The 144,179-nt window shown below is 41.2% G+C and overlaps 3 protein-coding genes across 5 annotated transcripts in view; 1 reads left to right on the top strand and 2 right to left on the bottom strand.

Moving 5' to 3' along the window:
• LOC146555173 (insulin-like growth factor-binding protein 3) overlaps positions 1-15,222 on the top strand; it is a 21,307-nt gene extending 6,085 nt beyond the window's left edge. For both annotated transcript variants that reach the window (XM_085251107.1, XM_085251108.1), the window contains exons 3-4: positions 1,274-1,393; positions 15,049-15,222. In XM_085251107.1, coding sequence (XP_085107233.1) covers positions 1,274-1,393; positions 15,049-15,220 — 292 coding nt within the window. In that variant the 3' untranslated portion in view covers positions 15,221-15,222. The remainder of the gene's footprint in view (positions 1-1,273; positions 1,394-15,048) is intronic.
• Positions 15,223-20,272: 5,050 nt separating this feature from the next.
• On the bottom strand, positions 20,273-22,951 carry LOC146555172 (insulin-like growth factor-binding protein 1). Its single transcript, XM_085251393.1, has 4 exons — positions 22,422-22,951; positions 22,103-22,275; positions 21,664-21,792; positions 20,273-21,438 (listed from the first exon to the last, which is right to left on the bottom strand). Exons 1-4 carry the CDS (start codon positions 22,801-22,803, stop codon positions 21,328-21,330), a joined length of 795 nt encoding a protein of 264 aa, XP_085107519.1. The 5' UTR covers positions 22,804-22,951; the 3' UTR covers positions 20,273-21,327.
• Positions 22,952-43,183: 20,232 nt separating this feature from the next.
• On the bottom strand, positions 43,184-107,563 carry LOC146555171 (adenylate cyclase type 1-like). Of its 2 annotated transcripts, XM_085251809.1 has the most exons (21): positions 106,780-107,563; positions 104,981-105,130; positions 99,706-99,824; positions 94,314-94,425; positions 83,526-83,653; positions 81,631-81,789; positions 77,798-77,939; positions 75,548-75,703; positions 72,711-72,905; positions 70,950-71,047; positions 70,718-70,802; positions 69,890-69,979; positions 67,996-68,270; positions 67,465-67,591; positions 67,222-67,365; positions 66,990-67,106; positions 52,870-53,016; positions 51,522-51,620; positions 51,053-51,167; positions 48,558-48,682; positions 43,184-45,828 (listed from the first exon to the last, which is right to left on the bottom strand). In XM_085251809.1, exons 1-21 carry the CDS (start codon positions 107,392-107,394, stop codon positions 45,499-45,501), a joined length of 3,528 nt encoding a protein of 1,175 aa, XP_085107935.1. In that variant the 5' UTR covers positions 107,395-107,563; the 3' UTR covers positions 43,184-45,498. The 2 variants fall into 2 exon arrangements, with proteins under 2 accessions (XP_085107935.1, XP_085107934.1); XM_085251808.1 differs by lacking the exon at positions 67,222-67,365.
• Positions 107,564-144,179: the final 36,616 nt, after the last annotated feature.

The following is a 144,179-nucleotide window of genomic DNA, read 5'->3' as shown; positions in this document are numbered from 1 at the left end:
CTGTGGAATCAGGGATTTGCAATACATTATTTTCTTTACCATTAAAAGTAAATATGTACAGTCTTGTGGCGTTGCCCCTCCCTCCATTTCTTTTATTATTATTTTTTTCCAGAAGAAGTCTTTTTATGATTATGATTTAGCCTATAGCTAATCAGCTTGGTTCAAGGCTTAAAACTCTTTATATAATATTCCAGAAAATGAGAGGGAAATGCAGAGCAGAACTCTTCACCGTGTTTCAAACAACAGAACTTTTTTGCTAGCTAATTAACTCACCAACTTTATTATATTTTTTAACAACATTAAGTCTGGATAAGTTATTCTGAAGAAATGCCATTAGCAGTGAAAATAGAAGAGAGTTCAAATCAATAGCTGCAATCAAGACATGTATTATGCTTGCTGATATGCCACGATGCTGCGGCACCATTTGAAGCAGTGAAATGTAAATGATGATATGTGTTTGCACGTTGTTGAGGAATATTTGCAACCCAGGTTTCAACAAACTATACCAAGTTCTGACACTATTTAGTGTTGAATTAACAAAAGAAAGCTCTCTATAAAGATCTATAATCTATAAAGAAGCAAACTGTGCATTAGCCAGTTTGTCTCATAGATAAAGTAGGTCAACATTCCACTGTGGCCCAACTATGATCGCATAAATGCATACTGTCAAGCCATGGTAGGTGGTATGAATGTGTAGCTTCTTTCATGTGCAGGAAAGAAACAAAATACAAACAATATGGCAAATCTCTCATTATAGCGGAGCTATACGGTGCAATTTGTGGTCCAAAAATCCACAGGGTACTTTTATGTTATCTACTATTGTTTAAACACCAGTAGTTTTGATTACAAACATTTTGTAACAGAAGGTACCACTTTTTCACAAAGTGACTATCTCATTTTGGGATTTAACCTCTTCAACCTGGACCTTACAGTGTGTTTGTTTCTGCACTTCGACACGGGCTCAGCATAGGTTGCTCAAACTTACAGAACTTTATTTAAAACTGCAGGAAAAATCCAGAAGCTCAATGGCATGTTAAACATATTATAAGAATAAGTATAAGAATAATGGATTACATCAGAATTGATATGATACGTTTAGCTTTGGAGCCGATTAGTAGGATAAAACATTAAAGGTTCAACACGGTACCTTTTATAGGCTTTGATGTTCACCACAAACTTTTGAACTTGCATGGCTGTGCCCGGTGTTCTTCCTGTTTGTGAATGTGTAAGGATGGCGGCCTAATATTAATGCTTTTGTTTGCTATGTTGCTAGGGGCCATGTCGGCGGGAGATGGAGAGCATCCTTAACAGCCTTAAAATCAGCAACGTGCTTAACCCGAGAGGCTTCCGCATACCCAACTGTGACAGAAAGGGTTTCTACAAGAAAAAGCAGGTGACTGGTTCTCCCTGCTGTTTTATCTCTGTTGTTTCTTTATACCTCGTCTCTGTCCCTCAAACACACACACACACCCACACCTGCGGACATACAAATAGACCCACCGCATGCCTGAACACTTCCAAAGAATCCTCAAAGACTCATCCCAACCACCCACACTTACACAATCCCCCTTTTTTGCAGCCCAGGTTGCCTTGACAGCCACATCAACACTATATTATCAGAATGGCTAATAACCATGTATTACTCCAGTAAATGCACTCCAGCCGTCTGACTCATGCCTCACAGGAAATGAAGTCGGTCAGGTGTGTTTGTGGGTGTGTGGTGTGGGAGAGTATGGGGGGTAGGGATGTAAGAATGTGGTCCAGGAGTGTGTGTGGCATGGTAGATGTGGCAGCAGGGGAGTATATGTATGGCGCTTGTTTGATGGCAGTAGTTTGGTGTGGGAGAGTAGGTGTGGGGTGCTGTTGGCGAGGTAAAAAAACAAACAGGCTGTCACTGGTTTAGTTTTTCACGTTCGTAGTGCAGACTGGGGCCACCCATAGGCTACTCATTTGAAAGATGGCAGGGGGGAGCAAAGAAGCTGACATTTGGCAGAGCACTGTAGGTGGGTGACATGTGCTGTGACCTGAGGGAAAAAGGGATAAGACGGCGGAAGGTGGTGGATGAAGAGGAGGGCTTGTGGGCCATTAGTGAGACACACAATGTGACAAATACCACTATCCAATTTCCTGGGGTGGGGAGTCTTATCGGAGGGATTCCACAGGCCCATTCTGAGAAAAGCATGAGTCACCGAAAACCCCCTACAAGCACCATGAGTCAGAGTCCAACTCAAGCCATAACACACACACAGAAAAAAAAAAAGAAAGAATTGTCTTCTAAATTCTTACCTCACTCTTTCCCCACGGTCTCTCCACAGTAGTTTCATTGCTACTTTCATTAAAGTCAGCCTCTACCTTGCTCATTTCCTGGATTCCTTCAACAAAATATCTACCGGGAAAGTGTCAGTTCTGGTTGGAGTGTTTGCAAATGTGTGTGTGGCAGTGTGCCAACTCCTGTCGCCCTTTTCTCAGAGCACCAGTGGGGTGCGGAGTGTTGTGTTAAATCCGTCTCAGGGGATGTGCCTTCACGGTGTGTTGTAGAGATTTATGACCGGAAACATGGTGAAGAGGAGACCGTGTGAACCGTCTAGGGTGACAATACTTTGAAAAGAAGGGAGCAGGGAAAGGAGGTGGGAGGGATGAGGTTGGGGGGAAGGACTAAACAGAGAAAAAAGTAGCATAACTTTATACCTAATATGCAGGTTCTGTACCTCTGTATGAGTATATCCCCTCAAATATGAAATGCTGTAGAAATGTAGCTTTTTATTTAACTTTTAGCGATGATGGCTCAGGGGGAACTAAAATTAAGAACTTTAAGTCAGCGTTTTGCATCCTTAATTGCGTTACAGCACTTTTGAAGTGCTTGTCAGGAAGACGCTGATGATGGATTAAATAACATTTTCACACACAGATTCACAGAAGTGAAAAAGGAGAACAGAAGTTATACTATTCCAATTGTGTCTATGTTTCTGAAGTTCCAGTAAATAACTGTGTGTTTATCTAAATCTGAATAGTGCATGCTGCGTGTCCGTATCTGCAGCTTAAGATGAAAAGCCCTTAAAGGCCACATATAATTGTCATTTGATTTTTTTTTAAGTACAACAGCAGACAAAAGCGATTTAATAGATGTTGAATTTCAGTTGCAGTTTTTTTATGACAAGAGTTTTTTTTTCCACAACTTTTGCTTAAAGTACTATCACGTCCGACAGTTGATAATACAAGACCTCTTCCTGGTAGTTTCAGGGAAACCAGAAAGTCCTGTATTCAGCTTAGGGACTTTTTTTTTGAAAGGCAGGAGCTCAAACCGTTTTATGTGCTAAGTGTAACTGCTTTTCTCATTGAAATCAGGAAATGGGCCTTAAAGATTTTTTCAAAGTCACTGCATGTGGGCGGGCATGGATTTGACTCATTTCAGTAACAGTTAATTCTAACAGTGACATTTTTAATGGCCAAAGACAAAAAAAAATCAATTAAATAACCACTTGATAGCTTATATAGCTTATATTTCTGCTGAACTCTCCGTGTAATTTGCTCAGTTGTTGCAGAATGTATCTTTCTGGGATTATGCTGGCATGTTTGTTGTTGAGCCATTGACTGTGAAAGGTTTTAATTAGAGTTGGGGAGTAGAGAACGGCATGTAATAAAACTAGTAATTTAACAGCATTTTCCCGGAGCTTGCTGGTAGTTAATTAACTTCTAAAACTAAAACTAAAATTGTGGGCCATAAAAAGACTGGAAGTTTAAAAAATATGACTTGTCTACTGTAATGAAGGCTCTTTTCCTGTCCAGATCCTTCCCACTATGATGGCATACCCAGGTGAAGATCCTGTCATGGTACTGTGGTGGCCATCCATAGGCATCCATAAGCTGTATTGCATCAGCAGGGGTCATTGTTAAAATGTGATAACTTTTTTTGTAGTGGGCTGAAGCTGGACTTTGCCCTTTGCCACTATTTCTATTTGCATTTTTTTTTTTTTTTTTTTGGATAGAATTTGTTGGTTCAGTCAAAGTGCGGTCAAGAAATGGTGGTGGTCTCAGGCCATGTCCACACTAATACGTTTTCATTTGAAAACACATCTTTTTCTCTTTGTTTTGGCCTTCCGTCCACACTGAGGCGGCGTTTTGAAAACGCCCTCCAAAGCGGATACTTTGGCATCACAGTGTGGACACAGCGTGGACAGCGAACAGTGTGGACAGTGAACCTGGAGCCTTTTTGAAAACGATGACACATTTTAGTCATGTGATGCAGTCGTGTGACCAATTAAACTAAGATAGTGGAGGCATTAAACAGCAGTTGTTTTGTTTGCTCTCAATCTATTAAAGATTGATATCAGTCTGTACATGCTCCAGATAGGTTTTTTTCAAATTCTTTAATTCTCACTCGCTTTTGCAACTTTGCACTTTTGTGTTACTCACAGCAACAACTCCACCTCATTGTCAGTCCATTTAAAAAAAAGGTCGAATCGTCTTGCGTTTCACGCATGCGCAGTACTGGCGTGTAAGTGTTTTCGACCTTTTCAATGTGGACGCACAACTCTGTGAAAGCGACTGAAAATGATAGTGCAGACAAAAACACCGTTTTCAAATTCATCCAGGCTACTGTAGACGTGGCCTCAGGATCTACTCTCTGCTTTTTGCAGACGATGTGGTTCTGTCATCAAACAGTAACCTCCAGGTCACAGTGGCAGTGGGGTGGTTTGCAACAAAGCGTGAAGCGGCTTTGGTGAGAATTAGCCCCTCCAAGTCTGAGGCTATGGCTCTCAATGGGGAAATGGCGGCATTCATACTTGCCCCCAATGGAGGAGTTCATATCTCAGGGTCATGTTCATGGGTACCCTGCCATCCTTTATGATGGAAGGATGGTGTGGTGTCTATGATCAAGAGCTGTGTGCGAGGAGCTCATTTCCAGTCAGGGCAGGAAATAAGTTTCTTGTTCCGACTCTACAATAGAGGCAGGTTGAGGAGCTTTGTGATTCAGAAGGGATCCTTCCACATTGGAAGAGCTGGTCTAGGCATCTGAATAGGATGCCTGCTGGTTGCCTGCTTAGTTAGGTGTTTTGGGCATATCAATGTGTGGGCTGATCTCAGGACTAAACCAGGATACACTAGAGAGAGAGTGCCTCTGGGCTGGTTTGGGAATGCCTCAGAGCCTAAGTGCCTGCCATGGATAAGTGACAGAAAGTGGATGTTTGCCATCCCTTTTCTCTTCCAGAGACATTTATAATAAAATAGGATTTGTAATGTGTCCACCTTCATTGCGGTCTGCTGTTAGATTTTTAGAGGACTGAATGCAGTTTTCATTCCATTCCATCATCCTTCTCCCTGCATAGCTATAGGAGTATGTAAATGAAGACATTTATGAAAACAATGCGTGGCTATGAATATGGCTTAATGCATTTGTCAAAACAAAGTAGACGCTTCTGGCACACCATAACTTACTTCCAAGACAACAAATTGTGAAGCTGTCAAAGCTGACCCTAAAGACACATGCGTTTGGTCAAACATTGTTGCACGAGTCAAACAAAAAGGTTGTTATGTATCCTGCAAGTGTTGCTGGAGTTTTAAACAGGTAACCCAGTGACGACCCTAACTTTAACCCCAACCCTATATTTTTGAGAAATATATGGTTTTTGAAAAAAAAAAAAAAATGTAAACAGTTTTTAGGATCAGTTTGAATAGTTATTTTCTTTTTTCACTGTTAGCCAAGACTTGAGAAGAACATTTTCTTAAATAAAATAAGTTAGGTTATAGTTAGGGTTAGGGTTTGAATTGTCATGAATCCATAGGCAACTTGTGGAACATGTGCAAAAGGGTGAGTGTGGCTCAGAGCTCATACAGCAATGTCATTATAGATAAACAAATGTTCAGACAAGTTGTCGCATGCTATTTGAGCTGAATGAGTTATTCTGCTGCGTGCAATACCCCCACCTGGACTCAAGTCTCTAGAAGGCAGGGTTCTGACTCACAGACATGTATGTAAACCCAAAGCTGACTCAGTTACCAACTGAATAATGTACATTGAACTACTTTTGTCTCAACAGTTTAACATTATTTTACACCATTGGTTAGGTTTGCTATGGTTCAGCTTGTTCCACTGTCAAGTTAGTGGTAATTTGGAAAACAACACTTTCAAAGTGGTTCCCCGGCACTATTTTTATTTAATCATATTTTGGAAAAAGAAAAAGTATTAGACTATTTAGCTCCTATGGACTGTCCATATAAGTGCATATACTCCCTCTCAAGTCAGTTCCTCCCATCCTGGAATGACTCCAACTCCACTATAATGAACTGTAGGTAGCAAGGTTAGTCGTGGCTCTACTGCAGCCCTGGTGAGTTTGCTTGCGTGGCACATGGACTGTTTCACTATCCGAGACAGATTCTAGTAAGAGTCGCTGTATAGCTAATTCCATTTTTCTAGAGCAGAAGAAGAATCACTGTCCCAGTTGCATTCTGCAGCTATGGGGTTTAAGTGTCTGGATTTTAGCTAAATGACACTGAGGTCCATCACAGCACTAGTCAGACTAGTGTTAGGGGAAGGACTAGAGATAGGGGGTTAACAGCACCTGAACTTTCAAAAATAAGAGCAATAGAATGAAAATGAAATAAATGCTGAAATAAGTCATAATTAATTTATTCCTCCAATAAAAAATCTATGTGTCGGAAACACTTCAAGTTGTGTTAATCATTCAAGCTTCATTCAACCTCTGTTGCTGTACTTTTCTATTTAAATGCAAAATGGTGCAGCAATGTAGCCAGTGAGGAGAGTGGAAGCAGTAGCCTTGACCTCTTAACATTCACCCAGTCACAGGTGACTGGTTTAAGGGTGGGGTCAGGGTTAAGGTTAGGCTTCCATCTTACCTCTTTGGCATACCCATGCTCACGTATCAACCCTATAGTTGTGTTATTTTCATATAAGAAAGGTACGTGCCATTAGCAAAAAACTGCAAGGAGGAACCTATTTTTAGCTGGAGTTATATGAATTGGCTCAGTATCCCCATTCAGGCCAGGCATTCCCAACACTGACCACTCATTACATCCCTCAAAATCTCACTCTCTCTTTAATTCATCATTTCACCACCCATCATTACCCCCATTGTGCCGTGCCTACGGTCATCCACACATCTTTTGTTCTGCTTGCCCGCTCCATCATTCCGTCCATCCTGCCCTTCCACCCACCTGGCTTTTCCTTCCTTGTTTGGACAGGAATCACCCTGCAGAGGGTTGTGAATGGAACGACAGTGTGTGTCTCTGTGTGTACTCTTTTAGAGTTTTGAGTGTGTGTCAAGAGGAAGAGGAGCAGGAGGAGGAGGCTGTGGGTTAAGGATTTGAGCCAGGTGCCTGTGTACCCTTCTGCGTCCTCATTCACTAGGTCCTGACACTGCCAGGCCCATAAGGGTTGACTTATTGAGCGTGACTCAGAAGGATCTGTGGAAATGTACACACCAACCACAATGGCTTTATAATAACTGGCCAACCTTTGGGGATCCAGACAGCTATTTTCACCCTGTCTCTCTCTAGTTCTCTTCCCTCCCTAGATTTATAATCCATCTCTCTTTCTTCTTCACTTTGAAATATAAGCCCCTTTTTCCAGTGTCTCATGCATAATACGCAGAGCAGGGGAATATTTTTATTATTGATGCCAACACAGTACCTAAATTTAGATGCCGATAACCAAACTGTACTTCTCAGTAGTTTTACTTGAGCATATTAACATTTTCAATAAATAAAAAAATCCCTTTTTCATGCTGCAAATTAGGCAACTCTGTAAAGTCCTGAAAGGTGTTATTCATATTCTTGTCAGAGGAATTTCCATTTATTTTCATATTTCAGATAAATGTTTGAAATGTATTCAGTTTGGTGGCAAAGTAAAGGAAATGTGTGATGATGATATTTCTGATGCTAAAAGTAAATACCTAATCTTTTATTGGTGATTGCGGCTCGTGAGAACCAATATTTAATAGCGCAAACAAAACAAAGTGACAGACCTAAATCACCTAAATCAAAGTCTGAATCAGTTGCCACAAGGTGTCAGCAGCAGCATCCTGTAGTGTAACAGTAGTGATACAGCGTAAGTCAATATGTAAGCACAACAGCAGCATAGGTGGTGTTTTTCTCTGAAATTTTAAGTAAAAGTATAGGTTACACACAAGTAAAACTTTGAAACTCTTCCCCAACCTTGTCACACAAAAAAGCTGAAAGTGAACATTATTTTCTACCTACAGTATTGTGTTATGTCCCGGTCTAGGAGTACAGAAGCGCAACAAAGGGGTTCAAAAGGGTGTCCCCACCCCGTCCCATAAGCCAGACCCAATAGCCATTTTATCATTAAAGGTGAGGTTTATTGCTATACCAATAACACCAAAACTGAAAGGATAAACTCCAGGGTGAACAAAGGCCAAAATAACAAACCAAACAAGCTATTCCCGAAAAGTGCTACCTCAACCCTACATGAAACAAAACCAAACAAAAGACAAGTGCTACCTCGAACTCCCTAGCTTCATAAACAAGACAAAGCGTCCAAAATTATATAGACAGTTCACCTCTTCTGCTTTAGTGCTATTTACAGATGGACACGACTATTTACAATACTATATAAAAAACCTAGTTGTTGTCAAAATACACACAAGATCAAGCACTGCAAGTTTGGAGGCTGAAGACAGATCTGCTGCTGCCAGTTGCTGCCAGGGGAACAACTGCTGGAGACGGGCTTTTTGAAGCAGCCAGTTGATAATAGGGGCCAATCAGCAGCCGCCAGACCAAAGCCAGCCCAAAACAGCTCAACCAATCAGGAGGACCTGGAGAGACTCTTAAAGGCACAGAAGACACATACAAAACAGTCCAGACATGCTGACACACACTAATTCAAAATATGGCTGTATCTTGGGTCCACCTTTTTAAGTAGTTGCTTAAAGCCCTGCCTTAAGCAACTACTTAAAGCAGCACCATTAACTCCATCAGTAATCCATAAACGATTTATTCTTCCTCTCATATGGAATGCAGATAGCAAGCGCTCCGGCAGTGCTGGGTTTGAGCCATTTATTTATTTTTTTATTTATCTTTCCATGCTATGTGTTTTTGCCTCAAGTGGTGAAACAAGTTTGTTTCTTCCACTTTTAGCAGGAAGATCTTTCTTGCATATTTTGCATTGTTGGGGTTGCTGAAGTAGCTCTCTGTTTAGGCTCTCAGATATGCCTGTCTTGTCGTTCGTGATAGGGAACGTAAATGCACAGTGCTCTACCATTAACAGTAATGTAAATATAATTTTTTTAACATGAAAAAGTATATCTGTTTTTCAATAAATTATAATATTTCCAAAGTTACTGACCAAAAATAATGGCGATTATTATTTTTGCTTTAATTGAACTCAATTACATGTGCCAACAAACATGTATGAATGTTTTTTGGGAGGTATACATCCATTAGCTGCAACATTAAAATCACTTGCCTAATATTATGTCTCAGCTCTGTTCTGACAGGACATGCTGGCAGAACCTCTGGGGGTGTCCTGGTTGTCACTGGAATGTTGGCAGTGTTTCCTTTAGGATTCTGTGTGTTACTGGATGCAGACTGTGGAGCAGCGCATCCATAGACACTTGATCAGGTTAGCATCTTGTACTGCGAGAGCCTGCTCTTATTGGGGTGTGCCATTGGCATTTTAACCCTTTACAGCCGATCGGAGCGGGCACGCTCCATTTGTAACTATTTTTAAATCCCGGTAGCACTGCAACCACGTAAGCTAGCGCAATAATTTTTTTTGCATATGAAACCGGAGGAGTTGTACTTACATCTTATGCCATCAGCTTGTCCTAGGTCACAGTTTCCTTCCACATATAGCTTTGCAAAAACTGCATAAAAATCACTTGCAGCAACAAAAACATGATATTCCAGAAACACGCTTCGCCGATCCGATCAGCTGTTTGTAACACTTCCTACGTCCATCAGCGCGAACTATCACATGACCGCATGACCTGCCCGAAACCGGAAGTGACGTCATTTTGCGGAAATGTAGTTTTTTTACGATCGGGGCCTTATGAGCCTATACTTGTGTTTTAAAAAGTTATGTTTGAGTTTATGACTTTCTGTGTCGTTTCTGGGATGCTTAGGACTCATATTGCACTGCTGGAAATAGTTTATTTTGATGCATATGCTGTTATTTTGCAAATTTGCACTATAATATTTATTTTCGTTTTTCCTGCAGTGTATAAAAATTGGTGTATTTCAAAAATAAAACTATGAAGACACTCAAAATAAATTTCCTGTGGTGGGAAACTAGTTTGTGCAACTTTTTTGTATTTACAGTTTTGAGGGATGAGCCTCTTAAATTTCTCTAACTAGAAATATATGTTAAAAAAACAAAAACGATTTTCAATTTTTTTGTAGTTTATTGCACTTTTTTGCAATTTATGTAATTATTATGCACCTAATGCAGACATATTATTAAAGTTTGGGCTATAATGGTTGTATTGATGTATAGCAACTTGAAATGCTCCCAAAAATGGCTCCACAGCATGTAAAAATATAATATAAGCTCTGGCGGACTTGGTTCTATGGTAGGTCTTAAAGGGTTAAGATTCATAGTACGTATGTGTCAAATTAACATTCACATAAGTAGTTAGACTTAAGGGTTACCAGGAGAACACAGAATGATCCATGTTATTCACCTACACATTTTTTTCCCAAAATATCCCTTTTTGCTTTTCGCTAAAACAGAGTAGGGTCTTGATAAGGATTATCAGCTATGATGACTTGGATCTCAGAGGGTTAATGTAGCTGACTCTGTCACACTAACTATATTACACTATATGTAACACTGTTGTATCTAAAAGATAATCAATGTTTATCATAATAATATTAAATAGATCGATGTAGCTTTAACACAAGTAGAAATAAATGAAGCTTTAATGTGCAAATATTGGCTAGTAGGTGGTTATGTTTATGGTTAACAGAGTGCTTAACAAATTATTGATGTTATAAATTATACATGTCAAAAACGTGTGTGAAATTAGACATGACTTTAATCACTGAGCTGAGTTAAATTAGTTATTAAATTAAACCCAAACTTGACTACCATTAAAATGAATTTTCTGCTGCAAGTAAACAGCAATTTGGCATTTGAATTGAATTTGAACTGTAAAACAGTACATTTGGAAATTATTATTACATGAAACAGCAATAGTTATATTTTATTAGTAAATACTTTTTAATCATCTTTAAAGAGCTTGTGCAAACTGGGGGATGAGCCATTAGAGAAACATCAAAAATTAAATATGTAATTTTTAATAATGTTAATAAACCTTACATTGGGTGGTGGTCTAATAAATTTGTTAAGCAGTGTATATGTAGAAATCTTTCTCTTAGAGATAATCGTCCAAATACACTGTTTTAAATTTACCCTCTTCTCCCTCTATGGTTTGACCACATCGAGTCATTACTTATATTGATCTCCCTTCTTCCAGTCTACCACTTTGTAAACTTGTGAAGCAATATTTAAGACTCTATTTTAAAGTTTGTGTGTTGCCAATATTCTAAAACAAACAAATTATTCTGGAGTTCTCTTCACTTAGACACTTTTTTAAAGAAAAAGCAATATCCTGCAGCTACTCCCAAATGCACTTGCAAGCACATACAGATGCCCGCTTGATTACATAAATACATATACATGCGCCCATACACACACACACAAACACATTGCATTTTATGAGCTGGTGTTTATCCAGTGGTCAGACCAGGCTCTTTTTAATGTGCGTGAAGCCCAGCAGCCTTGCTGTTAGCTATTAAGATCAGCATTACAAGAGCTTGCATTCATGCACACAACGCACATGCATGCACACCTCATAAAGGTAGCATTATGGCTTTGCAAGGTAGATGAAATATGCTTTGTTTTTTGTTGCTTTTTTTAGTGACAACCATGTGGACCAGGCAGGGCTAGTTTTGGGGCTATGAGGCTCAATATAGGGCATGGGATTTAGGCTGGCGCAGGGTTTGGACTCTGCATGTGATCGGGTGACTGTGGAGGCTGTTTGAGTAAAGCAAACTCATCGTTATGTTAAGAAACCAGTTTGAAATGATCTGAGCTTTGTGCCATGGCTGTTATGCTGCACTAAGCCAGCATAAGATAGATACACTGTGTCATGAAGGGATGGACATATTCAGCAGAGAGAGTACATCCATGGAGAGTAAGAGAGAGTAAGAGAAATCAGGTGAAAAAAAACAAACAATGAAAACCATCCACTGCAGCTGCTGTCTGCTCTTTTTGTGCTACTTTTTGTTAACTTTTGTTCTCCCTTCTTGGTGAACTTAGCTGTTGTTCCCTTTCCAGCTTTTCAACCGGTCAGCATTGGCTCTGTGCGCAGCATCATCTGTAGTGACATTCACTGCTTAGTGGATCTTTTGTACTTATGCGTGTGTTTGGAGTGAAGCACTAAAGAAAGGACTGCAGAGGCTGGAATAGAAATTAAAAGGTAGCCAAGCAACAGGGATAAGCACACATGCACATTTTTCCTCTCCTTTCCATCTTTCCAAGGGGACAGGAGTAGGAAGACGATAACAACCAAAATACTGAGTTCACAGACAAGAATGCCTGGATGATGTTAGGGGCACATGTGGTCGTGTACCTATCTCCAGACTCCACTAGTTGTTAGTGAGGTATTTTAATAGATTGCTGTCTCTATAAAGCTGCCTTTGATCATGCACTCAGGCTGTACATGAATCTTGATTACACTGGAAAAAGGACACCTGATCACACTCCATCTGTCTCCCTGTGCCAAGGAACATTGCAGTTTTGTTTACAATGTTTACTGATAGATGTTAGAAATCTAAGTATAGCACTCAGTTTGAGATTGAAGTGCAGATTTTCAGCTTTTAATTTGTTGTTTTTTACATCCCTGACTGATACACTGGCAAGTTAAAACACTTTAACCTGTGTCTGACTTCCTTCACTGCTCGGGCCAACACCTTAAGCATGTTACTAAAATGCAATCTGACACTTTCCCTAAATGGGGTACTGCATTCATTTAGTTTAGTCTTTTTTTTTCTTTTTTTTTAAGAAAAGTTGGGCTTAGAGATTAGAGATTCAGGTTCTCAGGTCATCATCAATGATAATTTAGACCTAACAGAGCTGTGGGTGATTGGTGTGCATAATGTAATAAAAGTTAAAAATTAAAATTAAGTATGAAAGGCTGAGTGAAACAGTGTTTGAACTCATGCAGAAAAGACATAGAAAGTGTTGGTGTGCAAAGAAAAACATATGTGCTCTTTACAGTACTGTCATGGTCCTGGGCCATGTTGGCCCAGTGTTCTTAGTTTTCTTGTATGTTTGTATTTTGTTCCCTATTTAGGCCATGTTTCCTGAGTTGCCCTGTTGTGTTGTTCCCTAAGTGTTTTCCCTTCGTGGCTTTTACCCCCTGTGTATTTATGAGCCCTCGTCTCTCCTTATGTTTTATTCCATGTTTCCCCAGCCCGTTATGTCTTTTTTCCCCGTGCTCTCTCTCCTCCTGTCTGAACCTCTGTACTTCCTGTTTGACTCTGCCCGTCTCCCGTCAGTGTTATGTTCACCCCGCCCTGTCTCGTTATGGTTATCTGTGTCAGCTGTGTTCCCCGTGTGTTCCCACTTTCCTCGTTAACCCTCTGTGTATTTCTGTCTGCGTCTCCTCTGTTCGGCGTCGCGTTCTCCCTCCCTCCCTGTTGTGTGGATCTTCCTGTGTCTACCTGCGAGTGTTAGTTTACTTTTCCCCAGTTTAGTTTTGTATTTCCTGTGTTCTGCCGTGCCAGCATTAAAGCTGTGTTTCTCGAGTTCATCCCCGTGTCTGTGAGTTTTGCATTTGGGTCCTCCTCCTGCTTGCCACACAGCGATCCATGACAAGTACATACTTTCTGATCACACACCTAGACTGCCGGTACTTACCGACGGTTGCCATCGAGGCAGACAGGCGTATCTCGGTCGTGGCTGGACTTCTTACCTCTCTCTCACCACTCCCACGGTGGGAGATGATGGGAGCTAAGAGGAGTGGGACAATTTGAGATCTGAACCTGGTTTAACTGATTGTGCTGTTCCATGTGTACCCCCAAAATGCACCTCATAAAGTTGCCACTCTACAAAGCCGAACCTCCTGTGGGACATCTGATATTACTGCGTACATGTGTGGGAGCAGGTGGGGGGGTGGGGGTATGTGTGCAGCACATACAATTCTTGTTTGTGTGCTGCTGCGTATTTGCTAACGTGTGTTTATACTCACATGCGCCCCGTGCACTGGGGCAGGCCATAATTAACTCCAGATGATTTTGAGTGCCTGCCAGCTTCCCAGAATAGCAGCACTGGTTTGCAGCCCTCCAACTGGCCTTGGCAAATATTTTAGCAACCCCATGTTTACCTTCACACTCTACACTCTCACTCACTCAGAGCATTCCTCATTCCAAGCGCCTCTCTATCAGAAATAATCTGCTTTTTCATCATTTACCCCCAGTGGCCGGTAGCACAAAGTAAACTCCTCCACAGCACCTAAATTGGGCAAACTCAACAGCATGCTGCCCACACATAATGCTGCTGCAAAAGCTCTCCTGCTCTAATCATGATGCATTTATTACTGTCTTACACAAAGCAAACCCCTGCATTGTGTGTGTTGTGTATCGCTGATGTTTTACTCACATAAAAACTCAGGTAGCAGGGCATTCCACTCCGTGATCGACGGGTTTGTCTAATGAGAGTTCTGCTGAGGCATGACTTGGCCTGCTGACAAGCATCTGAGATCTGAAAACCAACAGAGGGATGGGGTGTTATTATAATACAAGCATGCACATTGAAGGTGGTGTTGTTAAAGCTGTGTCAAGGCATTAATTCCTCTCCGTGGAAACGCTAATCTGTTTTCCCAGTGTGTCTCAGAGGGATAAGTCCTCTGCTACCTTTTTAACCCCACCCAAACTAGAGGTGGATGTCAAAGCTCGATGAGCGATGATCTTGCTTATGACACCGGTTGGTGTACCTTTGGTTCTGTGAAATCGAACAAGTGGCAGACTAAACTTCTTTGTCTTCTCTTCCTCGTGTTTTTTTTACAGTGCCGTCCGTCCAAAGGCAGGAGGCGGGGCTACTGCTGGTGCGTGGACAAATATGGGCAGCCTCTCCCCGGCTACGATGGCAGGCAGTGGGGCGAGAAGCAGTGCTACAACCTGGAGAGCAAATGAGAGGATGGAGGAACAAAAAGTGGATGGAAAGGGGAAGACGGTGTAATATGGGGGAGGGATGGGCGAGGGGGTGAGGGGGGCGAGAAAGAACGAGATCCCACTGTGCTCTTGCATTTAGTTTTATGTAAACATCTGAAGGAACTCTGGACCTCTGATTTCAGGTCCTGCTTCTGTTGGAGGGAGGGAAGGGGGGACTAGGGGAAGGTGAGGGGGAGGGGTAAAGGATAGCGCACAGCCTTCTGTCCATCACAGCTATCTGTCCTGTGCTAGGGGGAACCACCTCTGTCCTTTTTTTAAAATAAAGGTTTAAGCTGAAAGCTGGGGAGGGGAGGGGGACCCGTCAACTGCACTATTCTTTTAGAGAGAGGAAGGAGGGATTTTTCCACTCACTTTAAAGAGGAGTTGTTTGTGACTGTGACCTGCACCCCCACCTCTTAAAAAACCAACGCCATTGTTTGTTTGTTTGTTTGTTTGTTTGTTTGTGTTTGTGTGCCCATCTGCCAGTTAGTAACTGCGTGTGTGTGTGGCTGTGTAACATGCATGCACAGCTCCATGTCTGCATGCAAGTGGCGTGTGAGTTTGTGTGTTTGTTTGTGTAAATACTGCATGTCACTAAACTCAGTTTAGAGATGTCTGACTGCCCATCCCCAGGCCCTGCTCCATTAAACAATGCAGAAAAAACATAGCACTCTGGCTCAGGGTCCATTATTAAGTGAAGGATTATAAAATATTAGATGGTAGGGCTTCAACTTTTTAGTGCAGCTCGGGGGGCAGCCTTGCTGTTTCTAGTTCCTTGTTACTAACCTGCAGGGCAAAGGGATTGGAGGCAGTCCATGCAGCCACAGTGCCTTAAAAACTAGCCTTTCATTACCTCCTCTTCAGATTCAGCTCTTCCTCTTCTTCAGTAGCATAAAGCAATACTTCACTGAAAAGCTACCTTATGAGTATCGTGCTTGACAATTTTGAGGCTTGCATCTTTGATGAGGAGAGCAGCTATAACTAAAGCAGTATACACAAAGATCCTGATACAGTGCCATGAAACAGTATTTTCTCCTTCTCTTCTTCCTTTTTTTGTATATTTGCCATACCCAATTGTTTCAGGTCATCAAATGAATTCTAATATTGGACACAGATAGCCAAAGGAAAGACAAAATGCAGTTTTCAAATAATGTTTTTGTTTAGCAAGGGGAAAAGCTGTTCAAACTTAGCTGCATCTGGGTGCATTTCAATGATATTGGAGACGCAAACCCGAGTGCAGAATTTATAAAATTAGGAGCTGGCTAAGGTGATCCTAATTTTTTTTTTTTCATTGTGGAAAACAAAAGTTTTCAAACTTTTCCAGGCCTTAAACCTGATGCGTATTCTCCCTCATAGTAAATCTATAAAAACAAGGCGTTTAGGAAAACAGTGAATAAAAAATTGCTTTTCTAAAAAAGACAAAAATTGCAGTTCAGTATTGAATATTACATAAAATAACCTATATATAAAGTTTCTTTTAATGGCAGAGATGCGGAAATGTGTGCATGTAGCACAGAGCCGTGGCTCAGTGTCTAAGTGTCTTAATGAAAATGTGCGTTGAAGCTATTTAGAATTCTTATCTTGTTTGATCTGCTGCTCACCATAAACAAGCACAAACAGAAGTTTTGGATTTTTAACTGTATTTTCATAAGTTTGACGGCTTTTCATATTGATAAAAACCTCCTGTTTTGGCCATTCATACTAAAAAAAAGTAATGGGATTTCTGCTCTTCTAGAAAATCCTGAATGAGAATTTCCGACCATCAGTTTGTGCCATGTGCCCGAAGGGCACGTAAGGTAATGCAGCAATACAATACATTCGGGGCACCCCAGCAAGTCCACCTCTGCATGGCTCAAGAAAACAGTGGACTAGGAGTGAACTAGTCGAGGTCTAGTCTGATTAAGATGCTTTGGCGTGACCTTAAACAGACCATTCATGTTCGAAAACCAGGGCTATCTCTGTCTAACATTAAAATTTGTTAAGTGTGATTAAAATGCAAAATAACAAAAAAAATCAGGGAAAAAAAAGTTTTCATGGCACTGTAAACGTCTTAAACTACTTTTGAAGGAAAGTCCAGTTCTTCGGGACACATTTTAAGAGTGTAAACTTATAGTTCTATTGGATGCTAAAGCTACGTTATTATTACGTTATATCTACAGATGCTGCTTGGCCAAGGAGACAATGCAATAAAGCTCCTGGAATACAGTTTTTGTTCTGTTAATGTCAAGTGATCACAGAATATGTAAGAGGGAAGATTTTCTGACTCAGTATATATTTTGTCTTGTCTCCCTCCCATCACCCCCAAGTGTTCATGGCAGATGGCTGCTCCTTCCCGAGCTTGGTTCTGCTCAAGGTTTCTTCCTGTTAAAAGGGAGTTTTCCTTTCCACTTTTGCCAAGTGCTTGCTCATATGGGGTCATCTGATTTTGGGGGTTTTCCCTTTATTATTGTTGGGTTTTTACCTTGGAGTATAAAGTGCCTGATGTGACTGTTGTTGTGTTTTGCAACTATTGAATTGAATTGAATTGAATTGAATTGAATTGAATTGAATTTCACCAGCTTCTGAAAACACATCCACTAAATTGGCATAAAAAGAAAGAAAATGATACTTTATGAAGGTTGGTCAACTCTTTTGTTGATGTGAAAAGCCAACCAAAGTGAAAATGACAATGGGAATGAGCAGTGGAAAGATGGCTTATGTAGCAACAGCAGGAATGGTTAGTGGAATTTTGCATATTTTTTTGGTAACTGCAGCTGCCAGTCCCTGCAGCAATAGCAAGTCACAAGCTCTTCAGAGTGTCCTGTCATGCTAACAGGTTCACGTTTGATATCTGAAAGACATGTTTTCAGAGGAGTATTAAGCACTTGCATGCTGCTCTGCAATTTTAGGGATCACTTTGGCTAGTTTAACTTCTCGTCTTTCTTTTTGGTGCCCCTGCTGTTCTTGTCTTTATCCATGTCCCCCTTTGGCCTTCAGCCCCTCTGTCATACATCTTCTCACTTAGCCCATCCAACCCTTCTTGTCTTCACCCCTACTGTTGGAAGGTGTGTCCAATCCGTGTGCCTAATTTCCTCTCTCCAGCACCCTGCCCACCTCCAGTACTCCTCTCTTGTCAGTGATGCAACCTGGTGTAGGTTTTTTTTTTTTTTAATCGGGGTGAGCCCGGTATGACTGGCTTGCATTGCCACAGGTGCCAGCTGCCCCTCATGCTTCAAGCACAAGCACTTAAAGCACTTTAGCTGCACTGCTACTTGTCAATGCATGCAGTTAAAGACAATTGGACCTATCAGCATCTGCATTCCTTTCCTAGGTAATGTCAGATGAAAGAGTGTGATACAGTTTGAAAAACAACAACAACAAAAAACAATACTAACCTATGGAGGAGGAGGAAAAAAATGTAAGAAAGAAAGAAACAAAACTACACCAGGACTTCTGACAGCAAACTTAGAGATCAGCCCCTTTAGAAGTTTTCCATTCAATGCAACTATTTCTTTTCTCTTTTCTTTTGGTTGTTGTTGTTGTTGTTGTTGTTTCTTTGAAAAAACTTGCTTGTATGATCGTACGCCAACAAATCTCCACAAGGTGAACACGGCACCAAATATGCATTCACACAAGTGGTAGGGGGTCCGAGGGAGGAGGTGTGGTCCTCCTCGAGGAGCTTCCTGCCCTGATGCTCTCCTGCGTCCTGTGTAAAGACTTGAAAAGTGGAGAGAGCGCCGACAAAGAATGCTTGCCCAGTAGCTTGGTAGCATAAAAAACATCGGCTGTAAACTTCCTCTAACAGACAGCAACATCTTAGAACCAGCCTGTTGGTGCTATATCCAATCTATTCAAAGACTTGATGTTAAGGGGGAGGACACACATAAAAATATGTTTAAGCTATTCCCTCCCTAATATTTGTGTGTCTTTTTATATATTATTATTATTATTATTAGTATTAGTATTAGTATTTCCTGGCCAGCTTTGTGTCTGACTAGACATCATGTACAGTACGTAAAAATAAAAAAACCTTATTTATATAAGAAAGAACTATAAGCTGATCCAAACTTCTTATGAACACCAGTGACTCACCAATTGCACAGCAAAAGTCTATGATTCAGTGTACTTTGGGGAATATAATCACTAATGAATGTTTTCTTCTTTTTTTAAATCAACCTTTTCCTTCTGTTGCTCTTTGGATAGCTCTGTGCACATCTACATCAGTCAGACATTCAGATACATCCTCATCGTAGTTCACTGCTTCTTAAGGCTAGTGAACCTCTCACCTCTCAGTAAGTCAGTTCTCTCCATGCACACCCAGCCATCCTGCCCCAGTCTGTTAGCAGAGCCAGGGTCACACTTGTGTAATGTCACCTTTTATCTTTTCCTTTCTTGCTTTTGTTTTCTTCTTGCTGGTAAGACTCTTCTCTGTTCACGGGTAAATGTATTCAAGTTTATCATGCAATGATTTTTTTTTTATCATAGCTAACTAGAAATCACACAGCTATTATTTTTCTCTGAGAAAGGAGATGATTTTGAATATTTAATGTCTTTTTTTTTTTTTTAAATAAAAATGCAACACATTTTAAGCTGCTGCCTCAGTTGTGTCTTTTTCCCCACTTCTCTGACTTGTCTTCATCTTAATTTCAGGAACACTATTTTTTTTTGTGCTCCTGTTTTTTGAATGCAGTTGGGCTCCCTTCAGTCTTGGAATGTGTCAATAAGGATAAAGCAAAGGTTCAATTTGTAAAGAACAAAAATAAATGTGGTGGTGCCAGGCAGGCTGGCAGTGGGCATGAGAGGTTGAAGCAAATTCCTGTGCCCGACCAAGGCAAACAGAGAACAGGTCAAAAGGCAGCGCAGAGCTGCTTGTCCCAGAGAACCGGCTAAAGTTAGAAAAAGGACCTCCACTTTAGATCACTGTGATAACACTGCTCACAAACACACACTGAATATAGCAAAAGTGGTCCGGGAGAGCATCGACACAGCCTCTGCCAATCATGTCCTGATGAAGCTGTTATTATTATTCTCATGTTTTCTCCACCTTACAGTGCACAAAACAAGCCTGCTTGTGGGGAAAGAAATGTCAGGAGCACATAGCTGAGGTTAATGTTTTTATTAAATATATCACCATTTTTTCTCTCTTTCTCTTATATCTCAATTACAAAAGTGTACATACACACGAGTGAGCAGTTAGTCACTTTGGAATAGACTCACATAAACAATAATTCTCTCTCCAACAGCAGCATGTGGCTAGAGTCGAGCCAGCGCACACAGCAGGGCTCTTTTTTTCTCTCTTTTTTTCTTGTTGGTCAGAGAGGAATGGCAACATGTATAAAGTAGCAAATCTTTTTTTATGACATCTACACAGGTGACAACAGACACGTAAATATCGGAGGTAGGTAAATGTTGAAATACCCGTCTGAGAGGCGGCGAATGTGAGCAGCCGCCGCCTGTGATGTTATCTGCATCCCCACGGGATCATGGGGAACGTTTTCTGAGTATTTAAGGAGTTCCCGACTGAGAATTTTGCATTCACTGACAAAAAATAATAAAAAGACAGCAACAACACAAAGACAAAAACGAGGACAAACTGGAACATTAAAAAGATACAGCATTCAGAAATACTTCTAAATGACATTTGGTCACTCAGTGCTTTTGTTCTTGCTTGGTTCATCAAGCAAACCTCCAAACAACTCCTTAAGGGTAGAGCGAGCTCAACTCAGCAATGGAGCTACTTAGGGCCAAGATACATATATACACTTTATACATGTAGATAAAAATAATAATTATAATATAACAATAACAATAAGGCAACGCAAGATGATATAAATACTTATGAAATAATTACAAATAAAATGCAATACAATTGAAATAAATAAGGCTGAAGAGTAAATACATTAATATTAAAATCTACTTTTCAGAAAAAACAAAAATATATTTTCTCTCTTTGGGATGGGTGTTTGAAGAAGGAGGTGGGGGGTAGGGGATCGGGGTGGTTGGGACCCACAGTCCCGCAATGACAGTGTACCTGAATTAAACACCACCATGGACAAGAGCAATAAATAAACAGATATTAAAATAAAGGAAACATCAGTGGCTTGCGTCTTCTTTTTCTTCTTCTTCTCATGCGATCCGCTTCAGTGGTTGATCTCTTTAAGGGCATTCGGCACCTGCAGGCAGTTCTGTCGAACCTAAAATCCTCTTGCCATTCCAGGAATTCACACACCAGCATCGACCCCTCTGTCCGTCCAGCGAGGATTCACACTGTGCAGAGAAAGGGAAGAAGAAACCCTCTTATTCAGTGCCTTTGTTGGGTACACACACACACACACACATACAACAAAATCTCTCATTCACCCACAATTATATTACAGCAGGGTATTGGGAGCTCGCTCTCTCTCTCTCTCTCTCTCTCTCTCACACACACACACACACACACACACACACACACACACACACACACACAGTCCTTTTACTGAAGGTACCAACCTGCTTGGGTTTGTAAAGCCCGTTTTTGTCACAGTTGGGGAGGTAGAATCTGGTTAACTTGTCCCCTAACTTCTGCTGGGATTTGGCAATCTTTTCCAAAGCCGTCTGCAGCTCTAGGTGACAGGGCCCCTGCACAGCACACACAGGATGGAGATGGGTTAATCTCAGTTGATACAAACAAAGTATAATCAGCCGCGTCTCATTATCAGCAAGCACGTGGGCTGACATAAAACTACATATCAAACTTGTAATAATAAGTCTTCAATAAATTCAATAAGTCTGCAGACACACACACACGCACACATTTTCCATTATTTCAAACAGCACACGAGCGCGCCCTTGTGGCGCACCAGCCGTCTCTCAAACCTCCCAAAGAAACTTTTAGCAACACATCGCAGTGAGGATTTTCAGCACAGTAATGCGGACCCAGTGTCAGTACCTGCTCTATCAGCTTCTTGCGGATGGCGATGAGTTTGGCTTTCATGCTCTCCTGAGCGTCGGCGGCAGCCCGCGGGTCGTACGGCCTGCCGTGACCGGGGAGATAGTGGCTGTAGCCGGGGTCCGAGATGATGGCTGCGTTGTCCATCTCCAACGGCTCTGGCTCTTCCTGATCTGGAGAGAAAACACGAATGAATGAATGAATGAATGAATGAATGAATGAATGAATGAATGAGTGCGACTGTAAAAGATCCCAATGTTGAGGGTTTGCTGAGATGATCTGAAACACTGATGGAGAATGTGGAGGTGATAGGCCTTACCTTGTGTCTGGGGCTCGGGGGTGGGCTCAGGCACAGGGCTCTCCGTGCACACGGCTTGTCCGCGGGTGAGGGAGTGCAGAGGCCGGGGGTCGCCGGGTCTCGGCACGCACCTCAGCCCGGAGCCGCACGGCGCCGTGTAGATCCCGCACAGCTCCCCTGCTTTCAGAGCGCAGGCGAGGCAGCATCCACAGCCGGGCTCCCGCAACACCTCGGCGCATCCGGGCGCCACCGCTGGACACTGGCTCAGCTTCTCCGGAGTACACGGGGCGCAGCGAATCGGCTCTGGCCCCACCACCGGGGACCCCAGCGTCCCTGTGAGCAGCACGGAGCACAGAGCCGCCGTCACGACGTGTCCTACGCATAATCCAGCCACGGCCAGCATTGTTATCTGGATACTAAATATGAAATGTAGCGCAAGGCAGAGATGATGATCAGAGGTACGAGCCGGGTCGCCTCCTGCTCCTCAGTTGTGTCTTTCGTTTGATTTTGGGAAAATGTCTAACTGTGCGTTGCGCGCAGCCGTATTTATAGCCGGCTCCTCTGCGAGTCTTTGACGCGTCGGCGTTATGAATGATTTCTGAAAAGAAGGTGTAATGATACGATGGGCTCTCATTGGTCCGTCCACGTCCGGTCAGGCAGCTCATTTGAATACAACATTCGCGTCAATATTTAGTTTGGAACAGGCAGTGCTTTTTGCGTGTACCGCCGATGAGTGACGACACCAGTGTTTGCTGTTGCAATCAAGGACCCCCTTTCCTCACCCGGGTGCCACACTGAACTCCAGAGTACCACATTAAAGTAACAAGGCGCGGGCAATGAGTTATCAGCGCCGTTTTTCTCTTGTTTCTTTTTGTTTTTCTATAAGTTGTGAAGAGGACACGCATGAACTGGCTGAGGGGAGAAATAGTTCCTTGTTTTTTGGAGTGGGGGGCTTTGCTGCAGATGACCTCCTCTGGAACAACACTGACTATTCATGAATTGGTCCATTCATAATAGGCTTTTATTAATTGTCCTCAACAAACTTCTTACACAACTTTGGAGAAGAAGCAAAAATAACAACAATGGGCGCAAATTACGCACGCCCACGCTGAGCGCCTGGAGCGTGGGCCTTCCGAGAGCGAACCGGTGGCTCTAATTTTGACATGAGAAAGCATCGGAGCGTTGCGAGGAGATAATAAAACTCCAGTTTCAGAAATTGCTCCGTGAAACGGGGTCGCCGTTTGGAGGGCTCGGGACTCTCTGTATGCGATCCCCGTCTACCCCTCGTGCGCGCACTGGAGACGCCTTTGAGTTTCATCCAGGAAATGTCCCGTCGTAATTATCTGTTTCCGGTGATAATAATAGACCAATGCTTTTGAATGGGGGCTAGCCTGACGTGGCCGCAGACACGTCCCAGGCCTCCCAGCCGCTCTCTGGGGACTTTGATGGTCCCACAGTGGACGACATGCACATTTTCACGGCTTGCTGCAAGGTATTTTCAGTCCTGTCACTGCATGTGAGAATGTTCCCTCCAAAAGACCCCCCCCCCTCCTCCCCCAGCACACACACACACACACACACACACACACACACACACACACACACACACACACACACTAAAGGAAAAACAGATTTTCCTTTCCCAGTGCACACTGCCCCCTATTTAAAAACCCTCTTTACACGCTATGATAAATTATCACCTAATATCTGACTTTCTGATGCAATGCCCTGCATGGTGTCATTATCTCTATGTAACTGCTTTGTGAGATTGCATCATCTGCCAATTGGTTTAACAGCCACTCAAACTCATTGCCCAGATTTCTGTTCCTCCAAGCCCTGGGGTGAAATAAAGATTTGGGGGACTCGTAGCTAACAAGCTGAAGTCCTGTTTGAATGTAATATGTGGATCCTGGGGTTTATTTGAGCTGGTTGTCCTCCTCTGGAAATTTTGAACATCCAATTCACTTTTTTCCGCACATTTTTGTAAAGAAAACATAAAAATCAGTAGCAAGGTGTCAGTTCAATACTGCATTCATATGCTACAGTAAACAATGTGCTTTTATATAATTTTCCAATAAATACTCATTCTCAACTTCTCTGATTTGATATCATCCCTGCTGAGTCCACATGAGTAGAGAGTTTCTTTACTTCTCGTTTGGGGAGGCCACTTGTTTAAATGTGTTTTTAACCTCTTTTTATAAGTGAACACATAAAGCCCCAGATTTATTATATGTTTTGGCATATTTTGAAAACACATCTCGACTACATTACTGATTCTGACCCAAAAAAAAACTGAAAGGGAAAATTTTTGATCTTGAATTCATGGTCTCAGAAGATACTTTCAGGTCTTCTTGAACAAAACATGATATGAAGCAATGTCCAAGCATGGCGCAGTTTAAAAAGCGGTTTAAGGATATGGTTTTTACAGGGTACAGGGAAGGGTAGAGATTTGATAGGGTGTTCTTGTCTAACATTTTCATGTGTGTGTGGGTGCACGGGTATGTTGGTATGGCTATATATATATATATTTGTAGGTTGTGTATCCTTGAGGTGAAAATGTGTATATGTGCGTATGTGTATATACGTATGTATGGATAGACAGAAACATATATGTATATATAAAAAATAAAAAAAATAAAAAAAATTACACATGCCATATAATGTAATTGCAAGGAGGTATTTTTGTAGTCTATTGATACTATATAGTGGAAAAGGGGTGGGATTAAATAAGCTTATGCTTCTTTCTCCTCCTTTTTGAACATGAACTTTATTTGGAGTTGTGGTTGCTCGTTTTCCTTTTGTTTTGCTTTGTTCATTTGTCTCTTTTAATTCTATTTTATTGTACTTTTTCAACATGTTCAAAATAAAGATTCAATCAATCAATCAATCAAACATATTCAATATGTGAATTATGGTTCCATTACGAAAACGAACTAATTCTGGGCCACGTACAGCCCACTTTGAGCTCAAGTGGGTAAAACACCTATTTCTGTTCTTGTAAAGAAGTTTAACCAAACTTTTTTACCTTGGAAAATAAAAAGGATATTTCTATAGGAGATACTAAAAAACAGCAATCTTTTTGTCGTGTAATTGTTTGTAATTGTTTGTCTGTTACTCAGTTACTTTGTTGTTATATGAATGGCCATGGGGCAAGTCTTTATCAGTAGTAAAAGCTGAAAGCCATGTTAAATACAGTTAGAAATCCAAAATTTATGTCCTCTAAAGCGTTTCCAAAAACCATCCAGTGGGCCTCATTAGAGTCTTTGCCGGGCCAGTCCTGGTCCTTGGACCTGGTTTAGGGTGAAGCAGAACTTTAGTGTGTGTTTCCATGTGTGATGTTCAAGTTGGTATGGATGTGAGTGTCCGATGTCCTCAGTTTCAACATGAGATGACAATGACCAAAATTATAAACTCGAGGGCTTGAAAACAGGACAAACCAAAAGGTGACGTCAATAGTCCATCTGGTAACAGACCAGTGAGGTTTAAACATAGTGGTATTTATGTACGATATTTAAAAACTTTATTAAGTACTCAAATGCCTTTACTCTACTCCCACGCAGCACTTTATTGTATGCACTTTAGTCACTTGTTGTTAGCACTATGACCATATTAGTTTTTCCTTGTTCGACATAAACATAAAGACTTGAGGAGCCGAGGGATCAAACCACTGGCCTTCTGATGGCTTCTGAAGTCTGGGTGACCCCCTGAGCCACAGCAGCTCCTTTTACGAGGGTTAAAAGGACAGAGGCAGCATTCAGGCCATTCACCAATAAAACACGTGCACATGTGCAGCTTATACACTATGTCCTACAGGATGTCCTAATGGTGTTTATTTTTTCTCACTCTCACAGGACAGGAAGTCCTTTGACAGCATCCTTTCTCGACTTAGAGTTGGCAAAACATATTTTTTTTCTTTTGCAAGGGCTGTACAGCATTTTATTTTATGTTTACTTGTATTTTATTTATCTCATATATCACTTTGAGAGTTGCACTTGATTGCATTTAATTCACAGTTTTGAGTAGGCAGGAGATAAATGCTGGTTTGATAAGCTGACTGGGAAACAGAAACATCACAATTCAGCCCAAATTATCTTACAGTCCATGTTTGTTTATTTTGGTCTCATAGTTGTGAAGCTATTACTAACTGAATATGAGGAACACCTTTTTAATCTTAAAAAAAATTGGCTAGTGCATAAAGGGTTGAAACTGTCAGACAATTAGTTCAATCCTAACGAGCTACTACACAGGAAAGCAGCTCACATCTAAGGTCCTTTAATGTTCCTGACAAAAGTTCAGCTGTCTCTGGGGCTTTGAACCATAATCCATAGTCACTGTGCACATAATACAGTATCCCATTAATCTAATGTAATGTCAGCATAACAAAACAGTCCTGGTGTAAAGTTTAAAAAACAAAAACTCCTATAAAGCTTTTTAAACTTTACAGGAGTATATAGTTTACAAGAGTGTATAATTTCATATCAAAGGATTTTAACCAAGTTTTCAAACAGTTCGATATCGTTTTATTCATAATGCTGCAGAGTAGTACTCATAATATTGGACATTATTTTACAGATGCATTGCCAGTGCTATTAGCAGTACATTTCCACTTATTAATGTTATTACTGCAACCAAGGAGGTTATGCTTTTGGTAGTTTTTGTGTGCATGCGTGCCATTCTGTCTGCAAACATAGTTTTGAACGAATTCTGATAAAACTTTGTATGGGTGTAGAGTTCGGTCATGTTATGATCCATGAACATGTGACTTACTTCCACCAAGGTCTCCGAAGTCAGCTTACTGTAATGATTTATAGGTGAAAACTGGACAAACTTCTAACTTTGAAAATATAAGGTGGTGTGTGTTGTAAAAATATATACAAAGCATCGTATAATGATTTAAAATGTCATGTCACATCTGACCTCTGACCTCTCCTTCAAGGTCAATAAATTAACCTGAAGGTCAAAGTTATAATAATGCAATATAGAGCTATTTAAAACCATGTTTCTTCCTGCCATTGTTTAAATTGACACCATATAGATGTATAAGGAATGATATCTAGGAATAATATAGGGATAAACATAATGTTAGTTTGGACCTCTGACTTCTGCTTCAAGGTCAAATTAGCCCAACCTTTCATAAAATGTCTTTTATCTGCAAAACAGAGCCTAAAATTCTGCAGCTCAAGTTATTCATGTCCACTTATTTACAAATCAGTTATCCATGACCTACTCCTGCATCACCAGTGCGTCACTGTGTAATAACAGTAAACATCTGTCATGCTTCCCTTATCTGAGTTTTACTCCACTACAAATTTCTTAAAGTATGTTTAAAGAGAACAAAGAAAACAGCATGAATAGATACAAAATACAATACTATTCACTTAAAAGTAAATACTTCCCAGGGAGTGAAGTGCTTCCTGTTCTGTTTGTTTTTTTAACAAAGTCACCAAATGAGCAGACATAAAGTTGTGCTGAACATTTTTTTAACTTCAGTGTTAACTGCCACTTATCTCCCCTGCTGCCAGTTTACCTGTTCAAACAATACGCTGTCATCAAAGTTATGAAAGTCATGTTTCCTGGGGTATGTGCAGCATCTGTCCTCAGCTGAACTGTGATTTCAGGATGATGCTTGCAGTCTATGTCCTTGTGAGGGAATCTGGTCTCCAGGGTCGCTGGGAGCTGGCTGCACTTTTTATTTTCATGTGACCCAAATGTTCTTTGCTTTTTTAAAAAAATAATAAAGAATGTTCCTTAATCCTAAACAGTTCAAAATATTTTTTTACAAGCCCCCAAATGCCCCTGTTTAAAGCTGGTCCTTGTGATACTGTGTGATATTGCCTTACATAGCTTTAAAGCACACATCTGTGTAATTAAAGGTTGATATAAAGTGGGAGAGACATGAGGCATTAAAACATGTGAAGTATTCTCATAGAAAAGCTACATGTGGTAGCTGCCAGGCTGTGTGGGGTTTTCTTCTGCTGTCAGATCAGAGAGGCGGACTGGTCAAACAGAGCAGAGTTATCTCAGGTCAGAGTCGGCCCTACTTTTTCAAAAACACACGAACGCAGCCAGATCCCTAACAAGCCGGAGACCCTGAACACAAAGCCCCCCTCCCCGTGTGCTTTCTGCAGGGTTTGTGTTTGGGAGATCCACGATAAGAAGGGCTTTCTATCTCTTTCAGGTGTCACATGATGAGGAGATCAAACGGCACATGGCATTGAACGTCCCAAGACTGGAATGTTTACCTTTGACAAAGAGCAACGGGAAAAACAGTCTGGTTCTGTCAGGAGCTACTCACGCCCACATATATACGCAAGCACACACTGACACATACACAAACACGCATGCTGGTCCCCCAGATTCACTTAAGGTGATTTAAACCTTGCCCTCTTGAGGGCGTCGGGAGAGGCGGGTGGAGGGGGGAGGATTCCACGACAGAAGGGATGAGAAAAACAGGGCTGTTTGCAATCACACCCACTCAAGGAACGCACACCTGCACGAGCGCTGACGCTGAAAGTTCTCTGAGGTTTACATACAGCACTGTGCAAAAGTTTTACATCCACTTAATGTGTTTAGATTCTCATCTGTCACACATTAACACCATCAGTACGTGTTTGTTATTAATCAGGCAACATCTGTGGCATGATGACACAGGAGTACTGCAACAGATGGTCTGGCCCCCACAGTACTCTCTCCATGAGTCAGTCCAGGATTACATGAGAATACGATAACAAATTCAACAAAGTCATCCCAAAGGACCCAACAAGAAACACCGTGCAAGAGGAAAATGCATGCTGCCTTATAGTCAAAGGCTGTTCACAGTAAATATTGATTGAATAACATGTTGTTTTTTTCTCTTTTTTACAAAATTATGAGATTTATACTTGTCTTTTATTTACTCTGTTCAGCTCTTTTCAACATTGTATTAATTGTCAGTCAGCTGTGCAGGACCTGGAATCACCCTAATCTCAAATCTAAGCTTTTGTTGAGACAAAAGCTTCTATACAAATAAAGTTATATAAACGAATTCTGAAAACACAGACTGCATATAACAGAGGAACGTAACTTTCAGCTATGAAAAATGAAAAGAACGTGGAAGTAGCTGTATTCTTTCCAATGGCCAGCAGGAGACAGATTGTCTGAATTCAAAATAAGTCAGATTGTATAGAAGTCTATATGAAAATGGCCCTTGACTGCTTTGATCTGTGACCTAAGCAAACTCTTATATCCTAGATGCTGTTCATTTTGTAATTTGTGGTCCCTATTAGAGTAAAGAAAGGGTGTAAAAGAGCCCACCCACCACTTTAATCACACTCTAGATCTTGTTTTAACATATGAACAGTGTTTCCTGAAAACCGTCTCTGTTCTGATCATTTCAGAACATTGACAACATGACAACATTTAAATCTGATGTCTTTCTGAAAGCGCTGTAACTAAGTTTAAGAATATAATCCAAACACTGTTATCGTCTTCAATGCCCTGTACCAACACAGAGCAGAGCAGCTACCTGAACACTACTCCAACAGAAGTCAATTATCTTGTTAATAATTTTACTGCCTCACTACGTATGACACTGGATACTGTAGCTTCTGTGAAAAATAGAGCCTCAAATCAGAAGTACTTCCTGGTATAATTCTCAAACACGTAGCCTAAAACAGACAAGTCGTAAGCCGGAGGGGAAATCGCGTGTCACAAATTTAGAAGATCATCATTTAGCCTGGAGAAATAGTTTGTTGCTTTATAAGAAAGCCCTCCGTAAAGCTAGAACATCTTATTATTTATCAATGATTGAGGAAAATAAGAACAATCGTTGCAGACCAATCTCCAACTTTCTTTTCATATGAAAAATTCTTTTTGAATGAGTAGTTGTCAAACAGCTAACAGTTTGTCTGCAGAGGAATAGGTTATTTAAAGAGTTTCAGTCAGACACAGTGACCCATGGCACAAATGACAAAGAGATCTTGTGACATAATTATCCACACTTGTTACCGTCATAACACTGACATCTTGATTGATGTCTTGGGGATGAGAATTTCATTTCAATTTAATTATTCACTTTTATTTACATAGCGCCAAATCACATCAACAGTCCCCTCAAAGCGCTTTATAACATAGGGTAAAGACTGTACAATAATACAGCAAAAACCCCAAAAATTAGCTGGTTGGCTATGAGCAAACAGTCGGTGACAGTGGAAAGAAAAACTCCCTTTTAACGGGAAGAAACCTTCAGCAGAACCAGGCTCAGGGAAGTTTACCCATCTGGCTCAGTGCGGTGTGAGAGGAGGGAGACGGGACAAAAACCACACTAGAGAATGAGATGGAAATTCCCTTCAGTGGGTCTCAACTAATAATTAGCCATTCAGTCTTGATGACATCATCTGTTAGCCTCCTAAAATCCACCAAGCACTTCTGCAAGTAGGAATTTTGTTTGGTTGAAGCTGGTCAATCTAACACCCATAAGTTACCGTATCTGTGACTGGAAGACTATTTACTTCAAGGTTATCACATATTATAAAAAATATGCATTCAGTGTCTTATCGTTTGATCAGCCTCAATTATGTCTTATCTTTTCATTTTACATAAGAACAAAAAGGAAGTGTTTTGATAGCAATAATAAAAAACGAACAACCTTTCATGACAGGCATAAAGATACAACAATGTGGGCAAATCTGTGTCTATACAGTCATACTATACATTATTACTTACAGCTTATGGTGCAAAACAATCACCAGATTCTTACATGGCTGTGGATGGTGGTTAATGATTGTTGGGTTTTCTCTGAATCTAATATTGTATGATCTACTGTGCAACATAAAGCACCTTAAGGCGACTGTTGTTGTGATTTGGCGCTATACAAATAAAATTGAATTGAATTGAATAATGCTACTCTCTATCTACTTCTCCTGAAAAACTGCTTGAATTGCCTCTATGTACTTATTATTGTCTTCATGCACAATAATAGTAATCACAGTGAACTTTATATTTTAAAGGCTCTATAGAATTACAAATGGAACCTCCAACTATCCAGTAATCCTCTTTGTGCCAGCACTAAAACTCCCTTTTATCAGGAAGAATCCTCTGGAAATACCAGGTACAGGATGAGGAGAAAGCAGTGAGAGAACAAAAGAGTGTAGAGGTAACAAATAACATTCAATGCAACAAACAATCGAAGCGTGGCTGGATAGTGAGGCCATTAACCACAGAGCAGGAACACGCAGCTCTGCAGCCTGAGATACCTGCAGAAAGGAACAAGGAGACTGGACAGAGAGAGAGAATCACAGACTGTGGGAGAGATGGCTAACAGTGCATCTATGATCTCTGGTAAGACATACGTGCAGGAGTGTACAGTAAGGTAATAAACAGACTCAAGTTTATGCTCAGAAATTTCAGCTCAGTCTTCAGTTGCTGCTCAGGAGGGCGGGTTGTCTCCCAATCAGAATGTTGGAGGTTCGATCCTCGTCTCCTCTAGTTCTTGGACAAGATGCTGAACTCTGAGTTGCTTCCAATGCATCCATGTGAGGGTGTTAATGTTATGTTAAATGTGTGCGCGAATGAAGTTTTCAGAAGAAAGTACCTTGAGTGTTCAAATAGAAAAGTGCCATATACAGTCCATCTTTCTTAGGTCTGAAACTGCAGAGATGTCAGCAGGATCAATCAAAGTAGTGAAAACCTGGAAATGTTTGATTGAGATGCAGACGATCCCTCAAGAAACGTCTCCACAATATGGGGAGCCCATCCAAAGCAATCCATGCCACAGAAAAATCTGTTTAGGAAATCATTCATACTTCTCACCATGTATGAGGCAAGGGGAACACACTTATAAACACATATTGTCTATAATGTTTACGCAATTTGCAAAGCTGTTCGTGTCTTTATCTTACTTTTTTTAATGTAGCCTATATCTAATATATCTATATCTAATGGCCACATTTGTTTCATTTACTTTTTTATAGTATTATTTTTATCTAAATAAAAAAGAAACAAAAAGAAAACAGCAGAGATTCTAAAAACACCAACACCAAACTGACATCCAACTTACAACAAGTTTTGGTGAGGTCCAAAACAAACAGCTGTCCTGATTTACCCTCTGCCAGATCCAAATTCTTTACAGTGTGTTTCTAGAGGAAGGTTTTGCATCATTTGATGTGTGTAAAGTTTGGATTTTCTTCCCTCTAATACAATACCATTGTGTTTTTGGCATTTCAAAGTCTGACGTCCGTTAGTGTCTGTTCATTTTTATTATAATTGTGTCCTTTTGGATACAAAACCTGTAAAAATAGCTTTGGGTCTACTGGGATTTGTTTTGAAATAATCTCCCCATGTGTCAATTTGACCTCTTGCTCAAAATGTTTTAATCTTTCTGACATTTAATTTCGCAGGACTTACATATGCTAACATTAACTAGAGGTGTATAATCAAAGTCTGAGCTCCAGCACAAAGTGATTAAGTGACTAAGTCTTTGTTTCATGCTCTCAGGTTGTAATGTTAACTTTCTGATGGACAGAATGGAACATTTCACGCACTTTCACAAAAATTCCTGCATGATCTGTGTTTCATCAGGTGCTTGTCGAGGGTCTACTGAGTTGAGTCCACCTGCTTTTACAAAACTTCTTAGGTGTAGCTATTTGAGTGAAAAAGAAGCTTCCCGTTAAAGCAGCATTATGCTTCAATTCTTCAAAATCATCAGTTTAGATGATAGAGATCTTGAATTTTATAAAGTCCTTTGGAAGCCCAGACTTTGAATGTAGGACCTGCAAAACTGTTTCTCCAGTGTTGATATATATTGTGACGAAGACTCCATCTGTTTTAAATATTTTCCCACATCCCACATTCTTCAGAACTTTTTCTACGCATCTTTGAAAGAAGTTGGGTGTATTTCCTTTTTGAAGAAAAGTTTCCAGAAAGCTTTATAAAGGGCCTGAGGATGTCAAGCGAGGCATTACATAGAGAAACAAAGTCCATGTGGGAGTGGGCTGGGCTGAGACGGTGTCAAATACAAGATTTTCAACCAGGACAGTTTTTGGATCCTGCTTGGGTTTTTAAAATTAGACTTCCAGTTTGTTTATCCACCAGCCAAAATCAATCACCATAAATGTGGACTATTCAACATTAGAGGACTGTCTTCCGACTTCACATTAGTAAATGATTTAATATTTGATTAATAGACTGGTTTATTTGCCTTACAGAAACCTGGTTACAGAAGGATTAATATGTCTGATGATACCCAGTTATATCTGTCTATGAAGCCAAATGATCAAAACAATTAATTAACAATTAAAATAGTTAATTAGTTGTTACTTGGTCTTAAATACATAAATACAAAAACAATACTTAAATACATCTGTACAATATTTCAAAAATTAGAAACCTAGATTATATTTCTCCTATTCCGCATTGGCTCCCAATCCCTGCAATCCTTCTTCTCACACACACGCTTTGAATAATCAGGTCCCGTCATAGCTTATAGTACCATATTATCCTAATAGAGCATTTTGCTGTCAGACAGCTGGCTTACTTGTAGTTCCTAGAGTTTCTAAAAGTAGGAGGCTTAAAACGTATAATTTATTTTTTGATGAAGCTTATAGTTAAAGCTGGATCAGGTGATCCTGAAGCGTCCCTTAGTTATGTTGCAATAGGCTGCAGGACTTTACGCAGGGCACTGAATACTTCTTCTCCACACACCTGTTTTCACTCCCCATGTATTTATATACCACGGCAGCATGTTATTACATTTTTGTCGTCTCTCGCCCTTATTTTTAGTTAGTTTTGTTCTGTAACTCTGTGCTCTGTGTTCCCTTTCTCTAGTTGTTCACAGAACAGTAGTACCAGGGGTCAGAATCAGCAGTCAGGAATATGATGTGAGTGGGCACAACGACGCTAATCCCCAGCAAAGTTGTTCTTTTTCTTCTCCTCCCCTTCTCACAAGATTTCCTTAATCGGATCATTTATGTCTTATTAAACAGCCAGTGCAGATCATAGATTGGGGTTTGGCATCGGGGGCTGCTCTCACCACTTTAAGGTTGTGAATAGGGGAACGGATTTATCCGTTAGACCCGAGCATCTTGGCATGCTACATGATAACTCACGTGTGTGTGTCGGACAGTGTGTTTCCAAATGAGTGTATATGTTTGTGAGCTTGTGATCGTACACTTTTGTGTGGGAAACCCAGGAAATCCAGTCTCCCATGCGCCAGCATCCATTGTGTTTAGTTTCCTCCTCTCTCTCTCTTTCTGAGTGACTCTGTGTGTTTAGCTGCAATGCTTCCCTCTTCGCTGCGGCTCTAATGAGAAGTAGGAGGAAGCCCAAGCCAGAGGATTGCACTTGGCAAAGTTAACTGGAAACAGTCTCATGAATGGGTCAGGGGAGTTGTGTTGGTAGGATTAGCTGTTATTATCTCCCTGTGCAACAGAATGGAGTTTTCCATCCAGACTCATGGTTACTTAAGATACACTCCTCCCCTACATTCCATCCAACCTATGTCCGCAGATCCTTTCTTTATTCACAATAGAACGATCTGTCCAAAACATCCACATCAAAGAATCCCCACTTGAGTAAATAGAGACTGAAGGCTCATGTACAGTTAGGAAGAGCAACAGCGAATAAACACATTCACCACCCTTTGTGATACTGACAAAGGTTCAGCTTAACTCCTTTTGTCTTTTAACTTTATTATCTCCAAATGGGGTGAATAATACACTCACATAACACACTCGTCCAATCATACAGAGGTTTAAGAAAGATACATTTGATTTACATTAAAAGGACAATGTTGTGTTTTATTTTCCAGGTTAATTGTTTTATTCCAACACCAAGACAGAGAGGAAATGAATTCAAACCAAAAGTAATTAATATGTTCTCTGATTTGAGGTGTTGTATTTCTGCATCAATATCAAGACAGTGTAATGGAAACCGAAACCAACTTCTGCTCATGAAGTCATCACAAAGTCAAAGCAACAGATTGTACAGTTTTATTAACTATACAGCTGCACTACCAACTACAGTTATATTGCTTCTGAATTAAGTAGCCTACTGTTGATTTTGATGTGTCTAGATACTGTATGCAATTGATCCTTTAAGGCAGTGGTGTCCTGGGCACAAGGAAAGAGTTTTGTATCTTTTTTATAAAAAGTATTTCAGTTACATTAATGTACATATTGGATATGAGTCAAAATGTTTCAAGGTTTTTTTCCCCTTATACTAAATACACTGAAGCTATTACATAATACATGAAGAATTAGATCAAAATAAAACTTTGTAAACAAACCAATATTTGTGGATTTTGTATTTTCCAGTGTTTCGAGCTTTGCTCGACTACTGGCAATATGTTAATAAGCCAAAAATTTGTTGCTACACAGGTTGCAATGGTGATTACATCATAAAAGAATAAAAATCCAACTGCAAACGTTAAATGTGTCACCACCCACTCATTAGTAAACAATATGAAACAGTATATGAAAGCTAGGACTTTACAGCAGGTACATGGTAAACAGACTACTTTTTCTACTCTGATGACTCAGATCACTTGACATGCAACAGCCTGCCCAATAGCTTTTCATGCTTTATCTTCCTATTTGACTATGCTGTTTATAAAATGGATATAATTTTTGTTCATTAAATGATGAAACTAATGACTGAGACCAGAAACCTGTCAGGAAAAGGGGAGAAAAAAAAAGAAAAACACAAAAGGCGTCGCCCCCTGCTGACCTTTATAAAGAATGCAGGTTTTGCTTAAGTTTTCAACATCGTTCATATACAGTCCAATATTAGCCATAATCTCTATTCTCAAGCAAGATCCTTTAATCTCAGTGTGTGACAGTCCACCTCTCACATTAACTGTACTTACATTGTGACAGGGAAATGTAAACATGTGACATGCCTCACAAGTTACAGCCACAGCCTGTGTCAAAAAATGTCAGCGTTTGGAAATAACTTCACATTTTATGCTCAAAGAGGTAACTACTGCTCTTTGAGAGGTAGATATCAAATTAAACAAAGCAAATTAACTTTGCTTACAACATATATTATATATTAAATATATATATTATAGTTTGGATGCTTTATGGCATTTTTCCAACATAGATCCAAACTCATGGAGGTTTAAAGTTATTTCAATAATAATAATGGATTGGATTTATATAGCGCTTTTCAAGGCACCCAAAGCGCTTGACAATGCCACTATTCATTCACACACTGGCAGAGGCAAGCTACGGTTGTAGCCACAGCTGCCCTGGGGCAGAGTGACAGAAGCGAGGCTGCCATATCGTGCCATCGGCCCCTCTGGCCAACACCAGTAGGGTAAAGTGTCTTGCCCAAGGACACAACAACCAAGACAGAGAGCCCGGGGATCGAACCGGCGACCTTCCAGTTACAGATACGCTTCCCAACCCCCTGAGCCACGGTCAGCGCACTGCTTTCATGTTTCTTGGAAGTGGCTTGTTAGATCTCTTTAACCAGAGGAATAAAAACAACCTTTGTAAAAGGGAAGTTCAACAGGCTGTCAACAGTCTCATCAGTAACCATAACAGATAGAGACAGATTGTTTCACCCCAATAACAAAAAACACAAGTCTTATTTTCTCACCACAAGACATAGTGTAGATGATTTCTGCTTTAAATTCCAGGATTTGTTTTTTACTATAAAGTAACAGCATAGCTGAGTACTAATTTGTGACTTTAAAGTATTGAAAATGCCTATAATCCAGTAGCTTGCATCTTGCATTACAGAAACCATATGCAGGATAATCCACAGGACAAGTTTGCCTGTGGATTATCCTAAGAAACCAACATGTGGTTCTTTGAAAGATCTGCCTCTGTGCATCCCCCTCAAAATATCACCTCTATTGTTTTGGGGTGGAGGCAGAAACTTCACATATTTCAAAGTCTTGACAAATAAACTCCACACTACCTGCTTGACTAGGGTAAGGGGGAAATATGTGTTTTGTAACAGTTGTGATGGGAGGTTCTCTGTGTGTGCTTACAGATGTAAGTCTCTAGGTCAAACTATTGTTATGCTGCTATGTTTTTCAAAGGATTCATCAATCTACAGCAGGTCACATTGATCTGCTCTGTTTGTAGAGGTTATTACAACATTTCTTGCATGTTTAAAGCTGTTTTCTGGCACCTCGTCACATTCCATCTTCATGGTTGTTCAGAAGAGACCAAACACGAAGGAGTGGTACGAGTAGGTTAGCAGGGGTCACTGCAGTTCTTACACAACATGGAGTTCACTGACCCTGCCTGTATCTGGGCTGATGTGCTTGTAGGAAAAACATATTGTAGAAGACAGAAGATAACACTCAGGCATTGAGGAAATCTGTGATGAGAAACAATCTAGTGGGAGGATGTTTTTTTTCCTCAGCTAATCAGAAAAGAGTAGTTTGTGTTTTGGGCTCCTTAGGAAGCATTTGGTTTCACAACCTTGCAGAAGCTTGGTTGTGAAACCGCTTTTCTTGGAAACTCATTGTAATGTTTTGTCGACTGAAAGTATTTGAAGATTTAGGGCTTCATATGGGTTTGATAAAACCTGAAAAAACAACAACAAACCTTAAGGATGACTCATGTGCTTGAGCTCTACAATTTGTCTTGTGCCTGACTGTATAATGTGAAGCCCTTTAAAGCTTAAAAACATTACTGTATGATCTTTGACACTCACTGATACCTAGAGTTTTAGAACCCTTGAGTTCAGATTTCTTGGAGTCTTAAAACTCTTCAGGATTTCACAGTAGAGAAAATATCACAAAAGAATGAGATCATTTTGAAAATAACAAAGTGATAGGAGACTGCACTGTGCTGTCAGGGGAGAATGTGGCTAGGCAGCATCAGATGGTAGCCTGCATGATGACTTTGGTAATCAAGAAGCAGTGAAGTGAAGGCAGAGAGCAGAGGTGTGGATTAAATGGTGGAAAATGAGGCTAGGCAAGGTGGAGGATGTACTCCTAGCCATGTGGCCAGTGGTCCTTCGTTTATCACGGGAGTTACATTCTAAAAAAAATCCTCGAGGTAGCCAACTTTATTTTTTACAATTATTACAGATGTTTGTAAAACATCTGTAATACACACTTTAAACACTTTTCTCAGACAGGCATGGGCATTTTTACATTTTTCTCTCTTGTTTAAACCCTCTCAAAGTTCAAACCTTCGTTAAAAAACAAGTCCAGTATTATAGAATGAAATCAAAGGTACCCAAAGGCTCCTCAACATGTGTTTGTTGGGGAGAAAACTTACAAACATACAGTACAGCACTTCAGTCACACTGCTAGCAATCGAAGATTTATGTAAATTTGACCAGCTGAACACATTCTGTACTGTACAGGAGACACGGTACGAGATTGATTGACAATGGTCTACCGCCAATCAGGACGCAGAACACAAAAAAACCATGCAAAATTGCACAAAAGAAATCCTCGAAACAGGGAGGCCGCGAATTTCGGTGCGAACTGCTGGTGAACTGCGTTATAGCGAAGGGACCACAGTAGCTGGGAGGATAGCAGTAAAGCAAAGAGAGAGGTGCCAAAGGCAAAGGAAAAAGCTTATAGGAAACTGTACACGAAGGAAGGTGAAAATAACTTATATCAAGTGGATAGATAGAATCATTGAGCTGGAAAGGTTGTGTGGCAGCTTAGGGGCAGAGACGGAAATGTGCTAACAAATTAAGACAATGTGTTGAGAAGATGGAATAAGTACACTGATCAACTCATTGATCATGAAAATGAGAGAGGATGGATGTAATAACACAGCAGTACTGGAAGCACAGAGGATTAGTAGAAAGTGAGGGTAACTGTGAAGAGGTGTGCTGAGGTTAAGGGACTAGAGAGTAAATGGGAGACAGTGGACTTTTTAAGCACATTATTTAACACAGTCTTGGAGTTTGGGCAGATGTCTGAATGAAGAAAAGGTTTTCTGGTACCAGAGATGTAGAGAGATGTAGTAATTACAATGGGATAATGTTGATAAACCATAGCATGAAGATACGGGAATGACTTGTTCAAGCTAAGATCAGCAGTGTGGCATCATGCTAAAAAAAAAAGAAAAAAAAAGAGCACTATAGATTTAGTGTTCGATGATCAGAAAGAGTAGCATTGTGTCCTTGTGGATCTAGAGAAAGCATATAAGTTCACAAGCATTGTGGTACTGCATAAGGAAGTCAAAGAAGTATGTGACAGTGATGCAGGACACGTATGAGGATAGAGAGATTGTGGCGAGGTGCTTGGTAGGAGTGACAGATCGGTCCAAGGTGAGAGTGGGAAGGTTTGAATCCAAGCCATCTTGTACAATGGTGATGGACAGGTTGACGGATGAAGTCAGGCCAGAGTCTTCATCTACTATGATGTTCACAGAGAACATTGTGCAATCTGTAATGAGAATAGGGAGCAGATGGAAAAGAATCTGGAAAAGTTGGAGGTATGCACTGGAGAGAAGAGGAATGCAAGTCAGCAGAAACAAAACAGAATACATGTGTGTGAATGTTAATAAGGCAGTTGGAAAGGTGAGGATGCAGCTAGTAGAGATAGTTAAGGTAGATGAGTTTAAATACCTGGGGTCAACCATTGAAAAAAAAAGAGAGTGTATAAAACATAAGGTGGAGAACAGAGTGGAGGCCGGGTGGAATGGATAGAGATGAGTGTCAGGGTGTTGTGTGATGGAAGAGTAGTAGCAAGAGCGTAAGTGTTGCTCTTACCCAAGTCACGAATAAGACATCAAGATTGAGATACAGTGGTCCCTCGTTAATCGCTGGAGTTGCGTTCCGAAAATAACCCGCGATAGGTGAAATCCGCAAAGTAGCCAACTTTATTTTTTACAATTATTATAGATGTTTAAGGCTGTAAAGCCACTCACTACACACTTTATACACTTTTCTCAGACAGGCATGAGCATTTCCACACTTTTCTCTCTTGTTTAAACACTCTCAAATTTCAAACCTTTGTAGAAAATTAAGTCCAGTATTATAGAATGAAACCAAAGGCACCCGCGGTTGCTTTTGACAGTGCAAAACGTTTCATCAACATTTTGTTGTGTTTGTTGGGGAGAAAACTTACAAACATACATGTACGTAAACGTACAGCACCTCAGAGTCACACACTGCTAGCGATCATAGATTTATGTAAATTTGACACGCTGAATGCATCATGTACTGTACAGGAGACACGGCACGAGATTGATTGACAGTGGTCTAGAGCCAATCAGGACGCAGAACACAATGTGCTGTAAAAAAACAAACAAACAGCAAGGCTGCCAAAGGTGAACCGCATTATAGCGAGGGACCATTGTATAGAGCAACTCCTCTCCAACAATGTTGTGTGTTTACAGTGTTGTTTTTCTTCTAATGATGATTTCATATGTCTTAGTGTATTATATTTTTGATCTAACAGCACTACTATACCTTAAATTTCTCTTTAACAGCCTTAGGCTAGTTAGGTTCTTGGGTGGATGTGGCCAATGCAATCCATGTTTGATGCCGAGCTGCTAGTTCATCACTTTGTTTGGTCTGACTCCCATACAAACTGTAGTTACCGACATTTGTAGACAAATACAAATATGTCTGCAAGTTAGTATAACAATGCTGACGGCCACTCAGCCTTCTAGTAGATGCAGCTGGTATCATTTTGAAAATCCTAAAGCGCCTCATCCTTGAGTTATCACACTCACAAACTTGAGAGTCCACCCCCAGCAGGGTGATGACACTATCCGATCATCCTTTGAGGGGTTAAAATGTTGCATACATCTATGCAGTTAATACACACAAACGCTGTTTTGGCAGTCAGGTTGTGTTTTTCCTCCTACGCTCCAGTGTTGAAATGACAGCAACATTTACAGTAAGTGATTCTATGACACACAGAGTCATTGAGTAAGCAGTGTAGTAAAACTATCCATAACCCTTCAAAGTGTCTCGGTCAGCCTCATTGCCGTCATCATCTCAGCTCTGCAGTGTCTGATTCAGGCTGCAGATAGACGGCCGTTCCACTACACCACAGCTGTAAATGAGGTCCAAAAAAGACCATTTCCGTCGCTTATCTCGCTGTGTGTAAGTGTTTACCTTGGCACTCCTGACCGGGCGTCTTTGATCATATTGGAGATTCCATCAGGTGGTAAACACACACACACACACACACGCAGAGTTGTAAATTTTTCGGTTATCAACAAGTGGAATATTGACATCCTCTGTGGTGATTGCACACAATCAGCACAGATCACAAAGCTAATAGAAGAAGAACGAGGGTGGGGGTTACTGGTTTATCATTTACCCGCTGAAAAACACAACCTTGGTTACATGTCAGCGTGTATTCTTGTCGTGTTGCCATGACAACCTGTCACGCAGGATGCTCCGCAATGCCATGGCATTTCCACACCAGTGGTAAACACACACACACACACATTTTCACAGCACTGATGAATGTTTAGAGGTCGGGTCTTCCTGTGACAGGAGTTGAAACATTCCTTTTCTCTCACCAAAGCCTTCGGTGGGGTGGGGTGAGGTGGGTGAGGGTGGGAAAAAACACAAACGAATACCCACTGAGGTCCTTTTATATGTAAAAATCATGAGAAACTTACATTTTTTCTCATAAGCAAAAAACTTTAACTGCCCTAAGCAGGAGGAGTGCCCTAAGCACTGTGAATGTTTCCTGTTAAAGCTTTCTTCCTCCCCACATTTGCCAAGTCCTGCCTAAGGGTGGGTGGGGAATTTGAGTTTCCATGAATTGGTAACCTCTGGGGAATGAAAAAATGAAAGCAGTGCAAAATATTTAAAAAGATTGCTCTTAATCCCACTAGACTCCCACGTGTAATCCTAATATCCAACTTTATAGTATATTTACAACCTGGCCCAAAAAGAAAAACAAAAAAACAGAAGTAGTTTCAGCCTAATCTGACCCACTGAAATTGTCCTCTCAACCATGTATGTGTGCTGATTGTTCATTTTAGTTTTAACATCACAGCTTTCTATGTTCTACAAACCATCAAAGCTTCTGCTTCAGCATGGGAGAAAAGTACATCAAAGTATAAAAAACTAAAAGTATTTCATCGTTCTTTAGCTTTAGGTCTCTTTCAGTGTTTAATTCAAATAGAACTTTATTTATACAGCACCAAATTACAACAACAGTCATCTCACGGCCTAAGAGCCAGCATTTGGCCACAGTGGGAAAAAAAAAACTCCCTTTTAACAGGAAGAAACCTCTGGCAGAACCAGGCTCAGTGAGGGGCGGCCATCTGCTGCGACCGGTTAGGGGTGAGGGGATGGGGACAAGACAAAATATACATTGTGGATTGTGGACTGTGTTTAGTAGATTTGTGGATCCTTATCACATTTGACTGGTGTTTCCTTATATGCAAATACCTGGTCTAGTGAATGCTTGAAGATTGTTGAGTTGTGACACTCGTTTCTAGATGTTTGCTTAAGATGTCTTATGATTTGATACAACATAAAAAAAAACCTGCAGTGTAGTTTCTGCAAAACAAACCAAAAAATAGACCCTTATTATGTGTATCTGTTGCATTTAAACTGTTATGAGCAATAAACTTAAGGCATATTGTACGCACACCCACACACTTAACTCCTTTGACATGTTTTTACTAGAGCAGACGTGTTTATGTCATCAGCGCGAGGTCGCCAATGCTGAGCAGCACCAGAGGAGTCAAACTGCCACTGACCCCGATGTTGCTCCAACTTCTTACATGAGCTACTCTGTTTTTCTAGCGTTACGTAACTGTTTAACTAAATTTCATGTCCTCTCCATATGCACTCTGTATGTGCATTTCTGTCTGTGTTTGTTCAAAATAAGCACAGAATGAGAGTTCTTAGTCCAGGAGACACATCTCCACTGGCTTTATTCTTCATAATCATGGTACGTCAATATAATTGCAGTGCAAACACTTATATTTTAGTATAAAATATTTTCTTTACCAAAATTTACATTCACATAAAACATCTCAATAAATACATCTTCAACAAAAGAACTTGACAAATATTGTATCATCCATAATATATCTCTACAATGTACAATAATAGCTAGTAATACCTACATATAACAATTGAAACCCGTATCATACAGTATGAAAATATCCAATTTACAGGAAAAATATTGTACACAATTCCTTTTCATCAACTTTCAATTAATTGTTTAAAGCAAGTGTATAAAAAATCCTCATTTTAAACCTTTTATAAACTTAAATTAAGCACTCAAGCTACCATATAGATTTAAAATCTATTTTAAATATGATAAGTCCAACATAATTTCCGTCAGGTTCCAAATAAATCTGATCAAAATCGACACTTGCCATCGTTTTGAGTAACAAAACTCAATCAGCTCGAACAGTAAAAATACAGGCATCCAACAAAAGAAAATCCACAATAACCGTAGCAACGCATTCAGTTGTGCTACAGCTCAACACGAAAAAGTCTGATATGTTTATGAAAATAGGTTGGCACATTAGAAAATCAGCTACCTGTTGATTACAGCAGGAGCAGGGAGGAGGAGGAGGAACCTCTCCCCCCAGGCCTGAAGTCTATCTATCCTGAATATGTCCTCAAAAAGGTTTGCACACCAAGCTCATGAAGAAGACACGGGTCAATTAAGCACCTTACATTCAAGAGGACCGCTACCTTTAGCGCATGCATGAGGACTATAATAAAACACAGTCAACGTGTGTCCGCTGCTCCGCCTGCATTAGTGCTTCATCAAAGCATGCATGTTTGATCTGCAGGCTTCCAGGCAGTGCATGCTCATACAGATTAGAGGAAAGTTAATGGCTGTGGTAAGCCATACTGTGAGTAGCATGCTATACCGTAAAATAAATCATCTGGGTTTGCATGAGGAATCCAGACACAGAGGTTTGTGGGAATCTCCTCATAAACAGAAGGTTTCTTTTTTTCCGCCCTTTCCAAAGCAGCTTCGAGTTCATAAAAATAGTAGAACAGAATATTTTTCAACACTAGAAAATATTTCTTTGTAAACAAGCACACAGAAAAAAGTTCTCTTTTTTTAAATATAATTCATTGAGGAAGAAGGAATCACACTCGCACAATACTAAAAATAGGTTTTCTAATTCATGCTTCAACTCCACAGATACAGACTGGTGTGGCTAGCTATGCACACTCTATTGGCTACAAACACTATCAGGTCAAAGTAGGATCCAGCTGGCTACAGCATGCAAGGAGTGAATAGGCTGAGATAGGAGACAAACTGCTTTATTGCTACACTTTGACAAGGAAGAATCTGGAAGTCAAGCATCACAGGGAAACAGACAGCACACATGACTGAAATGCAGCAGTGGCATCATGCACTTAAAGACGCTGAGCAGCTCGGCTCACTGAATCAAGAGCTTGCCTCGTGTACGAGGGGTTCAGCGAAGGGGCAGAAATGAAGCATACAGCATCAACCACCCACAAATGGTCAAAGGCAACGCCTTGTTGTATTTTGGCAAGTTCATGTCATTAACTGCCATCTAAAATTCCACAATTGGCTTCAACCGCTTTAAACACTGTTGTCTCTAGGACAATGATGCCCCTAAAATGAATTAATCTGATAAATCAATCTAAAAGGCAACAAAAAAAATGGCAAAAATCTCATTGTGAAGAGTGGTCGCTAAGGCAACAGCACTGTTTTGGTTTTAGACGGGGAGAAAAGAGTCAGCTAACGTTCTTAGATTTCGGGACACAGTTGTTGTGACAGGTTTGTGTGCTACACTTTCAATTGTGCATTGCGATGTGTTTTTATTTTTATGCTTATTTAGTTTATCGTAGTGGTGGATCCAGTTTTTTGGCAGTTATGAAATCCTGGAGACATCCTTGGCCTTTGATTGATGACAGAGCAACGTGGCATCCTGTATCCTGTTCATGACATCCCGCTGTGTGAAACAACAAACAGGGTTTGAATGTGGAGGGACAGTCTGATCGAGGACGCCTCAGGTTCCAGGCTTTAGGCCCAAATCCAGGCTTCCCATTGGATGATCAGTGTCTCGCCTCCCTGTCTTCCACAGACAGAAGAAGAAGAGTGGAGAACAACCTTTCCTCTTTAAATAGCCTTTCTCTGCTACAGCCATCTGTGTTACTCACCCACCTCCACTCTTACATTCTTATTTTTTCGTAGTCACGATGGAGACAGTGCCCTTCACACCACTGCAGTGGGAACAGAGGGCAGGTACCTGGTGGTGCTGGTGGATGTGGTTGGTTTAGCCACACTTGGGCTTGGGGTCCTCATAGCGGCGTAGGTGGTCACCGTTGGGGCGGGGCTAAGCCTGGTGCACACACTGCCGTGGGCGAATGCACTGGCACGGCGTTCACCGTTGCCAGGCTGTTGCTGGGTTTGAGATAGCCTGCTGCCTTGTCTGCGTCCCTCCAGGAAGTATGTAAGCATCTGACCTTTGCCCTTCACACTGACCTGGCCACGGCACACAAAATTGTAGTAATTGGTGATGAGGCGATAGACGTCCTCTGTTACCTGGTGGAGGCACACAGACGTTTGATGAGCTTTATGACCAAATATTTTACCATGACACACCTACGACATGACAAAAATGAACAAGAGATTGCACAAGTAAATATATAAGGAGTTTGCAAACAATGAAGCAACAATAATATGCTTTTTAAAAAAGACAAATAAAAATTTTATGTGGGCAAAGAATTACATCTGTACCTGAACACAAAAAGAAAAGATAAAAGTGGGTCTTACAGAAGGAGGAACTATCGGTAATCTTCTTATTCTAGTATATTTTTTTTAATATTAGAAAATGTAATAAAAATATTTATTTTGTATGGTAGCGAGGAATCACACAGAAGGTCCTTAACCCATCCCTTGTGCAAGGAAGAACAGCACGAGGACTGTTAGAGCTGCACAATGCCCTCCAGCCGGCCACTGGTGTGAATGTCTCTGACCAAACACTCAGAAACAGACTTCATGAGGGTGACCTAAGGGCCCAATGCCCTCCAGTGAGCTCTGTGCCCACTGCCTGACACTCTGAAGCCCTAGTGGCAACAGACTACCAGAACTGCCACCACTGGTACTCTGTGCTTTTCACAGATCAGAGCAGGTTCACTCTGAGCATATCATCAATATCTTTGATTGCAGATAAAAAGCTGGAGACAAACAGGAGAGACATTTTCTCTCGGCGCAGGAGAGCATCAGTCAAATCATCACATACTAGGGGAGCGAACTATGAGCACAACATATTATCACCACATCTCCATTTGTTTTGCAATTTTCAAGTGAGGTCATGCTTTAAACCTCCACTCTATGGACACAAGTACTGGGACACCTACACATTACACCTAGAGGAACTGCTTGATCACGGAAACCCATGACATGAAGCTCCCAATTTTGTGCAAATGTTAATGCCCGAGGAGGTTTAATGAGTCAGCACAGTGTTGGCTTTTAGGCACCGTGCACCACAGCACTCAGTGACCCTGCTCTGTAACTTTATGTGGTCTGCCACTTCATGGCTGGGTTGTTGTGGTTCATAAATGCTTCCATTTCACAATAATGGGGCGCTCGTGACTCAAGAGTTGGGAGTTTGCCTTGTAATCGGAAGGTTGCCGGTTCGAGCCCCGGCTCCGACAGTCTCTGTCGTTGTGTCCTTGGGCAAGACACTTCACCCGTTGCCTACTGGTGGTGGTCAGAGGGCCCGGTGGCGCCAGTGTCCGGCAGCCTCACCTCTGTCAGGGTGGCTGTGGCTACAATGTAGCTTGCCATCACCAGTGTGTGAATGTGTGTGTGAATGGGTGGATGACTGGATATGTGAAGCGCTTTGGGGTCCTTAGGGACTAGTAAAGCGCTATATAAATACAGGCCATTTACCATTTATTTACAATAATACCACTTACAGTTGACCATGAAATATCTATAAGGGAGGGAATTTCACAAACTGACTTGTTGCAAAAGTACCATCTTATTACAGTACCATGCCTATATTCCTCTGTGTAGAATGACCCATTCTTTCACCAGTGTTTGTACAGCCAGACTGCATGGCTAGGTGCCTTATTTTATATAGCTGTGACTGAAAACACCTGATTTCAAAGCTAAACAGATACTACTTTTGTCCTTAGTACATTGTCCTTAGGCAGATGTTTCTTCCTGTTAAAAGGGAGTTTTTCCTTCCCACTTTGACCAAGTGCTGCTCATAGGGAGTTTCTGATTGTTAGGTTTTAGCTGTAGCAACTGATGTTGTGATTTGATGCTATATAAAGAAAATTGAATTGAATATATGAAAATAATGAAACACATGAACTTTATCTGAACTTTTCTAATTATTTCCAAATAACACCCTCTAATCTGTTTACCTTTGTCAAATAAGAACTAGTCATGTCAATAATAAAAAGCTATAGTATGCAGCAACTGCTTGTAAAGCAAACATTCAAACTTACTTACTCTTTCTTAATTTATCCCCACTCAATGAGCGAGAGAGAGAAAGAAAGCAGCGGCCTAGCAGCGAGCCAGAGAATGACTGATCTACCTATGCGGTGTGAGTGAGAGCACAGCAGAGAATTAAACAGTTGTTTTCTGATTGCTTCACGATGGTTATGTTTTACGGCACAGCATAGACACGCCCACACCTCCACATGTGTGGTGTGGTGTAGTATTACTGTGCTTCACTGAGTCTCCATCAGTGAAACATGTGCTTTACTTACAGAGCGCAAAAGAGACAGCAGTGCTTGGTCACTGGTCACTGCATTTAAAGTGGCACCAGCTGCTGTTATTAGCTACAGGCAGCACACTCACTGCCCAAAGAAAGCACCCCAGGAAAGCCTTAAATGTATAAAAATAACCCTCAGGGGCCACAGTCTCCACAGGTAAATACACCACTACACACTTCGGGAGGGTCTTAGGTGATGACTGGGAGAGATTATTTTATGAGTCTATGCAAGTGCTTTCAAGGAACATCCTTAATATTCAGATATGTCCAGCAAAAACCACCCAACTCAGGGAAAAGTTACCCCAAAACCGCTAACTTTTTATTTCAAATAGCACTCTAAATATCTTAGCTGGACACCTTTATGCTGTTTTTATTTTTTATTTTTTATTCTATGACTGCAATATTGATCTGCGTTGCATGTATTTTCATAACACAGCAGCAGCTTGTAATCTTAGTGAGATCTGTACATTGTTACATTTGGGAATAGAAAGAAGAAGGATAGGTAACAGAGAAGACATACATGTGGACTGACGAGCTGTACCTGTATCTTTCCTTGTACTCCAGTGCTGTCCATCCTGCTGGCTACATTCACTGTGTTTCCCCAGATGTCATACTGTGGCCTCCGGGCTCCAATCACTCCTGCCACCACTGGGCCCACATTGATGCCTGGTGTTAACATGAACAAAACATATAATGTCTGGGTCACACATGCATATTACATATGTGTGCTACTTATTTTCAAATATAGTTTTCATGTGCTTTCATATAATTATAACAAACATGTCGAGCTTCTACTGGAATTACAAATTTAAGCAGTGCAGCACTAAGAAATGAGAATTACAAAGTAATTGCTGAGTGTTGGTTAGTGATAGGATTCATTTCTCTTTCCACTAACATACACCAAACAGCTAGACTTACCCAGCGTTTTTCAGCAGCTGGTGGCATATCTTTTAACTTTTCCTTTATGAACAGCAGATGTGAAGAAAAAGTTTTGATCATATTCCTCATTTAATTCCTGTCTGGACCAGTCATTAATTTTAAACTGGAGTATATTGTAATTCATTATTATTAGGCTGTTGTAAAAACTCCCTAAAAAGCCTTCAGTTGATCCAAAATGCGAAAGAAAGAGCATATATCCTATACTGGCTTCTCTTCATTGGCTGCCTGTTAAATCCAGAATGAAACTTAATGTCTTCTTACATACAAGGGGTTGAATAATATGGCCACTTCTTATGTTAAATAAGCAGTGGCCTGATACTTATGGTAGGAGTACCATGGGAGGTAGAGCCTTCAGCTCTCAGGCTCCTCTACTATGGAACCAGCTCCCGGGAGGAAGATTGAGGCAGTCTTTCCTTCCCATTATTGCCAAGTGGTTGTTCGTAGGGGAGCATCTGATTGTTGGGGTTTCTCTGTATTATTGTAGGATCTTCACATTATAACATAAAGCATCTTGATGTGACTATGACGACGATTTGGTGTTCTGTAAGTAAAACTGATTTGAATTTCCAAGAGACCATTTTCTTTACGTCAGAATAAAAGTGGCATGTAATAGTTTTTCTCTGATTGTACTCATGTCCTGAATCACTTTAAAGTTTTCAAAACAATATTCAAACTCCTACAAAAATCAGTGTCTTACTCGTGCTCTTCAGAAAGAGCATTTCAGGTTAATTATTAGCAATTGGAAATATTTTAGGAAACTATGGCAAATGATCTGTTTATTTATGTTAGTGCTAAGAGAAACATTTTACCAGCAGTATAACATGCTGCTGCTGCTGCTGCAGTAAGAAGAAAAGCATTGTTGCAAGCCAAAGATAACATTTCCAGAGGATGCATTTGGCATACACAGTGTTTCTTTTCCCAGTAACACTGCAAAGGAGGGTATGAAGAATGGGAATGAGTGATAACAGGTTCACTGATTCCCAGTTCTGGTGTGTTACCATAATATTCTATTGCACACAGTAAGCAATAGTAAAAATGCCATAGCAACGATAGATGTTTTTATGCTACTTCTTCTCTTATTGTAACTGTAGTTTACTGATTTGTGTGATTATTAAAACACAATACATGCAATTAAATCTCACTGCACTTAATATTAGCATCTAAAGAGTACTGAGTATAGATGACAGTTCTCAGAAAAACTTTGTGTACACTCTTAGTGTCACAGAAAACATGTAGTGCAAGGCTGTTAGGAAATTACACAATCATACATGCACATTAACAGACACACTGTCATTCTGATACACTAAACATTTTTAGCACTGTTCTAAAAGAGCATCATATTTTATACCCCATAAAGTACTGCACAAATCTATCAGACATGGCTTCTTGTAATTTCACATGTTTAAACTCACACGCAAAGCAATAGTTTAATCCAACAGGGACCAATGGGCTTGGTCTATCTGTCATTTCCATATAATATTAATGTTATGCAAATGCAACTTTAATGAAGTGTTTAGTATACTTATGATAGTAAAAAATGACTGCAAGAATTTGACATCATTTATATCAATATCATTTTTAAAACTATGATAATACATGTTTGCAAGACATTTTTTGCATCAGTATATTGCATCATCTATGTAAGTATTTCCCAAGGACTTCAGTGATAGACAGAAACATGGCGCATATTGAAGTTCTAACTTTGGTTTCTTTCCTTTTTGGAAATCCAGAATTGCAAAAATTACCAAAAGTTGCATTTCTGCAGAGTAAGTCCATCCAAGCACACAAACAGAGGCAGTTTCTACATGTGGAGCCACCTAGGCTGCAGACAGGATGGCACTGTGTACACCAGGTTTCACTGGGATTAAACAAGGGCTCTAGCTGCAGGCTCCCCACAGGATACCCAACACAATGGAACCCAGAACTTCAGGTCTCGCTGTGACGAGCTTCCTGTGGGGAACGTTCTTTCTGTGATGCATTTCCTCCATTTCCAAGCTTAGCGGCACCGAGTGTTCACGGTGTCCAGTGCAATAGGCCAGAAGTTCTGACATCCATATTTATAGGCCATAGAGTGTGTATGTGTATCTCTTCACTCACCTACTCTGAGGACAAAGTCATTGTAAGACTGGTAGTTGATAGCATCCAGGACATCAAACATCTCGATGGCAAAATCTGACACGGTGCATAAATGTGAGGTGATGGACTTTTTCACCTGAAAATCAGAGGAAGACACATATGTGACATATTAATGCAGAAATAAACCTGAAGTAAGAAGCAATATTACCCTCCATTTCTGTTTCCCTGATGTGGTAACATGTGGCTTTAAATGCACTTTATGAAAGCAGAATATGCTGAAACCACAGATACCAGTAATCCCCCACAGAGGATTTTGTGGTGTGAAATGTGGCAGTGTTTAAAAGATCAGCACTCAGAGAACACAAACTTGGAAAGGCTAGGCCTCTCAACAGTACCCTGGACACCCAGAACAGTTTTCAAATGTGCAAATACACTGCAAACAAGTACAAAAACCTTATTCAGGAGATAAATATAATTAGTAGAGGTCTACCTTTGAAGCAGTTGTAGGAACCAGCCCAACTGCAGCCATGTATGTACTGCCAATGGTCTTAATTTTCTCAATGTCCCTGTAGCACTCTTTATCCATCAGCTGGAAGTGGGGAAAAAGAAGGAAAAATTGGACAAAAACAGGAGAAACAGATTACCACAACAAGAAAATTCAAATCAAATTTTCTGCTGATTTGTTGGTTGCACATTCTTAGAGCCATTTGATTGCAGTGACTCATTTTCAAGTTCAAGAAACCCATTTGAGATGATCTGAACACTACGCTACACTACCTGAGCTTCCACTCAGGTAGGCTGTGGTGTTTAAATTATGCTTAGTTGGTAGTAAGGGGGCCCAAAGTATGTCAGGAATATATCACCCACATCATTACATTACATCCCCACAACCAACCAGATACATTACAAGGCAGGATGGATCCATGATTTAGTGTTATTTTCTGACCCTACCATATGAACGTCACAGCAGAAACTGAGATTCATCAGAGAAGACGATGTCTTCTGTGGTCCAATTTTAGTGAGCCCCTGTGAAAGTAGCCTCAGGTTGCTCTCATTAGCTGACAGGAGTGGCACCTGGTGCGGTCTTCTGCGTCGAGGTTTCACATTATCTCTGTTCAGAGATGCTCTTCTGTATTACTTGCAGTGAATGGTTATTTGAATTATTGTTGCCTTCTTTTCTGTTCAAAGCAGTCTGGTTCTCCTCTGACATCTACAAGACAGTTCTAACTGCCTTGTAACCTCAAGGAAACTCTCTCTTTTTCCAAACCATTCTCTGTGAATCTTACAGATGGTTGTGAGGGAAAACCCCAGTTTCTGAAAATACTTAGACTGGTCTGGCACCAACATATTCTAAGTGACTTAAAAGACCTTTCTTCCCCATTCTGATACTCAGTTAGAAGTTCAACAGGTTGTCTTGACAATCTCTACACACCTAAATGCACTGCGTTGTTGCCATATGATTTATTGATTAGATATCAGTCATTAACAAGCAGCTAAACAGGTATACCTAATAAAGTGGTGAGTGTGAGTGTATATTAAAAGTGACAAACAAATCTGAATACAATTTAAAATGGACTTGTTTGGCATGTTTGAGTAAAGGAATGCTTTGTGCAGCTGATTATAGATTCAAGTTAGCCAAAAATCATCTGTAAGTAATTCCTTATTTTCCCAGCTGCCACCATTGCTTTTTATATTCCATAAATAAACAGTATTTTCCCTTGGTCATAGCCATATCATCTCTGAAAATTGCACTGCTGGCCAGAAGATTCACTACACGAAAAACATATAAAATGCTGCAGATTTATGGATGATCTGATGGAACAAACTATTTCAGTCACCTCATCAAAGTCAGCGATGATCTCATTGAGCAGCCTCAGACACTCAACTCCCATGTTGTTTCCATCCAGCTCGATGTAGAAATCATTAAAGTTGGCGATAGAGGCGAACAACACTCCGACCTGAGCGTACGACTGATAGTACAGATCCTGCAGGGTAGAACAATTCAATAAAAACAATTCAACAACCCATACTACCAAAGAAGAAAAAATATTTGCATATGGAAGATTGTGCTAGCTTACTGAATCTTTGAGCAAGACTGTTGTCAGTATTAAATAGCAGTGACCCAGTGCCATCACAACCCCAACAAATAAACATGCTTCATCCTGATGTCCATAGTGATTCTTTTCCCCCTGTTTTCAGGTAAAAGTGTTTAAAAGTTGATATATTTCCAATGTGTACACTGTTAAGATATTTAAGAGGTAATCCTTCATTGTTTTGTAAGCATTAGAAGCATTATATTACAGTTTTGTGCACATATACATGGCGGTTTTGAGCCCCAGTTAGGTACTGTGTAATGACCAGTAAGATAACAGCAGGAGCTAAAAACGCCGCTATTGTCAGCCATTTTCTCAGGAAACCTGTTCTGGCATATATAGTAAGCACTTTAGTATTTTGGTTTATTATTTAGTGATTTTCTTCCACCATGTGACATTAAGCAGTACAGAACGTGAAACGTTTCTGTTTATTTGCACTGCAATAAACGACTGCATGAGAGACACAAGTCATATTCACTCTCGTGATTCTTTTCCCCCCTGTTTTCAGGGGTGTAACATTTGGAGGCACCGCTGGGATAGCTGCTTAGATGTCCGGTGTCCACATCTGCACATCGTAGTCCAAGCCAGCCAAATCCCCCCATACAACCCAGTAGAGCAGGGCGATATGACCAAAAATATTTATCACGATATACATTTGAAAATTTGCGATAATGATATAACTGACGATATAATTGACACTAGACAAAATATTTTACAACTCCACAAATTTATTAGTGCAAAAAACCTCATCAATGTATTTTCACTTAAACAAGCAGCTGTTTTTTATGTGCATTAAAGTTATATAAAAATGTAACAGTGCAAATTCCTTGCTGACAGTTTAACCAACAGGCATTTCCAGTGGAAATTGGCCGACATATCCTCAGCATAACCATGTATAATATCCACAAAACTTAAAAAGAGGTTATACACACACAATACGGTAATATTATGTTGAAGCACAGTACGTATCACTCCACGAGGCGCCTGCCTAATATAGCCCTAATGCTCCGACAATCCATCAAGCGGTGCGGCTTCGTAGCTTAGCAAAGTCGTACTAAAACATTTGACAGATTTTCGAGCGCCGTGTACGACATAAAATCATTTCGAGGTCAGTAAACACAACCAGAATTCATACATAAGGCACACGGGATTATAAGGGGCACTGTCGATTTTCAGAAAAATCAAAGGATTGATTTTAAGTGTGCCGTATTTTCCAAACAACATGGTAATAACGACGGCCCGCTAGCATGCGCTACCAAAAATAGTGCTTTGTTGTGTATCTGACGGACGAAAGCCAAACCAGTTCCACACCACTGAAGTTGCAGCATTTTTACAAATCAATTCTGGTTCATCCGTTTCATTTAACGATCCACTTTCGCTCTTCTCATTCTCCGTCGCCGCCATGTGCGTATGTAAACAAAGGCACTGCGCATGTGCGTTTTACCCATATTCTATTGCGATATTATATTTTCCTATTGTTGCCCAAAATTACACCGGTATTACCGTGAACGGTATGATATAGCCCAGCCCTACAACCCAGGCAGACTGCAGTGAGGAAAGTTTGCTATCGAGGCGCACTGGTAGCTGTGTTTTAGCACATGTTTCCTGAGGCTAGCCAGAGATCATCAGGGGCTGCAAAAACAACATTCTTCCTGCCTACTGCCACAATGTCTTCCGTGGAAGAGCTGCAAGAAGAGGTTGTGCGTGAAATGCACACTCTATCCAAAGATCAACTGGTGTCAATCTGCGAGTTCCTTGGCATTGCAGAGAAAATAGATGTTAGCAGAAAAACTGTCACTGCTAACACACATTCAAATACACATGGAGAGAGAAGGTATAACAGTACTTGAGGATGATGGAATGTCAGAACTGTTGTTGCTTAATGATAAGATTGCTGAAGTAATGAAAGAGACAATTGTTGAGACTGAACCAAATGCAAATGGAAGGGGTTATTCAGGGCACAGAGAGCAACTAAACACTGCAATCTCACTGGTAACAGAGACAGCTAATGCAGTTAACACAGCGGTTAGTTCTCACTCCCAAGCTAATCGCTCTGTCCCTAACTCATCTGTGTCAAGTGCCCCCCAACGACCAAGCCCTTACTGGCAGAAAGATTTCAAAATATCAGGCCAGATTGGTGAACCAGGTCAAAAAGATAAACTGACATTTTCCAGTCTTGCTCACCAGATCGAAAATGGACTGAGCAGAGGCTACTCAGAGCTTGACATTGTAGATGCTGTCATCAGAGCTATCTTGCCAGGTCTACAACTACGCAGCTATTTGGAGGGAAAAGCTCAACTCACCCTTACGACTCTACGCTGCATCCTGCGCTCCCATTTCCAAGAGAAGAACGCCACCGAACTCTATAAACAACTTGCCTCTGAAGTACAGACCCCAAAAGAGACTGCTCAAAGCTTCCTGATGAGAGTTTTAGATCTAAAGCAGAAAGTCTTATTTGCTTCCCAAGAGTCAGAGTCAGGACTCAAATACGACCCAGCTTTAGTCCAGCGTATGTGTTTGCACACCATACTCACGGGCTTCCAGAGTGACAGTGTCAGGATAGATATGCAGCCACTCCTGTTAGACTCTAAGACACCTGATGAACTCCTGTTAGAGAGGTTAAATATGGCTTGTGCCAATGAGGCAGAAAGGAAAGACAAGAAGAACAAGAAACGAATGCTGCACACACTGCTACCTCTATGGGAGTAGAGAACACTTTCAGGCTGGATGTAGAAGCAGAGGTATGAGACCATATAAAGAGAAACATTTAAACCAGCAATGGTTACCACCGAGGGACGAGTGTTAACCATGCCCATCATCCACAAGTCCCAACATTGCTCCAACTGTAAACAAGAAAAGTCAGGCATGAGACAGTGTTCAGCATGTAAAAACGCACTTTATTGTTCAAAAGCATGCCAGAAGCAACACTGGAGACAACATAAGAGACAATGCACTGGCTTAAAGACTAACAAAGACAATGAGACTGTTCAGGTACCACTGCTGCCAGCTCATGTAAACACCCCTCACAAAGTCACATCTCTGGTGGGCAGGCAATGTCTGGTTGAGTGTCTCCTGGACGGCCACAGGCTTCAAGCTCTATGGGATTCAGGCTCACAGGTGTCGATCATCGATGAGAAATGGAGAAAGGACTATTTGCCACAAACAGAACTAAGAGATGTAGCCGATATTATGGACACATCTGAACTCACCCCGACCACAGGAAATGGGACCGACATGCCATATCTTGGGTGGGTTGAGACAACCTTCCAACTTGTTTCCGGAACTGAACAAACTGAGAAATTGACCATCCCCATGTTGGTAATGAAAGGTTTTCAGCTCAGATGCCCTATTATAGGTTACAATATCATTGAATACATTGTGAATAAGACTGACCAAGCTAAACTGTACAGCACAGAGAAAAGCATTTCACAGCCTCAAAAGACACAAGGTGAAAGCTTTTATACAGGCTGTTAGTGCAGATACAGTTGACGAGTACAAAGTGATGACAAAGAAAGACTGTATTACTGTACCTAAACAAAGCCACATGCATGTTGAGGGTCATATAGCAGCAGGGCCATTTAAACAAGACATGGTCATGATATTTGAGCCAGACTTAAATCCTCAGTGGCCAGACGATCTTGAGTTTTTTGACACTTTGGTTAAAGTTAAGAAGGGTACTTTACCTGTCATAACACTAGGTGTCTCTAACCCCACTGACCATGAAATTGTCATACCAGGCCGTACATTAGTTGGCTCGGTTCAGACTATTACAGCTGTTTTACCTGCCCAGGTGTATGAAAAAGCCGCATCTGTAGCTACTGTTAACCAGACAAATATACAAGCCCAGTGTAGCTCTACTGAAGAGTGGGACCCACCTGTAGCTCTTAGCCACCTGGGTGAAGAGCAGAGAGTATTAGCGAAACAGATGCTCAGAGAAGAATGCCATTCTTTCTCTAAAACAGACAATGATACAGGCCAGCGGTCCCCAACATTTTTTGCGCCACTGACCGGTTTATACCCGACAATATTTTCACGGACCGGCCTTTAAGGTGTCGCGGATAAATACAACAAAATAAAACTAGTAGCGGTACCGAAAAAAAGAAGTTTTATTCACAACACACGTGAAAAGACCAAGGAAAACCGAGTTAACAATAAAAACGATAACAAAATAACGCTGAAAACTGATAAAAACCCTGAAAACCATATATTTCACACCTGAGCCTCAACTCTCGCGGCTCGGTACCAAACAACTCACGGACCGGTACCGGTCCGAGGCCCGGGGGTTGGGGACCGCTGATATAGGCTGTATTGAAAATGACCATCTCACTCAAAGACAACGAACCAGTCAAACGCACATACCTATCTGTGCCACGGCCGCTCTACCAAGAGATGAAAAGTTACCTGCATGATTTAATAGCACAAGGCTGGGTCTGAAAGTCAGACTCGTCATATTCCTCACCAGTCGTTTGTGTTAGAAAAGAAGATGGTACTTTAAGACTGTGCATAGACTACAGAGACCTGAATCGGAAAACCCATCCTGATTGCCAGCCCATCCCACGCGTCCAGGACATTATGGACAGTTTGGGTGGAAACTCCTGGTTTTCGCTTTTAGGTCAGGGGAAAGCGTACCACCAGGGGTTCATGTCAGAAGAAAGTCGTCCACTCACTGCTTTTGTGACCCCCTGGGGATTATATAAGTGGATTCGCATCCCCTTTGGACTTATGAATGCCCCTGCAGCATTTCAGCGCTGTATGGAAGAGTGCCTGGATGGGCTGCGCGACAACATCTGCATCCCCTATCTGGATGACACATTAGTTTACAGCAAAACGTTCAAAGATCACTTGGAGGATGTGAGAAAAGTGCTCCAGAGATTGAGAGGCTTTGGTATAAAGCTTAAGCCAAGTAAGTGTGACATGTTTAAGTCTGAGGTGCGCTATTTGGGCAGAATAGTGTCTGCAGAGGGCAGTAAAGTGGATCCTGCAGACTTTGAAGCAGTCAAAGCACTCAAAGGTATAAAACCACAAAATGTTGGTCAGCTCAGAAAAATGTTAGGCCTTCTCTCCTACTACAGACAATACATAAAAGACTTCTCCAGAAAAGCAGGTCGTTTGTATGAACTGTTAAAAGCTGTCAAAACCCCAGAGAACTCAGACACCACAAAAGGGCCAAGGGCAAGACCAAAGAGAGCCAGTCAAGTTGTGCCCTCCTCAAAACAAATCGTGTGGACTGACCAGCATCAACGTGCGCTTGAGGAACTAATAGACTGTTTGCTCCACCCACCAGTGCTGGGGTTCCCAGATTTCACACAGCCGTTCATCGTACACACAGACGCCTCACACAAAGGGCTAGGCGCCGTTTTGTACCAGAGACAAGATGGTAAGCTGCGAGTTATTGCTTATGGCTCCCGTACTCTAACAGCGGCTGAAAAAAACTACCACTTCCATGCAGGAAAACTAGAATTTTTAGCATTGAAGTGAGCTATCACTGACAAATTCAGAGACTATTTGTACTATGCCCCAACATTTACTGTCTATAGCGATAACAACCCGCTAACATACATTTTGTCAACAGCCAAACTGAATGCCACCACATCAAGATGGGTCGCTGAGCTCGCTGATTTTCACTTCACCATTAAGTACAAACCAGGGAAGGAAAACGGTGACGCAGATGCTTTATCAAGAATGCCACTTGATGTAGAAACCTTAATGAGAGACTGCTCTGAGGAAGTGCCACCGGACACTATCACAGCTGCTATCCAGGCCATTGAGGCACAGAAAAACACACCTGCCACATGGACACTCTCAGCTGCAGCAATGTCAGTCACAGCAGAAGGTGAGCCAGCAGAAGCAACATTCACACCCATACCAAAAGAACAGCTTAACCCTTTAAGACCTACCATAGAACCAAGTCCGCCAGAGCTTATAGTATATTTTTACATGCTGTGGAGCCATTTTTTGGAGCATTTCAAGTTGCTATACATCAATACAACCATTATAGCCCACATTTTAATAATATGTCTGCATTAACTGCATAGTCATTACATAAATTGCAAAAAAGTGCAATAAACTACAAAAAAATTTAAAATCGTTTTTGATTTTTTAACATATATTTCTAGTTAGAGAAATTTAAGAGGCTTATCCCTCAAAACTGTAAATACAAAAAAGTTGCACAAACTAGTTTCCCACCAAAGGAAATTTATTTTAAGTGTCTTCATAGTTTTATTTTTGAGATACACCAATTTTCATATACTGCAGGAAAAACGAAAAAATATATTATAGTGCAAATTTGCAAAATAACAGCATATGCATCAAAATAAAATATTTCCAGCAGTGCAATATGAGTCCTAAGCATCCCAGAAACGACACAGAAAGTCATAAAGTCAAATACAACTTTTAAAAACACAAGTGTAGGCTCATAAGGCCACGATGGTAAAAAACTACATTTCCGCAAAATGACGTCACTTCCGGTTTCGGGCAGGTCATGCCGGACATGTGATAGTTCACGCTGATGGACGTAGGAAGTGTTACAAACAGCTGATCGGATCGGCAAAGCGTGTTTCTGGAATATTATGTTTTTGTTGCCGCAAGTGTTTTTTATGCAGTTTTTGCAAAGCTATATGTGGAAGGAAACTGTGACCTAGGACAAGCTGATGGCATAAGATGAAAGTACAACTCCTCCGGTTTCATATGCAAAAAAAATTATTGCGCTAGATTACGTGGTTGCAGAGCTACCGGGATTTAAAAATAGTTACGCAAAACAGAGCGTGTCCGCTCTGACCGGCTTTAAAGGGTTAATGAAGCGCAAAAGTCTGATCCTGTTATAAGCCCTGTATTACAGTGTAAACAGACCGATTCAAAACCACTGCCCAAAGAGCTAAGAACATTTGACCCTAAGACAAAATGCTTGTTCAGAGAGTGGGGCAAGTTAAGACTAGATAACAATGGCATCTTGTACAGACTCACTTCTGCCCAGAAACAGCTAGTCCTGCCAGATCAGTTCAAAAAGACTGTAATTGAAGAGCTGCACAATAATATGGGCCGTCAATAGGGATGGGTATCGAAAACCGGTTCTTGTTGAGAACCGGTTCCTACTGTTTCAATTCCTTGGAATTGTTTCCCATTTTTGCAAACAATTCCCTTATCGATTCCAGTCGCCCCGAATCACGTCACCACGTTGCGGAGCATCATTTACCTGGCAGGAAACATGGTGGCTGAAACGCTCAAAAGTTTGATTACACTTTACGAGAACGGAAGACAACAGGGCAACTTGCAATACTTGCAAAGTAGATATTTCATTTAAGGGAGGAAACGCTACGAATATGCAAAAGCATTTGCTCACAAAACACACGATAACCTTAAATGAATGTCGTGTTTTTAATTCCGCTCCGGACTCGTGAATTTCAACCCAGCAGCAGCGGTAACGTTTGCACGTCCTCTCCCGTTAATGCGGCAGGTGAATAATCAACTAAGAGTGCATATTTATGTTAGCGCGATCTGCCTTATTACAAAACCTGCCATTACTGTGCATTTAGGTGACCATGATGAGAGAGACAGACAGAGTCTGGCTGGCTCAGATGCTGGTAGTTCTCCCTGCAGTCTACCGGTAGCGTCTCCTTTCAGGCCAGGATAGACGAATGTCACCGAGCAGTGACTAAGTTTGTGGTAAAAGGCTTGCACCCATTTGCCACAGCAGATGCCCCCAATTTTCGGTAAGTGAATGTGTTTAATTGTAGGCAGGGACATTACTGGATATTCTTGTGTAATTGCTACAGAATAATTTATGTTATACTTTGTTATTGCTACAGAAGAATATTTATTTTATTATTTTACATTTACAATTTTTTTTCCTGGGGACCCTGTGACACCCCATTGAAGAGCCATAGGCTGGATCTCTTAAGATCTCACTGTTGGGTTTGTAAAGCCATGTTACTCCTAAATTTCTATCTTGTTCAAAGAGAAGATATAAAACAAAGTTCTAAGCTGATCGACCTTAGTGTTCTCCTTTTTAAAAAAAAGAATTGATAAGAGAATCGATAAAGAATCGAATCCTTAAACAGAATCGAAAATGGAATCGGAATCGTGAAAATCTTATCAATACCCATCCCTAGCCATCAAGGTGTTGATCGCACAGTGTCTTTGATACGTGAACGCTTCTTTTGGCCACACATGCAGGCAGACATCGAGCATTTTGTGACCAACGTTTGTTCCTGTGTAAAGCAGAAAAAGCCCAGCCATGAAACAAGAGCTTCTTTAACAAACATTGTAACTACGCAGCCCTTTGAGCTGGTGTGTATAGACTTTCTCCATCTTGAAAAATGCAAAAGCGGTTATGAATATATTCTAGTGATAACTGACCACTTCACACATTTTGCGCAAGCCTATGCCACCACCTCAAAGTCAGGCAAAACTGCTGCAAACCTGATATTCAATGACTATGCCCTAAAGTTTGGCTTCCCCTGTTGCATTCACCATGACCAAGGAGGTGAATTTTAAAATCAGCTATTCAGTCAGCTCAAGAAACTGTGTGGCATGGCCGGTTCTAGGACAACACCCTATCACCCAATGGGGAACGGTCAAGTTGAACGTATGAACAGGACATTGTTGCAAATGCTTAGAACGCTAACTGAAACACAAAAGTCAAACTGGAAGGAATCTATCAACAAGTTAATGTACGCATATAATTGCACACGTTGTGAAGTCACTGGCTACTCCCCATTTTACCTACTGTTTGGACGGTCACCCAGGCTACCAGTAGATTTTAGTGACCACAGAGACTATGTTGAAAAATGGAGAAAGGGCATGGAACAAGCATACTCTATAGCAAATGAGAATGCAAAGAAAGCTGCTGAAAAGGGCAAAAGACACTACGACACAAAAGTAAGGAGTTCTGTGTTACAACCTGGTGAGAGAGTTCTGGTCAAAAACTTGACACGTAGAGGAGGCCCAGGGAAACTGAGAGACTATTGGGAGGACACTGTTCACACAGTAGTCAGACAAATGGGGCCTGACGTCCCTATCTACAAGGTAAGACCGGAGAGAGGCAGAGGGCGCTCTAGAGTGCTTCACAGAAACTTGCTTATGTCATGTGACCACTTACCTTTTGAAAAAAGATAATCGTACAAGACATGAACAGAAAAAGACTGATAAATGGCCTGTATTTGTATAGCGCTTTTACTAGTCCCCCCTAGGGACCCCAAGGCGCTTTACACACCCAGTCATCCACCCATTCACACACTGGTGGAGGCAAGCTACAGTTGTAGCCACAGCAGACTGACAGAAGCGAGGCTGCCATATCGCGCCATCGGCCCTTCTGGCCAACACCAGTAGGCGGTAGGTGAAGTGTCTTGCCCAAGGACACAATGACAGAGACTGTCCGAGCCAGGGCTCGAACCGGCAACCTTCCGATTACAAGGCGAACTCCCAACTCTTGAGCCACGATCGCCCCCCGTTGCTGTTGTGCCAGACTCTGATGGTGAGGGCAATGTTGATGAATACCGCTGTCATTACGCACCACGTCAACCTGTGTCCCAGCCATCAGAACAAGAACTTCTCACAGCAACATCTCAGCCCGCAGCTTCGGTCCCTGCTCTTGTACCAACACCAGAGCCTCTTGCTGGAGACCATCTGGAGGCGCCTTACCCAGCTGTCATGGAGACAACTTGTGAGGAGGCAGAGCCCACTGCAGGTGACATACCTGCCCGTCCTCCACCTGTTGTACTCGAGAGACTTGAGGAGGAGACGCCTCAGTGGCCACAGCGAGAGAGACACCCGCCAAGACGGATGACGTATGACCAACTGGGCACCCCATCTTGCTACAGTGTTTAGCCAGTACCGCAACTGCTTCCTGTGTACCCGGGCCTTGTTCCATGGTTTCCAGCTGTGCAGTCATACTGCACCCAGCCCATTGGTTTGTATGGACTCCAGCAAATGTAAGTTGACACTTTTTCACTGATGACTTGAGAACTGTACTTACAGACTGTCATCAAGAAAAAGACATTAACTTTTCCCCATCTGTGGATTATAACCATAGACAATAGACTTTGTGAAGACTCACATATGGACTGGTTATAGACTTTGTCTGCAGTCACCAGTGATGGACTGTGGTGAAACAGGTGTTAAACCCAGGTGTTAAACCCACATTATTACATTGGTTCACTCTACTGTTGATGTCCTGACTACAAGAGAATATAGACTGAAAAGCAATTTGTTGGTATAATGTCGGGGTGACATTTTTTGAGTGGGGGAGAGTGTGACAAGTTGAAAGACAACTGTTGAAGGATTCTTTTCCCCCTGCTTTCATACTCTTAGCAATATACTACTATCCCTGGTGCATTTCTCCTGAAATTGTCACTATAATTTCTCATTGTGTACCACTAACCACTGAAGTTACATTTCATTTTCCTTCACTCACAAAAAAGTCCCTGTTTTCCCTCTATTATGGGCGTGTGTGCTTGCATTAGTTTTTTCAAAGCATACTTAGATGACTACATATAAGTTTAGCTAGCAACCCTGGTGGATCAACTAATATCACTGACAGCAGACATCAGCTGATGCCTGATTGGTAAATGACATGTTAGTTATTTTGGCCGCTTCATTTTCTGCTCCCCTCTGACAAACACTTTGTAACGTACTTTCACCTTGGATTCTCCATGTAATAGTATTACTATTAGTTCTCTGTAAGTGATGCCTGCTCTAAACTGTGTTGGGTCTTGTAGATGGTTTCACTGTCTTTTGGCTTTCTGTGAATGCTCACTGAAGGGCAGGAACGTCCCAGACTAAAGCCAAATCACCAAATACATACTACAGTTGATGGGATGCTGATTTAAATACAATCCTCCTGACAGAACTGTACTATATGCACTCACTGGAAACTACCAGCTGAAGTCAAGCTTAGGGGAGCTCTTCAGTTGAACATCCTGATTTTGATATTTGCATATTCTCTTACTGCAAGGAAAACAAGATTTAAGACAACCTTAATGTCATTATATCTGTAAAATACTGATGCATAATCAATCAGATGCAGCAGGTGTAAACACATTGAACCAAAGCATTTTTAATACACATCAAAAGCACCCTTTCCTAATAAATATATGTTAATTTAACATATACAGCAAAGTCTGTGGAAGAGTTTAAGAACAGATCCAGACCTTTTAATTCAAATGAAAAGAAAGCAAAAACAGCCCCAATGTCCTTAAGAAGCCCCAAGTTTGGAAGACCTTTGACACAGTTTGCTGTCTAAGTTCGCTCTAAGCTGTAACCAAAATGAGCAGTCAGGGATTTTAGTCCCTTTAGACTTTATTGTTGAAACAACAGCAAAGTAGGCAGGAGAGAGAGGAGGGAACAACAAGCAGGAAATGGTGCAGGGTTGACTTAAACATGGACCCCTGCAGTAGCTTTTCAGCATACCGGTCACTTGCTCATCCCAGTGACCCAGATCAAATGTTAAGGTAACAACCACTGATTTGTACTATTACTGTTACATATGTTAAAACAATGTGAAGGGCATATTTGCTACATTAATACATTAAAGTTAAAATAAGAAGTAATAATAGTAATATCAGTTTATCTTGACTTGTTTAGCAGATATCTGTGCAATGATTTTCACTAAATCTGAGAGTATCTAAGTGCTGGGAATTCTTGCAGTGACATGACTAAAAATATTTTTATAGTCTATTTAAAAACATATTGTTTTGTGTCGTTTGGTTTAACTGCCCCCTTAAGAAATAACAATACAACAATCCTCAGGAAAGACATATTGCAAAGGGGACAAAACTAAAACAAGTAATAGAGCTAGAAAATAAAGACGAATGTGAAGCAGATCAACTGCCGTGAATCACAATACCGTCTATACATTAGAGCTACATAAATGATGCAACGATCGTTTATGAGATGAGATCAGCATGCCTGCAGGTCAAAGCTGCAGTTTCATGTGCATGGAAAATTTTGGTTAAATTATTATGCTGGAGCTGCACAACTTCCAGGCAGTGGAGTCCCACTGTGCTGTGTTATGAATACAGTATATGAGTGAACGTTAGCCCAGAGGAAAGAGAGGAAGCCTTTCTATACACCGTAACTCTGTGGGGTCACCAATGTGCTGGAAACATACTTCCTGACTTCCTCCCCCCTGTGTTTACGAGTCTCAGCCTCAGACCATCCTACATCGTCTCATGTATAGCCCCACCGATTGTTGAAGGAACTATTTTATCTTTTTATTATTATTAACAAATTCCAGCCTCCAGTACTCTCACAGTAGCCATAAAACTCCTCTATTGTTCAAAATGGTATTGAAGATGAAAGGGAACCTATCACATGCTTTCACATTTACCGTCATATGCATAAAGTTTGAAATGATGAAGCCATATGTAAAAGCCTAAAGCTCAGGCTTCTCTGCTTGCACTTTCATGCATATTTATCTGCACTTGGTTCTGCATGATGTCACCGAGAACAGGTACCTTTATTTTAGTCATCTGAGGTACACAGCCAATGATATTAAGCTGGCTTGAGGGGAATGAGGCTAAAGAGCAAGGTTTGGGATTGAGAGAGAACTAAGGGGTTGCACCAAGGCCCAGTATGAAATAAATGAGGACATTTTAATCTAGCAACGCTACTTTATTACAGTGGGAACGAGCATAACACATATCCCCACAGTTGTGTGTCTCTGCAAACACGTCAAGTTGCAGTTTAAATTCATTTCTCCTTCTTATTCTGAGTTACTGGATTATACTCCTTCCCTCGCTGCAGGAAGGAGCGCTTTCGCAGATCATTCATCCCAACAGCAGTTAGACTCTATAACTCCTCAATCACGATGTCATAAGTCACTGGACACTGTGAACATCCACGGTCACCACTTCATGCATAATGGACCTTCCATGACCTTCCAAGCTATATAGTTTATGTCTTCCATATTTCCAACTATATCCATAATCACATACTGTGTATGCTACCATTGTATATAGTATATTATCTTACTTTTTTCATTGATTGTACTTATTTGTATTTTTGTATTTCCTTCTGGTATCTGTACCTGAGCTGAGGTGACGCAAAAATTTCCCCGTTGTGGGATCAATAAAGTCTTATCTTATCTTATCTTATCTCTTATATAATGATCAGAAAATTATTTTAGCACGACATCATGTTGTCACTGAAATGCTAAAATTAAGTGCTTCAAAACAAATGGTTAGGATAGCAGTGTCATTGTCCTAAACAGCTGAGATAATTTCCCAACAATGGGAGTCTATGGTCCCTGCAAAGGGTCTACAAATCTGTATGACCTGTAAGGGCCATACAGATGATATGATTTACTGGTATGTCTTTTTATTATTCATTAATCTAACAAGATTATTATTTAACCATATCTCTTGTAGACATAATACTTAAGACATAAGATGATAACCAAAATGTGAAAAACTGAATTTGAAATTACTTCCTAATTCAAAGAACAGATTGAGTAACAGCAATTCTGGAATTACTGTAACAGAACAAAACTATTGATAAGATATAACAAAATTTAGAAATGTATGCTTTTTAGATTTTTCCCTCCACCTTCGACCTTCAAATTCCTCAGATATAAGCTCCTGAAAATGCAAAACCAGAAACTAAACTTCTCAAAACCCACATACATGCACTGTACTGAGACATTTACATTAAAAGGCAAAATAGTTGAAAAAAAAAACAAACAGGTGTGAATCTTGACTTGTCACCTAAAAATCTAGACACCTTCTGACCTGTAAGTCAGCAAACCTAAACCTCAGAGCTTCCTAAAGCACCTACTGTGTCAGGGTGTGCTTTCTGATTTCAAAGGTGCTTACGCACTTTAGACTGACGATCCCTGTTGGATGAGCCTGGACATGCCCGCAGATGCTCACCATGTTCCTGGGATTTGACATCAGGAAGTGTTGAGCCACATGAGCTGGCAGCAGGTTGAACAGGATCCTCTTGTTGTCCAGCTTCACTTTTTCCATGTCGTCTCTCTCCTCCTCCGCCTGCATGACATCAGCAATCACGCGACACACACACACACATAGCAGATCCTTTAAAAAGTGGCACTGATCTTGACATTTTAAGTTTTAAGCACTATGATGGCGTACTCTAGCTTACAGCAAAGAGGAGATGTAATTGCCCGTCCTTATCACTAGAGGGAGATAATGATTTGCAGACAAGACAAACATGCAGCATCTTCCCAAAATAGAAACATCCAGGCTTTGATGATCCACTGAGACAACCCAAGACTGAGCATAGGCACTAAAGAAAACACAAATCTGTATTACAATGATCAAATCCTTACTAAAACTGAACCCTAGAAGCAAGAACAGGATGTTGAATGTACCAGCAGCCACACACCTGAGTTGCCCAGAGATAGTCAAGTCGCAATTTAAGGTCCAGTTGTCTTGAATGCAGAGCCAGGGCTCCAGAAAAAAGCAACACTGCCAAAACAGGGTCATAGCCCCGTGTGTGCAGAAAGCCACCACTGGAAGATGGAGACATAAAAACATTTTTATAATGTTTATTATTTTTGTTATGTAGGGAAGAACTCATGACAATACAAAACAATGCCCTGAAATGTGTTGGAGTGGAAGAATAAAGTGGGAAAATATGCATAGAAATACATGCTTCAAATGCAAATACAATGTAAAGCAGAACTTTACACTGAGTATTTTGATGAGGGAAATATGTCAGATTTTGCTGCAATTCCTCTCCTACTGTTTTAATATTTTGATAATAATTTGATAGGATTTTGAACTTTTGTCTTGTACTTTCTTGTGTTCTTGTGGATAACAGCAACTTTTTTGTACTTAGCACACTTAGCCAAACCTGACTATAACCATAAACCTTACATATATTACATATACAAATCTTAACAGCACAGCTTACCCCACAGCTTGACGGTAACCACTGGTCTCCATGACAACTGCATATGTGATGGAGAGTAGAAAGAGGAGGAGGATCTTGGGGAGCGAGGAGACACGAATGTAAGGGATCACGGTGAGGGTCCCCGCCACACAGGAGAGTAAGGCATAGGCCATGTTGGGACAAGCCCGGTCCGTTGCTGTGGTGTTAGCAGATCTAACCATGAGAGTGTCTGCGGGGATGTTCTCCACAGAGCGGTTGGAGTTTGTCCCAACTTTACCCCAGGGAACACAACCCACCTGAAAGACAATTACTTTGATAATTTATCTTAAAAAAATCCTAAAACATTTAATATCAAATAATAAATTTCTCATTGATCTAATGGCATTAAGGTTAGAAACCTGAATAGACAATTTAACAATCTATGTGCCTGATTTGTTCCTTTCCAAGAGATCCTCGACTAATTATTTTGCTACATCACGTCTGGGTACAGAGCACCACGAACATTTGAATAAAGCGTAAGTACAGTGTGATAATCCATGCCTTTGGATTCTGTTTCCGAACCTTATCTTCCCGTGTAATATAAACAGTAAGACCAACCTGCTGGTGCACTCAGGTCGTATTTGCCTTGCAGAAGGAGACAGACAGATTCTGCATGCACGCATTTATCTTTAGAGTACACCCATGTGCAATATGATGACTGGAGAGGCCATAAACTGTTTACTGATCAAGCTGAATGTTCAAATTCAATGGTCTACGACAAGCTGAAATAATGCAAGCCTGGCTATGTGACGTCCATCTTCTTAAGACACTGGTCTGCATATTAGGTTGTTAAAGGGGTTCTGCCCGTTTTTACCAGTATTTGTGTTTCTTTGCTATGCTAAACTAGTACATTCATAATGTAGTAGTTCATATATTTGACTATCAGGAAAAAGATCCCCAGGAGAAGGTGCAAATTCCTTTGGGGTGACATCAGCTTAAAGTAACTTTTTCTTCTTCTGCTATGCTAAGCTACCTATATCCTGATTATAGTGGTGCCAACTTTTTAACTATTAAAACAAAAATCATATGGGCATTTCCCTTGAAAAATAACAAAAGAAGAAAAAAATATCCAAATAAAATAGTGGTGTGCTGACACAAGCGCTTCTCTGATAAAGTTGCAGTCAAATCAGATTTGGTATTTGTAATCGTGACCAACAATGAAGTTTTGTCAGAGAAAATCAGGAGAATTATCTCTAATCATGACACCCCAGTGCACCTCATACCCAGCCACACCCTCAGACAAAAAACTCCCAAATACAAGAAGAACAGCACAGTATATGCTGTGCAGCGCAGCACGGAGTGCTCTGACTTCTTCATTGAATAAACCAAACAGCCACTCCATAAACGCATGGCACAACATAGAAGAGCCACCTTGACAGGACAAGACTGAGCTGTACATCTGCATCTTAAGGATAAAGGACACTCTTTCGAGGATGCCAATGTTCACATTTAGGACAGAGAAGACAGATGGTTTGAAAGAGGAGTGAAAGAGACCACCTCCAGTGCAGTTTTGATATCCCTCCCAGGGGCCTCAACCCCTACTCACATCTTGTGTCAGGTGACCTATAGAGGTCACAAGGTAGAGTGAGGCAAGATCTCACAGTGGTTTGACCCGTAACCAACGACCCTATTAAGGGACAATCCCTACTTGAACTGAAGACGAATGAGAGGTGACAAAATTTAAAGAAGTCCAATCGCATTCTTTCCGAGCTCCTTAGACCAGAACTGAAATGATGAAACTCTGACAACTCCTTTCACTCAACATAACTGTGGTATATCAACCATGAATAGGTAATATGCCAAACTACATATAGTGAATAGTAACTGATTTTGAACACAGACCATGATATCATTTATATAAATCATATACACTTACCACACAGGCCTGGGTAACAGAGTAGGTGAGCAAAACGAGGAAGACACACAGCACTGTTCGGATCTGGATGGTGAGGCAGCCCGGTTGGCACTAAAGCCAGAGGAAAGGGAAAGGGAGGTTGGCAGGGAGGCGGAAAATAGAAGGAGTAAATGAAGCACCAGTTTATCTACTTTAAATGCATTTTGGACAAATCATTAACCAGGACTGGAAATAAAATGAGTGCATTTTGTGGTGTGGCTCATTATGTTCAGGTCTATTAGAGGAGACACTTAAAGGGTATGATGATAGTTCAATGTAGCATGATGCCACAGTGTCATATGGAGATTATGCGCTCACTATGCAAAAATGATTATGGTGCTCCGATATGAAGGCTTTTTTTTCACACACAAAAATATAATTAATCAAAGACTGCTAAAATGCTAAAAGGTTTGTGAGACCACTAAGTGTATGCTAAAGGAGGCTAAATAAAAATAAATAAATAAAACTATGAAGTTATAGTAGTGATAGTGAAACACTGATTTATCTAAGAAATGTCAGATTATGAAAAAACAACTCTAAAATAAAAAAAACCCACAATGAACATATATATAAAATTACCTTAAAGAAATACAAAATACCCCCCAACATAAGCAAAGCAATTACAGAGACTCAAAATTATTTTAAAGCCATATGAAGTAACTTCCTAAAGAATTAGACAACAAAAAGACACAAAATAGTCATTAAGAGGCCCAAAGCAACAACAAAGTGACTAAAACCACTGACAAAGAGTGTATTAAGAGTGTGATCTTTACACGTGTGAGGCTGCTGGAAGAGGTCTGGAAGTCTTACCTGAACACTGGTGAGATGAAGGTACATGACACAGGCCACGTGGAAACACACACACAGCACCAACAGCAGCAGCACCAGCATCCCTCTGAGAGACAAAGAGACAAGAGTGTGAGCAGGGCTTTCCCAGTTTTCACTAAATGCCATGAAAAACAGCTCCTTTTCTAACTGGCCCACAAACTTTTTTGCGTAATATGATTGGACATTTTGTGCGTGAATGTGTGTGTCTACATACTGTGGGATCATTAGTAGGTAGATAAGGCCGAACAGGGCAGCAAGGATCAGAGAAAGAACCACAGCACTGATGAACTGGTCATCATATACCTGATGATACTAAGAAAAGAGGAAACAAGAGTTAAAATGTAAATAGAAGAGGAAACACAAAGAATCCATCCATCCATTGCAAAAACAGTGTAGGTCGATTCAGAGCACTGTGTTGGAAATCCTTTATCATGGGGAATCCTGGCATTGCTTTTACATCATCCTAGAGATAAGTACATAAGATTGTTTGAAGACAACTACATGGTCATTTCAGTTTTATTAGAAACTGACCAGCTACAAATGTTAACATGGTATGATACTAATGAAGTTTAAAGGTGCTATTGTTGGTTTTTACGTCTCGATAGTTTCAGTGTGACTTGAAACTAGTGAGTGAGCACTTAATTTCACTAGAAAAGTCTTTACTGAGGTAATGGATCAGAGAGGCAGAGGGCTGACTTCTATACATTCAGACTGTGTTTTTGAAACCAGCAGATTCTCTCCCTGCTGGTCATTAGAAAGAATGCAGGTTTAAGACACTGCCACAGACCTGGAAGGTACACCCATCTTTTTTACATTGTTCCACCTGTCTTTATCTTACAGTTCATTCTTTTTACTTCTTTTAATATTCTCTGCTTTATTTCGAAGAATAGTTCCTGTCCGCCTTTCGTTCATTTGTCTGCCCTGGTTGCTGTCCTGATTTAATTCACATGTGGTTTATTATCCCTTTCCCTGTTGTGCTCATTTATTCTCCATGTCCTACCTCAGTATTTGTCATTATCACAACTCTCTGTTATTCCTGAATCCGATCCTGAATCTAGTTTGTTTTCCTTCTACCCTACCTAGACTTTTAGGACACATTTTAGACTTCCTGCCTCATATCTGCAGAGCCTTCTGTTTACCCTTTGAAAATACAGGATTTGATTTTTCCGTCTCCTACGGTGTTTCCAATTGGATCCTCACTTGTTTATGACCACAAAAAGTGACAGCCATAAGCCATTTACTTATCACAGCTGTTTTTACTCTAACAAGAAAAATAGTTTTTACCCAGAATACAGAATACCACAATTGTTTTTATTTAACTGGAAAAGAGGCTTTTTGGCTCATGTTTGTACTAATAAAAAACTTCACTTATCTCTTGCAAAAGAAAGGAAAGGGGATGTCTAAATTTGTAAATTTGTTTTGAAATAAATCGTGTAGTGCAGGAATATATTTTTAAAAACCCATTATGCTCATTTGTGTCTTCTTTATTTATTGCGCTTCTCCTAAAAGATAGCAAGGCTAAAACAAGTTAAACATGAGAGGCAATTAATTATGTTTTTACTTTGCACAGGTTTTATTTCTTCTGAAACAACTTTAAATGCAGACGCTGACACGCGCGCACACGTCGACGCATGAACCCATCTCTGTTCTGCTTCTTCTTTATGGCTACCCACGCACACATTGCAGAAAGATATCACGTGTGCTGCTCAGACGTTCCCAAATCATTATCTGCACCCCCTCTTGAGAGGGTGGGTGGATTCCTCTTGCACGCACACACACATAGACAACAGGCGTGGGAGAGAGGGAGAAAGAGAATTAGAGCTCGTGTAGGGTGTGTATGTGCGAGTGTAAGACAGAAGGGGGGGCAGTCACGAAGCATGTTGTATCTTGAGCAAAGTATATATTAATACATTTGTATATCTGTTGAAAAGTTACGTGTTTCTCGATCAGATGTTCAGGTCTCGTGTGTCCTCACCCTGCGCTCCCTGTCTCTGCTCCTGTAGAACAGGGTGATGTAGTTGAGGTCTGATGTCTCAGACTCGGTCTGACGCGCTTCGATGAGCCGCCCAATGTAGCGGTTGACTCGCGTTCCTGGCGAGTGCTGCACGGCAGTGGCTGAGAAAGACGTCCGATTCCTCAGCTTCTCCGATGCAGTCCGCAAAGCTCGCCGCTGTCATACAGCGAAAAAGACAACACAATCAGTCTCTGCAGAGACCTGCCTCGTGCGTTAAGGCTGACTGCTTGTCAGCTGATGCGGTGAGGCATACAAATGAAGAGTTTTGTGAGCTCAGCACTTACACAGCTCCTGAGCACAGGAGAATTTGATATAACTCTATAAAGACGATAAAAAAGTTTGCAGACATGCTTGTCTGAATATCTGAGGATATAATACTCATTACTTACCATCAAACTACCAATAGCAGCTCACAGAGATGCACACACGCATGTTATGCGTGCACAAATTCATAAATGCAGAGAAGGCTGAAATTAGAAGTTAGGTGACTGAATTTTTTTTTTAAACAGATTAAGAAATTAACATGCAAAAGGCTTTAAATCTAATCGATCAAAACCACAGGGCCTTGAATATTGTTTAACCACTGTGAAGTTAGAGCTCAGGCACAAATTTCGGCACAAGGCTCTTATCATTAAAAGACCTTGGTAAAAAAAAAAAGACAAGAAGCAGTTTTTCTTTGCTCCACCACCCATTAATAGCCAACTTACTACAAGTTCCATGTAGCAGATTAAGATGTGATAACATTTTATAATGTAAATTAAAGTATATATAGATATGAAGTATAGCTCATTAAAATGGGCATTGTACTGACATTGTGCTTTTGATCTGATGGTGGCAAAGAGAAAAGGTCTAATATACAATCTGATGATAAGGTTATAAATACTTATTTGCTGCTGGTAATACAACCGAGGCACTAATGTCACATCACACTGAAGTTTCAGGTAGCAGTTAATCAGAAAATAAGTAGGTAGACAAAGTACACATTGGTGTGTTTTAATTGCTTTTTCTGTGTGGCGGTTTTTTATTGGTCCTGTGGGTGGAATTATCCAGGGAGATGGAACTCAGTTGTCAAATACGATAATGAATAAAATAATGCCCAATTTGAAAATTATGATAACAAACTATAGAATGGTATGTTAACTGCAGAAGTTACTGCTCATTGGCTACAGTATAATATTAGATGAAGACATTTTTCTTTAAGATCTGCTTTTTCAACTCCTGTTCCTTATTATGTCTGAAGGTATAACAGATTTATGGACCTATTTGGAAGAACGAATAACAAATCCAAGCTCTTTACATGTGTTACTGACCAAAACCGAGCTCCACAACTGTTGACACACACAGCTTTCTGTGCTGCCAGCTGGATACCCCCCTTCTCCTTTCACAGCATGCAGCAATCAAAGTTATTCCTAATGTTGACCACAGTGCCCCCAAAGTGGGTGCAAGCTAATCAAGATAATGTGTTTCAAAGCACAGTACATGCCACATCCTGCATACATGCTTTAAAGACCCCCTTTAGTCATAAAATCAGCTTTTGCTTGTTGGGGAATCGAGACTCCACAAGATTTCTGACGATGTCCTGTAGCAAAAAGATGTAAGCAGCAAAGTTGCCAGGTGAAGGCTCCCTCAGTTTGACTTGTTTTTTTAGAATATTCCACAGATGCTCAGTCACACTGAGATATTTGAAATCACGTCTAAAGCTTGAACATTTTTATGTTTGTGAACCCATCAAAGTAACGCTTCAAAACACAAACTTTCCCAGATGAACATGGTGATAACTTTGTTGTCATTCAAAACGGTTCTTTGGACCACTTTTAGTATGTACTAACTAGAAAACTCCTCCTGGAACAGTCAGTGTCCTAGCCATCAAAGTTTGGCTTAGCAAAGTCTCTCTGATTCTGATGCTCGGCCATTTTTCCTACTTCCAACACATCTGTATCAAGAACTGAATATTCACTTGCTGCCTAATGTATTCCGCCCCTTGACAGGTGACAGTGAAGCAAGAGTCACCATTTTTAATTTGTCATGTATAGCAAGATTAGATCTTGTAAATAGCACCAAACAATTCCCAGTCATAATTCTATTATAGATTTGCTATGTGTCACAAAGGAAGGATTTTAGCTACTTGGATAATCATATAACAATGTGTCTAATGCTATTATGAGAGATGATACCAGGCAGTGGGTGATTACCAGCAGTTGTAATGCAACCTCATCAAAATCATGAAGTGCTAATGCCTGGACCGGCTCACAGAGTTGGGCGGATTAGAGCTAGCAGGCTATTTCTGACAGCCAGACACTGTGACACAACACCAATCGCCCAAACACTCGACGACTCCATGACTGACTCACTGCCTCGTCACACACAGAGCTAAGAAACACATCAACAAGAACAAGGTGATGCTCATATGGACATGAAATTGCAATCTGGCATATATAAAGTCAATGTCAGTGGTTGTATCAGTCCCAGTGGCTTACTTTTTAAGAGACTGTCATAAAGCAGGAGTACTGTGGTACTTCTGAAGATGTGAAATGTACATATTAATTCATTAATACAATACAAGCAAACATTAAATACATATTAATGTTTTCTTGTGTGATTGTTTGACATGCAGATTATGGATCCAAGCAGGATTTCAATCCACCCAAAAAACACCTATAGGCAAGTCTAATAAAAGGATTTTCATTTGACTATGTGAACTAGTAATTCATATTCTGTGCACTCATATGCAAGCATAGCAAATTACTTTTGTAATTTGAAACCAAAGAGATGCTTTCATTAGTGCTTTTTACACATACCTTGTCATCATCCTCACAGGTCATGACATTGGAGAAGGGGATCTCGGCCTTGAACATCTTCCTACAGTGCATGAGCTGCACAAGCAAGTAGCACACTGTCTTGAACTTCATCCTCTTGGCTGGTTTGATGTCTGATAGGATAATACCAGGAAAGATCTGGAAATAAAGATAAAAATAAAACAATAAATAGAACATTTGATAAAGAACTCAACATACTAAACACATTTAAGGCTTGATATGATATACTATAATAGGCTTTTTTGAAGAAAAAAAAAAGAAGAAAAAGAAAACATCACATAAATCAAGTGAAGCATTAAGTCTCTTATCTTGTTAATATTTTTCAGGATGAAAAAGCTAACATTTAGCCTAGTGTATATAGCACAATTAAGCACAGCTTTGATAGAATAATTGACAGTACAAACAGTAAACACAAAAACTCGCAACTAATACATCTATAAATTCAATCCGTCTTTCATTTTTTATGTTATTTTTTCTTGCTTGCGAAGTGAAAATGTGAAATATATGAAACTGAAACATGCCAAAGTCAAAGTAATTATCATTAGCATTACGCAGTCTCGTATTTGAATATGGATATTTGCCATAACATTAGAATTTTACCTTTTATCATGTGCTGTATCAGACTTATAAATTTAGCTTTGTGGCATACATTGTTAGGATTTTTGTATTACTGTTGCTGTTGTACTACGTTAAATATGGTTGAGATAAAAAAGGTTAAATAGGCTGGAACATTTACATTACTATTGCTTTTATAATTAATACAATTATTGATTTGGGCCATGTATTTTAAAGGTACTTAATCTTTTAACTAAATAGTTGGACATGTGAATGTGATTATTTTGTTCTCATTGTTTTAAGGGTGCTTAAAGACTAGTTAGTTCAAGTCACCCTGACCGTTGTGGGTCATTATAAAGCTTTCATTAAGATCAAGGAAATTGTAAGTCTTATTAAATTTCTTATGTTTGTAAATTTGTTAAAGCTATTATGGTTTTAAGGGTTTTTTTATACGGGCTGAAAAAACAATAAATGTTTTTGTTTTGTTTTGTTTTTTTAAATCAGTTTCATATATTACCAAAAATAATGTGCTGCTCATTTCTTTGTATTCTACAGGGTCAATAAAAAGTCGCCACTAGCCAGCTGTTATCAACAACACAGTAGCAACACAAAATGTGTGTCATGCCACACTGCGCCAGTGGCTGCCTTTAAGTCCTCATTAATCAGAGCTATGTATTGCCATTGGCCCTTAGGACAGACGTATCACTCTACATATATTACAAATAAAGAAAATGTATTATGATAATGCGCAGTAGATCTGAACAAGCACAATACAAGCAGGCACGCTCTTTTTACATTTAGTCATATGACTAAATATGAGTAAATGTAAAATGACAATAACAAATATGTAGCTCCAAAAATAGCACAGCTCTCATAATAAGTAGTAAAATGCATCTAAATTTAAAAAAGCAAACAAATGTAAAAATCCTAAATTCACTATTGTTATGCTTCATTTTAGGCTAGATGGGACAGAGAAGACATCAGGTCTTGATTTCATTTGATTTAAAAATCGAAAGAGATTTACTTCAGTGTCATGTGTGGAAATAAAAGCAACATATATTCTGTTTTAGGGACGAATGCACCATTGATTACTTGTACAACCAAGTAATATTATTTCTTGCCAATTCATCATAATTATTATTATTATTTTGGAACCCTCCACAACTTAAACAATTTAACATCAGTGTTTCTGATTGCATCTTCCCTCCATTTAATTATCCATAAAAATCTTTTAATTCAAAAATGTTCAAATTCAAAATTTATATTCTCCATTAATGAAGCGGTTAAAAGGACATGGCATGAAATTAAATGTGGAGAATTGTCTCATTCATGGAAATCAAGTAGGCTTGAGTGGGATTTTTACAGTAAACTGTGAATGTGGGATATTACAAAACCTGGATCAAGTGTTTATCTGCGTGTGCATGCCGGTGCCAGCGTTGTGCATGTGCACTTTACGAGGGATTTAAAACATTTTTTCTGACACGAACAGCCAGCTCCGATGCACATGTGCAGTTGGTGTGAGATATTGATACTAGTCATGTGTATGCCAGCTTAGCACATGGCTTGCCTCCCTCTCCCTCCATCAGAGGATTAACTGTTACAACACTGACAGCTGTGTCACCTCTCAAGTTATACGGTTGTAAGAGAATCTGCAGAAAAGAAATCATTCTGTCGTACTTTCCGTCTGTGTGACGGCACGATGAAAAACGTTTCTATGTGATGCTTCTGTAGGAAGGCATGTCTCTCGTGGCCAAAGCCCGGTTCCACCTCGTAGTCTCCGTTCAAACACTCCAGGGTGGTCCTTGTGATGTGCACCTTGCTGGGAGCACAAGCAAAGCAGAGGACAAAAAGCAGTTGGTGATAAAAAGTCCAACACTAAGGTCTCAAATCATTATCCCCTCATTATTTTTATCAGCTTAATAGCCCCTCGGCTTGCTCAAAACTCGTCACTTCATAGAAATTTTCATCCTGGTAAATCATCTAATCTGGTAACGAGTCCTAAAATCTTATTACCTCACTTGAAACAGAACCAAATTTAGCCAAACAGGCGATCTCATTTCAGTGCTGTTTAAAATGCAAATCTGCTTGTTACTGTATGCCAATGTGGCAGGGGTGTGGTCTCTGGCCTGCTGCCGTGGGACGGGTGGCGCAGCTAGCTCTTGGGGCGGCGTCGGGGTGGCAGAGGGGACAGGTGTTTGTGCAGAGACTAATCACTCTCTCCTTGTATATAGTAACGGAGGAGACTGACGGGGAGAGTGTGCAGTGGAGGAAGCCTCGAGAAGAGCTGACTCCTGGCTCGAGTTGTGCCGTAACCTGAAAAGAACTAGTAAACAAAATAAAGAAACCCAGCCACGTCCGTATACACTGTGTAGGTCTGATCATTTCTGCAGCCAGTTTAATGAAGTGACATTAATTTAATCATGGTGGTCAGTTTTATTTTTAGCTGCTGTTTATGTCCTAGTTAGCACATTTGTGCAACTACATTAAATCTGAATTATTTTCTTGCAATGGTTTTTCAGGGCAGAATGTGGGAAAAGTTGACCTCTTAAAAGATCATTTTATTTACTATTTCATCAACAATTAGCATGAACACCAACGAAATGATTCCACAAATGATTACAGTAAGCCAAGTCAATCCAGATGTTGTATGGAAACAGTTAAAAACACTTAAAATATCAGGATGAACCGTGTGGTTTATTTTGGTACAACTCTGTAAACTAACACAGGTTGTGATCTCTCAGTTACTTGTTGAGCAGATGTTGGTGTGCCTACTCAGGGATGCTGTTTTATGTTTACATTGCTTTGATATTTTGTTTTGCTTTTTCTAGGTCAGATCGACATGACAAGTTTAAGGATGTATCTTACAACAGTTGTAAGCAGCAGCTTATTCAATCGGACCTGTAATATCTTTTCTGTTTATTGGAAAAAGTACAAAAACTGTAAACCATAGCTTAGTATAAGTTATAGTATGAGATTATTACACTAATTATATGTAGTAAAGTCCAATAAATTTGTGCTTGAGTGCGGTGAGTGAAATTCTAGTATTTTTTTTCCAATATGATCTCTTCTGATGTCAAAAAATGTGGTGCTGTCCAAAACATAATCTGATGGCTGCATATACGTATACACCAATCAGGTATAACATTATGACCCGCTGCTTAATATGAACATGTGCTGCGGTATTTGGCACCAAGCTTTTAGCAACAGATCTTTTAAGTCCTGCCAGTTGCAAAGTGGGGCCTCCATGGATCGAAGATGCTCGACTGGATTGAGATCTGGCAAATTTAGAGGCAAAGTCAACACCTCAAACTCTGTGTTGTGCTCCTCAAACCATTCTTGTACCATTTTTGCTTTGTGGCAGGGCGCATTATCTACTAAAACGCTGTCAAGCCTAAAATGAGGACATGGACACAGCTAGTGAATTTATATCTTGTTTATATTTTATAATACTGCAGTTTGCTAGTCTGGAGAATCCAGGTATGTGTTAACACACCACAACAGTCTTCTCAGGGGTGGACATCCCACCAAGTCAAACCATGCAAACCATGCACTCTACAGGCCTCAGTTAGCAAGTAAAATGGTAAGCTCAGAACAGTACTATTAGAAAAAGACTGAAGAACTATGGCTTGATTGGAAGGGTTGCCAGGAGAAAGCCTCTTCTCTCTAAAATGAACATGGTAGCATGGCTTAGGTTTGCAAAGCTGTAGCTAAAGAATCCATGAGAATGGACCGATGTCCTTTGGACAGGTGAAATCAATGTAAAGATGTTTGGCCATGATGCAACATGTTTGGAAGAAAACAAAGACAGCATATCAGCACAAACACATCCTACCAGCTGTCAAGCACAGTGTTGGAGAGGTGATGATTCAGGCACAGGACCTGTACATTTTCTAGAGTCAAATGTGAGGGCATCTGCCTAAATGGTAAAGCTGGACCAAAATTGAATCATGCAACAGGACAATTGCCTCAAACACAGGGGCCAAACTTTCATAATAATGTGAAAAACTGATAGAGACCTACAGAAAATCAGTACTTCAGCTTCTAGCTTTTTAAAGTTTGTCCAACAAGCTAATGATACAGTTTTCCATGGGACTGCTTAGAGTCTTGCGAAAGCTTTCTTTCATCTCTGGTAACAATGTCAGCTCATGCTCAAAAACTATTTTATACACTTTTTCACTGATCTTCAGTTAATGGATGGAAAATGGGTGACTGATCAAGTGCATTTTCACAATTTTTATACATTTTGAAAAATACTTAGGTAAGCAATAGCTTGCTAAATTCATTGTTTGTCTGTTTTTGTTTTTTTTAAAGGTACCATATTTTCCACACTATAAGGCGCACTTAAAATCCTTAAATTTTCTCAAAAATCGTCAGTGTGCCTTATAATTCGGTGCGCCTTATGTATGAATTCTGGTTGTGCTTACTGACCTCAAACCGATTTTATGTGGTACACGGGCTCAGAAATCTGTCAAAAAATGCTTTAGTATGACTTCGTAAGCTACAAAACCGCACTGCTTGATGGATTGTCGGAGCGTTATGGCTACCGTAGTCAGGAGCCTCACGGAGTAATCTGAGTCCAAAACTCTGTCCCTTCAGGTTCCAAAGTCAAACGAACACTGCGGCATTACTGAGAGTTAAACATGGTCTAAATTGTTTCATCTTTAATAAAATGATCATTTTGCAGCTTTACCAGGTGTAACAATTAAGTTTAACATCCGGGCATCCATGAAAACAGAATTTATTAAATTTAACGGAGTTAGAAGTTAGCAGGAAGTTAGCTTGCTAGTTACCACCTAAACATGATATAGCATATTCTGACTGAGAGATTTCTGAAAAACTTAAAATGTACAGCTCTGCTATCACTTCCAACATAAATGAAGACAGAAAACTAAACAGCAGTGACATTTGTAGGGTTACTGAAGTTGGACTAGCTGGTATATAATGATGTGCTACCTGATCACTAGCAACACAGCTATGTTAGCATAACATAAACACAGTGAAACTGGAAGATGAACGCTAACTTTTTTTCACTTTAAATGGCAACGTGAGGGTTCCTGATGGTTATGGACAAATGCAATTGCATGGCAGGTAAAAGGACCAAACTTCAGTCAGGAGAACAGCTTAGTCATTAATATACTGAAACAACATGGGAATAGAGCAGCTGTGAGAGAATTCAACATTAATGAATTAATGGTACGGAAGTGGAGGAAGCAAGAAGAATGAGTTAAGTCTGACTTATCAGACTGTTTTGTTTCACTTAATGCGCCATATAATTCAGTGCGCCTTATGGTCCGAAAATACGGTAATTTTACATTTCTATGTAAATGACCCTGTGAATTATGATAACCATTTGAGAAGTCTATGAACATAGTAGTGTACATACAGATACAAAAAGTCTGTCATAGCACTGTGTCATATTACTGTAGCTGACATACTGTATTCTGTGTCTTTGCATGAGTGTGTGTGCTGCGTTCGTCTGATTTTCAGTGGGTGTAACAGTCAGTACTGACCCTGGCAGCCCTCCAGCCTCCATCACATTCGCCAGTGTGACATCATTTGACCAGACATCATACTGCCATTTCCTCAGGCCCAGCACGCCACACAGCACCCGTCCTGTGTGCAGGCCTACGCGCATGTTCAGATCCACCTCTGTGGCCTCCACCACCGACCTGCAGGGGGGGAAAGAATGATTTAGAACTACTTGAACAAAAACCAGGACAATTTAACATTTAAAGCATTTTTCTTTTATTGTTGTTGTTTTCTTTTCTTTTTGTTGCCATATAGGAAGCAGTGTGGCTGAAGCAATGATAATGCTGGGTAGTAAAAGATGCCCAGCAAATTTCTCCAGATTACTGAGTGTTAACAACACTAGGTTAGACTACAGTGACCTTTAGCTCAAACTTAAAGAGGATAAATTCTCACAACAAGGTCTTATTAACATCTGCAAAGAAGTATAGCTGTTTCCCAGCAGGAAACACCACTAACTGGTATGGGATGTGTTGGAAGAAATCAGGCAACCATCTACCAAGCATCAGTGATAGCTGTACAATGAGGTTAAATGTTGGTGCAGAACCCAAAATATATTAAAAGACAATTCCACCCCCTGCCACAACCTGTTTACCTTCCTGCCATGTGGCAAGCCAACCAGAAACATCTGCTGTAGCGCAACCACATTTGAGCACAAGAGCCCTTTTTTAAAATTGCTATTTTTGTGGATATTGTTTTACAGCCTCGTGTTAGATTATGATAATGGAATTAATCTTGAATCTTAAAGTTCTGAATTGTGTAGCAAAACTGATTCAGGGTTGCTACACGAGTACAAAATCTTTGATGTAGAGAGGCGCATCTGTAATCATACGCTTCCAACACATTTCAACTTTGTTCCAAAAAAAGCACAAACTACTCAATGCGCCTTCAAAAAAGTTTATGTTCACATGTATGTGTTTACAATATGAATGCGCATGTGTGGATCACCTTCCCTGAGTCGTACTGTGGGGCAGTGACGAAAAAGCAGGACTTTTCCAGAGCCTCTCCTCCCTGGTAAATCACCTAGTAACCTGTGGGAGGTCACCCACTTCAGATGTGAGACAGTCACAGACGAGGAAGGAAATTGAGAATGGCAAAGGGTTCACAAAGTGTGTATTTGCGTGTGTGTGGGGTGGGTGTGTCTGTTTACAGGATGGCAGAAAAGAAAATGTGGTTTGCCCATAAGGTTGAAGAAGGGACATCTTACACTCACACGCATACTGAGGAATGCGTGTGCATGGCAGCACCTGTCCTTTGAGATAAAGGGCTCCCACTCCGGCATCCATCCTCCCAGACAGAGCGGTGGGGCAAAGAACATGACAGGCGCAGGTTCACACAGGAAAGTGAGGCAAAGGTTCTCCGTGTACGTGGTGTCTACATGCTTTTAGGGAGAGGGGCGGAAACCAGGGCTACGTGCAAGCAAGTGTCTTTTAGGTTCCAAATGAACGAAAAAGAAGTAAAGGGAATAGATTTGGAAGTCAACCAAATCTATGTGGTTAGAAATTGTTTGGATTGGAATATATACACACTCAATATCAATCACATGTTACAAAGGTCAGCTTTCTAGGTTACCTTTGTGACAGGTGTTTTGGCAGCAAAAGGGGGACCGACGCAATACTAGACAAGTGGTCCTAATGTTATCCCTGATCGATGTATATTACTGTTGAAGCAGGTAAGAAGTGCCTCAGTTTTCTCGGATTTCCTAGAAACTGTTGTCATAGAAGCAATGCACCGAAAGCAACTTAAAAGGATAAAATTGTTTTCTTCTTAAGAAACAATTCGGATGATCACACATTGTAGAGTAACTGTTGACTTCTGGTCCTTCCCCAAAACAATCATAACAAAGACATTTTTGCCTGCATGTCAGTGTGTGACATACGCAATGGTATCAATCATATCCAGGCCCATTTCTACACAGCAGTGGGCATGGTCCGCCTTGGGTTGGGTCAGTCCTGACACGCAGTAGTAACAGTCCCCCAGTATCTTTATGCGCCTGCAGTGATTCTCCTACAGACACAAAAAGAAAAAGAAAGATGAGCAATGTCAGTGAGATTAGAAAAATTTAGTTATTTTGAGTGTATACTACACATATCTTTAAATGTATCTTTGTCAGGTTTAATGTCATTAAACGAATCTTTAATTGTGTGGTGGCACATAATGATTAATGTAGCTGCGTTTTTACAGCTCTGTACACTGGAAAAGATATGAGGGGGATAGAGACAGGTATCAGAGGGTTTATTGACCCTTTTCCAGCATGAGGAGAAAGTAAAATACCAGCAGAAGAGCACAGAAAACAATTGTTTTACACATAGGACTGAACTGTTTAGACTACCTTGCTAGGTTAGCAAGGTAGTCTAAACTGGTAAAGCACTAGTTAGTCAAAATATTTAACTTATTGTCTAACAGGTCCTCCATAGTGTAGTGGCTTACACATTTGCCTAACTATCAAAAGATCCTGCTGCCCAATCAAACATGCAGAGCTACTCATTGTGGTGATCCCTTGTGAATAAAGGGATCACCACAATGAGTGATCCCTTTATTCACTCATAATACCGGGATTACTAAAGGAGTAGCTAAAAGTAACTTTTCCTTTTATTTAACTTATTCTCTAATCCTGTTTTACTTACTTGTGTTTTCATTTTTTCTCTTTTTAAATGTCAAAGCAGTTAACATTAGCTAGAAGCTAATGAAATTCTTAATTTAACTCAATTGAAAACCACCAGTAGATAACCCTTGTGGGGGGTCAGCTTAATCCTAGCACGTCCCTGATTTTGTAAACTACTGGTACTTGCCCTGATATACATTTACCTGTAGCCATCTTATTTGATGGCTCTATCATTATTACTCTACACGGAGCATGACTCCTAATTGTTCTTAGATAGCATGGTCAAATTTTTCTGTGACGTGAGCTGGTGTGACTAACTTTTATTTCCATCTGGATCGCAGATTTTGTAAAGTTTAACGCCCCATAAATAGCTAATTATGACAGGAACCATTGCTATTTTAAACCCTTTCTTCTGCAGAAACTGTATGGAAGCTGCAGCTGCATTTCGATTCATTTTAATCAGATGTGTGTGCTTGTGCTACTGTTTGTGTATTTGTAGTTGAGGCCAACTCTAATTGCTCCGACATGCTCTTGAAGTAGAATCCCGCCCCCACATTTCCAGACAGATCCGCTATTTGTCACAGTGCACATTGTGCACAAACTCAGCAATGGTGCCACACACACACTCACCAATGCACACAGACACCTTTACAGACACACAAATCCCCACTCAGACACATACCTGCAAAAAAAATGCAAAAAAACAGCTGCATGGTAACTTGCACACATACTGTACTGCACACGATTTAGTGACACACGCAGGGTTTCCTTTTGGCACTGTATCACACAGAGTCATCAGAAAATTGCAATGGAAGACCCTACAAAGCTTTGCCTGCAGGCAACCTCTGACTGACAAGCACACATGTGCACACACACAAACACACACATTCATATATACAGAAGATTCATGACAATTGCGGGGTAAGAGGCAGAGATGAGAAGAGAGAAGATGGGGTGCTCTGGTTTTCTGCTCACGGGAGCAGAAAGATTCTGGCGTGGGAGGATATGAGAATTCAGAACGTGCATGATTATCCCGGCACTCGGAAGAGAGAGAAGTGTGCATGTGCCTGTGTGTGCGTCCATGTCTGTGAACAGAAATAATCTGCTCACAGCAAACCATGTCACAAGAGAAAAGTATCTCTGTTTGCTTTGGGAGACACATTTAGGAATAAAGCTACCTGATTCAAGTGCAGACTTTGTGCCTCTGTTTTGCTTGATGCTGTCTTCGCTATGGTTAGGTGAAGGTTAGTGTTAGGCATGTGTCTGTTGTGGTTAAGTTTAAGTTGAGCCCGCAGGGAACTAATGTGTTGTGTAGCATACAGCAGCCAGACAGGCTCAGCAGCTGTGACAGAGCTGGTTTGAAAGAGAATTTCTCCCTGGCTAACACGACGGGGTATAAATCTCAATTAGGTTGCAGCTGCAGCTACCCACAAATGCTCACACACATGCACCCAATATATCCTCATCACAAGGTTTCTATATAATGGCTTGCTGAGTTTCAAAGCGCTGCTAGCAAGACACATAACTCGTATCTTGCTCTTTTCACCCTCGGTCTATCGCTCTCTCTATGTTAAGCCACGACTGATTGCTGAGATACAGAATGAGCTCATGACGGATAATCCTGCCCATCATGTGACTTGTGTGCGTGTCTGCATGTAGAAAGCAGGAGTAAACTGTCTCTTGGCCTCATGGAAGAGGTCAAGCATGTGGTAAAGAGTTGAGTGTGAGTGCAATATCTTGGACAGGACTGACTTCTAATGGTACAGTCTGTTTTCTCAAGGCCACAGCCTCTTTGTACCTACCAGAGGCCAGAGAAGTGCTGAATATTAGCAACAAATGTTACAGGAGCAGTGACCAAAGCACCTTGTTTAGTATAATGAAAAGATCATAGATCAAATACATCCATTCACAATGTTAACTCTGCATGTTTATAATGACTATATACAATCATGTGACAAAGAAAGTTCTTACAGGATTCTGTGCAGTCCTCTGAAAAAGCTAAGTACACCCTCTGATTGAGTAGCTTGTAGAACCATGTTTTGAGGCAGTAACTTGAAGTAATCATTTACTTCATGACTTTATAAGTTTCTCACATTGTTGGGAAGGAATCTTCTTCTCACACACACATTAACACTCCACCTCCTCAGCCCTGCTCATCTCCCCTCTGTCTAGAAATCGATACTGTCATCTCTTCCTCTCTCAGCCTCCCAATTCCTTCTCTTTCTTGACTCCCTCCTCCTCCTCCTACATGTCAGTTAACCTCTCCAGCTTTACTTTCACTTTTTGGATCAATACATGACTTGGCATAATAAATGAGCTCCAGGACTAAATAATACATTTTGTTTTCTTGGAGGCTTCTTCGGAACAACGTGCTGAAAAAAGGAGCTCACCAACTGTTTGGACTCGCTGCAGCCAGCCTTCCTCCCTCACTGTAGGCTGTGAGTGTGATGGCTCAGTGACATTACTTCTTTTTTTTTTTAAAGCTACTTTGTTTTGCAAGTTTCACCATCCCATATACTTGCCTCACTGCAACTAAAACCACATAGACTTACAAATACAACATTTGTATGCAGATTCCTCATTTTATTGATTTTTAAAGAGACAAATCCACCTCTGCAGAATGAACTTTTGCACATGCTGTAAGAAGTGAATTTTCTGTTTTTCTATGACAAAGTAAAACGTAATGCTGCATTAATATTCTAAAAAAGGACTGTTCATATGAGAGGCCTCAGTTTGTTACAGCTGATGTAGTTAATAAGGAAATTGTAGGTTTCCCATTAAATTGTTTTACATATTTTACAATTTCAGTTTTAGTAATATAGAAAATTAATGGTACAGTGAGACGGCATCACTGACGACAGATATGGTAAATGGACTACTACGGTCATAACCAGTAGTGGTCAAGTTACTTGAAAAGTAATCAGTAACTAATTACTGATTACTTCCCAAAAGAGTAATCCCGTTACTTTACTGATTACTTATTTTCAAAAGTAATTAATTACTTAGTTACTTAGTTACTTTTTAAAAACACCATTTACAACCTGAAGAGGTGATAAAGCGATAGATCTTTCAGCCCAATTCTACTTTTTCTGCATAATCCATCATACAAAATGTAATCAAATGGAAAAGTCTCTTTTTAAAACTTGTTTTATTAGTTTTAACCTTTTAACTTTATGCATCAAGCAAAAATTTAATTATATGCAACATTCTCTGACTGGAAGAAATTTGTTTAACATTTAAACTTATTTTCTGCACATTCCAGCACATAATTTTTTTGTGTGTGTGTTTACACTCAGTCTTTCAAATAGATGCAAGTAAAACACAGCAGAAAATAAATAAAGTCAAAGACTCAGCGGTCCTGTTGCTCTATTTTCACCTGTAAAACAGGAGTGGCGTAGGCAGAGGTTTGCCCTGGTGCAGGTGTGCCGCAGCGCTCAGTGAAAGAATCCGCGAGTTTCTCTGTGAGTTTCCCATTACGTCGTAGCGCACTCGGTGCTCGCTTGGAAGTTTAGGGGGTTTTTTTCGCTTTAAAAAGAAGTTTTCTTCCCACGCACAACGGACGCTAATGTTTTTGTCTCTTTTTTATGGAATCAAACTCAAAATAAGGTCAGTACTTCCACGCTTTAAACGCTGCACGCTCATACTCTCTCCCGCACTCGATATGTGATCCACTGTTGATCTGCACACAGCTGTTGTCACGAACGTCGCACTTGCTTACTTCACTGTCATGAGACATTCTCGCAAAAAAATCATGGTTTTAGTAATGCAGTAACGCAGCGTTCCTACGGGAAAGTAACGGTAATCTAATCACCGTTTTTGCAATAGTAATCCCTTACTTTACTCGTTACCTGAAAAAAGTAATCAGATTACAGTAACGCGTTACTTGTAGAGATGGGCAGTAATGCGTTACTTGTAACGTGTTACTGCCCATCTCTGGTCACAACACCTAGTATCATTTATGCGGCCCTGATTTGTAATCGCACAGCTCCGAGATCAGGTGAGAGCTGCGTGATCAGGGTGGTGTGGCCATAAGCTTTTACACTGATTAATTGTAGCATTGAGGTCATTGTTTAAAAAACTGCCTATTACACATTGTTATTTACTATTTAAAATACAAAAATTTATAGCATTATATCACTGAATTACTTCAAGTAGAAAGTGCATTATTACATGGCCCTATTATTGTAGGGTCCATCTTACAATATAAAGTGCCTTGAAGCGACTGTATAAATAAAATTGAATTGAATTGAATTGAACATGGCCTAAGATAATTAACACTACTTAACAATATGAAGTTTAGGCTACACACGTCCTTGTCCTAATGATTGTACACAAGAGTTTTCTGTCAGTCAGAGATGGGCAGTAACACGTTAAAAGTAACGTGTTACTGTAATCCATTAAATTTTTTTTAAGTAGTGAGTAAAGTAAGGGATTACTATTGCAAAAAGTAATTAGATTACTATTACTTTCCTGTAAGCACGCTGCATTATTGCATTACTAAAATGTGATTTTGTTTGTCAGTGTCTCATGACAATGATGTAAGCACGTGCGACGTCCATGGCAGCAACAGACATGTATAGATCATTAATGAATAATATGAAGTGCAGCAGAGAGTACGACCATGCAGCGTTTAAAGCTTGGATGTACTTAAATTACTCAAAGTTTTAGTCCATAAAAAGTGACAAAAACATTATCATCCGCTGTACATTCTGCATGGGAAGAAAACTTCTTTCTACAGCGAAACATTAACCTTCAAATCTGAGCAAGCACCAGCACGCTGCCACAGGAATGTGAAATTCACAGAGAAACCCACGGATGCCCCCACTGACATGATCACTGTGGCACCAGGCAAACCTCCACCCGCCCTACTCCTGCTAAACAGGTGAAAATAGATTTAAGAGCGACAGGACTCAGTGCTGCTGAGTCGTTGATTTTTTTTTTTTCTGTGTTTTACTTGCATCTATTTGAAAGAGTGAGTGTAAACACAAAACATTATTTTATTTTATATGCTGGAATATACAGAAAATAGGTTTAAATGTTAAACAAATTTCTTCCAGTCAAAGACTGTTGCATATAATTTAATTTTGCTTGATGCAATGTGCATGAAGTTAAAAGATTAAAACTAATAAAACAAGTTTTTAAAAGAGACTTTTTCATTTGATTCAATTTTATATGATGGCTATGCAGAAAAAATAGAATTGGCAAAGGTCTATTGCTTTACGTATTCAGGTTGTGTATCATGTTTTTAAAAAGTAGCTAAGTAATAAAGTAATTAATTACTTTTGAAAATAAGTAATCAATAAAGTAACAGGATTACTTTCTTGGAGAAGTAATCAGTAATTAGTAACTAATTACTATTTTCAAAGAACTTGACCAAGACTGCTGTCAGTGCTTAAGTGTTAACGATAAGATGACACCAAAGCTGGTGAAAGAGCGCTTGACACAAAAAACACTGCAGAAAAATACACAGATAGAAATGAAGGCTACAAGCCTGACTGTATATACTAACAGCATTTTTGTTAACATGTTTTCTTTGCAGGTGCTTGGAAAGAGCTGATGTCATGTTACCAGCGGTGGATAGCTGTTGCTGGTTTGGGCTGAAGTTTGTACATTCTTGTCCTTTTCCATGGAGTAAAGTCTACGTAATGTTCACGTCTCCATTACTCAAAAGTTGTAAACCGCTTTCCCATTTTCCGACTATTTCCAAAAAAAAATTAAATAAGCAGATTATAGTAGAAATCCATCTATCCGTCCTCTTCGGCTCATCCTTATCAGGGTCACGGGGAGGCTGGAGCCTGACCTGTCCAGGGTCACCCAGTCTGTGGCAAGGCTAACACAGAGAGACAGACAACCATTCGCACTTACATTCACACCTATGGCTAATTTGGACTCATCAGGTAACTTAATCCCACTAATTATATGTCTTTGGACTGTGGGAGGAATGGTATATACCAGATATCAACACAATTTCGATCTGCTCCTCACGTGTTAACCTCTTCAACATGTCAATGGCTGTGAACAAAGGCAAACTTGTAAATAACTCATGAAAGAATAAAGTTACGTTGAAACCAAGCACACCATTGTTTTTCTTGTGACATTACCAATATGTCTGATGTGTCACATGGCACTCTTCCTACTGATAAAACAAAAGTTGTATCCAAGATGGCCGACTTCTAAATGGCCACCATGGTCACCACCCATCTGGAAGAGTTTGCCCCCTCATATATACTAATGTGCCACAAAAAGGACTTTAATATCACCAACCATTCCCATGTTATTACGGTGTAGCCATATAAATGGCCCATCCTGTATACAACAGCAGTTGAAGTGGATCCGGCATTAAAATATGTACAGCAACTGTGGGAAGATCAAAGCAATTTAACAGGTGTGCCCTGTATACAGTGAACCACCAAGATCGCTGCCAGGAGTGCAGCTCAGCTTGATTGTCAGTGCACACTCGAATATCAGAACAATTGAATGAATGGCTGTGCAATGCTCAAACTCTCACTTAGCTACAAAGTGTCATTTAGTTGTGTGATGGACTAAAAAAATGCCTTCAAAACTTTTTTTTCTCTTTTTTTTTGTTATCCTCCTTAATGAGTTGCTGATGTCGCTGAATAACCAATAAGAAAACAGCATTACCTACACATCCCAGTATCACCCTGTATATACTGACTGAATGAGCCAGCGCAAGAAGTCAGGCCAATCATTCACCTAATTATTTTTTCACCAATTAACCAACTGGCTCTCTCTGCACTGAAGACTGCAAACAGCCAAATGGGAGATGACGCACTCTTGTGGAAGAGTTTGACAGCAAGCTGTCGAGGATATGAATGGCTAACAACATGAATATCTGAAGTGGGGAGAATGTGAATGCTGTTTCTGCCACATATACAAATAATAAAACCACTAATGCCTTTCATATCATCATTTTTGGTCTATTTTTAGTTTATTTGTAAGTCTCATCACTGTCACCAACTGTGTGTTAATGCAAACAACTCGTGATCGAAATGAATAAAGTATTAAAGCAGCAGATTACAGTCAGCACTTTGCTTCCAGGCTCTGAGATCATCACTCCTCCAAATATGCTATATATTAAATTAGGGAGTAATGAGTAAAATATCTCTCCCGGAGCCTGCAGGTGGATGATGTTGACGAACAGCACTTAAGAGTGCAGCAGTATTTGCATGTCAGAAGGAGAGATGGGGAATCCTACAGCTTAAATAGGCCACCAAAAGTGGAAGGATGTATTTTCTAAGTGACATGAGGAGACTGGAGCATAGTATGTGTGTCCAACTAGAGTTTCCTTCTTCAACTACCTCCCAAGCTTACATCCATTAATAAATTATTGTTACTAGTTCCAGTAATACATGTTACATGGGCTTGGCTAGCTCCCTATCACTGGAAGCTAAACAGAAGCTTGACATAAGTTTACTCTCTGTGCTGTGGAGACAGTCTGGCCTGAGATTTGGTCCCACTGTGGAGCAGTTTATAGTACCTTTCAGACTGTTCTCACCCAACAAAATCCGTAGTTGGTTTCTACCTACAGCAATTCTTGTAACCATGTTGAAAAAGAAAAAGGCCACAAAAATTAGTAAATTTCACTAACTTCAAAAATACATTAATATACTGCTCGAAAAATATCAAACGGACACTCTTTAATCAGAGTATAGCATCAATTCAGTTAAACCTCAGGGATATCGATCAGGTCAGTGAAGTAGCAGAGAGGTTGTTAATCGGTTTCGGCTGCTTTGGTATTAATTTATTGTTGGACAGGTAGTCCAATTTCACCAGGATACCACATCAATACATGCTATTACCTGAATGTGAAGGTTTCAATCAGAAATAGACTTTTGAGGGTGGCCTGGGGGCCTGACATCCTCCAGTGGGCCCTGTGCTCACAGCCCGGCACAGTTAGCATTTATGCCGTGTGCTTTTCAAGGGTTCAATTCAGTTCCATTCAATTCAAATTTACATTTGCATAGCACGAAATAAAAACAACAGTCGCCTAAAGGTGCTTAATATTGTAAGGTAAAGACCCTACAATAACAGAGAGAAAACCTCAACAATCAGACGACCCACTTGGCAACTGTGGGAAGGAAAAACTTGCTTTTAACAGAAGGGAACCTCCAGCAGAAACAGGCTCATCTACTGCAAATGTTTGGGGCTAAAGACAGGAAGATCGGTTCACCCTGAGCACATATGGACAGATGTGAAGGAGTCTGGAGAAGCCATGGAAAACATTAAGCTGTCTGTATCATCATTCAGTATGACCGCTATGGTGGTGGGTCAGTGATGGGCTGAGAAGACTAACAACAGACCTCAAACAGGCTAGGTAACAGCACCCTGACTGCCATTAGGTATCAGGATGATAACTTGGACCCGGTTTCAGACCCCACACTGCTGCAGTGGGTCCTGGGTTCCTCATGGTGCATGGCAATGAAACCTGCACCAATCTCTGGGACATTATGTTTTGGTCCATCACTGGTGTCTTTGAATTCAGCTCTCTGCAGATTGATAATCAAGATGATGAATTATTCAATTATTATTTCCATCCTTTTAAACCTAACACATTACGCAGTCCACATGGGTTAGATATCCAGCATGTGTTTTTTCCCCCAATTTTTTCCTTTAGCTTTTTGAGTAAAGCATTTAATTTATTTTTTGTGGGGGATTTTTCATCTTGGTGCTTTTAGGGGTTGGGTTTTCTATAATGCTGAGTGCACATGAAAGGATAAAATAGTTATCCATAAATCCCTTCCAATTGTGCTCCTTGCTGCTTGTTAAACTGCTGTTGCTTTCACTGCTAGGTATTGTAATGACAATTGTAAATTGTAATTTACTGCATAATGTGTAAGTGCTCAGGGTAACTGAGTTACAGTTTTCAGTTAATAAGATCAAATGCATTTCTAGCACCTCTTTTGCTAGCTGTGTAAATAGATGACTATTTGATGATGTATCTTCGGTGACACACCAATATCAACAAGTGGCTACCATATTAGTGAAACTCGGACATTTGAATCTGACAAAGTGGAATTCTGAGAATGGAAGAATTTACAGCCAGCAATTGGTATTTAATCTCAATCAACTGCTCTTGTATCCTGAGAACAGGTGTCACGGGGTGGAAAGAGACAAGTTACCTAGGGTTTTTTATTGTGCATGTTTTGCTGTGTTTTACTTTTTTAATATTTTAATATTGTACAGTGTTTTATTTTTATGGATTTTATTGCATGTTTTTATGGTATTCATTGGAGGAGCCCAATAAGAGGGATGGGAGACGAGGAGGCAAAAATGGTGGAGTGAACTGTATCAGGCGGCGGCGGCAACAAGCCCAGACGGGGCTGGTAAAGGTTGGCGTGCAGGACGTGGGAGAGCAAGACGACGCCAGCGAGCAGAGAAGCGGAGGGAGCTGTTCTGCTGCTGGAATAACTGGAGGCCAGATCACGGTGGGGAATCAGTGGCCAGAGGGACAGCGCCCTAACTCCCACGGCGAGATGGGCTGGTGCCGGTTGGCGTGCTACAGGAAAGCGGCGGGCAGAGTTAAGAGCTCTGCCCATCTGGGGTAAGTCTCACGACTTATCCAACTACAATAACCGTAGCCATTAATAAGAATAGTGACTGTCGCTGCCCCTCTCTTCCAAAACCCCGGAGCGGAAACACTGATAGGACGGCGAGGACGCCGCCGGGTTTTCCCTTCTTCTCCGATTGGCTGGATTTTTAACTTTTAGTGACTTTTACACCGTGGCGGACGCCACTGGACTTTTAATGTTTTTGTTTTATTGATTTTTATTGTGAGTTTTCCCTGGCCAGGGTTGTTTTAATTGCTTTTGCATTTTTAACTGTTTTGTATAATAAATTATATTTTAGTGACACAGTTTTTAATTCAGTGCATTCCCTTGGCTGCTCCACTGCTCCGTCCATTTTTGAGGAGTGTTTCCCTTCTAGAATAACACCTGTGTTAAATCACAATTCCATCCTTTACACAGGCTTAATGTGATTTTCATGGTCTTTGCTATTAATTAAGTATAGATAGTAGCCAGAGAGGAAAGGGAGAGGACTTACTGTAGCCAGTTCATCAAACTTCCCAAAGAGTTCATTGAGCAGCTTGACCAGTTCCTGAGCTGTACACTGAGAAGCCAAGCTGGTGAAACCCACAATGTCTGCAAACAGGATGCTGTCGAGACAGAATGAAAAAGAGATTTTAATCTAAAGTGAAGCGCTCAGTTCACGATGACAGCTGATTTTGATTCCTCCTGCTCTCCCTCCTGTTCACCATCAACCAAACATGTTGTGGTTCTCAATTCAGTAAAAAAAATACACTCAACAAGCAAGGATGGGATATGTTAACTGTACAGAGCAATGTTTTTCTTTAACAAAACAATACCAACAGATCACACAGGAGCGACAAATTGACTAATAGTGAGCAAACAGCAAATACTATAATCCAATCTCTGATAAGTGAAAGCATCTTTTAGGCCAAACACTAAATCAATTACGGAGCTAAATTGCCTGCTTCTGGCTAGCTGCTGAAGTGGGGTGGAGGAAGGTGTTGAAAGCTACTTAGCCCCTCATTCATTTGCTCAGAGGCAGGCCAGATGGCAGCAAAACAAGGTGTTATGGATCTTATTGACTCAGTGGAAAATCACTGCTCTCGGTGGAGTATAGGGATCAGAGCCGGCTTGTGCTGTGTGGAGCTGATCATAATGGCCTAGGTTTACTTTTATAGATACCGCTTGAGAAATAATGACACATGTTTTCCCCATAACCTCCAGCCTGTGAGGTTTTTAAGTAGTAATAAGGATATTATGCTACATGTGTTAGGCCTTCTATTCTTTTGTGATACCTTTTACAGTGGCAGATTGTAGTTTGATTTAAGACAGAGGTAGGCATAATCAGGCTTCTAGTTTACAGTCAAACAACAGCTGCTTGCATATCATTTAGCAGACTGAGCTAATTTTAGCTGCAAGAGTTGATTAAAATAGTTTTTTTCTTTTTCAAATGCTTCTGTTGACTAATTTCTAAGGAGACCTGTAAGATTAGTCTTAATTTCTATCATACATTTACTGTTCCTGCATCGTCATATGAAACATGTCAAACTTCAAATAACGAGGTCCCCTGTTTCCACTCCTGGCTCTGTATAATGTCAGTGACAGCACTAATCCCTGGTACAGCAAATTCAAGTTGACAATTTTCACAGTTTTTCCTAGTCAGAACTAATTTGTTTTCAGCACTACATCATTGCATCTGTCTCATTACTTTTTGCTAGATTTGCTGGAAATCAAACCTTCCCAGATGAAATAAATAAAGCAGAGTCAATAATCTTAGTGTAAACCATGTCATCATCAGTGAAAAATGCAATGTTAGAGAGAAAACCCTAATGAGCAGGCGCTTGGCAATAGTAGGGAAAAAGAACTCGGTTTAAACAGGAAGAGATCTCTGGAAGAACCAGGCCATTCATGTTAGTAATCTTGGGCATTCCTGTTCAACCTGTGGGTAAACCTTGACAGACTGTAGTTGCTAAGCAATGTTCTGGATGAGGGAGGGGAGGTTCAGTGAAGAGGAACACCAAACCTGACCACTAGGGATAAAATGGACCACAGATTATCCATTTTATATAAACAAATGACCAGTGCTCTAGTTTCTGTGTTTTCTCAAATGTTGTTAAACGGCTACAAAAACAGTCACAGAACAAATAAGACTACACACCAGACCAATTACACGATGACAAAATGTTTTTTGTTACACAGGCGCACACACATTCCCCTCAGTCACTAAAATGAGTGAAAGCTCGATAGCATGAGGAAGGCCTATTTTCTGCATCGTGACTGAGTAGCTGCACTCTTTTTTTGGCAGTACACTATAGTTCTTGAGGAGTCTGATGTATGCAAAGCTCGGATCACGACTGCCGCTCGACAGAAGCGCTCCGTTGTGCCATTTATCTTTGAATGGTGCTGTGCTGCAGATCGTGCTGATGTGTGTTGGGGGCAGTGGGGTAGAGAGGAGAAGGTGGCAGTGGTGCCGGAGCTAAATAGGTGTATGATCAAACGTTCTCAGGGTCACATCAAAAGGCGGACCAAATCTGGGGGGCTGTATGTCTCTGCTCTGGAACATGGAGGTGTTTTTTTTTTTTTCTTTTTCTTTTTTTACTGCCATGCGTTTATGTGTGTATGTGTTTCCAGCAGCTCCCCAGAGACGAGCGGGAGCATGCTCGCTGAGCACAGCCCCATGATGTTTGGCTGAGTGCCAGTAGAGGCTGGTGAACAGGCGGCGATGTTCCTGAGATGTGAGTGAGTGTGGGAGCCGAGCAGACAGACAGGCAGACAGTATGAGCAAGAAGAGAGTGGGGAGGATTGTCTCTTGACAGGAGTGCTGTTGATATGCTACCTAGTCCTCGACTCCTACCCTCAGCAGCACTAATACAGCTCTCCTATTCTTTTTACTGCCTCGTTGGAATGTAATCAGCTCAAAGTCAAGCCAAGTTCTCACACACATTTTTCATTACAAGCGCATTAGAGCTGGCCCATCCAATAGCTTTAAAAATTCACCTGTAAATATTAGCTGCTTGATGAGTAGATTACTTATTAATGATGTAAATTACAAAATGTAAAAAAAATCATAAAATGTTCAAATCAAACTCTGCTCAGATTATTGTTTTTTCTGCACAGCCAACAGTCAATGAGCCCAAAAGATGTTTAATTAACTTACTATATGTCTCAGATAAAGTTAAAAAAAAAAAATTCCAGATGTTTGAAACTTATAGTTTGGACTGGATCAGGTGAAGCTGAACCATTCCTCAGGGCATTTTCACACCTATACTTCAATTGCTTTAATCCAGATCAATTGATCAGTTTATTTGTTTTCACACAGAGAAAAATCCAACTGAACTCCAAGCAAATGAAAATGATTCCCTACAAACCACGTGAGAGTGTTAAGTCTGCTCATTGGGCAGAAGCAACAAAAGTAAATACAGGAAGAAAGTATTATGTTCTGGACTTGTAGAACATGGACAATTACAACTGGCACAGCTAGTTGCTAGCCCATGTCTATGGTACTTGCCTGCATTAAGAACACAAAGCATACGTGGTTACTGGACGTTTTTTAGCTCAAGCTTGCAAGGTACACCTGTTAGTCAGACAAATAAACTGCTCTCGAGTTTGTCTGGACCACCTTTTCCAAAGGGTCTCGACGCAGTTGTTTTGGTCCAAATCCAAGTGTGATTACTGTGTTCACACCTGGACAAGTGAACCACACTAAGTAGGAAAACGAATCAAAGTTCGATTTCAATGGACTAAACACCGCAGGTATGAAAACGCCCTAAGTCATGCTGTAATAGGCCTAGGATGCTGGGGATTTGTCATGATGTTGTGGACATTCATTCCTGTTAAATTCACATTGACACAAGTTAAAAATATTTGAACTTCAGTTAGCTTGCAGTCCTTTGCAAAAGGCTGTCAAATGGGAGTCTCCGATAGATGCCACTTACAATTAGAAATGGACGACAAGTTCACTGATGGCATTCGAGGGGACCCGCAATCGTATGCTTCAACTCCACTTTTATAGAGATGAAAAGGTTTGGAGATAGGCAAGAGAAATCGTTGATCATATTTCACTATACTTGAGTCCAGCTATTGGTTGTACTTTTCATATAATGGATTTACAACATGACTGCATAGCGACAAATAACTCAATAGAAAACTTCTATACTGATGCACACTCACCATTATGTTTAACTTCGTCTGTTTTGTTCTTTATCCATTTTACAGTCATGCCCGTTATTATCTTGCTTGAGTTTTAACACTGTTTGTATAAGAAACATTCTTGCACTGGAGATCTACTGCCTCTTAATTGCAACACCTTTTGTTAGTGAGTTTTGAAACTGAAGTATTTCATCTGTCATTTTGTCTCCTTTGGTGCGATAGGGTGCAAACTTAATCATTACCTCACTCTAGCATCTAGCTCTTTTAGTTGCTCGATGGGACCGCTGTGTTCGACAGATAGCTGCTAACAGTATTTTCCCATTGAAACAGTAGATTTTAGGGCTCCTTTACAAATGAAACAGCTGCTTGCTGATGCTGAAAATGATCCCATGAAACCAGTGAGTGTGAAACTAAACAGCTCGAAAATGAGCTACAAATAAGCAACAAAAATGCGATGGGAGCTGGAGATACTCTGTTTGATCACTTAATGTTAAGTTTGACCAAGTCTGCTTTCTCAAACTTTTCTGTGTTGAAATTGCAATTTAACAAGCCACAGTCATGTGAAAAGGACATTTCCACAGGATTCTAACCAGACCTGTGAAAAACTGAGTGCATTTTTACTGCCAGGAATTAAGAGGGTAAGTAGCAGTCAAGTGTTGTGTGCCACGTCTATAAAACCAGGGGGTTTGTTCATTTGCTGGAGCATTCAGGTGGGTATAAATACAATGCCACAAACAAAAGTGGAAATACCAGCAAATTCATCATCAGACTTTGCATAGTTTAGAGAAAATGCAAAATATGCAAGGACTATATGTCCGACTCTACACGCTCATTTAGCATATTTAATGTTGTAGGAGAACAAGAGGCCAAAATAAGACCAAAGTACCAATTTTAAAACATGGTGGTGAGGAGAGGTGATGATTTGGCCTTTTTTGAAACTACAGGACCAAGACAAGCCATCTGTCTGACAGCTAAAGCCTGGCTAAAATTGACTAATGCAACAAAAGACTGAAAAAGAAAATAATCAAGGTTTTGCAATGGCTCAGTCAAAGTCCAGATGTCAACCTGACTGAAATTCTGTAGCTGGACATTAGAAGAGGTGCGCATAAACAAATGCCTCTAAACCTCTGTGAGCTGAAATAATGTTGTGAGGAACAGTGGGCCAAAAGTCCTACAAAACAATGTGAGAGATTGATGAAGTCATACAGTAAAAGATCAAGTCATTCAATTTATTGCTGCTAAAGATGGTTGTACAAGCTAAGCACATGGGGTGTGCTTAGTTTTTTATAGGACTGTATAAAAATCCTGTGAAAACGTCCTTTTTTACATGACTGTAAATAAACTTGTGTCTAACTGTTAAAGGAACTTTTGATTTAGAGTCATAAAGATGTTCCAGTATGTGCCCTCATCAAAATGATCTCACCAGGGCTTCTAATAAAAAAAAGCTCAGGTTTTAATCTGTTACACTTAATGTTTAAAGTATCGAAAATATCTGTTTTTAAAGCAAATTTTTTGCATCTGCAATATGTATGTGAGGCAGGAAAGACAATTATTTTTAATCTGTTTATGGTGGCAACAGCACTCTGCATTGCCCCCTGTAACCTTTATGCTGCCTGATTGCATCTGCGTTAATGGCTAATCTTAATTGCTCTGCTTCTATTCTTGACCTTGACGTCACAACCAGTGACACCTGGATCAAAACACTCCAGTCGCTCCGCACACGTCTGTGGTCCACAGTTGTCATGACACCCCCATACCTGACATTGTCATGACGTTGGATGTAGATCTTATGAAAGATCCTCTCAGGCGGCTTCAGGAAGTCCTCCTTCATCTCCATGGCAACATTCCTGGGCAGTAGGCTCATTAGTAGACGCTCCTGAAGAAGAAAGGGTTAAAAGAGGAGAGAAGGATATAAAGTGTATTTTTGTATTCAAGCATAATAAGTCATTTTGTATTGCAGTTGCAGATATCTGCGAGCAAAAAAAACAATCACAAGGAGGCTTTTTGGCAACCAATCAGGGAATACACATTATCCCAAGAATGCAGCAGCTGCCAAAGGATCAGCGACCAATCTCTAGGCTTGCATGAATGGCAGTTTAGCAAACAGTTACACACCAGCTTCCATCAACCTTTAGCAAAAACTTTTTTTTGCTAAAGGTTTTTCCCTCATTACCAGTAGTTACCAGGTGGTTACAGACTTTTCTGTGTGCCTAATTCACTTGACTCCACATTGTCACATGTGCAAAATGGCAGACAAGTTATCATCACGTGTTTAGTGGTCATGTGACTGAAAAACCTTAATAAATCTTTCTTTGAGTACTGCCACCAGTATTTCACCAGACTCAAATTTTCCCATGCACATATCAGATTTAATGTATGTCCAAAAAGTAGCCTTGCTGACAGGCTACTTTTACAGTGCAGCCAAACCTGGAATGGTGGCTGAGTGTAGGTTAGTAAGCTAGTCACTTAGCCACTTAATTAGCCCACAGCTAAGGCTAAGGGGTTTAAAAATCATAGATGTTAGCCTAGTGGCTAGCTTATCCACCTAAGCTAAAGTAGTTGTTTGTCGTGGCAGATAGTAGCAGTTTCTCAGGCACGGCTGGCTGCCGGCGGAGCTCACGGGCGCGTCACTGCAACTCCCCCTGGCTTCTGCTCCGCGGCTGCTGAGTGAGCCCTCATCTGGGACTCTCCTCAGCTCTTTCTGGGACAGTGGCGCGGCTGCCCCTCTGTTGGTCTTCCTTGGTCTCTTGTGTTCTGGGGGCCTCTGGATGTCTGGAGTTTTGATCTCCTCCATACCTGCTTCATGCCCCCCCCCCCCCCCCCCACACACACACACACACACACACACACCCACCCTCTAGCAGATCATTACATGAAGGAACCTTTTTAAAAAAACAAGCGCGTCCATGCTCACAGGTGTACACACGGGTGATCACACCCACAAACTACACCCTTTTTGGCTCCTACCTCAAAGCACACTGTGTTCTGTTGATCTTATGTGCTGCACAATGATGTTTAATATTTAGTATTTACTGTCATATTCCCATATATCATTGTGATGTTGTTTATTCTATTACTCTTGTTCTCTTCTGCTTGTTTTCTTTTTTCTTTCTCAACAGGTGATCCAGGTGATTGATATATGCATTTTCTTTTCTTTTTTTCTGCCCATTCTGTTGGTTTTTGTTTTTTGCCCTTCTCCCCCGTCCCTCTTCTCAGCTGTTTCTCTTTCCCTCTTTCTTTCTCCCCTTCTTTCCCCAGTCAAGTCTGTCCCGTATTCAGCAAGTGAAAATAAAATAAACAATAAAAGGTGAATCAAATGGACCATTATGGCAAGGCTTGAAGAGAAAAAAAAAATAAAAAATAAGCAAGTCTTAATATAGAAAAAGCATTTACACAGCAGAGAACACTTTGAGATTCAAGGGGCTTTAAAACAGACACCCAACTGGTAATAAACATAACAAAGGAAGTAACAAAACCTTCCTTCCTGGTTTGGTGAAGTAGTGTCTTTGCAACAGCGCTTGCTGCAATACCGTTAGAATCCCAAACATTGCTTATTACGTGTTTCATTTTCTGACTTTCACAAATGAAATATTTTTTGGTTATTATGGATGACTATTTTTCCAGCATTCTTCTATGAATTCATTCATGGTTGAAAAAGATCTGAGTATGGTATGGTAGTTTCATGCCCATGTATGTCTAGAATGCAGCCCAGAGAACATTTGAAAGCTAATTTAATGACTTCATCAACAACATCCTTTCAGCACAGGCATAAAGTGGCATTTACACCTAGAAGCAGATTTGTTTTTGTTTGTGTGAATAGTCTCAGTTGCAGCGGCATGAAGTATGCTTGAAACTCTAGCAGGATGTCAAGCGGTTGTAAATGCACAATGAATCATCAGGCAGCTATGGTGAATAGCTGTTGAGTGGCAGGGTTATAAAAGCAGCCAGGGCTCTCCCGTGTCTCCCTCCAACTCTTTTTCACATAATACTTCCATTCACATCACTGCTCCTCACCTGAGAATAACACAAAGAGATACTGGAGAGCAGCTTTTAAAACAGCCATCATTCTCCATTATGGAGTCTGAGTGTGAGTCTGTCACTGTGTTTGTGTGTGCACGCATCTTTCCTGTTCTACATGTGTGCAAGGTGCGCAAATCATGATGACAACAGTCTGAATCGTTTTTTGTTCCGTGCTTTGTTAATGTATTTGACTTATGTGTAAGACAATAATTGATTTGATTGATTAAATAAATAATAATTTATTAATGTCTTCCACTTATCTGGAAGACACCTGTTAGATTCCAAAGTGGATGCAATGATGGAGTTGACTCTTGAAATGCCAGAAAGAAGTACAACTGTTATTGGCTTATTAGAAATATTTCAATGCAAATTTTACTTTTACATTGCTCAAAAACAAAGTTAACTTTTCTGGGCTTTTTTTTCTCAAACCAGAATCTAGCATGCATAAACTTCCAGAGCTTTAAAAAGAAAAGGTGAAAGTGAAAATATCAATAAAGAATGTACAAGAAACTTTTGTAGTCTGTATCTGATTTTTACTTTCATGACAACTGTGCGTTTTCTTTTTTTCTTTTTTAAAACATTTTTAAAAACCATTCAAGTTCAATTAAGGCTAAAAACCTCATATTGTTTGTTGTGCGATGGCTTTGATCGAAAGCTGGCTGCTGACTGCCAGGGTGCCATCTCAGCTACATCAAGGTCTGCTTGCTGTGTTTTGAGTGAATTTACAGTGTGATATTTTTGTGTTTCTTAACAATAATTAACAGGTGTAGTATGTCACCACCTATCTAACCAAGTTTTTTCAGCATTACCTGATAATTCAAGAAATCTACCTTATCATCACATTAGGACAGGGGTGTCGAACTCCCGGTGTCCTGCAGGTTTTTGATATCACCCTGGGTCAACACACCTGAATCAAATGATTAGTTCATTACCAGGCCTCTGTTGAACTGCAAGACATGTTGAGGAGGTAATTTAGCCATTTAAATCAGCTGTTTTGGATCAAGGACACATCTAAATCCTGCAGGACACCGGCCCTCGAGGCCTGAAGTTCGACACTTGTGTATTAGGATCACTTCTGGGTTTAAAAAAACAAAATATTTTTGACACCAAAAACACTGAACCAAATATTTCAAAGTCTTCAGATTAGAAAAAGCTATTGGGATGGTGTTCATTAATAGGCATTCGTCACTCTGCAGTTTCAAGACTTGATGTTGACATGACTTGCTACAGTAAGCCATCAGCTCATGCTAGCAAGCCTTGTTAGAAAGCTGCATTCATAGACTGTAGACGTGCAATGCTCAGACACACATTCTATATCTTTTAATTAGTGCTAAATAACATAAAATCCTTAAATGTCATTCAAAACTGAAGCAAACACTTTTTCTATTTTCTGTATGACATGAAAGTCAATATTATTTATCAGACACTTCAATTTAAAATGCTCCTAAAAGCAGGAGCATCACAAACACAGCACAGAGGTCCACTTCACGGAGTGGATTAGCAGTGATGAAGCCTAACAGACAGCTATGGTTTGCAGTTTACCTGTCAATTAAAGCAGCCACACCAATAATTCTTACCAGAATCCGGATGGACAAAGAAAGCCTCTGTACGGTTATTATGAATGCTTTTAAATTCTGTAGTTTCCAGCAGTTTTAAAATGGGAATCTATTGTGATTGACCTCCTTTTAGAATCAGCCCCAAGTGGTCATGCCAGGAACTGCAGTTTCTCACTTTCTCACACTCGAGGTTGGTGCTCATCCCAACTCAAATTACTTTTTTTTTTTGTTTGCTTGTTTTGTTTTTGTTTTGTTTTTCCATGGCCCATCAATGTCTCACACTTTCACTGATATCATGGAGTGTACAGTAAATATAATAATAATGATGATGGTCTAATCTGTCATTACCTGACAATTTCCAAAGTCAAAAATGAACTCCAATGCTTTTCAGTGCTCAATGGATGAAGCCATAACAGATATTGGGTTCCTACAACAGATCCATCTCCTTGACAACTGAGCCCACTCATGAAGATTGATGAAGGCTGCGGGATAGAGCAGAAAGCTTCAGACAATTCTCACGAGTGGACCTTGTGTCAGGACTGCTTTGTTGCAGTCACTGGCAAATTAAATATTCTGCCTCTCCCGGCTTGTGGGAAGGAAGAGGAAGCTTCACTATTGAACGGGGAAATCAATTCACCGCACAAGAAGTGCAGTGTGTAGTCCACACATGTTCAAGAGTCAGTGCAACTCGTAGAACCACCTGAAAGCAAACGCTCATTTGACCCACGTGATGGGAGATATTCAAGCCTGAGATGTTTTGCTCATGAGCACATCAGCAGAAGCCTGGTTGCTGTCTGTTGATAGATCCAAATCAGGGTTCTGCACATCTTTCTCTCAGTCAGATAAAATGTGACCTTTATTGGAGTAGGAAGGCCATGAAAGCAATCTGCTTGTGTAATTACCTGTCAGAAGGGAGGCTGTTACTGCTGAGGAAAACACAGCATATCATCATCTAATCTACAAAGCACAGGTGCTAAGTGTGCACGTGCACTTGCAAATGTTTGCTATAGCAAAGGTGAGATTCATATTTGGGCATATTTTGTACTGTACACGAGACAATCAATACTCTATAAATCAGTGGGTTTCGTGCCCATGGTGGGTGGGGAGGGTGCTGTGCAAAAGAGAGTGTTTCTGGTGTGTTAAAGTTGCCTGATGGTTCCACAGTTAAATCCATGTAGGTGTATGCAGAGGGGGTGGATGGTGGCGCTGGTGCATGTGCCACAGTAATTGTTCTTTCCTTAAATAGCTGCTGTCATAGTTACTGCGTGCCCGTGGGCAGGCTGTGAGAATACATTGGCACCTGAAACCTTCATGAAAAAAAAGAAAGGAAAAAAAACAACAACAAAAAACTCTTCAAAGACTGCAAAGGTTTTTATGAACATACGCGCTGCAAGATGAGCTAAAACGTGTGGCCGCTGTTTTCTGAACACCGGTGCGTCCGTGTGTGCCGCCTCACCTGCTTCTCGTTTTCATCCTCCAGCCTCAGTCGCTCCTCGATGCAGTCGCGGGCCTGCAGGAAAACTTTCCTCTGGGTGCGTTCAGTGAAAATCCTCACAAACACCCCTGACAAGTTGACACTGGTAAAGAGCACGGCGTTGGCCACCAGCTGCACAGACAAGAACAGACATGCCAAACAAAGCTGGCAGCATCCAGATGCTGTTTTGAAGACGACGTGTGTGTCTGCTGTGCATACTGCTAGATTAGATCATGGGACAGATTCAATGGCAGACATGAAGGTCAACACAGGATTAAAAAATTAATGTCAGGTAAGCATCAAAAGCTCTACAGAGGAATGGCTGGCAGACAAAGTGCATTATTGATAGAGGTTATCGATCCCATCCGACACCTAATTTGGAGATTGAACCCTGTAGTCAGTCCATGTCTTTGATTCTCGATAGGGTCAGAGGTGAAAGCTCAGACATGTGTAACCCAGCACAGCTGCACGAGTGATACATTCTCTGTTCTGTGACCAGCAAATTACAACCTCTTAAACAAAAACTGCTTTAGTCCGGTTATAACCAAACAGCTTTAGCACGATGGCTTCCAATTAAGGGGTTGAGACAGAAGATAAATTTGATGTGTGAGGAATGATTAACAGGAAATTCAATTTTCCCAGATTAGCGGGTGATTTTACACCCTCGGATCTCTAATATGAAAACAGAAAAAAAAAGATTTCTCTTTGGTTGAACAAGTCATGAACAAGTTCATTAGACATTGCAAAGGCCATGAGCTGGAAAGGTTAGGAAAAACTTCTATAAAGGTAAATGTATTTTTCCAAACAGGTTTCCTATTTAAATAAAGGGGAATCCTGTACTTATTCTGCACCTTCATCTCGTTGTTATGCTGATGCATTAATATACAGGGAAAAGTACTCAAAAGTTGTGGTTAGAGACTGGTCCCCGGTGTCCGGTGTGGTATAAACCACAAGAATACCCCGCAAAGACTACAAGTATGTCATCTTAGTGGGTACCTCCTCAGTGATGAGCTGTTTATACATCTAAAGGTGCAGTAACATTCTTTTCCTGAGTGTGTTACTTCTGATAGGTCAGGACCTTTGTTCTACTCCACGCTTATTGTTTGGTGAACACTGCGTCCTCCACACAAAGATTTAGCAGTGTTGTTGTGCTGTGAACTGGACAAACAGCAAACACAGCTTCACAAAAGATAATTTTTCATGGAACCATATTAATAAATACCCTTATATATATTTAAGGCTTAAGGATGTGTTTTTGGTTTGTTTGTTTGTTTGTTTGTTTGTTTGTTTGTTTGTTTGTTTGTTTGTTTGTTTGTTTGTTTGTTTGTTTGTTCTTACTTTTATCTACAATCTAATTCCTTGTCCTAGTGCTGAGCTGTATGTTGGACCCTGTAGGATCAGTGTTTCAGCATTGGCGGTTGAACAGCTCCCCCTCTACTTCATTACTGCTGGTGCGCAAAAGTGAAAGTGCTCGTTTCCAGCTTTACAACTACAGTGCCTCGCAGCTAAAATCGATCACTGACAATGTTTTTAACCTTTTCTCCTCCTGGGAATGTTGAGTAAGCATGCCGCCTCCCGGCACCAGTCTACATTCATGCGGTTACTTCGCAGTCCAACTAGGAGCTTCCCACGCAGCACAGGAGCGAGCTGCTTAAGCACACTTGGACAGAAGTTGTTGGAACTCAAACTCGCCACCTGCATACGGCCATTGCTTAAGTGAAGACACTGTTAAGCAACCGACTTGGATGGGTGACTGATCGGGGTGCGGATGCAGCACTTACTGGTCTCCATAGCCTCTGCTTCCTCCCCGTCACCGACGTGGCAATGACGATGAAGTGGGATGCCGCCAGCATCACCCCGAACAGCACGGCCAGCAGGGTCCGCACCGGCAGCAGCACGTAAGCCACGAGAGTGACTAGCATGAGCTGCCACACGCCTTGCTCAGGGGCAGCGGCATTCACCAGCTCCGACGTGCCCAAAGCCAGCGGGAACGGGCAACAGAGCAGCGCGAAGGTGAAGCTGAACAGCAGGGCCAGCTTCGCTATCTGCTGCAGCTGCGTCACCTGCAGGTACTTGACATTGGTGACGATGAACAGCGACAGGAACACCACGCAGTGCACCGGGCTGGAGCCCTTGGACAAGGTGAGACGCGGGCTGGACAGCAGCTCTACGAGGGACAGCGACGACGCGGCCACGATGAGCACAGCCAGCGCTTTGAGGGTGGCGGTCTGCTCCAGTTTCAGGTTGTAGTTCTGGAAGAGAGCCTCCAGCTCCTGGCTGTTGAACTCGTCCTCGCAGGCGATGGCACCCAAGGGTGCACCGGCCGGACAGTGACCCTTCCTCCGCCGCGTCTTGACTCTTTCGAATGGCATATCCTCCATGTTCCGGCCATTCATGAAGCGGGGATGGCGCACGAGCCGCTCAACTTTTAGGGAATCGAACCGGCACCATCTCCCGGTTCATGCGTCCCGGATGTCCGAGGTTCGGGGTCGGCGCCACAAGGAAGAGGGTGGCAGTGGAGGATACAGCAGGGCGCAGTGCGCTCTATCCACAGGTTGACGATTGTTGATCTGCCGAGTAGCCCGACTAGTGTGTGCCGCACGCCCCCCCCCCCCCCCCCCCCTCTCTCTCTCTCTCTCTCTCTCTCTCTCTCACTCTGTCGCGCTCTCTCTCTCTCAGACCACCTGCCTCGTTTCAGACAGGGTAACCAGCAATCCTGCGCTTCAGCGGGGCTCAGCGGTTGGGTCACGCTCGTGGTGATAATCAAAACACATTACCACGAGGTTCAGTGGGCATCATTCAATACACACACACGCACGCACGCACACACGCACAAAACAAAACAAAACAAAACAATTTAATCATCCTTTTCCCCCGCGTGCACTTTCCCCATGTGAGACACGGAGTAAACATTACATTCTGCACCGCGATCTTCTCCTGCTTTTCATTCACTTCGGTGAAATGTCAGCGGCTGAGTGAGAAGACAGCGGCAGAAACAGCGCTGGTGATTTCCCCTCGCAGTGTCTGCAGTCATAGCTGATGTAGTTCCCAGCTATAAATAGATCAGCTGCACCCGTGGATGTTCCAATATAGCAACAATTTGGTCTTTCCCGCAGCTCCACACCTCGTGTGTTTTATTGCAGTCAAGCGCCAGTTTTACACAGATAATTAACAGAAAATGATGCTTAGGCAGACAAGGTGGTAATTCCGCAGAGTGATAATAGCCCGAATTAAAATCTAAATGTGGCGCATTTTTGCAGAAACGTAAATATTTATTCGCATCTTAGTGCATTGCGCTGTAGGTAATTTAATTTGAGTCTGAGTTTGCACTTCAAGTTTCGAAGCTCTTGTCCACAATAATAGGTGGGATCGTGGTACAACAAGCGTATCATTATCGCTAAACAAACACAATGCAAAAACAACAGGTAGCGCTTCATAACACTCATCACTCAATACAGTTATTGTACAGCTCGCCAACATTTAACGCGGAATTATTCTAAATGTACCTTTCTGGTTCATGTTAATGCTTAGAATGAAGTTAAAGTAGAACTAGGAGAGTAATGGGCAGTTTTAAAGGAAAGGAAAAACAAATTCTAACGTCTGTATTTTATGTTTGTTTTGTTTGTTTGTTTGTTTGTTTGTTTGTTTGTTTGTTTGTTTGTTTGTTTGTTTGTTTGTTTGTTTGTTTGTTTGAAGTAAGAAGTAGCGTGGATTTGAAAAGAAAAGAAACACAGGCCATAGTGTAAGTATTTTGTTAAGCAATGATGGCTTTCGTGTATAATTACTATGTAATTACGCAGTATTCTTAAAGTTCCCTGACCTCTTCTTCTGACAATATAATTGTACATTACTAATAAGAATGTGGGCTGTATTATAGAGTATCAAAATCGCTACCTCTTACGTTGTCATTACACACTAATAGGCGGTGGACTATGTCATAAAGTATCCTGCCAAGTTGTAATGGGGTGGAATGTGCAATTAGTGCTTAAGTAAATGTTTTTTCAAGACTTGTACAGACAGGACAGCTTGTAAGGGGGCTTTCCCTCCAAGTCAGAAGGCACAGCTCTGAAGTAAAACGCCATTTACTGTGGAATAACTGTGTATTAATTTATGATAAAATGGAGTAAAAGGCTAAAAGGCCTGAAAAGTGGCAGCATCTGCTGAATCGGAAACACTCTGACAGGACATATTTTGCTTAAAAATATAAAAAATACATGTAAATGTATAAAAATATAAGAACCCAGATCTCTATGACACCTAAAAATGTCCATATATCCAAACAGAGATCAAATATAAAGATTTTATATGCTTTGAGCTGTTCTTGTTGTTAGTTTCCATGCTGACAGATCCATTTTGAAAAAAATAATGGCCTGAATTAGTGAAAGTAATACAGCTAAAAAAAGAATATGTAAATATATAAAACTCAAAGATTAACAGCAGGAAAAATGAAGCCATGCAGGGGCTGGAAATTACATATCAAAGGGGAGAAATATTTGAATTTGGTGTGAAATATGCAGATGGCTCAGCAGGAGTCTTTGGCGAAGGTTTGCTATGAAACATAAACATGTGCGCGCGTGTTGGTGATGTGTATATTATATGTGTCACGTTAATACACATGCACAACAGAGACAATGTGAAAGTCTGGAAAGAGCAGTGACCCTCATAAACATTTTTTACTTTAAAACAACAGGTGAGCCATCTGGATCCTGTTAAGACGGAATAGGTTCATGACCTTGTTGACTGACATGTGGCTTGTAGTCTTCTGCTAGGCTGCACATCCACTAATTTGAGTCACTGACCTGATCTTCAGAAGAATGTTAAAGTTATTGATTCCTTTTGGAGCACGTTCCCACTGAGCATTCATGTATGTGCCAGAACAAGCTTGATCAATAAAGGTTCCACCTGACAATCCACAGGATCTAAATGATCCACCACCAAAGTTCCAGTGCCAGACACCACAAGACAGCACCAGTGATGTCATTCCACGCCATTCCTTCTTTTAATGTTACGGTTGTGAGTAAAGATGGGGGTTTACCACATGCAAGAATAAAAAAAAACAACCCCAAAAAACCCCAAAATATATAAAAACCCCCAAAAAATAATTAAAAAAAATAAAATTATATATATATATACAGTTTCAATTCTCACATTTAATTTTTTCTCGGTTCGCACCTTCCTTTTAGTATAGTAGTGAATCAGGCCTTGAGGCCGTTATCATACAATCTTCTAACTAATCTTATGTGCATACATTTCCAAATGAAACACTGGTAAAAGCTGGGCTAGAGGCTATATCATATCAGGGTTACATTCGTCCTTCAGAAATAGCCTAAGCAAAAGAAACATAACTCTGTATGTGGCTGCCCTGGAATAATACATAAACCTCCTCAGCAGTGTGAAGCATCTTCTCAGCAACTGTGAGATCAGACAAAGCCAAAAATAACAAGCTTTTAAAATCTAAAAAAAGCTGCTGTTGAGTGCACATACATATCTTCGGAGGACAAATGCAGGTGTTTTGGTGCCCTCACTGATGACCTTGTTTGCTGTTGAACGTGTGCTTTAGATTGCTAAGATCTCTGGAGAAGTCAGCCAACTGGCTCATCAATGAAGAAGTCAATGTGAAGCACTTTGGGCTCCCTTAACAAAAAGTCTCTACATGCACACAGTCAATTACTACATGGTCAATATCCACTATCGTCCAGCATGCCTGTAATCAATAGACTGCGGTGTTGAGATCAATAGTGACAATCTGACTGTATTCTAAGGCGAGAATAGGAAGATTATGTCTAGTGGGCCAGCCAACAGAGTGAAAACACACTGCTCTTGATTCTTCAGTCCCTGCTAGGATGCAATATAGCTGACGTCCTTTTCTGCTCTCAACAACCTCAAGATGAGGGAATGAGTTGCAACATATGGGAAATCAGTCATGACAGGTGCTTTTAGAAAAACAGTATAAAGGTGAATCTTGACCAGGGACACTAAATATTGCAGATAACCTACAGATAGCGAAGCTATTTTACTCACAGCTCAAGTGTCTGAAACCCACTTTATTCTTTTCTATTGAGTGTATTGTTTGTTTGTTTATTCATGTTTATTTATTCACAAAGTGATTGACAGTAAGAGTCAGAATTCCTAATCATAAAAACTAAGGGAAAATTACTGGGGGTGGGCAAACAGTTCCCAGTTATTGATAAAAACAATGTTGTCCTCCCTATGCCATCATTGCATGAAATAGAATTCCCAACGTGTCCTGCTGGCAGTCTTTATCTTGTTCATTCTTAACCACCCCGTGGGGCATATCCTATTTTGATCTCAGGGCTTCCATACTCGGCAAAGATGTTCCTGTATACCAGTGGTTCACAAACTTTTTTTTTGCTAGGCCCCTCTTTGTTTTACAAGAAAAATGTTCCCTGTGATTTGGAGAGCCCAGCACATACTCCCGACGCAGGGAAAACCAATTCTGCAGGGGAGACCTACCTTGGCATTTGTCCAGGTGAAGCCAAAGGGAAGATATGCGTCACCAAATTTTCTAGTCTTTGGCTTGGAAGGAAGTTGGTTTGGAAACATATTTGGCGATGCTTCATCTCCTGCTTTGCTGGGAGCCCCGTCAAAAACTTGTCCACTATGCTATCAGTGTCCAAGCATTCTTTTTTTTTTCTTTTCATACCGCGCCCCCCCTGCAATGGCTCTGCCATAGTCCCGATGGCCATAGTCCTCTACTCTTTTGCGTCCTTCCTTCTGTTCTCAGGGTTTTGGACTTGAGGTGAAACCGTTTATCGGGAGCTTTCCTGTTTCTCTTGTCTTGATGTCAGTGGCTTCTGTCTCCTCCTTTGGACAACTGATTATCCCAGCAGGGTATCTGATGACCCTGCCGTGCCCGGATCTTGTTCTGCTGACTCCTCAGGACATTCCTGTCACTCTGCAGCTATTTGGTGGTTGCGGCTCTCCTACCAGCCTCTTCATGTTTCCATTTGCCTGTGGGATTCCAGGTTACTTGTAGGGATCCTTAATGTCTGCAACCTTGTTGTAGTGCAGTCCCCTTAGTTCTGATGTTTGCTACATTCTGTAGTTGGTTATCATAGACAGTGTTGTTAATGGTCTGGCTGAGGGGGTTCAGGCCTATGCAGAACAGAATCAGAAGTAGAACAAAAAGCAAGTCAGTCCCTATAGAAGCTCATGTTAAAATGTTCAACATGACTCCAGATAAGTGCAAAAAGTGATTTTGTCCCCCCCCCCTTAGCTGGTACATCCTGTGGTTGTAGCTAGCTAACCAAGCTTGGTAGCATTAGCTGTTAGCTTAGCACTCCACCATCTGCCATTATGGTGACTTCTGTCTCCAAGAAATCAACATAGCAGCGACTACAATGCTAAAGCCAACGCTTCTAAAGACAGACCCTAAAAGCAATAAGTGATGTCACTGTGGCCACATTCATTCTTTATGTAGCCTACTCTGCAATAAAACACTCTGAGATACACCCCCTTTCTATGTTGTGTTATATTATTTAACCAGTCCAAGCTTTGGATCTGTTTTAAGTTGTTTTGGAGCAGAAAATGCAGAATTATTTTCTATCGTCACATCTCAACTGGCTCATTGAAAGTGTCTCATCTTTCCTGTTTAGCATCTCCTCCGTTGAAATGAAGTGATACCGCAGTCAGGCAGCACATACACTGGCTCCATTTCTCCTCTCTCCTGAAGTAAGTGACAGCTGCAGATTTTTTGGACCATCCCTCCCTCCAGGATGCCTGACAGTCCTCTGTTGTCATGGCAACAGAGGCAGTGAGGCTAGCAGTTGTGACTGATATGCTGCTGAGGTGTTTCCCAATCTGACACCCTGGCTCCCTCTCCCAATTCTTTTGCCTCCCGTGTGTTGCTGTCTCCCCCCCTCCTCTTTTCCTGTCTGATGTTCTTTCAGGTAGTTTGAGCTGATGAGTGCAGCCGATGTGTTTGTGTCCGTATCCATCTGCACAGGGGTGCCACAGTGCCCTGCCCTGCTGGCTCATTGTGCTTGTTGACATTTCTCGAAATTGAGGATGTGACATGAAGTACGTGCGGTGAGAAGGAAGCTTCGGTAGTGACCGAACTACTCAAAACTTGAGGCTGACCGCCGCAAAAAAAAAGAAAAAGGAAACACAAAAGCACACAGGTGGTGTTGGAAGATGTAGGCATGCAGGGGAAGCTATGCTTCTAAAGGTAAATCCATAAATTTGATATTAACTTTGAAAATGTCAGAGCAAACCCAGCGTCGCCTCAAACCAGGTGAGGCAGAGATTGCTGCCTGCTGCTCTGGTAATCACAGCCAGGTGACTTCCTGGTCGTGGGGCCCCGATGTCTGTCTGTGTGTGTGCGATTGGAGCCAGTTGGCAGGGAGACACAGGGACAGATAAAGCGTCTCTTAAGTAAATTCATGAATAGGAGCTCTTCACCAGGGCTGAGGTGGGTGCTGCTGCTGCTTCAGCATTGTTTGCATTCATGAATAAAAACCTGCTAGCTGCCATTCATACAAATACAATTAACTCCGTGCTTCTCATGTGCTAGACAGAAATAGACGAACACAGAAGCCTGCTCTCATACATAAATGCTGGCATTTATACAACCAATGAAGGACCTTGTGAGCACCATCATCCGCATAATCTCCCTGCAATCCTAAGTGATTTTATTCTTCCATCTTTACATAATAGGAACCTACTTAAATTGTAATAAAAAAGCATCTAAAGATCTCATTGACACTTCAATCTTGTTGCTTTAATGTCTTTTTCAAGCCAGCAGATTGTACGTATGCATCCATATGCACAAGAGAGGAAATGAAATAGATGAGAGAGACACAAAAAAGAGTCTTCAGCAGTAGGCTGTGTGTTAGAGAGTGTATGTGTGTGTGTACGATTGTAAAAGTGTGTGTGTGTGTGTGTGCGTGTGTGGTCTCTTGGGCTACAGTGTGTGTGTGGGAGTGTTATTGAGAGATATTTTTAATTCTGTGTGTCAGCTCCTCTCATCTCCCTCAGCAAGAGACGTCGGAGGGAAGCAGAAAAACATTTCCAATGCAACTATCATTTAAATACACACACTCCTGCACACTCCTGCACACACACACACACACACTAGTGCAAACACATACAGTTTCAGAAGTCTTTCATATGGCACCAGTTGCGTTTTTGAAAGTTTAAAAAAAGCCTGCCAGAGTGTCAGTGGGGTTTTTTCTGAATTTCCCCTCCAAGTGCTTGTGAGGGAATTTTTACATGAACAAGATTAAAACATGAATGTGATCCCGGATGGATGATACATCTCCTCGTGAATCCAAGTGAATGCTAAAATCTCCCTGTCAAGCTACACACACACACACACACACACACACACACACACACACACACACACACACACACACACACACACACACAAACCCACTTCAATCTGATACTGAAGGTGTTAAAAGATTAAACAGACTAACTGTTCCTCGCCACCCATAAAAAGAAATCAACAACTGCTGTTTAGAAAGACAAGTAAGGTTTTCAGTTGTCCTGACACCTCCGAGGCCCGGTGACTAAATAATGCTTCACCATATGGCAGATGATGGCAATAATAATTCCCTGTGGAGTAGCCGTCAGCGGCCTAATGACTTTCTACCATGCTATTGCTTTTAGGTGCATGTGAAACCGCAGCGGACTCCAAAGTAGGATTAAGGTCATCCTGGTGGAATACGCTGCAGGATTTCTCTCAAGTAGAAGGTAAATGGATTTTGCTCACACTCCTATTTTCAGTGAAGCTTGTGAAACAGCACAATTGTCTCAATCACACAGAGCACAGCAGGATGCATACTCACTTCATGTGGCTCCCCCTCTCCCTTAGCAGGAAAGACATCCTGTTCTATTTGACTATCCAGACTTGTAACACAGTATCTGCATTCCAAAATCTGCATAAAATCCCCAATACTCGCCATGTATGAGGGCATTTTCTGCTGTTTGTTAATGCAGAAGCCCACTGTATCAGAGCTGAATGCTTAGGATGAATCCCAGAGAGGAGACATGGGAAAATACGAACAGAAACAACAGTTGAAGCAGGCATGTCACCAAGAGCTCGCTGTAGGTTCTCTCCTTTCAAACACATTGACTCGTTGAGTGTTTAACCTGTTACCAAGTAATGATTTCTTCCTCCTAATACAAACAAAAACAGAAGCATAAAGAAGAAGCAGATTAATAAATCATGCTGTATTACTGTACAGTGTTTTCGCACCAAATACAAAGCAAAGTTTTCATGCAGCATTATTGCAAAATCTATGCGAAGAGGCAAACTGACACAAATTTACCCATGGTGGTATCAGTAAGACATTAGACAAGTTAATTGTCATTTTCTGTGGACTATAGGAGCTGTATGGGTCAGAATCTCCTGTATACAGACAGAACAACAAACAGAGACCGCTCGGAGGAAGGTGAAGTATGTTTCTGGAATCTGATTTCAGCCGTTCAGATTATTATCCTCTTTGTCCCAGTGGCTCTTAATGACTTAATATTTGCAGATTTACAACAGAAACCTAAGCAACTACTTTTGTTGCAGTGTAAGGAGAACTTGAAGGATGTTAATATAAACTAAACTAATGCTTTATTGTATAGTACCACTTACAATACACAGTTACAAAGTGCTTCACAGTTTGAATAAAAACTACACACTGAAGGTAAGTATACATGTTCTAGCATGCAGACAAAAACTATGCAAGAAATATTATAGAAAAGCCAACCTCCAATAGAAATGTTTTTTCAGCAGTCGTTCAAAATAAATCACAAGCTCAGTCAGCCTGACTAGCTGTGGAAGGCTGTTCCAACATTTAGGAGCTCAAAAGTGTGGTCGCCTCTGGTTTTAAAATTAATTTGGGGAAATCTTAACATGTAGAAATAACAGAAAATATTATGTCCTTATGTCCAATCTTTTAGTCAGCTGGGGGGGTTTTAATACTTAAAAAGGAATAAAAGGCAAGATGCAGTGTCTTTGGCTCAGGTAGAGCAGGTCATCTACTAAGAACAAGGTTGGTGGTTTGATCCCCAGCTGTCAAAGTAACTTTGGCAAATGCTGAACCCCAAGTTGCTCAAAATGAATTCATTGGAATGTGAATGTTAGATAGAAAACATTTAGAGAAAGAAGTGCTTGGGTGAGTATAAGGCATGTTGTATAAAGTGCTCGAGTAGAAAAGTGCTACAGTATATAAGAACCAGTCCATTTACCATGTCATGACCTTGAAGGTCTTGAAGGGGACCTCAGGGCCACCCTATGAAATTTGATTTGAATTAAATTTTAGAGAAGAACACAAAGTCACACAGAGCTAAAGCAAATATTCTATTTATTTCTATAACTACAAACCACAAAACGAAACAAAACAAAACATATTTTCAGCGTACTTTTAGTGTACAACATCACACATCTCAGTTGAGGTTATTTCCTAAATGACCCAAACTGTTATGTGTTATGTTCAAACCCAGCTCTCATCAGCAGTGAAGATGTCCAACATGAAGCTGTGGTCAGTTTGCATCAAAGTTGATGTTTTCTCTCAGAAAAAGTTCGATATCCAGGGTGAAGTCCAGTGGTGGTCTAAACTGATCTTCCACAAGTTCTGGAAGCTGTCCAGTGTCAGGCTGTTGTGTGCGGGCGAGGAAGAGATGACCCAAACGCTGGACTCACGGTGCAGGATAATGGTGTTTTACTGTAGGCTGGATGAACTGAACATGAACTGAAACGACTGACTGGATGACTGAACACACATGCGAAAAAGACAACATCAACATCAATGACACGACAATGAACTGATGGAAACTGAGGACTTAAATACACACTGGATGATGAGTGATTAGAAACCGCTGAGTACACAGCTGAACTTAGTCTGACTAATGATACATGGAAATAACTGGAACACAATACACAGACGATAGGCTCGCACAGAAAACAAGAAGTGAAAAACATGAATGTGGGAAATAAACCGAACATGACAAAACTGAAAACACTGGGTCAACGACCCAGGAACCCTGACATCCAGAGGTGCACGTGGAAAAGTTCTCCCCCAAAACTGCTCAGAATTAATAAAGCTGTAATGACTGCAATAGTAGTTCAAATTTTACAGTCCTGATCTTTACATGAGTTGAAAGTATTTTTTGCTGTTACTGTTCAGAGAGTGCAGTTCAACAGTTTAATTGTCTTTTTGGTTGAGGGAGTGGCGGGTGGACAGTCGGATCAATGCAGGAGCTGGAGAAACTCGCGTTGACCGTGATCTGGGGTCAACTTCACAATCAGCCTGACACATCAAATATTCAGCAGTGCCTCGGTGCCACTCTGAAACCACTCGCACTGGAGGAGAGAGAGCGAGGGACATAATCACAAATACTCATTATCACCAGGAGCTATGTGTTTCACACTTAACGCTGACACTTATCCCCAGCAGATTATAGCTCCATACATCAAATATTAAAGCGGCGGTGTGAATTATTGATTCCAATCAATGATTGCAGATCAGAGCTCTCAGCAGGCAGAGGAGGAACTAATGAGTGCGTGCTACACAGGCAGCTGAGTAGAACTGTGGAGCCTCGGATACACTGCTGCTGTAAAGAGGTGCTGAGACATTTAACCTTTAATACATTTAACCTGTGCTGACACATTTTAGGCTTGCAACCACCAGATTTAATTTATGTACAATGTATTAGTACATTTGTGGTCATCAGACCACAAGAGTTAGCTTAGAAGTCAGCCAGTCCATGACTTATTTAAAATCTGTTTTTCTACAAAGACTGTATTTAAAAGATGGACATGGACCTCATGATGTCATGCACTGCTTCTGGAACTCAATTTTGAGCCTTAATGTTTGCATTTTGGTTGGCGCTGTGTTGGTTTTTAGAGTCAGACGTGACCATATATGGACAAGAATGTGGGGACACCAGCTAAGACTAGCAAGCTTGTTGATAATGGTGCAACACACAGACACACACATCTACCAAAATGAAAACAACCCACTGTTATCATTCAGGTCAAATGCCCATATGTACATTGACTACTCAGTTTTGCACTTAAAGTTTGAATAGTATCTTAAGACTTTCTGTAACTTATTTTTTCTTACTTTTATTTATTTTCTTTTTTTTTTTGGATTGGTTTTTTTTTTGCATGCACAAGGTGAAATTCCTTGTTTGTTTACAGAAACTTGGCCAAATAAAGATGATTCTTATTCTGATATTGTTCTTCAGACAATCACATTAAAAACTTTCCAACAAAACAAACATGCTCATGAGAACCAGTTTAGGTCAAGCAACAAACAAATTTTCACGTGTAACTGAAACGACTTTCCACTTCATTTTAATATGTGAGTCTGCAAGGACTCACTCACTTTGGCAGCCGGTGTCGACTAAAGTGGCTACTAAAGGAACTGCAGATCTATTTTAGCTTTTCATGCTGGCTGTATTTATGTTTTCTCGCTCTGTTTTACAAAACGCTACATAAAAATATTTAATTTAAAACCTCTTGCAAAGACAAAATTATATCCTCACCTCTGCAGTTCTCAAACAGTTTAGCTAATGTGAGCACAACGTCTTCACAGAAAAGCAGCTTCACTCAAGTCTATCGCACTGGAGCTAACAGAGCCATTTCCATGCCCAAATACTGCATCATGTCCTTTTGCCTGTTCTCTGAACAGACACACACACACTTACAACCTCACAGGTAGAGCAGCTGCGAGCACCACATCTGATTACGTTATTGACACTGGGCAAGAAACACAAGTGGAAGCGTGCCTCAGCTGAGTGTAAAATGCACAGAGGACGAGGCTGCTCCATCATATTAAATGACATAACTGGTTTACATCACCGCTGCTTTTCTATGTGTGGGGAACAAAACTGACAGATTAGCACAGCGAATCCTTGCAATCCATAAATCAGTTTGTTTGTGCACGAGAATTGTTAATGCAGTGTGTTGTTTGCCAGCCTTATTTGTGTCTGAGCATCTCTAAAGCCCTGGGGTCGGTGCTACAACTGATGATTAGCATTTACATAATGAGCTAAATGTTAGCTGCTGCCTTAAACTGCTACTTCTTAGCTGTGGGGGGCAAGCTGACCTCCACAAGATTGAATGCAAAGGCTCCAGAAGCCTTTGCATTCAATCTGGATGTCCTTAGGGAAGTATTTTTTGGCAGTAATGTATCTAAATATATACTATGTTTATTTTATTGTTAGCAAATTTCAGGGAGAGACCAAGAGCATCAAAGAAATTCTAACAACAACTAAAGCCTGATGATCTCAGTGCTTTGTGTCACAGGGGAATATAAAAAATACATTGAAGCGCTACTTATTGCACTGGTTCCCTTTATTTCAGTGACCACACACTGAAGCGTATTTAAGTTAGTCTCACATGTACAATCTTGCTGCCCCAGATACTTTAATAGAGTATGAATGTTGATTACTCTGCTCATATTCCACAAATTGGTGTTTGACTGTCTGAGTAGAGCTTTATAAAGAACTAAAGCTATCAGCTCAGAGCCATATAGACAGATTTGGGAGGTCAGTGTACACATTTGTCATTTTGGTGTTTTTGTGGGGTTTGTTGACCACAACAACAAAAAATATTGAACATAGCCACTCTCATCCAGTAGATCACAACCGATAAAGGAAGTGTTTCTTGTGCAACAGTGCAAAATACATGTTTAGGGTCTTTTTTTAGAATAACCCAAATTTCAATGAGAAATGTATATAAGTTTTATGTAAAATGTCTGGTGGTTAAATTCCTACCTAGACTAAACATATGCCAAATATATGTCATAATTTTATATTTGTTTTTTTAATGCACATATTTTTTCACAAGGTAACAGTAAAATTGCTAGAACGGGGGAAAAGTATTATTTGAAGGCTTCCAATGACAAGAATTATCAAACATTTGAGATTAACTCAAATTGATATATCTAGAGTTAATCTTCAGAATTATCATTCAATGTGCTTGAAAGTCCTTAAAAGACCAGTAAGTGAACCTATTGTTTTGAGGGAGGTTTTGTCAACCAGTCGCTAACTGGTGTGTGGGTGAGGTTTAAAGGCCACTGACTAAACCCTTAGTGCTCAAACAGGTGGTCAGAAAAAGAAGGACATTTTTATAGATAGCTCTATTTTCTGTTGCCTACATTGTAGAGGGTGACATTGCCTCTAAACAGGAAAATGAGTAGGGAAGAGGTTAAAGTCGGATTCAGCAGGTGGGGGACACTTAAATCACATGTAATGGTTCAGTGTGGGAATATTTTCTATTGAGAGCTCAGTAGATTTTCACACATGGTGTGATCAGCTGACCTGCTGCTCTCTGTGGATGTACACAACTGAATTCAACCAGATGTCAGCAGATGTTTCATGAGTTTTCCTGGCTGATTTCCATCCTTTACATTGGCAGTACACTGTTTATGGTGTCTTCATACTAGACAGTATACAGCTGGTAAGAAGGTGGAATTCAGTGAATGTAACTTGATGTAACGTGTCTGTGAAGGTTCTCAGTCATCCAGGTCATCGTAGTCAAAGGAGCTTGCAAAGAAAAGCATCTGGACTTCTTTAAGTTACTTGAAGACGTTTCACCTCTCATCCGAGAAGCTTCTTCAGTTCTAAGGTCAACTGGTGGAGAGTCCCAGATATAAACCTATTGGGAGTTTCCCCCCACAGAGGGACAAAAGGACCCCCTGATGATCCTCTAATCGCCTGAGCCAAGGTGTGAAACTGGGTGTGGGTCCCAATCAGCCAGAGTTTCGGGTGAGCTCATTGTGAAACCTGGCCCCACCTTATCATGCGAATTCCTGAGATCAGATGGCCCAGGATGTGAGTGGGCGTTAAGGCGTCTGGGAAGGGATCTCAAACCCTGGGTCAAAATCAAGACACAAGAAGTGGAATCCTTCACTGCGCACATTAACGCTGTGGATAAAAACATCAGGTTCACCAGGGAAGACACAAAGGACAACTGTTTGCCTTTCCTGGACTGCGCTGTGCACATTGAAGAGAATGGCAAACTCAACATCGAAGTTTACCGGAAGCCCACACACACGGACCAGTACCTCCTCTTTGACTCCCATCACCCTTTGGAACACAAACTTGGAGTAATTAGGACCCTACACCACCGGGCAGAACATGTTCCCTCTAAGCCTGAAGGAAAAAAGAAGGAACACACACATGTAAAGGAAGCACTCAAAACGTGCGGCTATCCTAAATGGGCGTTCTTAAAGTCAGCAAAGAGGCACAGAAAAGAAGATCAGCCACCAGCGAGGGAGGATAAGAAGGACAGACGCAACAACATTGTCATCCCCTATGTAGCCGGTGTATCAGAAAAACTCAGGAGAGTTTTCTCCAAGCACGACATCCCGGTGCATTTCAGACCCAGCAACACGCTCAGACAGAAACTGGTTCACCCGAAAGACAAAACGCCAAAACACAGACTTAACAATGTGGTGTATGCTGTACAGTGCAGCGAGGAATGCCCAGACCTCTACATTGGAGAGACCAAACAGCCACTTCACAAGCGCATGGCACAACACAGAAGAGCCACCTCCACAGGACAAGACTCAGCAGTCCATCTGCATCTTAAGGATAAAGGACACTCTTTCGAGGATGCCAATGTTCACATTTTGGACAGAGAGGACAGATGGTTTGAAAGAGGAGTGAAAGAAGCCATCTATGTCCACTGTGAGCGACCATCTTTGAACAGAGGCGGGGGTTTACGACACCAACTCTCTGCCATCTATAATCAAGTTTTGAGATCCCTCCCCAGACGCCTTAACGCCCACTCACATCCTGGGCCATCTGACCTCAGGAATTCACATGATAAGGTGGGGCCAGGTTTCACAATGAACACACCCGAAACTCTGGCTGATTGGGACCCACACCCAGTTTCACACCTTGGCTCAGGCGATTAGAGGATCATCAGGGGGTCCTTTGTCCCTCTGTGGGGGGAAACTCCCACTAGGTTTATATCTGGGACTCTCCACCATTTGACCTTAGAACCGAAGAAGTTTCTCGGATGAGAGGTGAAACGTCTTCAAGCAACTTAAAGAAGTCCAGACGCTTTTCTTTGCAAGCTCCTTTGACAACTTGATGTAACCCGACTCTGAACCAAACCATGAGCACCACAGCCACTGTGTACCAGTCACACACTGTTTTTTTTTTGTTTGTTTATCCTGCAGTATTTTCATGCAACCTTTAAATAACACCGTTAGTCTGCCTCAGTTTCTTTTGCAGCAGGTTTCACAATATAAAAAAAAAACATATCACATGTCACATGTGCAGACCCAGTGTATCAAATACAACTGAACATTTAAATATCACCTCTCTTCTTCCTGTCTTTCTTTCTTATCTTTCTCCATCTCTGAGTGAAGTTAGCTCTCTTTCACTTCTCTCCCTGTGAAATACAGCAGCTGGGCCTTTTGTTAGCAATACACTGTGAGACAAACTCCACATAAACAGTTCGTGTGTTTTCTGATGTTTGTTGAGCTGATAGATACACTGCATTGAAAATTACCGGCAACTTAAAAATTATTACTCCATCTATGCCTGCTCATCTTCTGTAGGGCTAGCTAGATGCTAAAGTATCACATCTGCAACCCCTGACTTCGACACTCTATTTATGCGACATCTGCTGATGATTAATATTCAAACAGGACGGTCTTTAATGTGTTACTCTTTGGGCTCAAAACGGCTTGATGTTTGAAGGCCCACAGTGACGTGACATAATGGTTCCCATTAAATGCCTTGAACCAAAAGTAACAAGCCTGTTTTGAAAATGTAAGATTAAAAAGTACAGATATTTGTTTAACAGAAAAAAAAAATCCTATGATAGATGGACCATTAAAGTTCATTCTTTGTTCAGCATCTGTGAACAGGCAAATATCAGGAACAGACATTTAATTCAGTTAATTTCAATTCAGGTCAATTCAATTTTATTTATACTACATCATCATCAACGTCATTGATTTCCTTGTTTCCATCACATGTATCTTTTGGTATTACTGTGTGGACATTATCTTGTGCAGGAGTAGTGCTAAGTCCGATTTAAACATCACATGTCTAATCATCATTCATATCATTATGAAGTTGCACCTCAGCCAGACACTTTCAGTAGCCATCAGCATGCTCCTGTATATATGCTTTTGATCCCGTGTGTATTAGAGAAAAATCTAAATAAAAATTCAAACATCCATTCTCTTCCACTTATCCTTGTCAGGGTCGCAGGGGGCCTGGAGCCTATCCCAACTACCATGGGGCAAGAGGTAGGGTACACCCTGGACACATATAGACAGACAACCATGGGCCACTCACACATATGGGTTATTTAGAATTGCCAATTAACCTAACCCCATTAATTGCATGTCTTTAGACTGTGGGAGGAAGAGAGATTAACTGGAGAGAACCCATCCAAACACGGGGAGAACATACAAACCCCACACAGAAAGGCCCGGCCAGGTGGTGAAATCGAGGTCAGGACCTCTGTGCTGTGAGCAACAGTGCTAATCACCACACCCTAAATTCAAACAGGTTTGCCTAATCTTGTTTTTTAAAATAACAAAAGATGCATGTTTACAATAATTCTATCCATCCGTGCATCCATCAACACCCAGAGCACAAAAACCAAGGCCTCCCTCTCTCAGCCATGTCCTCCAGCTCCTCTGGGGAGACACCAAGGTGTTTCCAAGTCAGCTGAGAAAGCTAATTTCTCCAGTGTGTTCTAGATCTTTCCCAAGTCCTTATCCTGGTAGGGTATGCCTAGAACACCTTACCCAGATGCTGCCCAAGAGACATTCTTGTCAGATGCCTGAAACACCCTAACCACCTCCTTTCAATGTGGAGGAGTAGTGGCTCTACTCGAGTCCCGCTCTATGTAAACCTCTGACCATGACTGTATCTTTGATAGGAACATGGATTCCCGCAAAGACCTGGAGGAACCCTTATTTTTTCGGGGAGTTCCTGGACACTGGTAGTTAGAAGACCAAAGGGAATGGGATATTTGTTACCTCTGAACAAAAACAGGATAGCTATATTAATGTACTCCATGACAGATCCTGCAAATGTAATCAGTGTTTGGTATCAATCTTTGTTAGTCCAAAAGCAAATGAGAATTTTAAAAATTGTTGAAACTATTCCTATAAAACTCTCCAATTGCTGGAAAACATAAAAGATGCAATCACTTGTCGTCGTTTTTTTTATATATCCTGTCGCTCCATAAACACATAAACAATCTCTGCCTCCCTTCTCCTTCAAAACATAGCCTCTTCCTCCTTTCTATAACAATCCGTCTACTCAAACACAGACAGCTTGCCTAACCGCCTTGAATACACATTCAGATCTGCTTGTCACTTCACATCTTCCTCGTCTTTGTCTTTCCTTCTCCTCTCTCAACTTCTATCTGTCTAGCACGCTTTCTCATAATCTCTCTGTCCATCTCATCCCCTACTTTTTTGGGAGAATGCTAGTCAGTAGAGATTTTCTTGCTTTTATTTCTTCAGCTGAAGAACCAAGGGAAGACCGCAAGCAAAAGGAGGCGGGGGTGCTCTAAATCTAAAGAGTCGGGGCTCTAAATGTAAACAGTACAACACAGAGCAGCTTAGGAGGGCTATAAATAGAGCAATGAAGCAAGAGAGAGAGCAAGCAAGAGTGAGATAGAGCGAGAAAGCTTTGCTTACGGAATAAAAATTGCTCCCGACAGTCAGGGATTAGTGCTTCCCTGGAGGATTTTGACTCCGAAAGCCCAATCTGGGGCGATTGGGAAGAGCACCAGCCTCAGTCATCTTAATTCAGTTAAACCCTACCGAACACAGATAGAAACATAGATCTATCTATGTTTGTACGCAAATGCATTCATGAAGACATATTGTAAATACGAATACGCACACTGTAGCAAAACAGCAAAGAAAGGGAGTGTTGTTTTGTTTTTTGTTTTTAAAAAGGACAATGTATATATTATATGTAAAAAGCAGAAAAGGTTCAACCAGTACAGTGAGAGAAGATTACTCAGCACCCGACCCTGTAATCAACCGCTGACATGCTTGGAGAGCAGTGTATTTCAAAAGATGCCTGAAATGTTTGTAAAGTTTTAAATGTTATACAGTACACCAAATGCACTCGAGAGAAATTAGGGTCTTTAGTATACCAAGAGTCGAATTTCTGCAAAAGAACACTCGAAAACAGCATTTTGGGAGATAAAAATTAGAGAAGAAGAAAATAGTTCCGACATTTGTAAACTTACTCTATGTTAAAATTCCTGACTACCTGTGGTATTTACTTCATTTATGTGATAGTCTGATTTATTGAGTCTGGCCTCTGACATCTGACTGTGGATCTTTTCAAACATCATCAGGTCAGACCACAACCATGTTCTGAGACTTGGTCAATAAACAACACCCTACAAGTGTTTTGGGGTTTTTTGTTTTGTTTTGTTGTTTAAGGCACGGAGACCTCACCCAAGGAACTGGTACAAGTGCGGCGGTTGACTGTGTCTTCGCTGGCCTCACCCTGGGAACTGGAATGGGTACTGGAGCAGACCGGGTACCAGTCACTCCTACCCGAGGAATAGGTACAGGTGCAGAAGTTGGCTGGGTCACGGTCGGAACAGGTACGTGTGCAGGAACCAACGGAGCTTTAGCTGCCCTGGCAACAGGGACAGGGATGGGCTGACCCCTAGCCACCCTGGAAGCAGGAACAGGCATAGGAGAAGGCTCAGGGGTAACTTGAGAATGAACTTAAGTGGAGCAGGTTGTGATAAGTGGACAGTCTTGGAGAGGACAGAATGTGGTGCAAACACAGTTTCGGAAGTCTTTGCTTAGAAGTACTAAAAACAGTTCCAGTGGGTGAAGGCAGTGCAAAGTAAGGTGTCTTTGGAAAGACTTTCACAGCAGTACAATAAACAATCTCCGAGGGGGCTAGTTTATTGTTTGAAACTGACCGAGCTGACTGAAAAACACAATCAGAATGAGGTTTGTGATAAGTAGTCACAGTGTTACCTGGTTGAAATTCCCTAAATTCCCTTAACAAATCAGCTCTGGATCGCCTTCAGTCTGTACAGAATGCAGCGGCAAGACTTTTAACTGGTACAAACAAGAGGTCACACATTACTCCAGTTTTGGCTTCTCTTCATTGGTTGCCTGTAAATTTTAGGGTTCATTTTAAAATTTTAGTTGTAACTTTTAGAGCTCTGCATGGTGAAGCTCCCCAGTATATCTCTGACCTGCTGAAACCTCATGCTTCATCCCGAGCACTTAGGTCTTCAGGTCAGAGGCTACTGGTGGTCCCACGTACTAGATTTAAAACACGTGGGGATCGGGCTTTTCAGGCACTGGCACCTAGGCTGTGGAACTCTCTGCCGTTGTCTTTACGCTGTCTAGACTCTACTGACTCCTTTAAAAAGCAGCTGAAGACATTTTTATACAAACGGGCTTTTAACTAATTTAATTAATTTTAACTTGTATGTCTGATCTTACTGTAAAGCACTTTGTGATTTTTATCTGTGAAATGTGCTATATAAATAAATTTTACTTACTATTTTTTTTTATTTAAATTGCTTGATGCGGTTGATCAAAAGTAAACATACACTTAAAACTGTCTGTCTCAGAAACAAATCACAGCACTTACTCTCTTGGAGAAAAATGGACAGGCTTACAATAATCATGTTTGGAAACAGAGGACTCGTGCTAGTTAACTTGACAGCAGAATAGAAAACTTGGACCCCTCCTCTAGGGAACAGAAATGTCCAAATCATTACCAGAATTTGCAGATTTACAGATTTCAGAAACAAGCAGACTTGTGAGTGGAGTCTTTAAAGAGGCCACCTGAGAGTAGGTTATGGTTTTAGAACAAGTCGGCACCGAAACACTAAACATCTCCTTCAAATTAGCTAATTCAAGAATATGTTTACTTGCATTATTAGTTCAGCAATATTGCATATTTCAGGAACAGAAATTGAAGATCATTAATCAAACAGCTCAGAAACAAAAGATTTACTAACATTGAAACTAAAGATTGATTTGGAATGACGATGGGTCGTTAAACACCTTCCATAAACACTGGCAGACACTATAACAGAAGAGTCACTAGAAATAATGTCTTTGGAAACGGAGCACTCAGGCTTGATCTCAAATTGTTCAGATGGAGGGAAGAGTCTAGGAAAAGTTACGGGATTACTCACCACAGAGCTTGTGTAACTGTACATGGAAACCCAATGAACAGGGCGAAGGACTGAAGCAGAGTGAGGTCTCACATGTCCTGTGCATCAGTATCTTCAGACACTTCACCTTTGTTGACATGTCTGGATCTAGAGGGGTTTTTTTCCTCTTTCCTTTCACGACGTCACAATCTTCTGTCATGATATGATGCTGTGTGGAGCAGGCAGACTGGGCCCAAATGAAGGACTCAGGCTGGACTGAATTTAACAATAGCTTTATTACTGAAGAAACTGCCAAGAACACATGTATTCAAACACTGAAGGCTTTGAACAAACAGGACACAAGACAGAGATCGCGACACTGGACGGAGGGAGGCACAAACAATATGGAATCAGAGCAGAGAGGAAACACCCAGGGAACACGGCTGTACATAATCTAACTGACAAGACAGGGAAAGCAAAGCTGAACATGATGCACACTGACTAAATACAGGGTACAGAGAGAAGAGACAGAGACAAGACTAGGAAGAAGCAAAAGCGAGGGACAGAGAGGGCGAGAGAAACCAGACAGACAGACCACTGGGCAGACAGACAGGCAGAGCTGAAGGACAGAGACATCAAGCTAGAGCGAGGGACGGAGAGAGAGAGGGTGAAACTGACTTCACAAAGACACACCAATAACTAACACAGGAAACTAGACACAAGAGTATGGGGAACACTGAGGGAGGAATTATTCAATACAAGGAATAACAACAAGACTAAATCTACCAAAGGAATGAATCAAACTATATAAACATTAACCAACCGCAGAATTCATAATAAACAAAACTAGGACATCTACTGACTCAAAACACTGGGTCACAGGCCCAGGTACCATGACAGATGCGCAGACCAGATAGACTGTGGCTGACACTGTGGCAACTTCAAGCTACAACAGGAAAAATAACCACTGGTGATGGGAAGTGGGTGGGAACCGAGACAGATTTCTCTCAACTTGGAGAGGAGCAACTGAAGCAGCTACCAATAGATTCTCTCCTGTGGGAATATGTTTTATATGTGCAAGTTGTTAACATATACCTTAGTAGAACTACACTGTTTTTGGAATTTTAACTCGGTAAACCACAAACCACAATCAAGATGTGATTTGAGCACCAATTTCGAGTTTTAACTCAAGGGGTTTAAGAAAAATTAGTAGCTTAGGCATTACAGCCATTTTTATAAATAGTTCCCGTTTTCAGACCTCAGTTACATCAACTAGTCCTCTATTACTCCATGACATATTAAGGAGGAAAAATATCCATGTTGAACATGTATTTGGTAACCTTTTTCTAGAACTCTCAGTATGAGATTCAGAGAGGTCTGGATGAAAGTTAAGAATGCCCTCCTTAGGCTGAAACACCAAAACAAGCCTATTAGAGTGACTCCATAGTGTAGAGATATCTGCTTTGCTAGTTGTTTCCTCTTCTTTTCACAGCAACAAAGTAGCCTGGTATAGGGAAATTATAAGGCTCCTTTTGTTACATAGCATGGACACCCATTTATATTCACAGCAAGCTCAAATTCACCAAGAGAGGATGATAAGTTGGATGACATAATTGGCAGCATTTAAGGAACAGTTTGGTGTCTTTCAACAGGCTCAATATTAATAGCACATTAAAAGTGTCCAGCAGCCAGACACATTCCAGTCATTATTTGTCATCGTATCTGGAGATAATATCAGTAAATCCATGTAAAACGGACTTTGTTCATTCTGTGCAAACATCAAACACAGATGAAGGAGGTGCATTTTTAAATTACATAAAGTCCCCTGGTAATACTAACCCCAAGCAAATAATGCTTTAAATGTCTCCATGGATAGATGTGCTGAAGGATTTTATAAGAAAATACAGGTCACGACAGCTTGAAAAACCTCCCAGATTCAACCTGATCTCATTGAAATACATGAAATGTACTGTATGGTGATCTTAAGAGGTCAAGATCAACCTCACAAAACACAACAGAAGTGTTTCTGGGGACACAATAACATGATACACCAGTAGTGGAAATGACAGAAACCAAATAATGCTAAGGATGATTGGTATAGTACTATAGCTACATGTTTGCTATTAAACAAACCATTTACTGTTAGCTTGTCACCTGCAGCTTTTCCATTTAGTTCTGTTCAGTTCAGTTAAATTTTATTTATATTAGTAACAAATTTGCCTCGAGGTACTTTATATTGTAAGGTAAAGACCCTACAATAATACAGAGAAAACCCCAACAGTCAGATGACCCACTATTAGCAAGCTCTTTGGTGACAATAGGAGGGAAAAACTCCCTTTTAACAGGAATAAACCTCCGGCAGAACCAGGACCATCTGCTGCGACTGGTTGGGGGTTGAGTAAAGGAAGACAAGACAAAGATATGGTGTGTAAGAGAGGAAGAGATTAATAATAACTAATGATTAAATGCACAGTGGTGTATAAACACATAGTGGGTGAACAAAGGTGAGTCAATGCATCATGGGCAGCCTCCCAGCAGTCTAGGCCTCTTGCACCATAACTAAGGTAGGATTCAAGGCCACTGTACCACCTCTAAGTTTCATCAAAAAGGAACATTTGAAGCCTCATCCAGAAAGCAGAGACTGTGTCTGTCTCCTGAATTATTGTGTTATCTGGCTTCAAGGATAGATAAAGTTGGGTATCGTCTGCATAGTAGTGAAAATGTATGCCTTCTAATGATGCTGCCCAAGGGAAGCATCTAGGAGAACAATCACAGAGATGTCAGAGTCAGATGTCACTGTCAGAGGCCACCACAAGAAGATCATTTGTAACCTTCACTTACAGTGTTACTGTACTGTGATGAGTTCTGAAACCTGACTAAAATTCTTCAGATAAACCGTTCCACTGCAGCTGTTAGGGAGTTTTTATTGTTTTATTTGCTTATGCTTCAAAAGTTATGTTATACATATTTCACCAGACACAGTTTTCTGTAGAAACAGGAAGCTGACCCTGTGACACTGACAAGAGACCAGTACAGAAATACATATCCGCAGAAGTTGACTTGCATTATATTATTCTTAGAAATTGACTTGCAACACACATACTTTGTGACACACACACACACACACACACACACAGCTTACACACAGACAGCGTCAGGACCTGCGTAACAGGAAATGTGATTATATTTGCATCTTGACGATGTAACCTATAAAAATAAACGAATACTGCAGTTCGTGGTGATTCGCTCTGAGCTTTTCACCCGTGCAGCACGTTAACCTACACAAGTGTCTCAGTGTTGATTATTCACCTGACTGTTTGTTAACTGTAAATCTCTGACAGCAGCCAATCACTTAGCTGTTTTATAACGACTCTTTTAAGAATTTTTGAGATAAATGGAAGGTTGGAGTTTGGCCTATAATTAGCAAAGACAGCTGGTTTTCGAAGTAATGGTTTAACTACTCCCAGTTTGAAATTAATATGAAAGAAATCTCTAAATTCTTAAACTTGGTCTTGGCTCCACTCCTCTGGTCTCAAAATGTTCCGTTTTTAAATTCTTCAAAGCTTGAAAAACTTTGATGTTCAAACCCAGTTCTAACAATGTTGGGATGTAAATAAAAAGGAGATGCGCGCAAAAAAAAAAAGTTTTCCGCGCGCAAAAACCTGATTTCCATTACATGTACAGACATGTTTGCCTATCAACATATCAATGCAGCCATACGGAAGCCAACGCACTCATTTTTAGCTTTGAGGATACATCTTGCATAACACTGCAGCTCTAAAGTTTTTTAAAATGTTAAACAACCACATATCTCTCACACGTTCCTTCCTTTCTGCGCACATCCACCTGAGGTCTTCATGAGGAGAAAACTCTAAGAATAAATCCACGTTCCATACACACTCTGTATATATCCTACTGCAGATCCTCTGGCTGTTTTTTTCCTCAGAATGAATAAAGTATAAGTTTTCCTGAGTGTGAATTAAAAATCGATGGCTCAGAGAGTTTGCAGGTATGTCAGTGGATAGAGGGCTGGGCATCTGCGGAATCGTGGCTCAAAGTTAATTCATTTTCACAGTTTGCCAAACCAATGAATAAAATATGATGCTCCAGTTTGCGAAGAAGGGGGGAAAAGAGGAAAGATTCTCTAATTGGAATTTCTGTCCGCTGAAAGAGAAGTTGTGGGGAGACAAATTATTCAAACACACACACACACTGTACATTTAATCAAGTTAGTCTATTAGGTAAGCCAAGGGGCTGGCATTAAGCTACATCCTTGGGGATGTGGGAATATGAACATCTCCATCAATCAAAACAGGACAAAACCGCCTTGTGCAATCATTTGCTTTTTAAATATTATTTTATATATACAGATTTCCACAGCCTAATCCGTGCTCCACTGTTACTTGGCATCTACTGTTCTCTACTTTTAATGACCCTAGCGGCTACAGAAATACAGAAAGGCAAACACACGGCTGGAGGCGATAATTCTGAACAAATAATCGTTAAATATTTTCAAATGTTTGGACAAAATAAAGTTGAGTTGCTGCACTGTTTCCATCCTTCAGCCACACAGACTAACACAAGCCCCTGTGATTAGAGGTCACATGTGGGCACATAGCTCATAAAACCTGTGTCGAGAGGGGCTGCAGCGGTAGGGACGAAACCATAGTGACGTGGTTGCTGGCGACACGCTGACATTGACGGATATTTACCGTAACCTCGCTCTGACTTTGGCTCAAGAGGAGAGGACAGTGTGATTCGTGTCTTTGTTGTAACGCTCGCTCTAGTTGAGCAACCTGTGTTATTTGTTGAAGGAAGTCGCTCTGGTGTGTGTGTGTGTGTGTGTGTGTGTGTGTAGGGGGAAGTGTTCAGAGGGTTTAAAGTCCATAACTCTAGTCTTTTTATAGGATTATAGCATCTTTCAAATTATTCCAGGGGTATAAGTCTTTGTTTGTGGAAAAAAGAGATAATCCTAGTGCAATCTGTGTTTTTATTTCAACTCTTCCATCTCAGGAGCTAGGAGCTCTAGCACTGTGGTAGGAATGCTGTGTTTACTTGTTATATCTGAGAGTCAATAAGCTCAGTCCATTTTCCTACAGATAAGGGTTTTGAGATTAGCACACACACCGTGGTGTTAGAGCAACAACAGAAACAGCAAACATCACAGAATTGAGATTTTGCTTGTAGTACTCTTGGTGATTGAGATCAATGTCCGACCAATAAACACTATCATACATTTTTAACACTCTATTTTCTTCTGCCTACCTGATATCCTTCCACTGGTTTCTGCTGAAAAGACCACAGCTGTGGCACATTCACGCAGTGCTTTCTTATTAATCAACCCTCAGAACTGCAGCCACGTCCCAGAGTGCCCTGCTGACATCTCCCAGAAGGTGCTGTAACCCTTCGCAGGGCAAAGGTTTATAACATGGAGAAAAGCAAAGAAGATACAAAACAGATGAAAAGTTTTGGAACTTAAACTGGATGTTGCACCAGCAGCTACATCTTGGTTCCAGTTACAATCAGAAATGTTTACACAAGAAAGAAAAGTCAGGTCACAAACACTAAATGAAAACGAATGGCTGAGATATTCTATGCAAAGCCAGCTGATGCCGAGCCAAACCCATCATGATGAGATTGCTGCTTTGGTGCGCTGCTCTGCGCTCTGCTTTTGAGAAGACACGCACATGCAAGCAGTGAACCATTGAAGCTGAAAAGAAGCTAAAAGAGTCAAAAACTGCCAGTGGCTACTCAAAGTTGGCTCCAACGTGAGCCTCTTCTCATGCACTCTCATGTTGCCCAACTTTGTAGCAGAAAGGATCATGTGTATCAAATGGTACAAAAGGGGTCTTTTCCTCTTAAATGCAACTACGGGAGACGATTTGGGGTTTTTTGTTTTTTGTTTTTTATATAAAAGTGTAAAGTTGGAAAATTATTGAACATTTCAATGTGATTTAAAATACATGGTAATTTTAAAAAGGTCTGAGTAGGATTTTAAGTTTTCTCTTTCAGGGGCTGAAGGCCTGCTTGGGATGGCTGTGATTCTGGAGCTAGGGTGGGTTGTTTCCCAGTCAGGAGGTTGGTGGATTGATCCCCCAGCTACTGCAGTCTGCAAGTATAACATGTATAAATGTTAGACAAAGCACTTGAGTTTAAAAAAACCAACAACTTTGTTTTATTCAGCACAGTCTCCAGACAGTCTGGTCCTGTAGGACAAATTCAAGTTGCACAATGTCAAAAATAAATACCTCAAAATAATCCCAGTTACGCTCATCAGCTGATAAACACTTCCAGTGAGAACAGCTGTTTTTCATCGCCATCGCTGAGCTCCTGGATTACAAGTTTGAGGGCTATGGTGAAGTTGCAGATGTAGACATGAAACTTGTCAGATCTGAAGCTTTTTGATCTCAGGAAACCAGTGTATGATGTAATGGTGCTTTTCTATTCATCATTATACAATCTTGAAACTGAGCGCAAAGGAAGCTGTAAAACAGCAGTAGAGGCTAGGGCTGTCACAATACTAGAATTTCGTAATACTTATAGCATTTTTGATACCATGGGGGCTTCGTGTTACTGTGCAGTCTATCTGCCAAAGTTGTGTTAGCTCTAAAATGCAGTTTTTTCTGTCCTGGAAGCAGGGCGTCAGTCTTTCAGATATTTCACCAGCTTTGCTCTGCTACTGTTTAAATTTACTGTTGAGGAACTAGTAAGGGGAGGGGTTTTGTGCTTGCCTGTATGCAGCACTGTAGTATGAAGTTGTGTGTAAGCTAGAAGAGGTAAAGACAGCACTGTGAGTACTTCTGAAAATAAGTGTCTAATCCGATGGTTACTTTTAATAGTTATATTTTTTAACAAACCTGCTCAGTATATATGCTGCTTTCTGTGTCTTTGATACTGAAAAATAACATTCAGAGTTGTTTGTGTTGAAGTGTACCGTAGAGATCTCCACACTGAGCAGCAACAAAATATAAATCCAATCTCGCTTCAAGAGGAAATGCACATTGTCATACACAGCTATTATTGTAATTGCTGTTTCATGGGGGCAAAGCAACTCTAGAGCTGTTTTTTTATAGAAGTGTAAAGTTGGAAAATGAAGGAACTTCACAGTACAGATGGACATAATAAGTAATTAGGACAATTAGAGTAGAATTCTGTAAGTTTCTCTGAGGGCTTGAAATTTTATATGTGTGAGTTTGAAAAATTCTGAGTGGGATTTTGAAGTTTTCAGGGGCTCAATGAAGCTTGTACAAGCAGTCAAGCAGGTGCTCATTCGTAATTATTCATTCGACTCTCGGAATCCATTGAACTAAATGATATTTGATAAAAAGGAAAGGAAGGAAAATATTAATCTACTTAATACATTGATCAAAAAATTTAAAGCAGCACTTTGAAAACACATCAGATCAGGAGGAATGTCTCATAATGTCTCCAAATGAGATGACAGATGGTGTCCTTGAGGATCTTCTCCCAGATCTAAACCAGGGCATCACTGAGCTCCTGGACAGTTTGAGGAGCATTGGATGGACCAAAACATAATTTCCCAGAGGTGTTCTATTGGATTTATGTCAGGCAAGTGTGTGAGCCAGTTAATGGTATCAGTTCCTTCATCCTTCAGGAAATACCTGCACATTACCACACGAGGCCAAGTATTGTCACCCGAGAAGAACCCAGGATCCACTGCAGCAGCGTGGTGTCTGACAACGTGTTTCATCCCAATACCCAATGAAAGTCAGGATGCTGACGCCAAGCCTGTAGACATCTGTGCATCCGTCCACGGATATTCCTCCACCATCACTGACCCACCACTGACCGGACATGCTGAATGGTGTCGTCCACGGCTTCTCCAGACCGAATGGCACATATTGATGTGCCATCCTGGAGGAGTTGGACTCTATAGGTATCACTTTGCGCTACCAACAGTGACACTGACCCCAGCCAAATGCAAAACCAGTGAAAATCTAATCAGAAAAGGTTGTGGGGGGTTAAATGTCAGCAGCCTCCACCTATAACATCACTCCTTGGCGACTGATCACTATTGTACCTCTAGTGCACCTGTTGTTCATTCCATTAACATCAAAGCAACCCCTGTGCTACTTAACTGACCAGATCAATATGAATGCTATACTCTGATTAAAAAGTGTTCCTTTGATGTTTTTTTAGCAATGTATATTAGAATTACAACCACGATGACACTGTAAACTGTGCTAAATTAATACTGAAGGACTTCAATTGTGACATAGGGACTGGCGGAAGGAGAGAGCTGTTCGCTCGGCTCAGTCAAAAGTGAAAAATAAAATGAACACATATTGTACAAAATGTATAAAAACTACATTTTGTTCCAAAAAATGTATCTAAGTTTGTGAAAACATCTTTTGACTGATGAGGGCAGTATGTTTATACGATATAGAGCTTGTATTTTCAGATACTGTAGGTCTGACCTATATTCTTTCCCATCCTCTTCTATTCCACCTTTTTTCGTCAGCTTTCATTGCCTCTCTTTCTCCTTGACAGGCCTCGCTGGGCAGTACAACTGAGATTGGTGTGAAATCGCCGCCTAACAGCCGGGAAATTGGCTCTGTTATTTTTGGAGCAGAGTCATGGGGGACCGTCGGACCATCATCCTCTCTCTAATGAGCAGGTGATGGAGGCGTAGCTGTAGAGGGAGGGAGGGAGGCATGGCGTCTCAAACACCACACACATGGCAGATGTACAATGAGAGGGGGGGAGAGAAAACAGCACCGCGAAAGGTACCCGAGTAAAAGCAGAGGAAGATGGAATGAATTGGTGAGATGAGATTTCTTGGAGCTAATATGAAAATCAGATTAGCCAAATATTAATAACGCCTGCTGACAGAGCAGGGATTGGATCATGCACAGTTTGTGTTTATGCTGAGATAATAGCAGTCTAGGATGTTGGATTCTTTGTGGGCAGGAAAGGGAAATGTCAGGCACATAAACAGCAGGAGGTTCCAGACTTTTCTGGCACCTGAAATCCTGAGATTGTTGAATGAGAAAAGGTTTATATTTTTATAGCCTGTCCTAAAATAATAACAGTAGTGCCAATACAGATTGTTCAGTTTCAGAAGTGTTACTGTTTATAGGACTTCATACTCATGTTAATACAGCCTTGACTACTCTTCCTAATAGGAATTGTTAAGATTCAAGAATTGAGAAAGGGTACAAGAGGTGATCGAAAAATAACCACACTGGTCCGGCCGGGTGAAGTCAAACGAAGATTTTAATTCACATGTGGGAAGATCACTGAACACAGCAATTGATCTTCGACTTACTAAAGCACAAACAATTATTTTATAACATCAGGGTTTATTTACTGACGCCCCTTCATGCGTCACAGATACATTTTATACATAGATCAGATCAACATCATCCTGACTTTTCACCTAGAAAATCATCTTCTATTTTCATGGCTAGCCCTTCCTGTCTACCTTTCAGTTCTTGTCTTGTTCCTCTTTCTTGCCGAGACACCAAGAAACGGTTCCTCTTTTACCAAGACAATTTTGCAGTTACAGCCAAACATAACTAACCTCTTCCTCTAAATAAATCTAATTTAAAGTGTGTGTGTGTGTGTGTGTTGACCTCACATGCTCTTTGTGTCACCTCTTCACCTACTGTCTGTGTCTCGTCCTCAAATGCTCTTTCTCAATTCACCTGTTGCACTTCTGACCTTTTACCAGACCAGAAGCTCACTAAGACTATGTGTATGTCTTCTACTAAATAAATGTTTTAACCAAGAACCTCTACTAAAACCTTAATACAAGAATATGAACATATAAAAGATAATAAAATAAACTGATATAAGTGTTTTGTAAGCATGTATTGCAATTCCTTCTATGTTCTAGTTTTCCCTCAGCATGGATCACCTAGACACTCTCACTAGATGAAGCTCAAAACCATTAATGAACCTGAACATCAACTCAAATAAGCACAGATATGCAATATGTATAAAATAATTATAACTGCCCCTGAAATACAAAGTTAACATCATCATAAACATCTTAAGGCCATCTTAAAGCTATCTGTTATATTGTTAAAGCAATGCTCATACTGCAGATTATATTATGCTGGTAAAATACTTTTTGTTTATCCCCACAATCCCCCTTTCGACCTCTGACACCCCAGAGGTCGATACATAGGTTGTTGTTCACTCCTCAGTCCACTCGGCTACCTCCAGATCCATCATCGGCATCATGGACATAGGGGCCACCGCCCCAGGGTCCACTGCCTTTACAATCACTTTCTCTACCAACCTTCGGGCACAAGGAATGAGACAACAACCACAGGTCACCAAAATACCCACCAATACAGATAGAGACAACATAATTGACAGAACAAGCCCCTTCCACTTTCCCCTTTTTTTTTTTTTTAAACCACCCCTTTTCAAACTCTCAATTTGTTACCACTCCTTTTTGTAGGCGCGGCGATCTCCTCCTAGGCTGCTCTTCTTTCTTCGGCCTTCCAGGTAGACTACTGGTCGGCCCGTTGCACAGGTGAAGAGGTTTATTCTGCCTCTGTTTCTTGACACCTGCGTTCTTTGAAGACAAATTTTCCTCCACCAAGCTCTCGTGTGCGGGTGCACACTGCGACCAATGGTACCAGGTGTCGCCTTTCCCTTTCAGCTGGACTGCTGTAGCCGTCCGGGCGGTCACCTCATACGGACCAGTCCAGCGGGGCTCCTTCCACTTTCGCTTAATGACCTTCAGCCACACTGCCTTTGCGTCCGGGACCTCTCCGTTCCCCGTGGGTCTCTCACACGTGACCTGTTTTGTAAAGCTGGACACAAGAGCTTTCAACTCATTAAAATATTCTGCATGAGACCTGTTGCTTGTCCTGGGCTGCTCCACCGGGACCACTGTCCAGGGTGCTGGAAACTGTCTCCCAGTCAGCAGCTCATAAGGGGTGAAACCTGTGGATTGGTTAACAGAACATCTTATGGTCATCAAAGCAATGGGCAGGGCTGCGACCCAATTTAGCCCTGTCTGCGCACAAATTTTAGCCAACTTGTTTTTCAAATTTAGGTTCATCCTCTCTACCTTTCCTTGAGATTGAGGATGATAGACCGTCCCGAACTTATGTTGCACTCCCAACATCCTCTCTACCTCTTGCAAATCTTTATTCTTGAAGTGAGTACCATTGTCTGATCTAATTCTCTTGGGAAACCCATGCCTTGGAATGTAATGATTGATTAAGCACTTAATCACACTTTTCGCATCTTCACATTTGGTCGCCCATGCTTCGGGCCATCCAGTCAGAACATCCACACACACCAACAAATACCTCACCCCACCTGGGCCTGTATCAATCATGTCGGTATAATCAATCACGACCTCTTCTCCTGGCCTTTCTGGCATGAGAAACTTACCAGCTTCAGGTTTTACTGCTGGCTTTGGGTTGTGTGCCCCACAAATTAGGCACGTTCTGGCCTTTTCCAGTATCATCCTTCTCAAATCAGGATGCCACCATCGGCACAAATTTCTCTCCATCTGTTTCACTCCCACGTGACCAAGCCCGTGAGCCTCATTCACCTTTTGTTCCGCCATTTTGGCCGTTAAAGCGGGACGCCCATCTGGCCCCCTCCACAAACCGCCATCTTGCCAGGCTCCTTTGTTTTCCCACACCCCCTTTTCCTCTGGGGATGTCTCCTCCTGAGCCTGTCTAACTTCTTCCATGCTGTTAGTGCTAACCTCCTCTTCTGGGGTTACCTGCACCAGTTGTCTCTGTCCTTTGTAGCCCGCTGCTTCCTTTGCGGCTTCGTCAGCTTTCTGATTTCCTCTTGCCACCATACTGTCTGCTTGTGAGTGGCCTTTGCATTTTATAATACTTACCTCGTCTGGGTCCTCCAGGGCCTTTTTGTGACAGATGGGTGCATTAGTGGCCGTTCTGAACCCGGCTCTCTTCCACTGAGCCAGTTCCACATGAGCTGCTCCAAACGCATATGCTGAGTCAGTGTAGATGTTCACTCTCATGTTTTTAGCCAACCTCAGGGCTCGAGTTAGGGCTATCACTTCAGCTCTCTGGGCCGACTGTTGTCCCTCAATTTTTCCTGCTTCTTTGACCTGAAACTCAGTTCCTACTCTACAGACTACTGCATAGCCCGCTTTCAATCCTTCTTCATCTCTGTGGCAGCATCCATCTGTGAACCAATCCTCAGCTCCGTATATGGGCTCTGCCTTCAGGTCTTCCCTGATTTTTCCTTCAACCTGGGCTTTCTTAATACAGTCATGTGGTTCTCCTGACCCCATTAGGTCTGCCATATTTATTCCTTCATGTGTGAATATCAAATTTGGCGCCTCTAAAATTTTGCTCAACCTTTGTTGCGTCAGTGGAGTCATTGTGAATGCCTGTGAGTTCACATAGGCCACTACACTGTGTGTAGTAAGCACTTTCAGTGGGTGTTCCCTCACTATATGTGCTGTTTTCTGAATTATCTTTGCTACTCCTGCTGCGTGTTGTGTGCATGTGGGATGCCTTGCTTCTGTTGAATTTAATCTTATGCTGACATACATAAGTACATCCCTACCTCCCCCTTTTTTCTGAAACAACACACCATTCACAACTCCCTTTGTTTCTGAAACATCAAGATAAAATGCCTCATCATAGTTAGGTGTGGCCAGATCTGTGGCTCTTGACAAATCCTGTTTTAGTGAAATGAACGCTGTCTCTGTGTCCGGCGTCCAAGGCAATTCAGCCTTCAGATTTCGAACACCAACTTTCTTGATCATGTCCCTTAAAGGGGCCGTTTTACCCGCATAGTTCGGAATGAACTGCCTGCTGTAACCTGTCAAGCCAAGAAAGGAAAGCAACTCCTTCACAGTTCTTGGTTTTGGATGTGTCAGAATTTGGTCTCTGTGTGTGTTCATTAGCCCCACTGATCTGTGTGCGATCACCCGGCCCAGGAATGTTACCTCTGGCCGGACCAACTGCAGTTTTTCTTTGCTCACTTTGAAGCCACACTCCGCCAATCTGTTCAACACCACGAGCGATGCTGCCGTACAGGCCGCTGCTGACGGGGCTGCAACAAGAAGATCATCAACATACTGTATTAATGTACAGCCCCCTGGCAGTTGACATGGGGACAATGCCTCTTTCAACACCTGATTAAAAATTCCTGGTGAGAGTGCAAAGCCTTGTGGTAGGCGTGTGTACCTAAATTTGCGGCCTCTGTATGTGAATGAGAAAATGTCTCTGAGTGACTCGTGCAGTGGGAGACAAAAGAATGCATTCGCTAGGTCAATACATGTGAACCACTCTTGGTCTTCAGTTTTGTGCTTCTATTATGGTCTGTTAAATGGTATGTCCGACTTCAGCTGGAACAGGACAGGCGAACAGTTAGCTAGACCTACATCTGTGGGCCCTGCGGACCACAAAGTACCAGGCAATTTTGAGAGCTCAGCTACTGCATCAGGATGATCCATTCTTTCCCTGCCATGTATTCTGGAGATTTCTTTATGTTCTAAGATCACTGCATCGTTGGACAAACAAGTAATGCGATATATTTTACATTTTGGTGCATACCAGACATTTGGAATTTGGGTGCTTTGCCAGCATGCGTTGTCCAGCGCCCGCTTGACCATTGGTCCCAGATCTCTTGGCCCATGACCCTCGTGGACCGCCAATGTAATGTGAGGGGCTGAATCCTCTCCCACATTGTACCAAGGCAGTTGTTCATCAGTAAATTTCACAGCCGCGGCCACACCTTCTGGTCCAACATAAATGTTATGTGTTTGCACATTCCACGTCTGTCCCTCAAGATCAGACTGAAACTGTTCCCGATAGATATCGTTATCTTCCCTATCATAGAAGAGTGTAACGTGGAAAGGATCTCGCGGGGGGGAATAGACGGCCAGGCTCATTATCCAGGGTTTCCACAGCTGATAATGTCTCAGAATGCCTTCTTCCACTAGCCTCCCCCAGTAGATTTCGGCAGTGGGTTGTTCAGAGTTCTGGACTAAATATTGAGTCTTTGAAGGTGATCCCAGTTTCACAAGCAGGTCCCTGCCCATGAGATTTTCCAGGCACCTGTGAGGACACCACATATTGGTGTTTCAAAGTCTGTTTTCCCAGCTGTGTCAATGCTGGATCTGTCAATGGCAGAGTCATCGGAATCCCGGAAAAGCCTACCACATTAACTGTGTGACAGGAGAGTGTTGCACTGTCTGGTGTGTCTTTCAATGTTGAATATGTTGCTCCAGTGTCCACCAGGAAGGGCAATTCAGTGCCTTCCACGGTCATTGACAGCATGGGTTCTGCCGCCCCCACGCTGTTCAGTTTCTCCGGGCTCCGTCAGTATTGCTCCCCCTCCCAGCCCCAGTCGGCTACTGGGTACTGGGGGGCTGGTGCTGCATTTGGGTTTGGAGCTTGATGTGCTCCCCTATAAGCAGCTCTTTGTCTTGGGCCTCCTCGTGCCTGGGATTGATAGCCTCGCCCCTGATAGTTCTGCGGCGGTTCAGGGCAATCTCGGGCCCAGTGTCCTTCTGCTCCACATCTCAGACACGCAGTCCAAGACACCCTGCCAGGATTCCCCGGATTCCGAGCCCTTTGTCCTCCCCTCACGGATCCACCACGCCCTCTCTGCGGTCCACCGGTCCCCCAATTCCCTACTGGTTGACGCTGCCTTGGTGCATTGACGGGCCAACGGTCATCAGGGTAGAGACCCGGATCCTGGTCTGGCCAGTCAGGCACAGGATCGCGCTGAGACCATGCCACCATTATTTTCCTTGCGCTCTCTTTATCCTCTTTCTTTCTGTCACCTGCCTTGTTTCTCGCCTCCGTCAGCTGTATCTTTACCAGCTGCGCCTGTGCCTCCTCCAACTCTTTCTTTTGTTTGTTTGCCAAATCCTGTTCCCGCTGAAGTCTGTGGGTCACATGTCTCTCCCACTGCACCGAGTCTGCAACGGCAAAATCTGGGTTCTTTTCCAGATCAACTGCAACCTGATTGGGCAGCCCTGCCAGCACCGCCGAACGAAACCACGCTCTACTTTCACCCTCCTTCCCCGGATGTATTCCTGTTTCTAACAACCATTGTTCCTTTGCTTTAGCTAAAAACTCTCTGGGTGTGTTTTTGGGATCCCAAATAATTTTTGGAATGGCTCCAGAGTTAGGAGTTGGGTACTTCTCCCGGACTGCATCTGCTAAGTCATTCTGCACCTCATGGTATTGTAGGTCATTTGCATATCTGGTTGTTTGAGCTATCTGCTCTACATCTGCTAACCCACCACCCAGCATACAACGTCCGGCCAAAGCGCGAAAATCGCCCAGCGCTAATTCTTCTCCTTCGGTCAGCGCGCCCAGCCTTCTCAACCAGCTAGCTCCTCCCTCAGTTATTGGTGGAAGTTGTTTAACCAATGCTTCCAAATCTCTCACCTTATAGGCGCGATAAACTGGTTCGTTCTTTGGACCTGCTATTAGAGGCAGATTTAAACCAGGGTCAGGAGCTCCTTGTTCAAAACTCACTTTTCTACTCTTCCTCGACTTTCCTTTTCCCTTTGAGCTCCTAAATATGGGCTGTCTCTGTGCTTGGTCTCTCTTCACACTTCTTTTCCTCAAAATTAGGCTTGTACTTGGTTGGGGCTCAGGTCCTCCATCTTCGTCCTCCTTATCGTCCTCTTCTTCTGATGACGTCGCACGGTCTTCATTCTCCTCTTCTGGCCCTCCCTGCATTACTCTCTGCTTTATAACCTCCAATGCTGTTAATGCCTCTATTAACGCACGTGGGGGCTCATGCATTTGTCCATACACTTCTCCTTCCCAATGTTCTCCCTTGGTTATCACTCCTTGTGGTATTTTGTCCTTCATTCTAGGGGTCCTTTTGGCCTCCCCGTCCTGCTTTGGCTGTTCCACTGTAGACCCCTCGGCCCGTATGATGTTTCCACTATCCACCGAACTGGGAGGCAAGGTCGAGCCTTCATCTGCAGCTGAGGCTGTCATTCTCCCTCCCATATCTTGGGACTGACATTCCACTGCCCTTATCCCTTCTTCGGGGATATTCAGGGGAGTAGTAGTATATTCAACATCTGCTATTCCGCCAAGGACAACTCCAGTCTGTCCATCAGGACCACGAACTTGTCCCCCTCCAAGGGTCATTACAGGCATGACATATGGTGGTGGTGGTGCACAACGTGCCAATTCAGCCCAAGGATATAGTTTCGGTGTGTAATACCTGTTAGCCTCTTCTACCTTCGGAGTCAAGTCCTTCACTTGGTCCTTTAGCTTCTTATTTTCCTCCTTCAAATGTATCAAAGACTCCATTATACTCACCATGTCTCCTGATTTTCCTGTGTCATCCTCCTCCTCAGTCATCCAGGAAGAGGCTGCCCTCCACAGGAACAGCCACTTACAGCACCTGTCATGAGTTTCTTTTAGGTCCTTAATTTCTCCTCTGGCTTTCCTGTTCACTGAATGTCCCTTGGACTCCTCTTCAAATTGTTTCAATTTCTGTTCACATCTCTCTCCCTCAGTTTTTAACACCAGGCTCAGAGCTATTTTATCACCCAGCCCTTTCTGTTGAGATGTAATAAGTTTACTTACCTCAACCTCCATCGCTTGGCACTCTTTCTCTGCTGCTTTTAATGCTCCAGGTGAAGCCAAACGAATAGCTTTCTTAAGCTGTTCAAGCTGATCCTTCAAAGGTTTGCATCCCCTTTTCCCACTAGGTGTCGCACTCGAGCTGTCAGCCATTCTCTGAAACACAGACTTACCTCTTCCAATGGCGTTGGTCGACTCCACCTTCTTGGTCTAGGTCACCCAGACACGCTTAACTTTCGGTTTCAGTCTTCGTCTCGCTGTTCTCGCAACCACTGGCTCCTCTTCCCCTGCTCGGTGATACACAAAGTTTAACCCAGCACTTTAGACGCTGTCCTCGCGTTCTCAAGCGTTGACACTCAATCAAAATTATTCGCCCTCAAAGTGTTAATATATGACACCAGCAACCCTTATGCGCAACGCGCTCACCTCCGTATACTTACCTCTCCAATAGTTCCTCGGATTAGTGTTTTTTCATTTATTTTAAACCCATTAACAGCGCTGCGCGTCCCTTATATACTTTACAGCAACACACCCTCAA

Source organism: Mchenga conophoros, linkage group LG17 (genome assembly GCF_057382185.1).
Source record: "Mchenga conophoros isolate Kocher_MC1m ecotype Shallow Benthic linkage group LG17, M_conophoros_male_GT1.1, whole genome shotgun sequence".
Classification (NCBI taxonomy): domain Eukaryota; kingdom Metazoa; phylum Chordata; class Actinopteri; order Cichliformes; family Cichlidae; genus Mchenga; species Mchenga conophoros.
Note: the sequence above shows the minus strand (reverse complement) of the source record. Positions and strands in the feature narration are given on the sequence as shown.

Bases quoted from the DNA above. Each gene is read 5' to 3' on its own strand.
- LOC146555172 (XM_085251393.1), bottom strand. From the start codon at position 22,803: ATGCTGGCCGTGGCTGGATTATGCGTAGGACACGTCGTGACGGCGGCT. The intron at 22,276-22,421 runs GTAAGGCCTATC...TTTTCTCTCCAG, and splicing joins CCCCGAGCCCCAGACACAAG to ATCAGGAAGAGCCAGAGCCG. The intron at 21,439-21,663 runs GTTGGTACCTTC...TTCTCTGCACAG, and splicing joins GGCTTTACAAACCCAAGCAG to TGTGAATCCTCGCTGGACGG.
- LOC146555171 (XM_085251809.1), bottom strand. From the start codon at position 107,394: ATGAATGGCCGGAACATGGAGGATATGCCATTCGAAAGAGTCAAGACG. The intron at 71,048-72,710 runs GTGAGGACACAC...CTCTTTTCTTAG, and splicing joins GCAGAGACAGGGAGCGCAGG to TATCATCAGGTATATGATGA. The intron at 68,271-69,889 runs GTAAGTGTATAT...ATTGTCTTTCAG, and splicing joins CTGTTACCCAGGCCTGTGTG to GTGGGTTGTGTTCCCTGGGG.